We start from the raw sequence: 102,355 nt of genomic DNA, 5'->3' as shown, positions 1-102,355 counted from the left end.
TTTTTTTATTAGAAAATATAATAATATATGGAACTCCAAACAAGTTTTCCTAATTCAAAATCTGTCATCGTTATGAAACGATCCTTTATATCCCGCATCTGCAATAACCATAGATGGGATTTGTCTAAGAGCGCGAGGAGAAAGCAGAAGCGAGACATATGGTATTACTGAATTAAGCCGTTGTTAATATCAGCTGCCTGTTATACTTTTTTTTTAGGGAGGAGGGAAGGGGAGAGAAAATTAAATTAATGACGGCATTAGAGAAGAGAACCTTAAAAGAGCGATAGGGCAAATACCATAATTATATTTCAAGATATATATTTATTTTATTATGTATTTGAAAAACAATTTATACCTAAGATAGGTGAGAATTCTTCTTTTACAGGGATATCTTAACACACCCACGACTGATTAAATAATGATCAAAAAAGAAGAAAGAACATTATTTATTCTCTACACACATCCCATCTTTAATTATGACTTCAACTCAAAGGATATTCCGATAAATTATTATATTTAACGCTTTTGAATTGGCGAAAACTTCAATTGAGTTCTTTGTTGTACCTCTCAACCTTTTCCCCTAGAAAAAGGAAAGACATGAGCTCAAAATCGGCGTATAGTTAGTAGAGTTGTATAAAACATGTTCTAGAAAGAGGGAGCGATTTTTCTAGTTGATAATCTAAAAAGGATTTTTTACTTTCTAAAGATATTGCCATCATAATTTAATTCTTGAAGACAGAAAATCCAAGTATATAGTAATAACTAGTTCGTGCGCTCATAAAAAACAGAGAGTAACAACGAGGGGTTGCTCGGGTGTTATAAGTAGTGATAAAAATTGGATACATCTTTTAGCTTGCATGTTTTTTTAGAATTGGTAATCTTTTATTACACTGTTGTCATTATTATTTAACTACTGAGTAGTGAACTTCCTTTCTACTTCATTCAAAACCAGATTGAACATACGTGTGTGTCATAAAAGACGGAGACCTTGAGTATTTGTTGCAGAGTTTCCTCTAATCAGTATTCTTAAGATTGATTAGTTAGATACGAATTAGTTCTTATTAAGGTATGAAGAAACTTTGAATAATAATTCCATAGTTGAATGAATTACCTAACTACCAATTGATTTTGGGTCTTTTTCTGTTTCTTTTCGTAGGAGAGATTGTGAGATACAATATAGATAACGACGTGTCTAATGTTGTTATCATAACTATGTTTTAATAGTAATAACATAGGGTTATTCATTGTTTCGGCATCAATAATCCGTAAAAAGGTAATGTTAATCCGCATTAATTGGGTCCAAACTTTGGGTAGAATGCTCTTAAAAATTTGAGACATATATCTGTCTAAATTTGGTTTCGGATTTGAATCGAAAAGTTAGAGTACCAAAAATTTACTCGAATATTTAGGTCTAAAGATCTGAACCTATCTGGGTCAGAGAAAAAGTGAATGTGTCCTATATTTAGATGTAAGTTGTCGATTTTTCCGCTTCTTTCCCCGTCCGAACGTTGATTTATAGCTTTTGCTAAGCTGTTAACAATTCCAAGCAATTATTAAATAATAATTCAATAGTTTGATAAAGTTATAGAATAACTATTACCAACTGATTTTGTCTCATTTTTCTGTTTCTTGATGGAGAAAAGCTTATTAGGTACTTTATAAGTAACGATATGGGGGGGCGTCAAAATTTTGAGACTGATACATCCCTAGTTACAAACGCCTTAAGAATTGGCATTGGATGCCCTTAAACATAATTACGGAGCCTTTAAAAAAAAAAAATACAAATTGATAAGACACTCCATGAATTGACATTGAGTGATTCAAAATAGTGCCCAGGCTGAAAAATTGAATAACCTTATGCACATCTACATGCACATGTGGAATAAGTGGAGTCCTTTTGTCTTGAGACAGTAATTCATTTCTGGAAGTTGAGTACAAAGGGGGGAAGACATATTCTACACAAAACAGTGAACAGAGAAGAGTGACACAAGAGGATTTGTCACAAAAGGATGACTGAGGCGTAGGGTTGTCAATCCTTAGCATTTCTTAATGTGCTAGTTTTTTTTTTTTTTTTTTGGCAATTTGAAAAGTGTTTATACTTTCTACAGCAGGTATGATTATTCTTTCATTCGTAAGGAGAGAACATCTACGTATAAATTGTAATCATGACAGTTTTTGTACATAAATAAAGAAGAGTAACGGGGATGATTTGTTCAAGAGTTAATTGTATGTTCCTGTTGGACTCAGTATAATTGAGCATCGGTATCTGGGTAATTCCCGTCTATGTCCTTGGTAAATAGATATGGAGTGGGATTTCTGTGTATTTCCTTCGTTACACAGCTGCTCACTATTTATTTAATGTAACGTCATGACAGCTAAGCTACTCTCCTCTCGTGTTACAAACCGAAAATGCTTATGATTTACAATCCTACTAAAGAGGCTCTACTCTCAACAACAACAGTAACTCACATTTTATAATGTGTCAGTATAATCAATTTTTCCGTGATAATAAAACGTCCAAAAATGTTAATGACATTTTAGGGGCCATCACTTGCAATTAAAGCAAAAAATGTCCCTGTTTATTACATTTTGGGCGACTAAAACCTGAAGACTGCATGCACGAAGGGCTTCTAAAGATTTTGAAAAATTGGAGCCCTGATCATTGTGAAACAAATATACATAGTATAAACATTGATAATTTCTATCATAATTCCATATTTCACTTTTGAAAAAATAAGGGCTTGGTGGAATTTTAAGACTGGTTTTGCGGCACTATATACTATATTTATGCTTATAATAACAGACATAAAAGTACAAATATAGTTTTGTACTTATTTTGTAATTGCTTCTTTATTCGATATTGTTTTTTGTCTATATATTTAGGGTAACAAAAAAAAAAAAATACATATGAACTACGTTGAAAAATATGAATGTTCTCTTCAAAAGGTTTGTTATCTTTTAATTTCACAAATTCTTATGAAAAGAAAAGAAGTATATAATTAATTAAGTTTCTATGAAATTTTCCCATCTAGATTTTTTTTGCTGCTGGTAATTTGGCCTCGAGGAGATTTTGCCGCATGCCATATTCGTGGCAAAATTTATGTTTTTATATTATTGGTTCAAACTTTACTGTTGTATCCCAATCTGATTAATTATATAGAAAAGAGGAAAATAGTGATGAGATCTTATGTATATATGTACTAGCAAAGGTTTACCCGGCGTTTTTCGGAGCAAGGAGGGTGGGGGAAATAACGTTGACAATGATCAATGTTATTTTTCTTAATGTTTATACCCCTTCGGTGCAGGTGAGCATTAAGGTATTCTTACACGCATGACAATATAGCGCTTGTATATTATATAAAATGTATTATTATGAATTTCTTAAAAAATATTGGGTTATAAACTTCAAATAACATACAACATATATGCATTAAAAAATTTGTGTAGATGAGAAGCCCATCTGTGCAAAAAAATTGCCAAATCGAAATTTGCGAAGAAATTGCAAAAAAATGAAAAAAATACTATTATAAAGAAAAGAACGTTTTAAATTCAAAAAGATCCTTCTTGAAAAATACTATATCTATATTTATGTACTAATATTTTCATTTTATTACGTATTTTTAAATCAATTTACAACCAAAGTATGGTAGAGTTTTTTTTTTTCAGATGGAGATGTTAACATTACGACAATCTATTAAAGAATGAACACAAAAAAAACAAGGCACAAATTTTACCATTATTAATCTCGAAACGGAGTTTTTTCTTTACAAAAATCCCACCCATACTTATTGAGTGTGAATTGCACATCATCAGTGCTGTCTAGTGAGTTTTTTTTAACGGGTTAAAATAAATTTGTACAAAAGTGATTAATGTTTATAGCTTTAGTCCTTAAGGAAAAAATGTCTTTGGAAAACAATACAAAGAAATGAACCGCTAAATGTATGCAATTCAAAGTTTTATTACGTTCAGGCGTTCAAAAATGAACGGAATAAAAGAATTTTCTGTTAAATTTCTTGAGTAACATATGTATTTCAGTACGTTTTTACTCTTTAAAAGTGCTTGTACATCCGCTTTGGTGCACTTCATTTCTATCATTACATCCTACGCTCCTTTACTCTTAGCATTCAAATATTACTAATTGAATTCCACAAAAAAAAGTCGTAAATTAAGTAAAAAGTAATACACAAAACTCCTACTATTGATGTACTTACGTTAGCTTTGTCTACAATTGACTAAAAGTAAATACCCACCACACATATTTCATTCTTATTTAGTTGCCACAAAGAGTTATCTTTGGGGCAATTCATCTAATTGAATGCCCATTAAGACATAATTTTTAGCTATATTATTATTTGGTCAGTCATATTCACCCGGTACTGTTCGGAGTTATTAGGTGTCGATGAACAGACAAACTTTGTTTTATCAATAAAAAGGTAACTCCCCAAGAAACCATCAGTTTTATTCTACATTTTTCATGAGAAAACTCAGACGTAGTTACTCAATACATAGATGTTCTCTCCTCAATAATAAAATAACAACGGTAACAGGTTGAGAAAATAAATAAACTCCATCATTCTTGTTCCCTACAACAATAACAACTGATTTGGCTAGTGATTTTGTGTACTGTGCTTTATGTTATTTGTCATATCACATCACGGACAACGGAATATATTTGCAAGTGAAGATGCCAAATTATATAATGGTGACGTTATCAGGGACGTTTGGGAGAGAGGGGGCGTTGGGTCATTTTTTAAAATATTTAAATGGCGAATTGGAACTTCACTTTTTTGTGAAAAAAATTCTTTAAAATTTTGACATAATTTTTTTGGGCAAGACAAGACATGCTTAATGCTACAGCTAAAAAATCCCAGTTTGTAAGATTTTTTTTTAGTTTTAGTGTTATACAGTTTTCGTCTTCCCCTAAAAGTTTTACTGTCAAATTTTTTCAGAATTTTTAAAACAAAGAAATTGAAACTTCCTACCGACGAGCGAGTTTTTGTTGTTATTGGGAGCATGAACGACGTATTTTTTATTATTTTTTCAAGCTGTAACCATTGTTACTTTATAATTCAAGGAGAGAACATCTAAGTCAATGGTTCTTAACCTGTGTTCGATCGAACCCCAGGTGTTCAGTGAAACCTACTCAGGGGTTCGGCCCCAGCATCCACTGACGTGACTGTGGACAAGGTAGGGATGGGGGGATAACAACAAAAAAACGATGGGGATTCACCCGCTATGAGATAAAAAAAAGTTTCTTCTCCGTGTTAAATTACAAATATTTAGTTGCATAGTAAAAATGTCCGTCACGAAACAAATACAGCCCATTCGTGCTATTTTGTGACATTACGCTCCGCTTGTCCATAATTGGCTGCAGGTGATCAAGCCTTGATATCTGTGCTGTAGGGAACTTGGTGTGCTCATAACTCAACTTGTGGCTGTAGTGATTGTACGTCATTTGTTATTTTCTTTTAATCCCTTCTTAACTATATCGAGCAAAAATAAAAAGTGGTCTGAAAAATATGTGCAGTATGGATTCACTTTTATCAAGGAACTTGATGGGATTCGGCGTCTTCAATGCATGATTTGCCCTTCCAAGTTAAGCAATTCCAGTCTAGTACCAGCAAAGCTGAAGGAACATTTCCTAAAGCTGCCTGGAGATGGAAATACAAGAACACACCACTTGCTGATTACAAGTTGAAGAGAGGCAAATTTGATAAATTGGTTACTTCGCCAGCTCTCGGCTTTTTACCCATCGAAAAATAAAAACTTTCAAATGACACTATCAGCAGCAGAATAGAGGATATCAATGATCAGTGATATCTGGACTCAAGTAGTTGCAGATCTGATTTCAAGCCCTGCAAAATTCAGCCTTGAACTGAGACTACTGACTCAAGTCACTCCAATAAGGTTAAGAAACACTGATCTAGGTAATGAGTAGTCTCAAAAGTGGTGGTAATGGAGAGGGCAATGGATCCTTATTTTATGGTTCAGGTACCAATGTATCACATACGAGCTGTAGTAATCGGGATAGCTCGGCGTTATTAGTCGTCGATGAACAGACAAATCTTGTTTTAAGATTATATATTTGCTTTTTTTTAATATTGAAGATAGTTGCCCTACAAATCCTCAGCGTTAATCTTGGCAATTCATGAGCACTTTATACTTTAATCTTATCTCTCCTCAAGAATGAAATAATAATGACAATCAAATGAGGGAATCAAAAATATTGTTTTGGTTTGCCAGCAACAAGAAAACTTGGACACAAAAAAATGCAGGTATCGTGTATAAGTTGGCCCAACGTCATATTTTCTCTTTCTATCCCAAATTGGAGACAGCGACAGAGGATAGTTGAAATTTACCACTCGCAACCTTTTAGTAATAAGGAAATAAATTTGGTACGTCAAGCGCAGGAACGGGAAGTGAAGGGAAGAATGTAATTGGTTGAGGAAGAGAACTCGGGAAGTTAATGATAAATTATAGAGCTTTTTGGTTTCCCAGGAATCGATAATATCGATAATGCTTAAAAGATTATCGACACAAATAAGTTTTATATTTCAGTTTTTAGATCCTATAATTTTACTTTTGTGCGTAATAATAGCAGGTCACAAGAGTATACAGGGTGAGGACTCAAAAATTAGAATCCTCTTCGAGGTCAACTAGCCTCAGTTATTAAATTCTGACGATTTTGTACGTGGTGTCATTCGAGAGAACTGACAAAAAGCTACAATTTGATGTTGGTTTTGTTTTAGTGGAATCAAAATGTATGAGCAACAAGCAAAACGCTAGAGGGTGTTCGATCTCCTACGCGCCCAGACCGACAAGTGGACGCTGTTCTGAACAGGATAAATGATCGCTTTTTGGCTAAATAAAGAGCTCATGTCGATGGAATCTTCAGGACCAAACTCCAGCTTATGTCATGATCCTCGGTGTCGTGGTGTCTGACAGTAGTAAGATGCCTCCCTACTTCTTCAATTCTAATAAGAAAGTTAACACGGACGTCCACTACAAGCTTCCCAGGTACCGGTACCATGTCTTGCCATAATTGAAGAGCAAGTTCTCCAGGCACAACTATGTGTTTACCCACGTTCATGAAGGTATAGCATTTCTGCAGGGAGAACGTAGCTGCCTTCTGGCCTTCGTCCTCATCCGACTTCTCCTCTGGACTTCGCTATTTGATGCGCTTTGGAGGACCAGACAAACAAGACTTATCACTCGAATGTCGATGCCCAGAAGAGTGTGATCGCGGAGGAGTGGAACAACTTGTCTTCGGACTTCATCAAGGCCAGTTGTGATTATACTTGTCCCCGTATTGAATCCTCACTCAGAATGAATGGGGAGATAAGGAATAAAAAGTGTAGAAAATTGTTGAATGATCAACTTTTGCTTCAAAAGTTTGGCATAAAATAAAAATATGTAAACGGCTTTTAAAATTTTCTAAAGTATTACCAACTCGAATACAAGATTGACAACTTTTCTTTTATTCATAACAACATCGAAATCCCCATTTTTATCAAATATTCACAATCATGCAAATACAGAATGAAGTCCATTAGAGAAGACTGATGTCTCTCAAGAACTTTTTTAATTAAAGCCTCTCTCAAATTTTGGCTCATTAGCGTTTGTTGTTTGGGAATTTATTTTAGTGAAAATAATCACCTGCTCACTTGTGAAGAGATAAGAACCTCTTTCAGAAAAATTTGAAATAACGCAGCTTCTAAAAGTTCTGAATTTCTTCTGGAGCAAAATCAATCCTTTTTTATTTTAATAGTAGTAATTTCTAAGGAAATAACTTCAGGAAACACCTTATCATTGCCACTTATGGATTCTTACATGTATTTTTATCTATAAGGAAATTGAGCTCTTTTCTATGACTCAGAATTTTTGTCATTTTACAGGGCTCTTGCAGAAAGGTTAGCAAATTTTTTAAACATTATTCAACGCCACTGTAACATACGATCGAAATTTGGGACTTATGGTTTTGTTCTCAATATTCAATTGTTCTTTTTTTTAATTGTATGATTCCAAACTTTTCTATTAGTATTGTGTACATCCACAAATTGCGACATTTTCTTTAGAACTAAGGCCATTGGGATAAAATAATAAAATCAAGAGTAATCTGATTCAACTTGCATGTTATCCCCATGTGCATAATATTAAAATCAACTTTTATAAACTTATAAGTTATTACAGTTTCAGGATGACTACGATACTAGAGTTGATAAATTTACTGGAAAATGCGAAAAAATTATCAGGAATCTATAAAAAGAAGTTTCTCAAAATGGGAATCTACATTAAAGCTAACTAAAAAAAATATATAATGCGCAATATACACTGCTAGCTTTTTGAAATAAATAATGATACGGTATTTTCTTTATTTTTTATAAGTTGACTCTTCTATGATTCAAGTCAACTGAATCTACGTATTATGAACTCTAAAAAAATAATTATATAGGAGTAAGATTTTTATATAGATAAATACAGATTATACGTTTCATACACAGACATTGAAAAGATTGTCAATTTAATGTATAAAATAATTAATAAATATTCTGTAAATAATAACAATCAGTTGGCTACAAGAAAAATACAGTAATCTACAGGGTTTGGAAGCAAAACGTGGACTGAATGAGTGATTTTAGAAAAAAAAACCATAATTTTATTTTTTGAAAAATAATTTTGAAATTTTTTTAACAAAATCTTGAGACACGACCTTTTTGAACATGTTCCCTCAATATGGCTACCCTTAGCAGCAATCACAGCCTCCACAAGGTGGCAAAAACCCTTGCAGGAGTTGATGATGAACTTCTGGACAAGTTGTACCACTCTTTCACAATGGCAGCCTTCAGGGAGTCCACGTTCGGATGAGATGTCCAGTTAGTCTCCCTCTCCAAAGTGCCCCACACAGCAAAGTCGAACGGGTTCAAATCCGGCGAAGATGATGGACACATGTCCTTGGGCCAATAATCAGCTATGTTGTCGGCGCAGAACTTCTGATATTTGGCCGATGTGTGTGAGGATACACCATCTTGGTTCCACACATAGTTGTCCTCGGGGTATGTGGCCTTGAGACATGGCAGTATGGTGAATCTCAGCACCTTGTAGTAGGCCTCTTGGCCAATTTTATCTCCAGCCTTAATAAAGAAGGGAGGTATCTTCTTGCCGTTGGACGCCACAACCTCCAGGACAATTGTTTGGGCGGATTTTTTTTTACAGAACACCCCCTTTACCTCCTCTGGTGATCCACCAAGCCAACGGTCGTTCCAATGGTTGTAGAACTGGTCCACCGTGAAAATCCCCTAGTGAGATAAATTTTTACTGTGGATCCATTTGCCTTGATCCACGCACGAACTTTCGTCCACCTCTGCAGTCTCCTTTCTTTCAGAGTGTGCGTCAACAGGTAGTGTGGGGTGCTTGTGCAAGAGGACAACCCCAAGTCTTCCTTCACAGCCTCCTGATTGTCTCCTCGTCCACGACAAACTCGTTAGAGAGGCGGTTCATGGATTTTGTGGGGTCCTCCTTGATCTTCTTCTTCAGGTGACCTAGAAACTCAGAATCCCTTTCAAGTTGTGCCCCCCCCCCTTCCTTCTTTCTTTGAGAGGTCTTTTCCATCCTTTTTCATCAGGCCACCTTGAAAATGAGGCTCCTGGAGCACTTCACAATGTCCATAATCTCTGCAACCTCAATTTTTGCATCCAGAATGTCCGAGATCATCTGCCTTTTTGCTTCTTGCTCAAACATGATGAAAGATTTGAGAAATGTTTATTATTGTTTACTAATGCAGAAAGGAAAGGAGATTCGGAATATGCAGGAAAAAATCACAAAATATCTCTATTTTGATAACATAATTAACATTTATTAACAGTCCACGTCTTGCTTCCGAACCTTGTTGATACCATATGCTTTTTCAAATATTTTCTTTCCTTTTTGAAAGTTGACGTTGAGAGGATCTGCAGTACAGTTACATTTTTACTGATTATTATTGATGCCAAAACAATAAATAACCTAATGTTATTACTATTTAATAGCTATTATAAGGGTATGTGATACAATCAAAGTAACAACGTGTGAAGTAATGCAATACAACGACTTATATACATGTGGCTCCAAGCACTAATCAAGATAAATAGTGTGAATTTTTGGATATAGATAATAATAAATTTTTTTCATAACTAGAATTAAGTATTTAGCTATGCTATAAGCTTTTTCAAGATCCAAAAAATACCTCGGATCTTTTTTATAATCCGCAAAAGTTCGAGTGCTCAAAGCCAGTTCGGATCTCAGATATTGTTTTGGTGGATAGTACAAGTTTAATTATACCGTACCCGGGTCCAGGACCTATCCTATCTCTTGTCGTGATGTAGTTTTGGGGCTCAACATAAATTTATTAAAAAGTGAATTTCTTTATTATTTATTTTTCTTGCACTGCTAATACAATTTAGAATTTGAATTTACAAATAACAAATATAGTAAATAACCAGCGGCTCTACCCAGACTTGCCCTGAGTAATTAGGTGTCGGCCTAAAGGAAAATTTGTTTTAATAATATAGAAGATAAGTCCCATGAAATCCTCATTGTTCCTCTTTATTTTTCATAAAAACACTCACCCGTAACTACTCAATACTTATATATCCTATGTATATCAATTCAAATGTGTTCTTTCCTAAAGAATGAAGGAATAATAATAAAAGTTTCAGAAAAAAAAAAAATGTTGGGATGACTGATGAGCACTATAGTCTTGAGAGCGCTCACTAATAAAAACAAACAAAATTCATTTTAACTAGGGCTGTGGAGCCGGAGTCAGTGCCTTTTTTAGTGGAGTAGGATTTTTTTTTTTTTTTTTTTTTTTTTTTGGGGAGGGGGGGTTAGGAATGAGTTACTTCTATAAAGAGGGGAACCTCCAACATTTAGAATATCATTAATACAGGAAAAATATTATAATGATTAAATTCATTATATATTTATTTTATTATGCATTTTTTTAACACAATTTACACCAAAGATAGGCGAGAATTCTTCTTTCAGATTGAGATGCTAAAACCACAACGACCTATTGAATAATGAACAAGAAGAAAAAGGGCACACACACCAACTGTTTTACCTTTTTTAATTTTTAGAGTTAGTTTTTTTCATTACAAACATTTCAACTCTACTCATAAGACACCCATAAAAAATACAAATACAGTGTGATCTTTGTATACATACACACACACACCCGCAATAGTTCGTTCATACAACTACATTTTTATGTTTTGTATCAATATAACATATGGACTAAAAAATACTAGGCTTAACAAAGGAAACACGTTTGTTTTTTCGTCAAAATTGCTGTTTTTTAAATTATTATTACTGTTTATATATTTTATTATTTGATTTATGGAGCAGAGTCCATAGGGTATTTTTCCCCATCAAGAGGGAGTGTAAAATTAGAAAATATTTTTTTTTTTGAGTCAATGTTTTGGAAACAACAAAAGAAGTGTCACACGTAACAAAATAACTCACAAACTAAGGAACACATTGTCACGAAATTTTGAGAGCTGTATTTTGAAAGTTGGTCACTAACTGAAAATTAGGTAAATTAAAAAATAATAATACCACCCGATATCAGCCCATGTGCAATGTTTATGATATATATTATGGATCACTACTTGCAGAGCACCCGGTGACTCGTTTTTCTATTTTCAGACATACACATTCAGACAGGCAAACATTCATTCTTTATAAATAGAGGATGTACAAGCTATCGATGTCGCCATTTGGTGCACTCTCTTGAGTAAACGAGGGCACTTAGGCACCTCATTTTTTTGTAAGATAGCTTGTTAGAAAAGGCACAGAACGCTCCTTGAAATCTGCAATGGGGGAGACAACATAGCAATTGTTCGAGCTCTGAGCCTCAGTGAGACGTAGTTTCGTAAGGGTTGAAGGAAATTTGAGTGCTCGAAAGGTAATTTTGAGGCAACCTCAATAGGGGATGTGATTCATCTTGACTGATTTTTGGCCTCCATTGGATCTGAATCTGCTGGATTTTTGTTTTGTGTGCAATCGAATGACAACCCAATCGAACCCCCTCCAACACCAAAGCTTATTAGTTTATTTTCCAAGGTACAAAGTAGTGAAGGCCTGCTTGCACTTTTGGCCTCGTATAGAGACTCTAATTGACACTGGAGCTCAGAATCTGGTGATACTTTTTTAATCGGATAACTAGTTGAAGAGAAAAGTGTGTTTCAAAAAAATATTTTCGTGGCACAGATAGCTTGTGGACCTTGTAGATACTATTATTCTGAATTTACATTATTTTGTTGGAAGACAGCACCCTTCTCGTTCATTTTGCAAACAGTTTAAGATGATTAAGCAGCGCACATCCCCAATAGAATAAAAGCAAACATCATTTATGAAAAGGAACAATATTCTTAATCAGGGCTTGTATGTCATGAATAATGAGAAATAAATATGTACACTTGAACGTTGTCCATTGTAGGTAAGTAATGTTTTTCTTTGATATAAACTTTGATATCCCATACAACATATATGATAACTACGACTTAAGTGTCAATCATACATCCACATGAAATAATATTTTCATCATCACCACAAAGGAGTATTTCAATTGATGTATTTCTAATAAATCCTACATAGTATACTCGTACATAAAAAAATATTTTCATAATATCTAGGTTCAACATCTGTGTATTTGGAGAAGAGTAGATCGACATACGTACAAACAAATATAGTTCATCCATGGAGTGAAAAGGATTTCTTAACTGGGTTAGAATGAAATGGGATACATACATTACATACGTGGTGTGTCAACATAAAAAAAATATTGAGCAATAATAAAGAAAGGGAGAAAATATCAATTAATTGTTTTACTTCATATTAATATACATATATTTGAGTCTATTATAGGCTTATTATTCAAATTTATGGGATGAGTTATTTATATATTTAAAAAATTTATTGTTACATATCATATAAAAAAATAAAATCAGTACAGCCATATGAAAAATAGCTTTAACTTGGGGTACCCTCGCAATAGTTTGCCAGTTATGTCTCCTATTGCAGTCCATCCTGAACGTGTTCAAGGAATGGTGCATTGTAAGTCAGCGCCCGACATCAGAATTCATTAACAAACTGGAGAGACTGGAGACGGAATATCCTTGACAAGGTTAAATATTGTCCAAAAGCTGTGCCACTCAATTATAAATTTTGGAGATTCATAGACCAGATCAAGTGGTTCTTCAACTCTTAAACCCCACCACCCACTATATAGTAAGCTAACTTGACGCTGCATAATCGAGTGTCGAGTGTAGGAGACAATGACCAATGGTAAACTGAACCAAGGAGTTCAGTTTTCTTTTCGAAAAATCCACTAGATGCTTCTACCTCCCATGTCTAACTTTTAGGAGCATCCCACGGCTTTTACGGCAATAGTCAAGGTTCGACCAAAGTGTCTACGTTTTGTCTATGTATTCGGCAGAGAGTTATGATACCTAAGAATGTAAGCTATTGTCTATAATATTTATTTGATTTAAGAGACATTTATTAGCCCCAATTTTCAAATAATATCTATCAATTCCTTTGTAAGTGAAATTTGCAAGTCCTTCAAAGGGTAATTTGAGTAATTTGTTGATCGCTTTTTGTTGTTAGGCTTTTTTTAAATGTTCCTTTAATTGATAAGATTGAGTTCCACTGATTAAGTATAAGTAAACATTCTACTATTACAATTACTCCAACTAACCTAGGAATCCTGTGTGGAGTCAATATACATAAAGTATATTTATTTCTCAAGGAATCACCCGGGCATGAACCTACGTACATTGAGTTCAAGAGAATAATTTCTAGCGAGCACATTGTCCATGAACTATGGTGATTCCATAAAGGTCGACCTATTTCATTATTTATTATTCTATGTTGCCAATACAAAGCGACCTTTTTTTGAAGAACTACATTAGTTCGGTCTACAAAAATTATAGAGGGCACAGACTGTTTTAGGATTTCCAGTCCCACAACCAACACAAAACAGTGCAAGAATGTAATTGCAAATGGGGGCAAAATTATATAATGAATATATATTATAGTAACGCAACCTTCCAATATTATTATTAACTCCTTGACAATCAAAACAGTCCTTACATTACGGTTAGTCGAAGGTTTCCATTATTTTATCCATATTTAAGACAATTGGGCTTGCATCTTTGTCATCAAAATTACCAAAACAGAATAGACGAAACCAAAATTGCGCGTGATTGGATGTCACAGTATCAGGGTAATAAACACTATTCACATTTTCAGTGTTTTAGGCGTACAGTATGTTCAAAAATTGATGGTTGTTTTCATGAATCATAAAATAACCTAAACAAGTGATTTTTTTTGGCCAAAAACTTTATTTACTTCCCAATATGACGACCATTAAGCTTAATTCATTTTTTATGCGTTTTGGCATCCCTTCATACAGATTATTCAAAGTATCTGGAGAAATTTTTTCCCAAGCTTTTGTGAGTTTTTAAAAACTTCATCCTCTGAAGTTGCATGCGTATTTTCATTGAGTTCGCTCTGGATCAAGGCTCGAAAATTTTCAGGAGACTAATCTGGACTGTTGGCAAGAATCCAAGTTGTTTGAACACCACTTTTGTGCCTTTTTGGAGTGGTGAGCAGGGTTACTATCCTACTGGAAAATGGCTCTATATGTGTCAGACAACATTTTCTTCTTGAAAGGAGGTCCAGTTTCTTCAGTACGAGACAAAGCTGACATCATAGAGTTGCTGAGGATCTCCGTTACGTAGTACTTGGCCATCAGAGTTTGTTTTCGTGGAATAAGGTGAAGCTCTGACACTGCCTGGTGGTTGATAACGGCCCAAATCTGAATTTTCAGAGGTAATTTCACAGTTGGAGCGGGTTCCACATCTCCCTTATATCTTGCCCAAACCTGATTTGTTTGGGAATTTGGGGCATAAAATAGCTCATCACTGAAGAGGATACATTTTCAGTCACCTGCATTCCAGTGTTTTTTGCTCACGACAGAATTGAAGCCGGGCCTTTGGTTTTCTGAAAGTTTGTGGTGTAGACGAGGTTTGTATGGCAATGCATTCAAAGAGTCCCTCAGGTAGTTGTGGACAGATGACTTGGATATTGGATAGCCCTTTGAAGTCAATCTTGCTGTAAGTTTCCTTGTGGATTGCCTCTTTTTGGTCAAATATTTTGAAATCACGAGTTTGGAAAATTTGCTGATTTTTTTCTTCCTTCCTCGACCCTACTGATTTGCAAGGGTTTGTCCATCCTTCTTTTTCTTACCTTTGATCAACGTCTCTCTGGCTTGATCCACCCTCTGGCATGCCAACAGCCCTGCCCCTAGTCTCCAAACGTCTGGTCTCTCACCATTTCGGATCTTGAATTTCAACTGACATACTGTGTTGTTTTTTGGGCCTTTTTATAATGATGTATGAGGCAATCATAGAAAACTATTGCATCAGAAAAATTCAATATTGCCTAGTGATTGTATCAGCCAAATTTAATTTTATTCCGATCAATAATATATTTTTTTAAAACTATAAAATGGATTTTTTTAATACCACCTTCAAGTTTTGGACATACTGTATTTTCTTTTTGCTGAAGTCTATCTTTGATGTGCACTCAAACAATACGGAGTCAAACCATCTCAAAACTATCAGAAAAGTTTTTTTAGTACGAAATATTGTCTTTCTATAAAACGCGAGATACGGATTACTGAAGCCATCTTTTGGAAAAATAGTACATTTATATTTGCTTCACATATGAAACACAAGTGGGTAAAAATATCCCTTGGCCCCTATAGTTAGGTGCCCCTTCTACCAACCATGGGCATCCAAAATCTTTTTGAAACATTACACATAATTTGTAATAACGGAAGTATTAAAATACAATTTGTTTAATGCTTTGATTCATTTATTCACTAGGATCCATTTGATAGACAATAAAATATTTTGGTAGGCAGCAGGTATATTGCTTTAAATAAATAAATAGCGCTTATAATTGAAACATGGAACAAAAAGATCAATAAGATTCACATAATTAAAAATAAAATTTAGTGTATCGTTCAAAATAAAATGTTTTAATGTAAATATTTTAAACTAAGGTATAAGACCTGAATTAAACTTTTTGTTGAATTATAACCTTTAATCATAGCTTTTTTACGTAAAGTCCACAACAACATAACAAAGTATAAGTACACTTTATTTAAAGAAAGTGTTCAAGCCCATGTGAATTTCACTGACTAAATATTATTCACTTAACTCTCTGCTATTGAAGTGGGATATTATACACTACAAGATTTATAAAAAACCGTCTCATTCCATTGAACTACATTTGATCAATTATACTTTTCAGTATACTACTAAAAAATTAAATCAAAATTATATGCTGTTCCTTATTTATTTTGTTAATGCCTTGTTTAAAATTTATTCGTATCTTTAAAATTTTGAAACGAGATTTATTGATTTCAATTTTGTGATTCCTTTTTATTTCTTGGATTCATCTTGCATTCAATGTGAGGACTGAGGCGTACAACGTAAGCCACAAAAATTTAAAATTGTATTTATTATTTTATATGATACAAGCAACCTTATCAAAACGTATGGGCACTAATTTGATTCCCAAAATATCCATATAGTAATGAATATTTATAAAAAAAATATTTTTAATAAAAATTTAATCGTTTTAATGTAAGAATAACAAGTTGTATCCTGTTAAAACCCTAAAATAATATTGATAAGATTATTTTAAAATAAGGATGTTTTATTTTTATACGAATTTTTTTAGCCTTCTATTTTTTGGATTTATTTTATACACAGTTCACTATCTACGTTATAAAAATGAAATTTTACTAACGAAGGCTGAATTAAATGGATATAATTCAAAGATTTTTTAAGGAAATAATTCTTTTACGATACATTAACAAGTTATAGCCTTATTTTTTTAACTTAAAAAAAGTTCATTTCATAGTCATGTGACAATATTTTGGTATCCAATAATATTGCATACTATTTGGGGTTTTTTAGAGAAAAATATATTCTGTATTTACTTCTCATTTTACAAAATTAGTAATGAAGTGAGCTATATAGGTATACCGGGTGGTCCATTGAAATCTGAACACTTACTAATTCAATAATTAATTAAGGTTGAGTGATTGAAATAAATATATATTTCGATATATTAAAGCATTAACAATGCGTTACAAAACAAAAAAACCCTGAGCTCTTGGGGTAACGTAAAAGTCAAGAAAATGACCCATGAACGTGATTGGTCAATTTCCATTCACGCACTCGAAGCAATAAGGCTTCCCTAGGACCACTGTCCACGCTGCCAGCAAGTAGAAACGTTGTAGAGGAAGAAAGGCTCTATCAAAAAGGCCAAACTGGATCTGGAGGAGTTGAAGAAAACAACCCAGGCTAATACCCCTCAAGTCCATGAGGGCCCATGGAAGAGATCTTGGAGTTTCACACTAGACTCTCATGAGAAAAGTGGAAAAGTGGGTGGAAAGAGTCTTGTGATGTTGGAGATGCCACTTTTGACATCAGCAATGAAAGAAACCCATCACCTCCGTTGTAAGACTTTTAGAATGAATCTTTTGAGTTCTTTTGAAATCTTTTTTTATAATTTTGGCCCCCTATCGCCCTGATACCACACCTTTCTACTACACCTTTTGGGTGCATGTTGAGGGGAAGTCCCACCGTGTCTGTCATCAAAACATCAAGGCCCTCAATGCCACTATCAGCCTTCACTGAGACGTTATGACAGATGTTAAATTTGCAGCGAGTGCCAGGCTTTCCTCCGCCACCGCCTGGAACCCATCATTGCCGCTAAGGATGACTATATATATGATAAATGGAGCTCAGGCATACATCTATTTATTGTATTAACTTTGTTAAAGTTCAATTGTTAATTAAGAATTTAAATGAAAAACTGTGTTAGGTAAGAAATTTGTAAATTTTGAACTCCATATCTTGACAAAGTTTAAAATTCAAAGTGTTCAGATTTTAATGAACCAATTGGATTACGCAAGAGAAGGATAGGAACAAGAGAAAAGGTTTTTCTACTTACGATAAATTAGTCGTCTGAATATTCCCTTATTCTTTTCTTAATATACATACTTCCATGAGTATGCTATGAATGCCTAAGTTAATATCTTATTTTCAAGAGCTGTTTCATTCGTAAAATTCATTAAACTTTAAAATTAAATTTTTGCAAGAATTCCAGATTGTTGTATTGGTCTGGGATGCAAAATAGGTCATCTGGGTTATGAAAAATCAGACATATATCTTGTTCACATTATTTTCCATCGAATATCAAGGAGAGAGAATTAGATAAGACCATCAAAAAAGTTTGGGGAGATTATACTTATCTTTCAAATACTAACTCTTATGCTGAATTCTTTAAAATATTATGAAACAAAGGTAATTGGCCTCTCTGCATAACATAAAACTTAGTTTATTTCGAAGCAATTTCTATGAAATCATTTGGAAAAATCATATCCTCCGAAAATTAGTAATAAATTCAGAAAGCAATGAATCTTTATTTGCTGATGCCACTACTCAACCAATAGAGGTGGAAGCTTTAATAAATATAATATCAAAGTAGAATGCAAATTTGGTCACAACTTACGTAAAAAAGCAAACATCGTTGCTGGGAAAATGCTCTCTGTATTCAGGATTTTGTTATGGAAAGAGGGACCACATTTGGAAAATCATAAGCAAAGAATCTTTTTTAACAACGATTGTACTACTGATCAAAGAAACATATTAAAATTGAATGTTACATTTTAAATATTTTTTAGTATGTTAAAGATAAGGCTAATATTATTTAATAAAATTGTTTCTACTAATGATGTCTTCCTAATTTATTTCAGTCATTTATATTTTTTCATTTGTTACAAATCATTATCGATCTAATTTACCAAAAAGTTTTCAACAAATCCAAATTTGGAAAAAAATAATCTGTTATACAGCGTGCAGCTATTGCATGGCGTCAGTTAAAAAAAAACACCATCGATCAACGAAGTATTTATTGCACAATCGTGGAAAAGGCAAAGTGTCCTGGTTGCGACGAACCATCCCGGACGAGGCAATGTTGATTTGGCAATCTTCCTAAACATGGACAGGTTCTTTTTGTGGTCAGTGAGGAAGGAACTGGAAAACAAAAGTCTGGAGGCGATTATGAATCAACAGCAATGCGTGATGATCACATTAGTTGGCAATTTTTTTTTTTTTTGTGCTTGGCCTCCAAGCTCATCTGTCCTCAACCATATGGACTTCTTTGTGTGGGGAGCAGTTAAGTGACAACCCAAAATCATCCTGCAACACAAAATCCGAGCTGATGTTGAGGATCCGGGAGGATTTCCTTAATCTACTAAAAGATACCTGCTCCCGTTTCAGAGGTCGAGTCAAGGTAGTTATTGACACCAAGGGTCATTATACTGAATATTTATATTTTTTTGATTTAGCTTTGATTGGGCATTAGTTTAAGTGGAAATTTATTTAAAAATAAAATATTTAGTATTGGTTGTTAAACAGAGGTCGTACTCTCTATATTTAGTGCGTATTACTATGTTTGTTATGAGGACTAATGTATTCGTGTATTTTGGCTGTTCCATTCCTTATTATGTGTATATGATATTATGCCTACAATATGTAGATACTTATTCAAGAATGACTTACAAAATATGTTTGATGGAATCATAATAATTTACCGAGTCATAGAACACATCGTGCATAGGAGCAAAACACAAGCATAAATCGTTATTTAATACTGATGACACAAAACTCCATAAGGAGTACAGTAGACGTGTGAATAATAATATTATATGTTAATCAATCTCACGGAGTGAAACAAGATCATTAAAGTATCATTAGATCATCTCATGATTCATTGCCGGATTGAGGATATCAAAAAATAAATATAATTTATTTCATCATTCATTCGGTTACTCCATGATAATTAATTACGGTTATAACATCATATATATATTTCAGGAATTAAAACGAAGATCATTAATTGAATTTTTTCTATATTAAGCATGTACTATATTGAATTAGAAGATGAGAACATATGATGCCTTTTCAACATAATAAGACCGTAAGTACGTACGTACATCGAGGAAGGCTCACTTAACAATTGTTCCCAAAGGGAACGTAATATGTGTATGTAGGCTTAGTTACACACCTGCATTTATACTCACATACGCATATACATAGAAAAATAGGTAAAGGGATCAATAAACACTGGGGTTGTAAATTCTAAGCATTTTTTAGCGTGAGAGTTTTTTGTTGTCGTATATTTTCTAAAGCAGTTATCATAATTCTTTCCTTCTTAAGGAGAGAACATCAAAGTATAAAGTGTAACTAGGAGTGTGTTCGTTCATGAATGACGGAAAGTAATGCTAAATGTTTGTTGAGAAGTTAAAAATGTAAGTTCCTGATGAACTCCGATTAGAATTGGGGATAAAAAATAGAGTAATTCCTCCCTATGTTCTTGCTTTATACGGAGTATGATTTGTCTTTATTTACTTACCTTTCACGGTTGCTTGCAACTAATTTTATAAAAAAGGAGAAAAGCCAAACGCCTATTTAATTGAACGAATTAATGTCTACAATACTTTTTTCTAGTTGGCAATCTGAAGCAAAAAGATCTGAATAGTATTTTTATTTTAGAAAGATGGTGTCCTTATTTTTTTATTCTTGAAGAGATAACATCTACATTTAAAGTAATCTTTAGATAATAAGTGCTCAAGATGTGTTGGGGACTTATTAGTAGAATGGAGGATCGGCATCAGAGCAAGGCTATGTCTTTGCTTAATAAGGAGTGGCCCCAGTGTTTATTTACTTCATCTTAAGCTGTTTAATTAAACTTCATTTCAGCTAAGCTTCTTTCCATCAAAAATATTCTTAAAATCGTCAGGTTTCCCGTGTGCGGAAAATTACCCGTGGAAGAATACCCTGGAGAAAATTACCACGGAGGAAAATTGCCTGTATTTTTTTGAAACTTCATGATGAACAATAAAACATTTTAAATTACCTTCAAATGTGAGTAATAGTATTGCAATAGAGGAGAAGGATGGGGTCTCGGAATAAATAGCATAGGGCCTCTTAAAATATGGTTGAATACACTCAGATTGACCCGGGGTAGTGTGGGATTGTTAAAAACCATCATCAATTCATCCAATACGTCCAAGGAACTCCTTTAATACCAAGAAATAGTTCCAAGCCCATGGGTTAGGCGGGATACTTGAGGCGGACCCCTGGATCCTTAAAAACTACCACCAATTAATTAAATACATCCAAGGAACCCCTCTAATATCTAAAAATTGTTTAAGCCCTCAGTTTGGGCGTGGAAGTATTGGTAGTGTTAAAAACCAAGTATCATTGTCGGAATTTCTATATTTTAAGAGCCCCTAAGCTATTTAATCTTTAGATTTTTGAAGATGCATTATTTCATATTGCACACAAGAAAAGACTTAAAACTAGTGTTGTGTCGATCTTTATTTAGGACTGAGGATTCCTGTCCAGCCCTATTCAGTTCAGTTCGGTTTAGTCCAGTCACACTTTATAGTCTTCAAAGCAAATGGATAAAAGTACCCTAAAAAATTTCAAATAAATTTGGAAAAAATGCTTAATTCCATGTTGTTTCTTAAAGACTTGGTCTCTATCCCTCATTGCAGAGGCGTCTGTAGGGGTTCATATTTTGAAGACGTGTGATGTAGAAATTAAGTAAATTTTGCTTTTTACTATAATTTTTTGGTCAAGATGAAAATACTTTACGCGAAAATAGGGGTAGAAAAATTTATTTTTAAGATTTATGTTCTTAAAAAAATTTAACTTTTTGTGAATAGCTGTGGATTTTTGAATTTTTTTTGGAAGAAATTAATATTTGAAATATAATTTTAGAAATTTTTTTTTTAGTAGCGCATGATTTTTAAAAAAAAACCCCTGTATTTGGACAGCAAATAATTTATAAAAAATAGATTTATCTAAAATTTTCTGGTGAAGATGCATTTAAAGAAATTTGATTAAGCATTTTAACTTTTAAAAAATTTCTTCGCCAGATTAAAACTTATAAACATAAAATATTCATGTATCCAATTTAAAAGCATTATCATCTAAAATCAATAAAATCCAAATATGTAATATTAAGAGCAAGTTGTTTTTAAACTAACAACTAGGTTGTTTTTTTCTCTTTATAAAAAGTTTAAGTATTTTTAGCAAAGTCCAAAAATGTCTTTATGCTTTTAATGGGCAATATCATAGCCCCAGTCCCAAGCACCCTTGATCGTCCTTGCGATCTTCAATTTGAATGCTCCGTACCTTGCAACCGCCGAAATGAAAATAGCAAGAATAACCTAGGAATAGTCTTATAGTGTTGAATAATTTACCACAATCTTTACATGGAGTGCTGGAAAACAAAATTCCTATGCCTACTTCCCATAGCAATTCGGGAAGTCGATTCTATGCATCTAATTACTATATAGATTTAATTCCCTAAACCATCCATTACATCTCTTTTGAATTAGAAAAAATCTTTTCAAATGCCATAGAAGCGTGTACATTGTGTAGCTTTCCATATCAAATAAGAGAAAAGGTAAACTTCCCGGTAAAAAAAACTTAGTGAAGACCAATTAATGTATTGATAGCTGTTTTTTTGTGAGTGCCTAACATTTCAAAGACACAAGATAATGCAAATTCTTAAAAAAGGTTTATTTCCAAGATTCTTACGAATAATATCCACGGTAGTTCCATAGCCGTAAGTGGGAGTCACTTTCATAAGAACCCTGTGTTGCAGGAAGCGAAGGGGAAGGATCGTCGATATATCCATTTTTAAGATCAATTTCAAGTATAATACATTCATAGTATGGACTTGATGTTACCACAAATCTCCACTCCATGTTAAGATTCTTCGTTATATCAACCAAAACTTCTGAATTTTGACTTTTTTTCCAAAAATAAATTAATATTTGAAATATTTTTTCAAAAAATTAAATTTTGTGTGAGCAGCTATCGATTTTTGATAAAAAAATTCCCAAAATTAAATTTTGCAAATAGCTATTTTTCACAACATTTTTGGAGTAAAATCAAATAACCGAAATATATATACATTCCTGTGGACACCCTGTGACGTCAATGAGTTGTTTCTTCCTTGTGGATTAATATTATTCAATTGTATTTAAGGACCGGTTTTTGACCTGACTGGACAGTATGGACCCTCTATTATAATTATAGACTAGAAATGAGTTCAAAATGAATCTGAGGGCTCTAATTGGATTCGATAAAATTATTGAAGTACTCTAACTAGAATAGAATTCAAGGACTTTAACTTGTGATACAATCTTGAGACTCGTCTTATAATATAAGGACTTTACCCTACGACTGAATTCAGTGGCGTCCCCAGGGGGTGGCCTGGTAGGCCTGTAGCCTACCTAAAATTATGGAATTTTAGTTTTTTACTGGCTTTGTTTTTTGTCATTCCAGCAAATTATGTAGCAGAGAAAAAATTTAATGTTTGCAATTTTTTCTAAAAATTGTGATTTTTGAAAAAATAAATTCCGAAAAATTTGATTTTCTCTGAACAGCTATGGATTTTTGAAATTAAAAAAAAGTTTAATATTTGAATTTTTTTCCACAAAATTTAATTTTCTGTAAATGGCTATGGGTTTTTAATTTTTTGTGAATAACTATGGAATTTTGAAATTTTTTGCATTTTTTTTGGAAAAAAATCTAAAAACCTAGCAAACCACACCACCAAAAAAAAAAAAATATATATATATTTATATACAGTGTTCGGAAGCAAAACGTGGACTGTTGATAAATGCTAATTATAATTAATATAGAGAGGTTTTGTGCTTTTTCCCTCCATATTCCGAATCTCCTGTTCTTTTTGCGCAAGTAAACAATAATAAACATTTCTCAAATCTTTCATCATGAGTGAGCAAGAAGCAAAAAGGCTGAGGATTTCAGACCTTCTGGATGACAAAATTTAGGTGGCAGAGATTATGGACATTGTGAAGAGCTCCAGGAGCCTCATTTTCAAGGTGGCCAAGATGAAAAAGGATGGAAAAGACCTTTGAAGGAAAGAAGGAAGTGGGGGACACAACTTGAAAAGGGATTCTGAGTTTCTGGAGCACCAGAAGAAGAAGATCAAGGAGGACCCCACAAAATCCATGAATTGCCTCTCTAACGAGTCTGATTTGGACGAGGGTACAATCGGGAGGGCTGTTAAGGAGGACTTAGGGTTGTCCTCTTATACAAGGACCTCACAACACCTGTTGACGGACACTCTGAAGGAAAGGAGGCTGCAGAGGTGCAAGAAAGTTCGTGCGTGGATCAAGGCAAATGGATCCACAGTAAAAAATTTCTCTGACGAAAAGATTTTCACCGTGGACCAGGTTTATAACCGTCAGAACGACCTTTGGGTTGGAAGATCACCAGAGGAGGTCAAAGGGGTGTTCTGTATAAAATATACGGCCCAAACAATGGTTCTGGGGTCGTGGCGTCCTACGGCAAGAAGATGCCTTCCTTCTTTATTAAGGTTGGGGATAAAATTGGCCAGGAGGCCTACTACAAGGTGCTGAGGTTCACCACCCTGCCATAGCTCAAGGCTACCTACCCATAGGACAACTATGTGTGGACCCAAGATGGTGCACCCTCAGACACATCGGCCAAATGTCAGAAGTTCTGCGCCGACAATATGGCTGATTTTTGACTCAAGGACATGTGGCCATTATCTTCGCCGGATTTGAACCCGTTGGACTTTGCTATGCGGATCACTTCGGAGAAGAACAAACCGGACATCTCACCCGAACATGGACTCCCTGAAGGCTGCCATTGTGAAGGAGTGGAACAACTTGTCTGAGAAGCTCATCATCAACTCCTGAAAGGTTTTCCACCGCCGTGTGGAGGCTATGATTGCTGCTGAGGTCGGCCATTGGGAGTGAACATGTTCACAAAGGTCGTGTCTCAAAGTTTTGTAAAAAAAAGTTATAAATTATTTATCAAAAATTAATGTTATTGTCATTTTTCTAAAATCAGTCATTCAGGCCACGTTTTGCTTCCGAGCCCTGTATGTGTAATATATATAATCATGCAGACGCACCTGGAATTACAGCCTTAGTGTCAGCACTATCCTTTTATATTACAACACTGGTACCTAATAAAAAAACAAGCTAATGAATTGAGTTTGTATGCAAAAAAATAATGTAACTAACAGAGTTCATTGCTTGAGTGATCTCTTCTTACATCATATGAGTTGGCATTTTTCTTCTGCCCTAAAGAGGTATTTTTATAGAACCAATATTATGAACGATACTTTATCGTTATGTAAAATAATCTTTTGGGCGGATATTTTGCACAATTAATTATGCCTTATTCGGGCAAAACTTGAAATTACATACATGTGTACATAATATACGTTCCCATATTAATATTTGTTGAGCGGGTCAATTACGTAATCCCTTGTTTATATTCTAGTTTAACGTTGACGACATCATCTTGTTATTTGCACTATTTAATGTTAAAAATATCTTCATTCTTAATCTTTTGGCCTTGCAGGTATGACATTCATAATAATGTATATAATACACCCCTTTTATATTAATATTGGGAGGAGTAGCCTTGAACTGGCCTTCTATTCATAGGTATACCTAGGTATTTAGATAATTGATGAATGATGTACCTACATAGTGTTGCAATGATGGAGGGATCTCTTCAAGTGTCAAGGGAACTTTTTTTTAAATTCCTCCATTTCACTATCAATGATTGTATGTGGATAGACATTACATATTAGCCATATAATTGGCTTCACATTCTTTTTGGGCATATCTATTTTTGCATGAGCAATTTCCATAATGGAATAGCTAGCTTTTTAAAGGATTTTTTTTAATGATCCTATTATAATTGGTGAAATAGAGTTGCACAAATTAAGTATAAGTAAACATGATAGTGTTTTGCCAACTGTTAGTCCTTATTTATTCGATCCAGTCTAGTCTTAGGACCGGTCATTCGGACTGCCAGTACTAGAACTGATTAAGAACTTGCTATGTTTTAGGCTGAACTCAACGGGACTACAGTCTTCATTATTAAATAAGGACCGACACAACACTAATTATTATGTATTACTCCATCTGACCCAGGAATTGTATTTGAAGTCCATATCAATGTTATTAGAATAAGGTTAGGCAATAAGAAAATCACAGGACAAACACAGCAGATTTATTACGTAACTCTCTCTCTCTTTTTCTAGTGACGTCATTGGGATCCTTGTTTAGGTAATTGTAATACACAAAAACTAAAAAATGCAGTTTACAACTTTTTATAGAAGAAATTGCTGGACATTACACACATTTAATCATATCCAATCTGATAACGATCAATCTATTAAAATTAAATATATCAATTAGTAAATAACTCCTTATGAAATACTCTTATTAAATCCATAATTTATGATGGTACATTATTATTTTTTTGCTGTATTATTGATATGAGATATTATTTTACTTTACATTATTAGGTCAAAATAAAATTTTAATTTTTTTTTTGTATGAATAGACTGAAGCACTAAATTACACTTTCCCTAAGCAATATAATTTGGAATATTGTTTAAATTTCCATGAAGATGTTAATATTTTCTTTTCTGGATAATATACAGGGTTGATCTTATCTAGTGTCACACATTTTATTATCTTTAAGCCGGAATAACTTTGGTGTAAAATCACGCAGGAGGACAACAAGACATGTTATCACTGAGTTGAGCAAGCTGAGAGTCTGAATTTTCTCTCGGACAACAAAAATCGGGAAAGTTTTGCTCTTTTCTGATGACAAATGTTTGACACTTGATTAAGTATATACTTTAAAAAAGTTCATTTACGGTTTTGTGTTTGGTGAAGCTAGTTGTGTGTTAGAGCGTTCGAAAATGAAAGTAAAAAAAGAGAAAATTCGATAAATTCTTCAGTATCACTACCACCAAGGTGAAAAGGTGGAGCAGACAGCCAATTTTTTGTGTACTGTTTATAGACCCAGTACAGTATGATATTATTCCCAGCTAGACAAGTCAAAAATCAGCTAGATCTAGTTGGAAATCCGCTAACCTGGCAATACTGACTATAATAGTTACACATGGGGGAAAAATGTATTTTCTTTTAAAAAAATAAAAAAATTGCGAGTAACAATTTTCTTTTATAAAATTTCAATTATTGGAGGAGCAAATGCGATCCTCCCTGCCTCTCCCCTTTTGATGGGTTCACTGTTAAATGATTGTGGTTAAAAGTTTGTGGACAAAAACGTTGGGGTCATATCGTTGTGTACATTGTCATTGTAAGACAAAAACATTGTAGGTAATATCATTGTGAAACATTATGATTGAGAGTAATTTCATTGCAAGACATATTATCGTTTGCCATATCTGGGCTCTGAGGATATATCCAATGATCTTACTAAGGGTAGTATGGACTTTTTCACGGGACACAAAGTGCTTCCAAAAATAAACATTGGCATTGTTTTTAATGATTTCACATTGTCGGGAAGCCTATTTCTAAGTTATAAGTTTAATCAAAAAGTGAGAATATCGATCCCTAGGTTCTTATCTCGATCCTCCAACAAGTGATGGGTCATATTAGAGAGGAAATTTTCAGCTTCATATCTTAAGTACAATTTAGGAATAAGGTATTCTTCCAGATTACAGGTGAAAGGATCAACCCGACGCTGATTGGTAGGAAGTATCACTCTACTTACCAAATTTTCAACCAAAACATTAAAGTCTTCAAGTAATTTGGTAAGATCGCTATCATTGGAATCAAAAATGTTGTTGACTCTTTCGACATATTTTAGCACAATTAATAAAAATGCAAATAACCGTGATAATATTCATCACTGTATATAGAGTAGAGCATTTTCGAGGTGGCCTTTGTATCAGAACTTGCGTGGGAAACACCCAACTGCACTGAATAACATACACAGCGAATATGTACTAATGAATGAACGTCTTCTTTTAGTTTTCTGTAGACCCAAAATCAGGCAAAAATCGGCTAAACTATTGCAAAAATCAATAAGATTTCCAGCCATCACCTAAATGATATTTCTCCCAGCTAAACAAGTTAAAAATCAGCTAGATCTAGCTGGAAATCTGCTAACCTGGCAACACTGACTATAATAGTTACAAGGTGTTCAGATACCGCCCTAGTTCTAAACATTAACGATGCCAGCTAGCGATCCACAGGTATTTATTTTGATGACTCTGCGGGATGCTTTCAGGAAACACAAAGATTTTGGGTTCCGAGGGAAGTACGTAACTGATAGTTTTCCCTCTCTACTGAAGTTTCAACTGGATATATCCTAGTATATGGTCACATCATGCAATTGAATGTTGAATCCGTCAATTATACAAGGTCAACATGATTCTGATCTCAAGGATACACCAGAAGTTTGATTTTTAAACGCACTTTTTAGTTAACTATATTGGTGTGATAAGTGCAAATAAGGAAAATAGATGTCTTTAATGTAAATAAAATCTAAAAAAACTATAGTGTAGAAAATTATTGAGATTTATTCAATATAAATATGTTTACATTAGATGGGGAAAACGTGACGTCATCAGGTATTCAATTTTTTAATATTTTAATCTCCAAACATTTGGGACGGGCTACGCTTCTTGATCTTAAATACGAATTAAGGTAATGTTTATTTTGAAGTATTGACTAAATATAAAAAGTAACTTGTTTACTTAAAAGATTACCTCATAATAAGGGTTATTAAAAACCTTCTTTTGATAGTTTAATTATATATTTATATTCTATTACATATAATAAAATAATATATGGGTCCATATATATTTTGTATAAATTAAAAATATTTACGGTTGGGATTTTTGTAGATAAAAGACAGAGTTTAGTGATTGAAAAAGAAAAACCGTTTGTATTTTTATCTTTCTTATGTGGTTAAGTATATTTACTTATATTTCATGTGTGTATCTTACAAAATCATCTCTTTCTGCTGACGTTATTATATGTAGGTAAAATGTTATATTTCATTTCGACTCTGTTGATATACAATTGAGACAAAGCGATAAAGTCAAAGGATTACTTAATCTCTCAAAAGAAAATATAATACTTTAAAATGTACCATATCTTCAGTTTGAGGTTTGGCAATGATAGTGACTTATTGCATAAACAAAGGATGTTCTAATTACGCTTAGGTGTGTAATCCATAATTTGAATTTCTTGAGGTTAATGCTAAAAAGTCAAATAGAAATGATATATACATATTCAATATACATCGTGATAATAAATTTTGAAGGAATTAACCACAAGTATAAACATATTTTGCAAGTCCAATTAGAAACACAATTTGTTAACACTTTGACTAAACATAACTATGCATCTGCATTTTTGCCTTCTGGCTAAAACCCATATTTCTGATTGTTATTTAAACCATAAAACCCTAGAATGACCATTAAAATTCTCAATCGCAGTAGGTTTGGCCTTTTAATCTCTTATTTTAAAAATCCCGTTTCTTAGTATAAGTTCGATTCAGAGCCATATTTTAAAATAAAATAACTATACGGATGAAAATTTAAAGCAATAAATATTGATTACTAGAACTCGGTAGAGAGAAAAACCTCCACCTAGAATCAAATTGAGTGATGTATTTCAATTTGTTCTAAAGTTATGGTTGATTTTACATTTTTTACTTTTCCTGTTAAAAAGGATCTCTCAAAATTTACTGATTTCTGACTGTCACCATATATAATCTTTGTACTTAGTTTGATCAAAATGGATATATAAATTTTGCCGCAAATATAGTGACAAAAAAAGAAAAAAGAAAATAAAATAGAGGCAAAACCATTGTTCTGCTTCGTTTCTGGAGGTAAAAAAATTCCAGCATTAAGCAGATTTTTAGTTATCTTGAATACAGTTCCTACAAAATTTGACTAATTATACGAAAATCCAGGGAAATGAAAGATAAAAAATGGGAGCTAATATTTTTTTATATATTTGTTTCCATCACTTTATATTAAAACTAAAACTAAAACACAAACCATATATGTAGATACTCCTATTACAACTTCAAAATATTTGCAATAAACAAAAAATTTGATTTTGATTGATTTTTTCAAGTTAACTCATTATTTTCTGATAGAATATTTAATTAATAAGCAATGTAAGGTTGCATGAAACTGTTTCGAAATTAAATATAACTCAGTCGATTATTCGACTAATTGTAATAAGTAGTGATGTCCAAATAATGTATAAAAATGAAGATAAATATCCAAAAAAAAAAAAAAACTCAAAATGCAAAAAAAAATGCAGAAAAATGAAAATAAATTTGGTAAAATAGGATATATTCTGGTCAAAAACAAATATATAATTAAAATTTATCAATGAAGCAGGTCTTTGCTCCATTGGATTATATCTGGTAGGACTGAAGTCTCTGTTGTTAATTTTGACAAGTGGGATATTAGGAGAGACAAAGCTCAGCATTGTCCTCGTTGTAGGGGATGACGTTGAGCACCTTATGTTTAGTTTTGTCTTTTTTTGAATGGTGCACTGTCCATGCTGTTCAAGGGATACTTCATTTTCCCTTGAGCGCTAATTTTGCAAAGCTTAGATAGAAAATACTTTGTTTCAGGTACATAAGTCCAAATCTTGATGCCTTCGAGTTCCTTAATGAGCACTAAAGGGTTCACTATCTTAGGCATGCCCAATTTTAAAAGATAGTTTATCACTCCGAATGAATGTAAATGTATTGAAATTAAATTCTACTGGATGTCCATTTATATTTATAGAGAAAAAATAGATTGTAAAAAGTCAAAATAGCTTGGGTGGCAAAGAGGATTAAATATATTATTTAATAGATTAATCTCACATGGACTTAGTCTGAAGCACTATATACATGGAAAGTTCATGTCTTTTTCGGAAAATACAGAAGTTGACATAAACAACATTTGTTAAAAGTTTATAGGTAATAATCTAATTAATTATTTGACTAAACGACTTTTAATTTGCGAACCTATCTCATGTATTCATGAACAATATTCGTTTGCCAAGATGAATCTATATATTTACCTACTTGCCTCTTTATTCGTTAAGGACTCCTAAATGAAGTTCGACTGGCTCTCATCCTCATTTAATATTTAGATGATGACCGTAAAGTAGTTCAACCCTCGGAGTATGCTCTTTAGTGACCAAGGACTGACTCACGAAGAAATTGAAGAAATCCTATCGTTTTGTATCGTGATATTTCAAGTTTCAGATGAATGAATACAATATAGACTTTAATCAGTTCTTGAATTACTTCTTGACCTAAGATGATTAACTAAAGGAATGTTCGATAAAGTCTTAAATAAATAATAAGTGTTTTCTCCATTTAAGGATTTGTGTAAGGATTATGTGTTTACTATTATTCAAAAAACATTACATTTTATAATTTTACAGACCTATTCAATTAGAGAATAATAATCACGTTACATACAAAAATGGTAGTTATTATGTGTATATTAGAATACTGACCCATTTAAGAACATAATTAAATTATTATTATATTTTACCGTATTATTTAAAAAATAATTTATTACAAATATATGTAATTGTAAGGAACTAAATAAATATTCCCTTTTAATTTGATTAAAGCTATTAATTTTGTGGTATATATTTTTTAAAAGGTCTTTTTCTTTGACAAATGTACTTGGCTATTAATTTACAAGGGTTGATTTTTAACATTTAAACATTTGTAGGAATTATATCTAAGAAGTTACTGAAAAAGTGAGCGTTTTCACATTTTGATTTCATCATCCACTATACATTATCTTGCTCTTTGATAATTGTATCCATTGTTGCAGAAAACATCTACCTATTTAGGAATTGGAGGCAAGAGATATCAGTTTACTATAGCCTTATAAACTTTAGGTTTAGACTTGTACTTATGTTACACATAGGTAACACTTGTAACAAATGATTTTGAGCTACGAAAAGTCGTTATTACTCAAAATTTAAGGATCATTTATAAAATTAAAAGTGTTGAATTGCATAATTACCAAATGCAAAATGTAAACTTCATTATAGTCTTTGGATGTATTTTCTAGGTGAAATTAGTTACTTTAATATTTAGAAAAAATAAAATGCCATATCAAATAGACTTTTTGAAAAAAGTAACTTAAGTAGAAATATACATAATCTGCTCTTATATATTATTTATGTTATACCTAAAAAATGGGTAATTCAAATACTCTATTACAAGCATGCACCCAAATTTGTGGAAATTAATTAATTATTTAAGAAAAGAAGAAGTAATTGCTAAAAAGTGGCTATAGAAAGAGGTGATTATACTAATAGAAAGAAAATGAGCAAATACATAAGTGAAAGACTTTAACCCCAAGTATTAAATTGCAACATAATGGAAAAATTAAAATATATGAAAAGCATTGCCTGGAATCTCTACAAATTTTAGAATCAGATATGTCTACATATGAACGTTATATGTCTTCTTATTTTAATCATTAACTAATTGAATATTTTCTCGTTATTTAAGAAAATGAAGGCTATAAAATCATGTTATAAAAATATTTAATTTATAAGAGTTATAACTAATTACTTGAGAATAAAAAATAAAAAAACATTAGACAAACTATCAGCTCCTCCAGAGCTGTTATATAAACTATGTATAAATTAGCAGCACATAAATAACAAATGCAAGATTACGTCAAATAAAAAGTAATTCAGTAAGTATTAAGAGATTAAAAGTCGTACTTCACAACGTTAGAGTAAAGAAAACATGGTATCCTCCAGGGCAGATGTCTTTTCTAATAAACTATGATAAAAAAAAAGTTGACAATATAACCCTCTTGAGAGAGCATGATCGAAAGAGACAAAGTTCAAGATGTGGAAAAAGGGCTTCTGGAGAGTGATAGAGTAAATTCAGAAATATAAAAAAGGAGATCACTGATTAAGAGATAGTCCAGTATGATAATTTTCCCGACCATCTGGGATAGAGATAGTCTTAAGTACTTTGTCCTGATAAGATTCTTTGGTGATTTCCAGCTTGAGAGGGAAATCGAGCCAGAAACTACAAAGAATGAAATAATTAGTAATAATATCGTAATAACTAATATTAATAAAATATATTACACAATGGAATAAGAATAAGGCCAAGTGAGATGAGTCCAAGGAGAGAGATACATCTTCGTGAGCTATTTCATCTAATTGATAGTAAAAGTAGAGAAATATGAGGCTACTCACCATCTTTGGACAAGAAGATTCATCAATAAATATTCCTTTCTTTATATCGATTGAGTTTTTTCCATTTCTTCAAGCCTCAACTAAGACCACAACTATGATTTATTAACGTGCCACAAGTCAATGAGTCCTTTCGAAATAGACTCAGCATCCTAGAACCGTGATTCTTTACTCCTTCTTATAATATTAAATATATAAACAGTACAAGATTACAGATTATCTACTTCTTTATCATTATTCTTTTTTTCTCTTCTTCTCCTAGCTTTATAATTAATCTGATCGAGATGCAACGGCAAAGTTCGAACCGATAAAAGAAAAGCATAAAAAGGCGGCGAAGATGTCATGCGACAAAATCTCCTCGAGGAAAAATTAACAGCAGGAAATATGTAGGGGGCAAAAATGTTAGAGACAAAATTACCTAGAACCTTCATTTTGTTTTGGTGAAGTGAGTCTAATTCTGAAATTTTGGAGTTACGTCATGAGTGGTACAATATTTTTATGAGGTAATGATGTAGCAAGTACTCTCTTAAATAAAAACGAAGTAGAATATTCTTTTAAATGCATCAGAATTACAGTACAGGACCAGTTTTTGTGTCTGCACTGAATGTACTTCTCCGAGGCGCCGCTCTTGACTGGGCCCGCACCAAATATAAATTTGTAAAATTTTTAATTTATACTCAAAGGATTTTTTTCTATTATAATAATACCATAAAAATAGAAAAAATGTTCACCTTTTTTTAAATGCCATCTATCTAAAACACCCCTACCCCTGTACCATTATTACAATATACCGAATATTGTTATACTAGTTTTTATTTAGACACACAATTGTATTCTAAAATTGTTAAAATTGATTGCTACAGTCGTTAAATGAACGTGGATACAGACCAACATTTTAAAACGGTTGAATTTAGTGAGAACATTTTATGATTCGTTAAATGCAATTAATGCTTGAGTTAATCAACATACCTTTTTAAGCAAGTTCTGAATTTTAAAATGATTATTATTTTTTATAAAGACAACATCATTTCGTGTTATATACATAGTCTGTTAATCAGGTATTATGAAACAATTTAAATCCATGAAAAAAACCGATTTTCCAAGTTACACCTAAATATATTTATAAACAAGTGATTGTAAACACGTCCTTACCCACAGTTGTATAAAATATGACCTTTCGTTATGTAAAAATAAAAGAAACCGAAAAATAACAGTGTAAGCCTAACGATTTGAAGAATGTTTTGCAGGACTGCCCTGAAGTTTCTTTATATTAGCTGCAAGACGCCTTGAGAAGAAGAAATAAACACAAATCCCACTCCATAACAAGCAAAAGCATAGACAAAAAATTTCTTCGATGTCTATCCTCAATTCTACTCAGTGTCTAACAAGGACTTATATAAATAGTTCCCATCAGCACACACATTCGTGGCTCTACTTTATACTAATTAGTTGATAATAAAAACGCCATAAGGCAGGTTCATGCACAATACGTGTATAGAAAATTTGTTTTGAAGAACATTGCATATTAAAATCTTCAAACCTAAACAATTCACCCTCTTAAAATATTTAATTTTTGGGATATATAATTAATAACGGGGCAATTTTTTCTCTCCAAGAAGAATCATTTAAAACTACATAACTATTTATGTATAACTTTATTTTGATAGGGGCAGTTATTGAGGTTGGGAGATTATAATATGACAAGTCCTTGGAAATAAATTGCACATATTCACGCGCATGATTTATATAACTTTATTTTGAAATAAATAGGAACATTATTTAATGGATCGGGTTTAGCGTAGGCAGGGCCCGAAGTAAGGATAAAGGCATTTTCTTTCTTTCCTATTTAAAATTTGATTTAAAAAAAATATATATATTTTCAATTTTACATGTAGATGACTTTTTTTTAGATTAGTCGAACCCTTTTTTAAATAATTTACGTGCATATACAGAGTGCATGAACATAATTTCCTTTTTTTAAACAAATGGCAATCGGACTATACAAAAATTAGCAGGGTACGCGTGTTTTCTGTTCAGAGGTGAGATTCTAATTTTTTTTTCAACAATCCAATCAGTCGCTATAATGCATTGGAATAGTGAGGAGCGTGTGTTTACCGTTGAAAATAAATATTGCAAAAAAATAATTTGAGAGAGTATTTTATAAATTTAACTAATTACAATTTAGCTCTTGAGTTTTTATTGGTGCCATTTATGACAATCAGTTACTTCAATAAAAAAAAAAGGTATTTTGAATTTATTTTCATAATTTGAAATTTGTAAATTTTTTTTATCGAAAATAAATTCAGGGTCGTTCAGGTAAATCAGGATTATATATATTTATATATAATCCTGGGGACCCCAAGGAAAACTAGTTCTGATTTTTTGACTGCACTGAATCCTAGAGCATTCTATTACATAGAAAGCCTAACATAGAGCCAGATTTAGGAATAATTCATAGATGTTTATTTTTATATATTGATCTTTTTTACAAATTTATTTCTACTATTTTATCACAGCAAAATTTTTATCATAAAATGTATGTAATATAGAATTTTTATCAGTTAATAATAATAATAATATACTGATTGAAATACAAGGAATACTTCCAACAAGGCAAAAACTATTGAGAGGAAACTGCATAATTAATTACGTAATTATATATATGATAATTTACACGTAGTTATACATAATTTGTATACTTGATGATAAAGAGGAATGTTTGAATTAAAAAAAAAGAAATTAAAAAAATTAAGTACAGCAGGTAAGGAACAGAAAATTACAATTAAATGAAAATATGCCAAAAATTATAAAAGACTACAAAAATATATGTTGTATTTTTTTTCCTTTTTTCTACTTCGTATGATAAAAAGTTTTTTTTTTTTTTTTTAAAGAAAATTGAAATGCGTTGTCCTAAAAGCGTAATCATAATATAATAATGAAATGGTAAAAGTTTATTGAATCGAAAGCGTTCGAATGTCTTTCGATTTCAGGCTTCCATACTCTTCGTTGAAAGAGTATCTAGAACAAATTGCAAAATAAGTATTCATGTTTTGTCTGTTTCTTTCTTCTTCTTCGACGATTGTTACTGTTGATCCGCCTATTATTTTGTGGCTTTTTTTTTTAAAGCTCAAGTCTAATTATGCATATGTAGTGATGACCCTTCTACAAATTTGAAAGACGATACGGAGTCAAAGTAGTTTATTCCTTTTATGGTTTTCCTGTGCCAATGGATTGCACTCATTTGAAGAAGACGATGAAAGGGAAGAGCTTACTTCATCATGGGCCTGAATGTATTTGAACTCCCTGAAAAGGACAAATAAGATATTATATATATATTAATGAATGGAGTTTTGATAGTGAGTTACAGAGAAATACAAAAAGGTAGAGAGCAGAACTCTTTACAGTTTTTATAAATGGTATGTACATATTATTAGGGTTCCTTCTTCCTGGTCTAGGTAGTACCTACATATGTAGTCGACGGCATCATCATCATACCAGAAGGTCAAATTGCACACCTCTACATATTATCTATTGAAAAAATATCTACATAAAAATAATTATTGTCAGGAATTTAAACCCGTTTAAGTACATCTTTAATGCCAGTTCGAACCACATCAGAGTGATAAAATTTTATTTGATGTTGCTACTATTACATCATTTCATGTTAGCTGTTGCAGTGGGAATTTATGTTGTATTTTTTTTTTTTTTGCATTTTCCAATATTATTAATAATTATGAAAGTCCAGTGTAGAATGAGCATGTTAAAAAAAGAAACCCAAAAATCAACATGGTAACCCTGACAATTTGTAAAATGTTTTGGAGGAGAGAAAGAAATGTATTTTGACATTTTATTAGATCAGCTAAAATCAGCTGTGACAAGGGAAGATGGAAAAAGGATATAAATAATGACGTTTGATAGAATTAATCCGATGTCGATCCCAATTCTACTCTGAGTTCAAAAATCAAAAATCCTTAGGGCGTCTTTTACGAGCACATACGAGTGTTTAATCAGGCTTTGAATATAATTGAATCTATTTAGGAAAGGATTTTCACTACTCAGGAATTAAATAATAATAACAACTGCTAATGAAAAGACAATAATTCATTCTTCAGACTAACAATTAAAAAAAAACAAGAAAAAAAAACTGGGCCAGCTAAAAAATACACTGGGTTTTCATAACTGATACATAAAACAGTCCTTATTGAGACTATGGTGTAACGTTCGATAAACATTTGCTCCGTCTTTGGAGTATTGGAATTTACTAAAGAAAATATAAAAATAACTAAAGACCAACACGTCAGCTGTATGAAAGGAACGAGCAACAGAAAAGAGGACGACATTATATGTATATATAAGTAAATATTATTTTAAGGTCATTAATAATTTATAATAAGATGTTTCCTGAATTTCAGCTGTTTAACGCATTACAAAAGAAGGCTGATAATTCATTTGAATTGCCCACATTGCTCTTCTAGTTCTTTAAATGCTCTTTTGGTGGGAAAAAAATTCAAACATGCAAAATGCAAAATTTCTGAAAATTAGAATTAACAGCTTTTTGAAAAAAAAAAAATGGTCTTCAAACTCAATTAAAGATAGGTTTTGTGACACAAGATTTCTTATGGACATGATTCACTCTTTTTTTGTTGAAATTGTCATGGTTCAGGAGCATCCCCAGGATTATACTTCATTGGAGTGTATGCATTTAATTATGATTATAAATAAGGATCAAATTCCAAAATAAGTTTATTTTTCTTCCCAGATACAGGGATGTAGGAATATTCAACCATCTGTTTTTTTTTAGTTACAAGGCCGTCCAATGACCATCCAATGAGAGGGTTAATGCTTTTATGTAAATCTCTTCTGTCCATATTCATACATAATATGTAAATATACTTTTTTTTGATTAAGTGTACATGTCTAGTTTATGAATATTTATGTACATGCATGCTTGAATAATATGTCATTTTACGAGTCCAAATGCCTTTATTTCTTATTATTGACCAGATTGTTTTCTGGGATCAAATATAATGACTTCTTCCCAGAGAATAAGACAAAGGATTTTTGACAATAATATGAAAGATGGGGAACAATAGTCCAACGGGATTATTTTTTCTTCTCAAAACCTAATAGTCTCCTTCAAAAAAGTGTGCCAAGATGCATAACAACATTCACCAAGAATAATTCTTTATGTTTTCTCTTATAAGAAGCAAAAAAGTTCAAAATTAAATTTTAATTTCTGAATGTCCGGGCAACACTGGGGAAACATACGCTAGTCTATATATTGGATGCAACGGGCTGCTGTTTTGTGTGTCCGGGACTCATAGCTAAATCAATTAATGGGTTTTGCTGAAATTTTTTATAAATATTTTTAAGGGTTCAGAGACGGTTCTAGTAACAATTTTTTGGCCTTAAAGGTCATGGCGGCCTTAAAATAGCAGTTTTCTAAAAATATTCTTTCTGACAAACAAAAAACTACTTCATATAAAACATAAATAAAGATCGTAAAATTAAAAATGAATTATTCTCAGTAGATGTTAGTATGTATCTTTACACTCTTTTTTTTTATATTTCTGCGATTAAAAAATAAGAGAGTTAAGAATTGCATAAATTCAAATTTCTTAATGTCCGGACAATGCCGTGCCACCTACGCTAGTATAATATAATTAAATTAAAATCAATACTTTAAGTCAACCTTTGTTTGAGATATTATAATGGATAAAAACTGTTTTTGAGGCGTAAAGTAATTGGTAGAAGGAACAATATTCTCGTAAAAATGCAATAAAAGTTATACTTTGTTTTTTCTGTAACTGATAGCTTTTAAATTAATAATTTATTTTTTTTGCTATAAAGTGATATAATTTTACCAAAATTTAAAACTCATTAATTGAAGAACATCATTTTCGCTATTATTATGTTTAAATAAGTACAGAGTGGGACAATATCACTTCCTTTTTTTTCAAAAAGCGATAAAAACAAGTTTTGTAAATCCAAAAAGTTTTTTTAATAATAGTACACCTTGAAAGTTTTGTTTGACACAGTTTTGAAAATTATATGACATATGTTACATCTCCCATTGTCCATACAATGAACTTCCGTACTTTAATACATGTTCATTTTTTTGTTCCTCTTTAAATAATTTTTCGTTGAGGGGTTTCAAATGGATAATTATTTTGTACAAAAATATTCAAAATATAATTACTAACATATCTTGTGCTGTAATTGTGGATGATAAATACATTAATTAATGAGCAGTTGGCGATTCTAAAAAGGTATTGAAAATGTTTGGTTTTCCGGAATAAATCCAGTTTGAATTACTGGATTTTAACAAATCGACTCAATTTTATAATTCTTGCATGACAATGGATTTGCTAATTATTATTTGGCAATTCTGCAAAGGTCTTAGAAATGGCAGAGTTTCTGATATAAATCCGGTTTCAATGAGCAGATTTGAACATATCAGCCCAATTTTATAATTCTTGAAAAATATTCTAAATGTAATTGGCAACATGTCTTATTTTATGCTTGTGAATGATTAAGTAACTAAGTATGGGCTATTTCGTAAAAATCTTAGAAATATGGGTTTCCCAAAATAAATCCATTTTTAATTACTTGATTTGAACAAATCAAACCAATTTTATGATTCTTGCATGACACTGGATGAGGAAAGTAGTAATTAGCAATTCTGCAAAGGTCTTAAAAATGTTAGAGTTTCTGAAGTAAATCCGTTATGAATTATCCGATTTGAACAAATCACACCAAATTAAAAGTTCTTACATGTTCCATATGATGGTTCTTATTTTAAATCTTTAACTTTATTTTTTGCGTTCAAATAATTTCAAATTATGAAAATGAATGAAAAAACCTTGTTTTTTTGTGTATTATAAATTAAAGCAATGAAATAATTTTCATAAATTGCAGTAATAAAAGCTTAAGAGATTATTTAGATTGATTTTTATAAAATATTATGTCAAATCATTTTTAACAATATTTTATTTATTCAGCACACACACGTTCTTCATTAGTCAAACACGTAATAGGAACCGACAATATTTCCAAGAAAACATTAGTTTCACGCCTCTACAATGATTGCTTCATGCATCTGGAATATTTATTACGAGACATCCTTATTTTGGGACTTACATGTTTATAATTATATCTGCCCAGGAAAACGTATATAAATTGGGATCCCACCCACTTTTAATTGTAACTAAATAGCTATAGATTCAAAAATATTGGATAGTCCACCTCCAAATAAGAAAATAAAAATAATTGATGCAAAAAGTCTTCTTAAAATGCAAGTGTTAGGACTTGAAAATAACTCAAAAGCGCTTGAATTCAACGAATCTCACAGTCTCATATATAGATTTGTACCAAATATGACCTGTCAGTAAAAAAGAAGAAGAAAGAAACTTAAAATGAACGTAGTAACTGACAATTTGAAAATATTTTGGAGGTTAGCTGTCTCGAAGTTTCATTATATTAACTGCGATCAGCTGTTAGGAACAGGAAATAAACCCAAATCCCACGCTGTAAATTCCCATCTAATAAAAATTAGGCTATAATTACTCCTATCTCGATCTTACTCCGAGCCCAACAAGGATTTATAGTTATAACTCTCAAACAAGTCCTTAGTGTTACTCTCCGTCAATCATGAGTAGGTTTATCTAAAATATGACGATTATCCATGAGCTCACGCACTTAATACTTAAATATCCCCTTCTCAATAATATAATATTAATGATAAGACTTCTGTACAATAAAAAAATAAAAAACCCTGCCGCATTTTATATAATATTTTTAACAACTTTAGATCTCAATGTTCATTAGTGATCAAGGATCTACCTATACAAGAAACAAGACGTGAAATAAGTTTTTATTGAATGAATTCCTGTAGTCATCGTCTGGGATCTAATAGTCTTCGTAAAGGGTATCATTATTTGTCTTGAGACATACATGATAAATTTAAATGTGATGAAGGCGGGAAATAAATCCAAAAGTAATTAATCACACATGTATTGTTTAAAAAAAATAATAACATATAATTGTACTACAGCGGTGTTAAGATTCAAGGATATCTTTAAAAAAATACATAATACTATGTAATAAGACAACACAAAGACGAATCATCTTTGGTTACTATTAAAGAAAAAAGAGGATATACAGTCACCTTATAGGTATATAATAACATACATAGTAGGTATTTTGTTTAATATGTTGGAATAAATTAAAGTAAAAAGTATAAGTTGCAATATTTTCATAATAATACAATCATTGTTTTAGCTCTAACTAATATCATTTGAATAATAAGAAATAGGGGATATTGTTAAAGCTTATTTGCAAAGGGAAATATTGCTATAGACTCGTAAATAGATTTAAAAAAGAGCAGACATACATGCTATTTGGTATCACCTAGATATTCATTTGCTTATGATGGTAATTTTGAAACAAATAAGTATCGTGAAGTAATGATAGAATAATGGGACTAGTAAAATGAGATCCATTAATTTTCTAATAGAAGGCGTTATAAAGATAAGATTTCGTACCCTTTTTTTTAAAAACGTTTTTATGATTGTTAGACACAGTATTGTTTGATGGCTATATTTGAGGCTATAAATGTGAGGACATATTCCATACCCAAAATACAAAAACCCTTTTTTGTACCTCAAGGAGACTAGGTAGAAGGTTGAGTTATGAATCAAAAAGTAACGGGTGTCTTAAAAAAACAACTATACGAATAACTACGTTTTCTAAATTGATTCAAAATTAAAAAAGTTATGGGCAAAAAATAAAAATACAGGAGAATTGCAATTTCTTTTTTTTTCAGGTGGAAAAAAATGAGCTTCCAATGAAATATTGGATTCGTAAATGAAATAAAGGTTTATAGAAATTTATCTGGAAATTTATTTGCATATAAATTTGACATATAATAATTGATGATAAGTTAAAATATCTTATGTTTTCTGAATAATTTTTCTTTTGTCTTTTTTTCATCAAACGTAAATTTTCTATTTTTAAGAAGAAATACCCCAAAACGATGCAGTTTTGAACATAAAATTATTTTAAATTGTATATTCAATTTCCAAAACATTTTTTAGATAATTTATGCAATAATTGCCAGTTATCGAGGCTTATTTTTTCGACATTATTCTTCATATCTTTTTTGTTTTTGCATGTATGAAAAAAATATTTGTATGTTTATGTTTTTCTTTTCAATTCCAATGAATGCTTTTGGCAACTTTTTTTTGCAAAATAATTGCAAAACAGTTTTTTGCAATTTTCTTCGGGAATTTCTATTTGGTAATTTTGGATAAAAATAATTAATTGACTACTCATATATAAAAAAAAATTAATTTTGCACATTTTGTTATGTAAAATTTGATGTTTATAACACAATTGAATGTAATAGGAAAAGAAGTTAACGGCACAAGAGTTAAATAATAATGACAACTGCTTAGGAAAAGAAAATTAATATTTCAGATAAAAAAAACCAAAAAAAAAAAAAACCGGCCAGCTAAAAAATACACCAGATTTTCGTCATTAGCTCTTCAACGCCAAAGGGGTTGAAACATTAAGAAGAAATAATATTGACCATTTTCTATGTGATTTCCCGCACCCTCCTTAGCCCGAGCATCGCCGGGTAATCCTTTACAAGTATACTGCCTATTATATTGTAAAGAATGTGAAAAGAAGGATAATAATAGATATAAATATATATTTGTCAATAAATATATACTTTTTTTTGTGTTTCAAAAAGGTTTTTCTTCATTCTACATAAATATGTTTCTTTAGTCATTATTTTTTTGCTGTATTTGAAAATATGTATTTACCAGAGTATGTACCAATATATATGTAAATAGTATATTTACTTCCTGGGTCGTTGAGAATAAGTAAATAAAATTTTTGATGTTGTATGAATACAATATCCATAATTTTTTTCTTAACAACATTCTTCAATTGTAATAATTACCATTCTTACTTATGTCATATGAGACATCTTCAAAAGTTTGTCTCTGTTTTTAAAAGTAATGTATAATTATAATTGTAAAAAATATGATCTTAAACGAGTGTAATATTTTTATTTAGTTGCAACCTGAACAGGGTCTATTTTCATTTTATAAAGCTGTTATCATTATTGCAATATTCATGATCTTAGTATTAAGAGGTTCAGCTCATGGATATTTGCCACTAAGAACTCTTTGGGGAGCTATAAGCAATGATGCAAATCCAGTGTATTTTTTAGCTGGCTCGTTTATTTGTAATTTGTATAAAGAAGGAATTTTCTTTTCATTAGCAGTTGTCATTATTTTTTAATTCCTGAGTATGATTCTTAAATAGATTCAACTATATTCAAAACCTGATTGAACATTCGTGTGTGCTCATAAAAGACGGAGCTAATGATTTCTTGTGGAGTTATAATTGTAAGTACATGTTTATTAGAATTGGGATCGACATCGGAGTAATTCCAGCATATGTCCTTGATTATATCCTTTTCTCCATTCTGCTTTGTCATAGCTGATTGTAGCTGATGTAATACAACGTCATGAGCATGATTTCTTCATTTCCAAAACATTTTTCAATTGTCAAGGTTACCATGTAGATTTTCGGTTTTTTAACATGGATATTCTACTCTGGATTTTCATCACTGGTTATAAGTGTAAGTGTGTGGTGGACACTCAGAGTATAATTGAGGATGGATAAATATAAGAGTAAACTTTGCCGTTACCCTTGCTTGATACATAGTAGTATTTGTGTGTACTTCCTTACTCTCATAGCTACCTGTTTTTAATTTTATAAAACATAATATCATCTAAACAGCTCTCCTCCAATGTATTCTTTAAATTGTAAGAGTTACCACGTTAATTTTAGGTGTTTTTTTTTTTACATAAAGACAGGTCATATTTTATACAACTCTCTATATATTATGTATTTATATCGTAGGGGAGACCAGGGAGGTTCACAACAGGTAATTTTTCTCGAACATCATAGAAGCTAAAGCCAGAAAATATACGTTATTTTTGCGGAAAAATGAAGAATATTTGTCAATTGACTCTGAGGAGTAATTTTTGTCTATTAATGCAGGCAGTTTCTAATTGTTTTTGATTTTATTTATATCCCGTGATATTAATTTTTTTAAAGAAAAAACATAGTTGTGAGAAAAGAAAAACAGTTGGTACTATCCAAAGTTAATAGAAATACAAGGTTATACCAAAACGAATTTCCGGCTGATGTTTGACTTCCACCACGCTTTTTAATAGTGACGTCAAAGAGTAACTATTACTATACAAACTGTTACTATTAATAATATAATTTCAAGTATAATATACTGTTAATATACCGTTGTTATAATCTATGACGTCAAAATCTGTCTGTCTTGTCGAGCAGTCGGTACGGTTCATAAAATTGAAAATTGTAAGGAAGCCCGATTACATGATGGTTTAACCTTGTATTTCTATTAACCTTGGTGCTATCGTTATTTTTTGTTTATTCTTTAATAAATCCCCTTGGGGTTGTTCACATCTCCCTCTGAAAGAAGAATTCCGGCCTATCTTATCTATAAATTGTTTTAAAAATGTATAATAAATAAATATGTAATACGTAATTTAATAACATTTTGTATATTTGCCCTAGACTAATGCGATCAAACCTATGTAATTTCAATTAATTATTGATTATTTTGCTATTAGTTGATATCATTTGATTAAAATTCAAAACTAACTCTTTAAAAGAAAGTTTAATGTAATTCCGATGAACAATTAAAAGAGGTCAGCTGCAACAAGTCTTGCAATATTCATCAAATTGTTAATTCATATTTATTATTTTATATATTTACGCTTCACTGAAAGTAGGTTTATCATCCAAGGAAGGGGCTTGAAGATAGTAAAATCTCTGATCAGTAATCCATAACCAGGGTAGTCCTCAGGGGAGGGCTGGAGGGCTGTAGCTACCCAAAATTAAGGAATTCTTTATTCTTATTAGAAAATAATATATTTAAAAAAAAATATATATATATATATATTTGATATTTAATTAAATTATCCAATTTTTTTTAAATAGCTATGAATTTTAAATTTTCTAGGAAAAATTTAATATTTGAAATTTTTTTCCATAAAATTTAATATTTGAAACTTTAATTTTATATTTGAAATTTAATTTTAGAAATTATTTTCCAAAAATTTTAGTTTTTTTAACAGCTCTAGATTTTTGAAATTTTTTCCCTAAAAACTAATAATTTACAGCTTTAATTTTTTGAAATAGCTGTGGATTATTGAAATTTCTCGAAAAATTTAATATTTGAAATTTAATTTTAGAGCTATTTTTCCAAAAAAAATCAGTTTTTTCTGAATAGTTCTGCATTATTGAAGTTTATTTCTATAAAATTTTATTTTTTGAGAATAACTATGCATTTTTGAAATTTTAATTCAAAAAACGTAACATTTAAAATTTTTTGTGAACAGCTCTGGAATTTTAATTTTTTTATAAAGAGCTTGAGATTTTTGAATTTTTTTCCAAAAAATTAAATTTTTAAATTTTTTCCAAGAAAAAAAATAAATTTTGGGATATTTTTTTCCAAAAAAATCGAAAATCAAGCTTCCACCAAATTATAATCCTGCAAACGCAGCTGATAAATCATAATCATTCAAAAAATTGAAAGGTTCTGCGAGTAGTTATTTAATCTTAAAAAAACTATTTAGTATCATTTTTGACTAATATTTTTCCACATTAATATTTAATTTGTGGAAAAACTTCTGAGTAGTACATTTTCTAAATATATTTTAACAATAGGAGACATATGTTGATATATTTTGCCCTGCCTGAGTCATAATCAACTCCGGGCTATTGAGGCACATATGTTTGTCTGTATAATGTAACTTTTATATTCCTTATGAGTATTTGATGTACATAGCATGAAAGAAAAATATAAAGAATAAATAGTTATGAATGAAAATACAGGAGCTGACATTTAGGATATTTCTCACTGTAGGTCAAATTACGTCATCGGTCGGAATTATTTCTTCAAACTATATATGATGAATGAAGCTGTGTGTTTGTATTTAAAGAGACGAGGATCTGTAGGAGAAAAAATTATAAAAGTCCTTCAATCATCCATGGATATTCCGGTTTCCCTAATCCAAAAATAAATTGTGGGGAGGGAAGGGATTTACAGAATTTTATTTATATAGGAAACCCCGTGATCGACAATGAAAATACAAACAGAATTGAAGACAAATATATCAAATAAAGGTCAAATTATATACTACAACATGAAATCCCATGATCCTTGAAATAAAAATTCTTTCCATTCGAGTAACATCATGATTTGACATTTTCAGCCTATTTGGCCAGGTTTTTTGTTTCATTTTGAAAAATATAAAACACGAGAGTAGTAAAAACCTGGGCTTGCCTTGGTTTATCAAAATCTTCAAAAAATTAGGTTTAGATAGTCAAATAAGTTAAAAAGCTTGGGCTTAAAACATCGGGGGCAACTACAGATGTAAATTCCCCCTTCCAGTGTCATAGATATATTTATTCATCAGTTTACTAATGACGTCATGCATTAAACAATTCTTATTAATAGTGTATATTGATCGTAGATGCTCCCCTTTAAGTATCTTGATTCCGATGTGACCAAGGAGAGGGAAATAAAAGTATCTTAGGGATTCAAATAAGCGTTCCCATAACGAGGAAGGTTAGAAATAATTTGTGGTGCATCCAATCATCGTCTTTAATTCTTCCTACTCACCCTCATTAGAAGATAGAATAACCTTTATATGGGAAGTATTCAGGTTCAATGTGTAATCTTTAACAGTATTTGGGGTCTTTAAGCTTCGGAGTGACTATTCTGATTAAGCTGTCAATGGCCAAATTTACAAACAGAAGTCTCTAGACATGTCTAACTTTTCAAAGGTAGTCAAGGCTACTTGGAGAAAGTTAAAGAGGTTTGAGGAGAGGCCATACTTAATTCAAAAGGATCAACTCTTCCAATTTCAATTTTTTCCCCACTTCTGGTGACCCAGAGCCCAGACCTCAACATATCGAGGCAAGTTGAGTCCTAAGCCTACGAGTGCGCTACAGCAACATTGCTGACTTGAAGTCCTCTTTGAATTAGAAATGAAAGAAGATGAGTTTCATCTAACATGTGGCGGCAGCCTTCGCCTTAGAGGCTGTCAGTGCTGGCAATGGTGGGCAATGTTCCTGTATATATTGAATAAATCTATATTTGATGTATACTATGTTTGAGTTAATTTAACTTCATTCAAATTAAAATAGAGTAATATCATCTAATTCAATTCTTCACTCACCACTAAGACCGAACAGTACAAAAAAAAAAGTCGATCTAAAACCGATTCTCAACACTAATTAATAACAATATTTAGACATGAAATACAAATACTAAAGTATTTTCATTAAAAAGGTTATTTTATTGAAAATTTTACCTATAATTCACATATAACTGGGGGTAGGCAGTTGGGAAAGAGCGAGAAAAAGACGGGAGATAGACTTATGGTACTACTGAATTAAGATCCATGTAACATCTATTGTCAAACTACTTTTATAAGTATATATTAATATTTTATTAAGCATTTTAAAAATAATTACACCAAAAGTAGGCAGGAATTCAGCATTTTAAGAAAGAAATGTTAAAACCGCGACAATTCATTAAAGAATAAAAAAAAAACTATAGCACCAACCGTCTTTCCTTTTCGAATCTTAAAACGGTTATTTTTCTCTATATTTTGCCCATCCCAATATATAACCCATTTATCACTATCTAAAAGATTTTAAAGATACTTTAAACCGTACATCATATAACATGGATAAGAACTTATTTGGAGGCATTCTTGAAAAAGCTTCTTCTATCTTTTTTACTCCTTTTTAAACAAAAGCAATTATTTAATGAAAATGCTTCCACAAACCAGTTTGTTTCCAGGTTTGTAAACTAAAACAACATTCCTATAATTAGATACTTTGTTTTTAAATAAAACAAAGTATCCCTTGTACCTAGATACTACATACTTGCATGATCTTGGAATATCACTTGTAAATGATAGTAAATCATTACGATAGTACGACCCAAAAAAATGAGGAACTAATATTTATTGAGTTGCTTTAAAAATATCTGAAGCAATTATGTACATATCTTTTTCATTTATTCAGTGATTAAACTATCTACAAAAAGAAACATACTTTTTGATTGTTTCTATAAAAACTCTACATATGGAGCGTTTTCATGTGATGTCAGCATTGTTAAAGTCGGCCATTTTGGAAAAGTCTAAACAAACAAGTTTTATAACATTGAACCCCCTTTTTTCATTCATATTGATGTCAAAATGGGACCAATAAATACAAGGACTTAAATCTTACTTTTCATCAAAATTGTATCCCTCTATTCCCTAGTTTCTTGTATATTCAACACTAAAATGTATTTAAAATATGTCATTACATAATACTATAATCTTATTTCCATATTGTCGATGAAAACTAATATATGTAATTAAAATTCCCCGGGGTTAACAAAGAAAACACGTTTTTTTTAAAAGATTTTTTTTTTAATATTAATATTTATTCATTTTTTTTATTCGTTGTATAGAGCAGAGTCTTAAAAAAAAAACTTTACAAGTCATTGCTTAGTTGGAATGGTATTTTTTCCCACCAAGAAGCAGTGTAAAATTAAAACACGAAATTGTTTTGGAAATAACAAAAGTTACTTTGTCACACTTACCACAATAACTCACAAACTAAAGAACAAATCGTTATGAAATTTTGACAGTTTTTTTTTAAAGATTGTATTAACAGAAAATGAGGTGAATTAAAAAAAAAAGATAAAATAGCACCATCTATGTATGTGTGAGGTTTGGGAATTTTCAGTCCATGTGAACTAATACAATGTAAAGAATAATATATTTTTCTCTAATTAACCTATTTTTCTCTTCCCTAATATATTAAAAAAAGAAGTACAAATTTATTCATTTCATAGGGAGCTTCAGTACTTATTTAATGTATTCAATGAAAATACATTGTTTATCATTGACATTTAGTATTATTCAAAGAAAGTGTTCAATCTTTTTTATTGATAAAGCTTCACCAACATTTATTATAAATTAGTGGATTTTATACAAGTAAAAATATTAACTTTGAACCCCTAAGATGGTATCTCCTTCCTTATGATGCAATTTAGGACGTCATGTTCTATATGTTGGGATAAAATATTTTCAGTCTGATAATAGTTGTACGGTTGTGGCAACTAGTTTTATAGCCGATAAAAAATGACCAAAAAAATAAAATGATCCTTTTTTAAAATTCTTTTTTTATCTTTCTATAAAAAAAACTTAAGATGATTTTTTTAATGATTTATGGGTTTATCACCCTTTCAAATTGTCAGGTACCAAATGTAAAGGTTATAATACCATCGATGGTTTTTGAAATTATAGGAGAAAAGGGTAACAACTGTCAGTAACAGTTATTTTCGATATGTAGAAATTCGGACAAAGGCTTCAATATAGTGGCAATATGATATTTTTTGCACGAAAAATAGTCCAGAAACATCCGGAAGACAATGCTCGTTGGTCTAGCTGTCATTACGTTTTATTATAGTATCAGATATGAAGGGGGAAGGAAGGAAATAAACACAAATCAACTCCTGATCTTCTAACGGCATAGGAAAAAATTACTTTGGTGTGAATCCTCTATTCCACTCCAATTACTAATTAAAATCTAACCAATCAATATTTAGAACCCTCATTAGAGGAAAAGAAGAAGAAACAACGACAGCTGACAACCAAATATATTGTTATTTTTTGTGTTGATGAGGTAAATCGGTCTGAAATAACTTGGGGCACCGCATTTTGTTGTCAGCTCCCAATGTTTCTGCTTCTTTTCTCTTAATCAATGTTCTGAACGTTGATTGGTTGAATTGGAATCAACTCCTTTTAAGCTGTTAACAATTATCAAAACTATTGAATAGTAATCCTTTTTTTTTTAAAGAATTAGATAACTGAGTTCAAGCCTTTTTCTATTTCTTTTCAGAAAAAAGTTTGCATGATACATTAAAGGTAACGACGACCCCCCATGCAACTGTTTATATAGATGCCATTCCAAGCACGAAACAAGATAGGATTAAGCAATACTTTAAGGTTTTTATGATCCTTAAAAGTTGGAGTACTCGAAGGCAATTTGAATCTTGGATCTTTTTAGAGATTAAAAGCTTACTTATACCGTACTCGGATCAACGACCGGTCCTATCTCTACTGCCGAGTAACCGCATTTTGTTTTCTTTCTTCCTAAATTGGATTATAGCCCCCAGAATTCTCGAATAAGTTGTTATTTAGTAAAACCTTGCTAAATCCTTGTTGTTAAATTTGTCGAAAAGAAACGTTTTTTGGTAATTATATTTGTTTTTGTTGTCACAGTTTAGAAATTACGCATTTCATGTATTCAAAAATGTTTTCTTGTCAATTTGATCAGCAAAAAATACTTTACAAATTTAGAAAATTTAGAAAATCTTTCTAAAAAAATACTTCAAAAATATTTTTTAATGCTTTTCTCATTATTCTTTCATTCTTGAGGAGAGAACATATTATAATTATAAACTATCAAGGGTAATCATGAATGGGGTTCCTCGTGAATGAGAAAGAGTAACGTTAAGTAGTTATAAATATAAATCATTAATTAGACTTGGAGTAGAATTGAGGATTCCCATCGGAAATAATTACTGCCTATATCATGGGTAGATATGAAGTAGTGTATGATGCATTTATTTCCTTCATCTTAAAGCTGCTTGCAGATAGTCTAATGAAACGTCATGACTAATGATATAACTAGTGTGCATTTTGTAGTAGGCCCACTTTTTGGTATTGCTAATTTGAAGAGTGAATTTTCTATTATTCAGCTGTTGTCACATTTATTCTAATCCTGATTAGTGGAATTATTTTTCTACTACATTTACTTATATTTAAAATCTGATTGAACATTCCTGTGTACTCATAAAAGACGGAGAATAACTCTGTAGATTTATGGAGGAGTTATAATTGTAAGTACTTCTTGGACTCAGAGTAGAATTGAGGATCGACATATCAGCAAATTCTTCCCAGTGTCCCTTTTTTACTTCCTTCTCCCCCTCCTTCCTCATCACAGCTGATTGTAGCTGATCCAATGAAACGTCATGAGAGCTAAGCTGTTCTCCTCCAAAACATTCTTCAAACTGTCAGGGTGACCATGTTAATTATCCATTTCTTTTTTTTAGCATACCGCTTGACAGTATTATTTTCATCTATGCTAATAAATATGCACACATTTTAAATCAAAATGAGGACTTATTCATCATACGTCAAGTAATGATAATTGCCAGAAACTGACTAAAGTTAATTAGAAATACACACATAAATATGTATCTAAGATGATGTTAATTAAATGTATGTAAAGTGATGTTGGATTCTTGTTTTCATGTTATATACATGGTTTGAATCTATGTTTATCTATGTTTTAGCTAAGTAATTACATAATTGCTCATGATTTTAACATGTATTGAATGTATCTATCTTAGTATATACATACATACTTGGAGATATAATGTTTATTATGAAAGATCAAGGTCCTTTAATTCCTTAAATCTCAATTGTTTTATGAGTATTCTCGATTCTATTTACGCATTACATATTATTATTGTATCATTCAACCTATAATAAATACCAATGGCTATAGAATAAAAAGGTTTAAGGGTCCTGTAAGACTAATAGTCGATTTCTTTTTTATTCATATCTTTTTTTAAAGACATCGCAAATGACATCACTGCGTAAATTTCTCTCATTTTCCTTCATAAAGTATAGTTTTTCTTTCTTTCGCGAAATTTACATTGATAATTCAGGGTGAATTCATGTAGTTGTTATTAGTTAGTTTTCAGCATTGTTGATGTCAGCTATTTTGGGTGCTGAACAATTAAGTTTCCTAATTAAGTTTTCCTTTTCCTATATTTAATAAAAGTTTTCATTAATATTGAGGAAAATAGTAAACTTTTGGATGTCAAAATGGGACACACAAATTAAAGGACTTGAAACTTACTATATATAAAATTTATATCCCTCTATTTTCTAGTTTTATTATTATTTATCTGACATAAATATCTATTAAAAGTATGTTTTTCACATTGCCATACAATCGTATTTCCATCTTATTGATATAAATTGATTATTACAATGGAAATAATAAGATATGTTATCCTACTTTTCTCGTCTCTAAACGACCGAAAAATTACATTAATTGTACAAATTTAGTCATTTTAGTACACTTCAGTACTATGATTTAATTCAAATATCGTAGTTCATCAATTACCAGGAGCCTCTAAGATGGCGTGTCTCCTTCAATTAGGATGAATGTATGATTTCAATGAAAATGTTCCATTCAAGTATAGAAGGTTTTTACTGATATCATAAGTGAAGGAAACGTCATCTTAGGACTCATAGTAGATATTTTATTACAAAATATGGACTAATTTCCAAGAAATATTTATTAAACTTCATCAAATGGCTTTAGAAATAAAAATAATACTTTCAACTGCATTGAATACTACTTGATATCAATAATAAACAGTAATTTTGAATGCATAACAGAATATAATCCAATTAATATAAAAAATGGCTAAAAAAATAGAAAAGTAAATTAATTAGGAAAGAATATCCTATTCTTTTTAATTTAATTGTTAATTTATTGTTTGCAATAATGAAATAACATACTTTTAATACTTATTAGGCTCTGATATATAATAAAACTAGCTATAAGAGCAATGGTACTCAAGCTTTAAGTATTCTGAGTTCACTTACAATGCTACAGATACTACCTGGCGTGGTGTATCAAAAATTGGACTTATATCTTATATGTAGATATAGAATATGTATATATTTGAGGAATGCTACGGAGTGCACCTAAAAAAGCTGTGGGCGCACAGTTTGAGAACCTTTGCATTAAAGGGATACATTTTTGATAAAGTCCTTTGATTTGTTAGCCTCATTTTGACATCAAAATACAGATTAATATTAATTTAAAAAATTATTTTTTTGTTATAAAACTTGCTTTTTTAGACCCCATAATGCCTGACATCAACAATACTGACGTTACACGACAACATGACGCCCCTAGCGGACAAATAAAGTTTTAGTACTGTTAACTATATTTGGACAAATACTCATCAAGTGGTCTTCGGTTCGTCACTTTACTACGTCTAATAATATTTAAATAAATAAAAGTATGGATATGTGTGTACTTACAACTAACGTATAAAACCGCTGCAAGGATCCCTAGACTCATAAGTATAACGAAGGTACCCACAATTTTTTGAACAGGCTTTGAAGAGCACCATGGAGGCTTTGGCGTTCCGGTGAAGCCCGGAGTGACTGTAAAGGCTGCAGGATCCTCAGGATTTTCAGGAATGATAATACATTTGGAGAGCTTTTTCATGAGCTTCGCGTCATGTTGGGGCTTGTTAATGTTATGGCTGTTCTGAATGATGTTTTCTAAATAGTGGGGAACACGGGTTTTATGCGCTGATGAAGAATATGAGTGACCACCATGGGTCGATGGTGAGGGATGAAGGTGTGGGGGTATGTGGCTGCCAATCCCTGAGTAATGAGGATGAGGATTGCTCTTTGAAGGATCATGCTCATATTGCGAGCCTGGATGACTAAAATGAGTTCCATAATATTCTGAATGGTGTCGTCGATGTAAATGATGATTTACAAGCTAAAAAGAAACAAAAAAAAACACGATTAAAATAACGTTAGTTTTGAATTTAAAAAATATATACTATATAAATATAATTGTACATACAAGACCCGGATGTAGCAAATCAATCAACAGTTACTTTGTATTTTCTCTCTTCTATTTAATAATAAAAAATTGTAATAAATATTTCTATATTTTTATTATTCTACATTTTGACCTAATAATTTTTCTCTCATCTTTGGACAGAGGTTCTACGTTTATTTTAGGTTATTGATAGGTTTGTTTGGTGTATAATAGAAAGAAATTAAGTTTAAACACATGATTTAATTAACACATCACATCCAGACCCAAGAATCAAGTTTATCATTTTATGCCTCCCTACAATCTACACACATAATAATGTATTTGATAAAAAATAAAGATATCTCATCTTTGATGTACCTGAAATATGTTGCATATAAAATCAAGTTTCTACCCTATAAACTTATGTATCTTTTAGTTTTGTTCAGTATACCCGTCTCTAGTGGTACTGGAGTACTGACGCATTTCAAAAAATACTATACCAAATTTATATTGGAGCCCTTACTTGCAGCTCAACTAAGTCATATAAAAAGGATACCCGCACACGACGTAAGTTCTCAAATTTATGACTCTTCTCCACAACAAACAAATATAAAAAATGTTCTTTAAAAAAAAAAGCATAAATAAAAATTATTCTTTATAAAATAATTCACCAAATGTCTCATCCTAGACACCACCCCAATCAAAAATTCTGCATACGCCCTTGTAACTTTCTGACTAACGCCTCATTTGTTTAAGCTCTAATAGTAGTTAACTTTGAAAAAATAAAAAAACTGACATAAGGACCTTTTAATTTTAGCCAAGCCTTTTTAAACCGAATTTTTTTATTAAAATGTCCTTTTTTTAAAGGGACTAGCCTTTTGTGGTTTCTTTTTCTTAGACTTGGTCGATATTCATTTTGATAACTGGTTTTTTTTTCGAATGTAATATTAATATTTATTCTTAAAAAGCCCTTTTTATAGCTAAATGTATAGTAAACATTTTTTGAAAAGGCCTTCATTTAAAAATTTTTAAAAGCCCCTGCGTAAAAAAATCCAAAAAATTACAACTGTCATACCATTTTTTTCATTTTTAATACTTCATAGAGTGTGTAACTACCTGTAAATTTACGTTATGTGCCTTTCGTTACATTTTTTAAATATTTTCAGTCAAAAAATTAGTATCGAAAAGTACCGAAATATTGATACGAGAACTAGTACGAAACTAAACACTCGTGTGATGACAATACTAGTGCCTATGTACATAATTCAATCGTAACGTTTCATAAAGTCATAAAATGTATCTACCACGAGGAAGATCAAATGTCTTTCCATGTCACAATTACATTTATCACAAGCATTCTTGGATATTACCCTACATACGTTCGAGTGTATACACAGTTACTTGAGTGTTTTATGGTTTCCTTATTTACCTCCAATAACTGACAAGCTCATGGACTTTGGATTCAAAGCCCTTGCATTCAAAAAATCAAATCCATAAAGGATATAATATATACAAAAACAACGATCCACTACCTCAAAAATGCCACAAAACGATTAATAACTATTTAAAAGGGTGTTATTAATGAGGGTATAGATATCAAAAGGTGTTCAATTGTTTTTTGTATGATTAACTTAGTTCTAATGAGGATCTATCAGAGTATTAACATACCTATATACATATTTTTATACACTTGAATCAACCATCCATACTAATTTGATAAGGGTAAGTACTCTTTTGTACAATTACTTTGATAATTAATTAATAATTATAGCTACTTAACATGGGTACATGAAAACAATTATGAATGATGAAAATCGTGTGTATTTTTGGGTATGTTAAAAAAAAGAAACGAAAAATCTATATGGTAACCCTGACAATTTGAATATTCTATCAGAGGAGAACAGCTTAAAAGTCATGACTTTTCATTAGATTAGCTACAATACTCCTCAATTCCACCCAGACTCCACAACATATCCTCAGGTTTACTCTACGTCTTTTATGAGCACACACGAATGTTCAATAAGGTTTTGAATATAATTGGAAGGGAAGTTCACTACTCAGGAGCTGAATAATAATGACAACAGATGATGAATAGAAAATTCATTCTTCGGATTACCAATTCCAAAAAAGGCGAGCTATACGATACATACAATTTACATTATTATTAATAAGTAATATGTAAGCCATAAATTATATAGGTACATACGAGGGTTGATAACCTAATTATCGTAATTCAAAAATTACAAATATGCGTGTTATTGCCTGTATATTCTTTTAGAAGTCTAATATTTAATTTTAATACTTCAAAACAGAAAAAATTAAACATTTGAAATAAATTTCTTAGATATATTTTATTTTAAAAATTGGAAAGAAAAATTATTAATAATGAAATATGGAGCTTTGAAGCTTCATTCCGTAAAATAAATATTTGAGTTACGATAATTTGGCTCTCACTACACGATATTTATATACTATGTATTATGTGACAATACCTATTCTGTCCTTGTATGACAATGAATCTCCAATAAATCTAATTTTACAGGAGGCCCAACAACGTAGTTATCAGAGTTTGAATTTATTATTTATTTTTAATGGGTTTAAGGTACAATTAATTGTATTTATTCTTTTATCGGAGAGATCTGAAGTTAACTTTAGTAATCTAAAAGTTTGTTTAAAAAAATACTAATGGGATTATTCTATTTAATATGTTCTTTGACCAATTATTTTAAAGCTTATATTAAGGAGTATAATATATAATAAATTTTAATCCCTGTTTATTGAAATTTCAGTTTTTCGTTATTTTTACTTTAAATAGATCTTCAACTTTTTGTTCTTCGTAAAACTAGACATTTAATGAACTTATATATATATATATAAAATTACAAAATATAAAATATTACGGTGAGTCATCCTTATATTTATGTTATTGTTAGAAACAAATCAAAGAATGTATTTTTGCTTCAGAGCGTTTTTACGTGACGTCATCTTTCTAGATGTCGGCGTCATGGAGAAGGCATAAAAAAACAAACTTCATTCGAATAAAAAACTTGATTTATTATTTAATAGGGAAAATGGTGAATAACTGCATGTATTTGGATGTCATAAAAGAAACGGAAAACCCAAGGACTCCAATTTTTAACATCAGTCAAAAACCTCCATCATTTCATTATATTTGAGAGCCTAAATATGTTATTACTTATTTTATTGGATTAACCTACTTTTTTGGTAGCTTTAATACATCTGGAATCGAGTCTTATTACAGGGATTTAGATTGGATTTTATTCAAATATCAATTAAATGTCTCCAATATGCAATCTCTGACGTCTGTAAAAACGCTCTATTGGTTTTAGTATTATTTCAATTGTAGCATTACATAATTAAATATTAGTATGACGTCACTGTACTAGTTGTATCCATACTATCTCTCACGTCGTTACAATAATGGTATCTCGAAATCTTTACATAAAAAAGAAACAAAGTATTCAAGACGGTCACCAATAACATCTTATTCTTTTGGCAACTACAAAAATGGTGAATTCTATTACTAAGAAGGCTATGCATTGAAAAAATATACTACTATGAAGCTCAGACCGTTCGAGCTACCTATAATGTATATTTTGCTGTAGTATGTACATATAGGTTCTCAAATTAAAATGGGTAAAAATTATGCAAATAAATATGACGTCATCAATTAAACATACCCTGTTCGTCAGGTAACGTCAAATTAGTTTAAACACACCTTCTGATCTCATCTATGCTTTTCTTCTTTATAATACTAAATTCATATAGGAATTCCATTTGAAAAGGTAATATTACATTTATTCTTCTCGTTCTGGAGTAATTTAAAATATGAAATTTTTGTATAAAGTGAGTCTTACCTACTTCAATGTCAATTAAAGAACTATGTGAGGACAATAAATCAATGAGGGTTGTTTGATAATAATTTATGGCTAGAGGATTTCTACGTCACTAAAACAATATGTAATAACAAAACAATAAATTGCCGCTGTATATTTTGCAAAAACAAACCAAGCCCCTACTACATACCTTTTTTTTATTGGGACGTAGCTTAATATCATACACATATGGTGGTATTTACATCTATTTATATAATTTTTCGATTAGTAACTATTTCATTAAATACAGACGCAAAGTCAATTTTGGGGTGAATACCAGAGGTTGGAAAAAGTTAATAAATTGCAAGTCCAAGTCTTAGCTCACAAGTCCTGAATATTTTTATCAAGTTCTTTGAAAAATAAAAGATACTTTAGAGGGTCCCTTATCTCTAATAATAAAAAAATGACATTCTAGATAAAGTCAAGTCTAGAGTGTTGTGTTGTTTGATCAAGTGTAGGTCCACGTTATCGGAGCTTTCAATAGTAAACTTCTAACTTTAGCAGAAAATATGGTTTGCTTATCGTAAATTATCAGGGATTTTTGAAGAAAATTGTATAAAGACAAACGTGGAGAATGCTCTTATTGCTGTATAATGGAAGCTACTGACCATTTCTTGTGGAACTGTTCTCTTTTAAATATAATAATAATAGGTGAAGTCAAAAGTTTTGAGTCTTTGTTCGCTTTTTTTTTTCTGAAAATAAAATTAACATAGTTAGAATTATTCGATTTAGATGGTTCCAAATGGGTTTCCTGGGGAATTTAATAGGTGCTCACATGCTGGTACAACTTAACGATTTTCATTATTTTATTGGGATTTTTGACCCCCAAATTTCCAAAACGGAATTGTTTGAACCAGCACTTTGATGTTGCATTCAATATGGTATTGGGATTTTAAAAACCAACTGCCGCACACTCAGTAATAATATTAATAGAAGAAAATGAGAATTGATAATATTTGGGTAAGACCATTTTAAAATTTATTATTCTTGTTAAAGTATAAAAAGAAAAAAAAATCACAGTACCTATTATTTACTAACAGTATCCCTTAACTTAAAAAAATTGTTCCAGGGATCTCACTCACCAAAAGCTTAACAGAAAATGAATAACCTTACAAAGTATAAACAGGTCATTTCAAGTTTTTTTTTTTTAGGAATGTTCAGCTATCATAAGCTTAAAATATATATTTGAGTAAAAAATGAGGACTGAAATTTTTTGAAACATTTTACAATACTTCTAGTGTTCGCTCAACGCCCTTAAAGATTTAAAAATTGACGTTGTTCTCGAAAATGTTGGCTTCTTTTTCATTATCTTCCAACCAGAAATAAATATGAGTAAATCATTTTTATAACTTTTTTATCATAAGTTTCAAATAAGTTCTTAAATGAGTTTGTTTGATTTTAAACGGAATATGGGTGAGTGATATTTTCACTAATTTTTTTACTCACAGTGCGCATTACCGTCTTATCTATCTTTAGATTTTTAATTAAACAGTAATATTGACAAATAATCATAGTAAAAAATTCACACTATTATCAGAGGAACTCATGTCCTTCATTAAGCTCAATTAGCTCTGTTTATTACGGTAAGTTATCAATTTTTTTTAAAAGGATGCAAACAATTTTTTTTAGAGAATCTTTTAAAAATCGACAAAACTAATTATTTAAGAACAAGGAATTTTTCTTAATTACTATTGAATGGGAAAGAATAACTTAACTTTATATCTATCTAAATAGGGCAATGAGTTATGGTTGACAAAAGAGGCGTGTACAGTATATAGTCTACACATATTGTACATGCATGCAAAGGCTTACATATATACAATTTTTTTACTTTGCTCTATGATCTTATAGGAAATTAAGAGTAATTAAACCACTCCTCATGTATAAATACATACGTGCCATATTCAATACACAAAAAATCTATGTATCATTACTCTACTAACATAAAAGTAATTATTAGACACATATCATTGTTATGAACAAGTATTGTATTCGTGTATTACCCAAACTCTAAAAAAGAACATGACTTTCCTTAAGGTGATAACTTTCTGAAAACTACTGGAACTTATCCCCAAGTTTTTTAATTGAAAATTTGGCTTTACTTGAACTTGAATAATAATCAAAACTCGAAGCATTCGAGTATAAAAAAGAAACCTGAAAATAACCATAGTAATCCTGACGATTTGAAAAATATTTGAGAGGAGAGCTGTCATGACGTGTTATTAAATCAGCTGATAGAAGCTCTGAGATAACAGAACTAAACACAAGTCCTTCTCAGTATCAAGCAAGGACATAGACATTATTATTTTTTTAATTTCAACACTTAACCTCGATTAATTTCTTATTGAACCTTTTAGAACCAAATACTCCGTTGTATGCAAATGAAACCCTATTTGTTTATGCTTCTAACTCACATGGTGATATTAATATATCTTATGTAATTACTGCACCCTGATTTCAATATATGTATGAATGCATATAGTGTTAGTGTATGCAATACTAAAAAAATCAACAAAAAATGTACTTTTTATTACTTTTTTAGTATTGTTTACACTCTATTGTTGTTCGGTATACCGGTCTACATATAGTGATGCCGGAGTACTGGCGCATTTAATACGGGTCTACACTAAATTGTTATTACAACGAGGGGCGTCAACATGGAATGGCGGTTGTTTCTCAGTCTTAAAAATGACAGATTAGTTAAAAATTTAATATTATTTGGTAGTAAAATTTGATGGAAAAGCCCTTAGCTGAAGTGACAAATTTAGAATGCAAATGTAAAAAAAAAATGGTTATTCAAAAATGCGTATTTCCTAAGAAATGTAAGGTAAAATTTGACCTAGTCATGACCATAGATTCAAATAGTATAAACACAGGCAGTCGAAAATTAACGTGGTCACCCTAACCCCTAACAGAATGATTTGAATTACAGCAGCTTAGTTGTCATGGCAAGTAGATATGCGATGAAGGAAAAAAAATCCCACTCCCTATCTAGCAATTACATGAACAGGAATTACAACAATGTCGATCATCAATCCTACTCTGAGTCCAACAGGGATTTATACTTATTACTCCGCAACAAATCCTCAGTGTTACTCTTCATCTTCCAAGTACTAGATATCACTTAATATTTATGATATCTCTTCGAAAGTAGAATAATAATGATACCTGCTTTGAAAAATGAAAACTCTTGTTCAAAATGTCGTAGCAAAAGAGCACAATTTTCATATTTATTAAGTCTATATCCATTCTGAAACCGGCATATGCAGTCTCATAATATATTTAAAAAATATTGACCATGACAGAACACTTCTCACCAAAAAAAAAAAAAAAAAACGTAACGAAAAGTATGGATTCCAATTTCGGTACCGGTACGAAAATGTTGGTATCGTGGCAACACTAATACCCTTTTATTCACATATGATTTTTATCACCATTTGATTCATGACTAAGTAAGTTTTTCATCTATTATACGGTCCCTAGCTACGATTATAAAACCGCAAAGGAACTTCGCCAAAAAAACAAAACATATTTATTGTTATTGAATTTATCAGTGAAATGATTTTGTAGTCAATAATTACTACTTACGCAGGCTTTAGTTATGTAATGTAAATGGTTTATCCATACAATAAAGAGGGTAAAGATTTTTACTGAACAAAACATAGATTTTACAACATACGAGTACATAAGAGACGTCAATCCTCTTTATGTATTTGTTATAGAATGATGCAATATTTTAGCAATCAATACAATAAATTAAAATTTTATTTGAGGTATGATGATGTTGATATAAAGGAGTTTCGGGCAAAAAAAAAAAAAATCATTCTCCTGACAATATACTTATAAATAACATATATTTTTTAAATATGGCCATGGGATCAAATTTCTGTTATCTCCTTATATTCAAATATGCGTAAATGACATTAGGAATACTAAGTTCAAAAAATGCAATTGTGCTCAAGGAAATCAAAGGAATACTACCGAGTAGTCCATTAAAATCTGAACACTTTGAATCTTGAACTTCAACAATATATAATTTATTATTTAATAATAGAATTGCAACAAAATTAATACTATAAATAGCTGTGTATCTGAGCTCTCTTAATCATTACTGTAGCCGTCTTTAGCGGCAATGATGGGGTCCAGGCGGCAGCAGAAGGCTTGGCCATGCGCCGCGAATGTAGTCCTCTGTCATGGTGTCCCAGTACTGGATGAGAGTGGATTTGAGAGCTTCGGTGTTTGGATAGGCCTTCTCCTCAACATGCATCTAAAAGATGTAGTTCAGGGTGTTGGCATAGAGGTTGTAGGGGACCAAAAGGGTAGAAAACTGTTCAAAATAACTCAAAAGAGTCTTGGAACGACTGTAGACCGTATTTTAATCGTTTTCAAATTGTGATCCGATTTTTTTTTGCTTCAATCTATGGACAGATTTTCTCACCGATCCTGATTTATGACTTGGACAATAAAGATTTATGCAACACATTTAACTTCCAATGACGTCAATGTAGAACTATGCACACAATTTTGAAATACACTCAACGTCATCTACAATTATCTTTGTGAATCAGTCTAGATCGATTTTTTGTAAGACCGATCCAAACATAATTTTCTTCAGCACCGAATTAGTTTGTTCAACTAAAAAACATAACGGTCTCATACTGTTCAAGGATTCTCAGACCAAAATCCAAACATTAGTTTGGATTTTCATTTAGATCGGTGGATTTCAAACTTAAGGATGTTAGTTCTCTCTATTGGTACGTGGAGAAACGTCAAATACAAGGTAAGCATTCTTTTGGAGCTCATTTCAAGTTCATAGTTATTATATCATTAGGTTCCATTATGTTACAGATTTTTTAAATTAAGTATAAAAAGCTTGTCCACGTCGAGTAAAGTAGGAGTCTTAGCTATCGAGTTCAAGTAATGTCTCGAATCTTTGATTGTGATATCATTTGTTGGCTCAAGTTGTCAAAATTTGGACTCATGTTAAAGTCGAGTAGAAGTCTCGTTTGCATTGTAAAAGATGTGAGGACCACTGGTTTATATGGATTTACGTTATAGATACACATATGGATAGGATTATCCATATCAATGCACTGTAATAGTTATTAAATTGGGGATTGTGTTTTCACGGTGGTTGTATTGATGAATTTAAAAGATGACGTAAGAATCAACAAGGAAAATGTTTTGATAACTGGAGACAAAGCCATCATGGTACATTTTATATATATATTAATTTGCCTTTATTCATATTGTTAGTGAAGAAGAAATATGCATAGATATACATAAATCTTCATCCGGTTGTCTTTAATGGTTTTATGGTTATATACATGATATTTAACTTGATATAAACCTGTCATATTTTGCATTAACACAGTCCAACTCTTTCTAAGTTGTTTAAATGTCAAAACGCTAATGTACTTAAGATATAAATATATGTTGCTTTTTGAAAAGTAATTTTTCAACTGTTAACACTTTAAAAAAATCAATTATTCAAATAGTATTTTAGTCAGTGCTATGAAAAATCAGTAGACACAGCCCTTTTGGATGACCAATGTCCATACAAAAAGTTCAAGTCGACTTCTATTAAATACGTAGTTATAAGTAGGGCTATAGGTTATGGTTATATTAAACGTAATTTTTGTATCATAATTAAGGGAACAGAGCATATAGAATTAGGATCGTCCTTAAAACTATCCGTCCTTGATTTTTTCTTAAAATGTTGTTTGTTTATGAAATCAAATAAGATGTATCAGATGGTAAATTCATTCCCTGTCTTTTCATTCCTAGTCATTTCAATCTCAGTAAATTTATCCCCTGACATTTCATACCCATTTAGAAGAGGAATATTTAGTGACGTCATACGGTTTATGTTTTTAAACTAGTAAGTAGTTTTTTCATAACGCTGTACTAGGAGATCTAGGTAGTCGGCAATAAAGATATCTTGTGATGGATATGAAACGGATATGATTTACAGGTGATTCGGTCCTATGGTGTTTATGGATTAAAAATGACATCATGATAAGTCTTTCATAGGGACTAAGAATGGTATCTGTGGATATTAATATTCATAGGTATTTTGGAAGGTAGAAGTAAATCCCGTAAATCCCTTAAGAGTAAATATTTGTATGCTTTATAAAACGGATAGCTTCTAGTTTTTTTTTGACTAAGTGTAAGTTATGTTAATTATTTTAAAATAGCTTATATAATTAATTTTCCTTTAAGATAGGTATTCATATGTTTATATTTAAATTGAGTTACTTTATCTAGTTAAAATAAAGAATGTTTGAAAAAAAAAGAAAAAAAAAAATTGAGCAGAAGATCAGCTTAGCTGTCATTATGTTTTATTAAATTAGCTGCTAGCAGCTGTGATATAAAGGATATAAATACAAATCCCACTCCATATTTAGTAAGAACATAGGCTGTAATTACTCTGATGGCAATCCTCAATTCTACTCCATATCCAACAAGCAATTACACTTAAAACTCGGCAAGAAATCATCTGTGTTACTCTTCATCATTCATGAGCACAGGCACTATTGAAATCCAATAGATGCTCTATCTATGTTACAAAAAAAAAAAAAAGAGCTTCCATAAAAAATGCTTAGGATTTACAATCCTATTATATTATATCTTTCTTATATATTATTGATCTATATTATATAAAGCAAAGTTCATCAACACTTAATGACTCTGACCAATGCCGGGTACTCTCGGCTATTATATTTTATTTATACACAGTGTATGAATAGGTACGTAAATATATAGTCAGGATTTCATGTCGGATCTTCAAGTAGTCTCACAGCAGGGTGGCTAAGAATTGAGCAAATATATGATGTACGTACATAGTCAAGTGTACATGTATAAGGAAAATAGAGCAATGTTTTCTAGATAATGCATGAACATGGATCATGATTTGTGGATCAAGCCAAGTGATTACCATAAGTACGTTTTAGAAATAGATATGTTATAAATACATAATATAATATGTTAAAGTAAAAAGTTTTAATACCTAATGGTAGTGTTGTATCCGTGTTTATTAAGGACTTAAGACCGCAGTCCCTCCCAGTTTAGTCTCGGTCCGGCCCAGTTCTGTCCTGGATATTAGTCCTAAAACTTATAAAGTTCGGTCATTGATGACGTCAAACAAACATTATTTCTTCTTTGTTAAATTATTTCTGACAGTCTTAAAGACCGTTCCCAAAGACCAATACGACGGTTCTAAGACTGGACCGAATAAATAAGGACCGACACAACACTACCAAGTAGTATACTCTAATAGGTTTTATGCATGATTTTTGATTTTGAGTTTAGTTTAATTTTTTTTCTTTTAGTAAAAGAAAATTTCTATTTTTTAGTTACCTCAGATATTTATTGAGTTTTTTAAAACTTTGAAGGGTGGCATCATATATTTTAATGATGCAATACATATCAGTCCTAATAAAGCGTTTTCACTAACGCCACAAATTACATCATAATTGAAGGGAACACATAATTGATATTTGTACTTCATCATCAAATGGCTTTGGAAATAATGAAAAAGACTTAACACATGAATACTATTTGATGCCAAAGAAAAACAGTGCATCTGCAGGGGGTGGGCAAGATATTCATACCTAAAAATTAAAAAAAAGTAATACATTTTTCCGAAAAATTTAATTGTCTGTGAATTTTTTTCAAATTTTTTCTAAATAGCTGTGGATTTTTGAATTTTTTTGTTCAAAAATTTAATACATAAAATTTTGAGACAATGGCAATGGATTTTTGAATTTTTTTTCAAAAAAAAAAATTTTCCAACCCAAAAAAAAAATTAACACATGTATATACTTCTGCAAACGCCCCTGGTGATGTTTGAATTGAGAACACTTATGAAATGGCCAGATTGTGTATATTGATTGATCGATTAGAGAGAGGAAAAGTAGGATAATTTGAGGTAGTTATCTTATTATTTCCATTGTAATAATAAATATGTTATCTACACTATGTACATAAGAATGTAGAAATAGTATTGTGTCCGTTATTTTTTTTTAAATTGAAAAAAAATAAATAGCTATTTCCATAACTATTACTTTGCTACGAATTATCTCCTATGAAAGTGACTGACAATTGGAACTAGTAACTAATGTTTTAGGTTGGGGGTGGGGGGAAGTAATTTCGTATTTTTCGCTTTATAAGAAGTGTTAAAATCATCTGATTTGAGCCAAACGTGCCCCATTCTGCTTTATAAATTGTTGGCAAAAAGAATCCAACATCATAAGGCCCTTTTTATAAGCTTTTGTCCCTAATGGCAAAAAAACAAACAACGGACAAACAATTTTCTTTATAGAGGCCAAATTTATATCCCCAAGTGCGTTGGCCATAGGCAGGAACAGGTGGTAGTCACTTGGTGCCAGGTCCAGACTGTAGGGGGGATATCTAGGAATTTCCTATCCCAGCTCTACGAGCTTCTGCCCCATCATCTAAGATGTGTGCAGCCTTGTGTTGTCTTGATGAAGCACGACTCCTCTTCTATTCGAGTTTCTGTAAATGGTTCTAAAGGGTTTTATGATCGATGCTGAGCTCCAAGGCGCTGTTACAACTGCTAATATCACGTTCTATATCGATATTTTCCTTGATTTTGTTGACATTTTTGAGAGCAAACCTGCCGTGCGTGGGGAATCATTCACCTCCACTACACCAGAACCAAATTGCTCAAAACACTGATGTCGAATCGAATCGAAAGAGTATCAGCCCCCTATACATCGTACATTTTCTTGATAGCTTACGACGTGTTTTCCCCTTTCAGGTAGTCAAAATGTAAAATTTATTAGATCCACAGCGGGTATCAGGCTTTCCGCCACCTGGAAGCCATAACTGCCACTAAAAGCAGATACATTAATGATTATGAGAGCTCAGATACACAGCTATTTATGATATTTGTTTTGTTTTTTATTAAATTTAATTTTTAATTAATAAATTATATCTTTTCGAAGATTAGAATTCTAAGTGTTCAGATTTTAATAGACCACTCATTATTTTTTTCAGTCTTTTTTCTTTGTCAGTCCCAATTTTGATATCCAAGCATAGGACAACTGTTTAAAATTTTCTTTAATCCTATTGGACATATAAAATTGAATTTTTTAGTCACCCAATATGGCCAACATCAGCAACTCTGACGTTTCATGAAAATGCTTTATACTCATTAAATATCATGTCTTTTTAAATGTGTCAATACTAAACGACTATCGATATACTGATCATTCTAATACCTAGTTAAGGTCTATATACCAAAGTGTTTTTCTAATTACTTCATTCGAAAAAATAAGAAAGGAATCTCATTCAAACGAATAGATAATATATATATTATTTTAAAACGAAAACACATGTAATGAACAAAACTCCCTTTTTGACCTGATTCCTTCACTGTACTCAGGTAAAATGAACTATCAGATCTTTCATAAAAAAAACCAACTAGTAATAACATCCCTTTACAATGATTCTTTATGAAGATTTATTAGCCGTATCAATAATGACTTTGTAGGATGGCTCAATTAAGCATGACCGATAATGCCAACGTATAATTTTTTTTGTTTCACCATTTGGTTTTTACAAAAAGAAGAAAAAGAGCAAAATTGAACAAAAAATATACAATGACTGCCAAAAGTAAAAGAATAAAAGTTCAAAATCTATGAGTCAATGGTTGCCTTCCTTTGAGAGGAAAAGTTAGCTTTTATTTCTCTTTTCTCACTGACCCACTTTGGAGTTTTTTGAGCAGCTAATTATGCACCAAACAAATACAAGAATGAAAGAAGAAAATGGGGAATTTTCATTTCCACATACAAATATGTAAAGACGATGACACAAGTCAACAAAGATTTACTTTTTCAAAAAACATCTTTTACGTTCCATATCTAATAATTAGGATTGTTAATCTTAAGCATTCTCTAGGGTGCAAGAATTTGTTGTTGTTGTTGCCAAGCTGAAGACTGATTTTTATTTTCTACAGGAGTTATTTTTTTATTCTTTCAGAGAAAAAGTCAAAGTAGTGCTCATGAATGGCATAGAGTAACGCTGAAGAGTGGTTAGGGAGGTATACAGAGTGCGACAGGGAAATTTTCAGCGATCAAGAAGTACAACCATAACCTTAATAACTTTTTATTAGAAAAGAGCCCCCTAACACTTTGTTCCCTTAGATTCTATTGAAAAGGTATGGGAATGTAAAACCGTACTTTACTTAAACCTGAGCTAGGCTAAGGCTACAAAACATATATTTGCCCCCCCTTATCAGTAATTTGAACAAAACAAAAATGAAAGGGTTTTTTTTAATTACACATTTTAATAAATAAATATTATTTTATTGCATAGAACCTATGTATAATAATTATATTTAGATATGGAACACAATTTTTTTTTGTCGACTTGCGTAATCTATTTTTGAAAGTTGACCATTAAGAGATAAGATATGTAAGTAATATGGTAGATAATGACCAGGTCATTTTACCCTATAAAACAAAAAAATCCTGGAGTTGGATCATCCATAATAATAACTTTTCCAACGAATTTGAGCTACATAGCATGTTCAGGGATGAACAAAGTAACAAAACAAAAGGTTTTTGAAGGGAACTATTTTTTCAAATATAATTTCCTTTTTGAAACATAATAATATAACATATATATTTTAAAACAAAACGAAAGTGCAAAACTATTTCTCAAAAGATGGAAATCTTGGGGTCACAAAAAAATGGTATATTTTTCAACATGGTTTTTAAGAGAAACCTTGAATGAATATTGGATATACTTCAATATTTAAAACAGACCTAATATTTGGTTCAGTGAATGATGGAGATATATCAGTTCCAAAACTTTACGTTCTGCCTTAAGAACAACCCTTAATCGGATGCAAAATATATGAACAATATACGTATACAAATATCGTATCGTCAAGTTCAGTCCCACTTTTCGGTCCTTCAAGAAGGTAAAATCGATCCCTTGTGACAACATTAAGGTTATTTATACCTTAAAATAAATTATATAACTATATAAAAATATAATAAGTTCGTTTTATATTGCATTATAATAAAAAATGAAATATTTGCAAGATATGCGTTCTTATGTTCTTAATATATTATATATCTCATATATCTTATTCAGGTTAATAAATCATTAATATTTTTATGAAAAATTCCAATGACCAACAGTTAAGGATTGGTCCCAAGTACTGACTGTCCACAGGACCAATAGAACCAGTACTAAGACTGCACTAGACCAAATAAATAAGGGTCGACACCAGAAGATGTACTTGGGCTCTGATATATTTAGGACGGTACTATAATAAATTGATATTGGATCAGGTACTTGACCTCCCTTTACGTTATAAAAAAATGGTCCACCCAAATTTCTGAGCTATATAAAAAATATTCTTTATAAAACAAGCCATGAATGAAAATGGTCTTTTACCTATAACGTTATTAAACTTCTGACCTAATCCCCTTCTAAAATTGCAAACTAAAATCCTTGAAAAAATGCCTCTAACTACACGTGAAAATTATCCTTTACAACATTTGTATTATATATTTTTATCCAAAAAAAGTATCCAATTACTTTTATTAATATTGATATCGTGACAACACTATGTAGTTATAGTAATCAAATACAAGTTCACATCCTCCATCATTCATTTAAATGAAACATATAAGATATAAACACATCTTAATAAATTAATATTTATTTATTTTATAGCATGGAACCATAAGTACACACTATATAATTTGACATCATCATCAATCAAACAACAAAAATAAAAAAACAAACAATCTATGAATAATAAAGGTATAATTATATTTACACCTTTACAAGGAATTTGTCGCAACAACTTTAATCATTTATCTATTTATTTAGTATTATACTAGGAGGATCAAAAATTTTGAGATGCAAAAAAGTATAACTGAAAGTTAATTTGTGCAAAATCTCGAGAAATAACTGGATCCCACTAGTGAATAATAAATATTGTGAAAATTGAGTAGTTTTTATATTCTAAGAAGAAAGAAAATAATTAAAGATAATGAACAATTTACAAAATCATTTACCTGACATATAAATAATGTGTGTGTTTTAAGGGTGGATTCCTAATAAATGAGGGTTTTCCCCTGGAATTTCCCGTATTTGTAAAATCCCAAAAAATCTGGAGAGATAAACTCTACAAATAACATTATTCCATGTTTTCATACTTTTAAGGCACTGAAAGGCCTTTATATTAAAGTATCTACGTATACAATACCTATATTGATTTATAAGAAGGAAATATGAATGGGAAAAAATGCAGACGGAGTGAGTCCTTGAATATCTACATAATGTAGAAGCAACAACAATATAATCAAAAAAGAAGACTGATTACAACAAAACTAAACATTAACAAATAATATGTAAGTACTTGATTTAGTTCCTAAATAAACATTTTTTTATTTTTACTAGCATGAAAATTCCTTCCTCCATTCAATTTATCAGAATCCAATTTCACATAGGTTGTGTGGATGTTATTTACTGAAGAAATATAATTTAAATATTGGTTTTTCTCTTTTAGTTAGTTAATTCGTTATTATTAGTGAATTGAAAATGAGATGATTCAAACTTCCTCATTCTAAATTTCCTTAATTCACTTTTACATTAATTGTTCAAAACTACTTTACAGGACTTATAAATAACACACATTTATTGGTTTACGTACACAATCCTACTCTAAGTCCAAAAAGGACTTACAATTATAACTCTGCAACAAATCTTCTGGGGTACACTCTGTATTTTATGAGCACAAAGGATTGTTCAATCAGTTTTTGAATATAATTGAATCTATTTAGGAAATGATGTTTACTTCTCAGGAATGAAATAATAATGGAAGCTGCGTAATAAAAGCAAATTCATCCTTCAGATTACAAATTTCCAAAAATACGAGCCAAGTAGAAAATTCCCTGGTTATAATTTTTGTTGGACCAAACTAATTAGGTCTTTTAACACTAGAACGATGAACAATACCCAAGACCAATTTTTTTTCAGTTTGGTCTTAAGCGATTTTTTCTATTACGATTAGGACTGTCATCTCAGACTATAGACCACCATTTAAGCGTTTTCAAATAGTGGACTGATTTTTTTCGTCTCAATGTATAGACCGATGTTTATCGGTCCTAATCTATGGACTCATTTTATCCCATTCACTCTGATTTATAAGTTGTACAAATAGGATTTATTTAACACATTTGACTTCATACGACGTTATGTTGTCGATCCTCAAAAAATTGAACCACAATTGACGTATCAACAAATCATCTACATATAAAATTGTCATAGATCGAATTTTAAACGAGAACAATCCAGACATAATTTTTCTTTCAAACAGGTCTAGCCCGAACTTCTTTGAAAAACCGAATGAGTTCGATCCATTAAAACTCATAATTGTCTCATTCAAGTTCTAAGATTCTCAGACCAAAACCTCCTTCAAAAACGTTCTATATCGATGTCAATTTGAGAAAAAACCATTAATATTTTAAGGATAATTTTCTATAACTAAGAAAAATCCAATTATTTGCGGGTTATAAGACGAAAATAGAAGAAGTTTAGTAGATAAATTGATTAAACTAAATCCTAATACGTTACAAAAAAATTCCTTATGCATCACACATTATATCTATAAATAGAGGTGTGGGAGGTAGATGGGGGTATTGACACAATGTACCTGCAACATGTAATTGAGTATTGGGTAAAACCTCTTTTAAATAACTGATTCATCAATAAAAATAGATAATCATTACACAATGAAGAAAAATTAATATACCTATGAATGTCTGAGCATGACAGTAGACTTTAAATCTTCCTTTCATCATTTACAAATTCCTTTTAGACGACTCATGTTACAAAGGAAGGATCAGCTAAGACATATTGTATCTATGTATTAGGGATTGTCATCTTAGACTGTTTTTAAAGTGTTATTTCGGTATCACGAGAGAATCCCAGGAAAAATATTATCATTGTCATAACAAAAGTTTGTCTTTATATAAATAAATTTAATAAGCCACGATGCTGATAGCATTATACTTAAATTATAAGTAATAGGTGTTCATTTTTATACAAAATATAAATATATTATATAATTATGAATCAAAATCAATTTAAAAAAAAAAAAAAATTAACATAACTTTGCTACGTAGTATTACAAAAATAATATAAATATAACATTTGGTATATTACTTCCCATTTAGACTTAAAGTAGGCCTTTAAAAACATTAAGAAGTCAACACTTTTATCCATGAAAAGGAATTATCATTCTCGAGAAAAATATACCAACCTTCTGAAGAAGCTCTTTTTGATTTCAAAGATGTGGGATGGAATGGACTTCAATTTGGTTTTAATTCTTCTAATTCTACTTTTTTTTTCTCCAAATATTTCAGAAATATCGAATTCCTTTGCACTACTAAATTAAATATTTTTATTTTAAGAATCGTTAATTAAATTCCAGTTTTTAAATTATTCATTTTTAATGTATTGATATTTCCCGTGAAAAAATAATATAATATAATAATTTTCCAGATAGTTAACACCAAAAGGATCCCTTTGGACAATTCCCACTATGTAGGGTTGTAGTATTGTAGTTCAATATTCCTGTAGTATAGTTGTACCGGGCGCTATCACATTTGATACGGTACTATACCATATTGATATTCGAACCAATAGTAGCAACTTCACTACGTACGTAATTAAAAAATGGGTAGCTGATGACGTAGCCCTCAAGTTGTTGTCGATAGAACAGGAAGAAATAAAATTTTATTTTATGCCAAAAAGACATCAAACTTCTCAGCTAGCCTCCACTCTAAACAAAAGTCATGTGAAATCCTCTCTGAGTGGAAGTCAGTTATCCTTAATGACATTTTTGTTTTGAATTTTTAGTGGGATGTGCACGTAAATACCGATACTAATTTTGGTACTGGAACCTATACTAAAATATTGGTATTGTGATAGCATTGAGTATAAATCGTCGTGAGTTTAAATCAAAAAGAAAAACCTTGGCAACTTTAATATCAGCTGATCACTATAAAATATATAATGTTCCTTGCTGTCGAATACCTTTCAAATTTCTATGTTAATAAAGCAATGTTTATTTGTAAGTATGTTTGAATGAAAAAAAAGTCATTTTCAACCTGAAAAACGACAATGTAGAAATATTAATAAAATATCACAGGCTTTTTGTATGAAGAATTGAGTGTGTATACAGGGTGCACTCTATACAGTGCTCCTTGATGTATATCATATTCATATTTTTGATCTAAGAAATAACAATATAGTTGTATTCATGAAATATCGCAGGCGTTTTGCATGTAACATCGACTGTGTATATAGAGTGTATTGTAGATAGTGCACACCATTGACATATTTTTGGTCTATAAAATCAAAATGTAGTCGTATTAGTGAAATATTGCAGGTGTTTTGCATATAGCATCGAGCGTACGTGTGTACAGGGAGCACTAATTATTGTTTTTTTCTGTTATATTAAATAACAGATACTGAATGTAAAATTAAAAGAGATTAGGCGACGTATCATTCTTTTATTCAGGTGGAGAGAACTCATATAAGAACTGAGTAGTTACTGTCGCTAGTCTTTATTACGAACAAAAAAAGTCTTTCAATTTTTTAAACAAGTACTTTAAAAAAAATGTATTGTCACGAGGATTTCGACAATTTTCACATCCCTAGTAGTTATATATATTTTTGCATGGTAAAAAAGAATTCAACAGTAGCAGATATATATATAAAAGAGTAATTTAGACTTCTTTTTTGTATGTATGTGCATTGGTTTGTTTACTACCTCTGCCCACATTATACTTTTAAATTATATTATTCGTTCAAATTGAAGATGGCATGTAGTGGGGTGTCGTTGAAGGTTGTTGAATTGGTCTTTGTGTGTGTTTGTGTGAAGGGAGAGTGAGATATATCTATGTACTTTTTGATTGATATAGTATAAAAGAAGAAGGTAAAACGAGTTTTTTGAAGTAAGTTCACTCACAAATACAAATAAAATGTATGTATTATATATATATATATGCATGAAAATAATTTCTGTGAACCCAAAGCTTAAGAAGCCTCTCTAAAAAAAGGTTTCTATTGCTTTTTTAACCTTAAAATAATTTAAATGTGGGGGGGGAGTAAAAGACATTGTTTGTTGGACAATCTTTTCATTATTTTACATATATTTGAAAGTTTTTCTGAAAATGAATAACATATCCAAAATGACGTCACAACATCAAAACTGGTTTTTAACATTGGGTTTATGTAATATACGAACCAATTTTTAATTAAAACGATTAACAATTTGTTAAACAAAGTTGCTATTTTATTAGTAGTCCATGTCTAAGGATTTATATTGCACAATGATTCATGTGCCTACCATGCCTTTTATATAATCTATATTGTACTATCTTTAAGGCTTTCCACCAAAAAGAGAAAGAAAAAAGTTCCAAAATTAGTGTGTGGTTAGTAGAGTTTGGATTGTAGGTCTTAGATAGTAGACTTAAATTTAACCGTTTTCAAATTGTGGATTGATTTTTTTCAGTCAAAATCTAAATATTATTTATGCAACATATTTAACAGTAGGTCGATGGTCACAACACTTGACGTCAAAAACAATTCATCTATAGAATCCGTCTTGACCGAATCTGAAATAAGACCATTCTTTTCAAAATATTTCAAACTATGATACAATTTTTTATTTTATAATAAGGAAATTGTTCAGAAGTAAAATAAGCCTAACTTGAATCCGACCAATCATAAAAATAGCAATTACTCTAAAAGTAATAAGTGTTTAAGAATTAAAACAATAAAATTAAAATATTAAAATTAAAATAATAAGTTACGGGTCATGGCCATGGTTTTGATATTTGGATTAATCTCCTATTTCTGAGTGTAGAATGTAGGTGCTAGACATCAAATTATAGCTCATAATCTCTATTGTCATTCTCCTCTTCTTATACAAATTTGACATTTAAAAAAATTATTAAGGAAAAAACAAGTTATAATGTTTTCATTGTCTTTCTTTGCTTGAATTCAAGGCCATTTGTAATTTAGTCCCAGAGGCTCTTTATTTTTTCTTGATGTCATTCCAGCATCACACTATCCCATGATTTATATAATTCATGCCAAAATTAATTTTTTTTTTAAATTATCAAACAATAAAAATATAACGATAATAGTAAGTATTTAATGCATCATTATTTGCAACAAAGACAAATATCAGCTTTAAAAATATTTGTGGAAAAAAAACAACGTAGATCCAAAGGACTATGAATTCAATTTAAGAATATTAAAATGAAATGAATTTTAGTAAAAAAGATGTTAAATACTTCCAGTCCTGCAACTTCTATGAAGTACCGGATTAGTTTGGTCCACTATAAGTTATGACGGTCTCAGACCGGTCTAGGATTTCATATAGAACCCCAACACTAATAACTTTTGAAATTAAAACGCAAAACACCCACATTATCTTAGCCTTTTAAGTAATTCCATCGGAATAGTGAATTTTACTTTTATAATCAGGTCCAGTCCATCCTTTTAAACAGGTAAATCGACCCCCCTTGTGATGTTATTGAGAGTGTTGCTATTTTTCTATAATACATTATACTTTTAATTTTAATATACATACTTTGTGCTTATATTTAATAAAATATATTTACTGTGTCAGCATAAAAACAAACTTGAACAAAAATCAGAAAAAGGAGAATCTTTCATATTAAATAGACCGTCAGTTGCCGATTGCTCTTCTAAAATAGAGATGGTTTGTTCAATAAAAATACTTTGTTACTGGAAATGCTGATATTTTCAGTTATTACCAACTAAACTTTATAAAATTTATTTTTAAAACATTATGAAATAAGTTTTACTTCATACGGAAACTCAGTGCCTTAAAAGAAGGTACAAAGTGTAACTTTCAGGGTACTTAAACTCGTAGTACTTTCATTTAGGGTGAATTTTAGGTGGCACAGGGTGCACAGGGTGCATTTTCTCCAGGCACTGCTCTCTACTGGGGTCTCCAGTTGGATATATTGATGTAGAAATTTAAATATATTGGACACCACCATTTTTTTCTAAAAATGGCATAAAAAAAAAGGAAATAGGTAAACTTAAAAATAGAAAGAAACATATTTTCTTCATTAAAATATTTTGGACACCATTTTTTTACAAATCTCATAAGTAATTTTTACTAAAAAAAAAAAAGCGTAAAACACATTTATCTTTGTCCTAGGGCCCAACTTCCATACTCAGCTTGTAAATGAAGAGAAACATATCTTATTTTCTATTAAAAATTGAAAGTTGTTGTACATTGAAGTAAATAAAAAGTACTCTCTCAACAAAATTGACTCACTTTATGAGATAGGTCGTCTCTGCGATGTGTGTTCATTGAAAATCATTATCGAATCATTTTAAAGAAAAAACGTTAAGTTTTTTCTTTCCTCCTCTGCCTCAAAATAAACGGCTTGCCTCAACAAAAGTGTATTACGTAATCTTATCAGATCAGGTGTCAAAATTCATATTGTAAAAAAACATCATTGAATATATATAAATTGTAGGTTTATTCCGAAAAAAAGAAAGGTTTTTCATATTCACAGGGGGCAAAAAATAGACATTTACCTCATATGTGACTTCTAAAGGTCAATTATCTCTCTGTTGTGTGAGTCTCTAAAAATATTTGCATAAAGAAAAGCCCCTAAACCAACTGTATTTATTCATTTTTACACATTCTAAAAAGTTCCTTTTACTACTGTTGAGGAGACTGGCAACAGTTGCAATATTTGACAAGGGATATTAAAATTAGAGTTGAGTTTAGGACAGGAATTACTAAACATGTCTGAGACCCTTTTAATCCTTGTAAAACCAAATTCATTCTCTGCAAGATTAGTTCCCACGGTATTGTTGGAAAAATCCTTTCCACATAACTTAAAAACTTAAAAAAATAAAGCTTTCAGAAAATAAGTTGTGTTATTATTAGTGATGCGACAATTAAAAAAATACCGATGCGGAATCCAATGTAATTGTAGTAAAATTTCTCTAAACCGATTCAGATTATTTAATATTTTAAATAATAGTTAAAAAATTCCATTTTCCTATCAGGTGCCTACATAATTATATATTTTTTGGTGTGGCTTGCTTTTAATATTTTTTTCAAAATTAAATTTCAAATATTAAAGTTTTTGAAAAAATATTCATATATACTTTTTCATATTTCAAAAAATTAAAAAAAACCCATGCCTATACTCAAAAATTATTTTTTTTTTTTGGAAAAAAACTTTAAAAATCCACAGCTGTTAACAAAAAAATTCAAATATAAAATTTCAAAAAAAAAAAACAATTAAATATTTTTCGAAATTTTTTTGAAAAATACTTAGTTATTTGGAGAAAATTACATTTTAGGGAATTTTTTTTTTGAAAAATTAACTTAATTTTTTTTGAAAAAAAAATTATAATTTAAAGGTTTCTAGTAAAAACAAAAATTTCTTAATTTTGTGAAGGGAGGCTATTTTTTTAATAACTTAAAAAAGTAATAAATATATAAATACTAGTGAATCGGAATTGTAAATTCAACATTATCCCCGAGGCCGATCCTGATTTCAGAAAAAATATTCAATTCTGATTCCAATTAATCATCACATCGCTAGTTATTATGCACAATATATTTTTTTAAATTAAAAATCAGGATTATGTTCTTCTATATGACTTGAATAAAGAAACTTTAGTTAAAGTTTTGAAATTCAGCATCATAACTTTAAGATTAAAACCTCTCAATCCCTTTAAAAATAGAAAATTTCCTTTAAAAAATGTTATTTGGTATGACTGTTTTTTTAGAAAAGAGATTTCATATTTTTTCCCAGCTGGGTTTACACTTTTTATTTAGCTCTGCGCTTTTAATTTTCAGACTGTGGTTCAGAAAAAGAATCTTAAGAACGAACCAAAAAAAATAAAATGAAAAATTCGCTCTCAGAATAAGTCCCAACACTTAATTCAAATACAACTTGTGGAAAACTAATGACGGACATTAAAGCTTTAAAAAAAAAAGTAGTGTAACGTAGACCACATGATCATTATTTGTACAAGGTAGTGGCGGTGTGTATTGTTGTGTCAATCCTTATTTTGGACTGAAACCTGCAGTCTAGCTTAGCCTTGGTATAGACCAGTTCAGTCCTGAATACCAGTTCTAAAAACCTATAAAATTCGGTCCTTGACGACGTAAATCATTTTTATTTCTTCTTCTTTTAATCAGTTATATTACTGATAGTCCTTAGGACTGTCGGTCCTAAGATTGGACTGGATCAAATAAATAAGGATTGCCACAAGACTAGTGGTGGGAATACTTTTCTTTGTTGACGAGAAGTGTTGAAAATTACTTCATAACTAACTACGAACCTTCACTAATTTACCCTTTTAACTAAACTAACAAGGTAAATTCTGGGAATGGAAGAAAAAGTGGCATACGTCATGAGAGGAAATGACAGTAAATTATATAGTGACGTCATTTATGCTATAAAAAAGTGACATTTTGCGTAGAAAAAAGATAACTTTACATCTCCTCAAACAAACAGGTGCGTTTCGCTACTTCGTTTTAAAACTTTAATTGGTATAAACTCTTAAAAGATTAAACACTATCAGGTCGATTATATTGGTGCCTTGTTTTATATTTTGACGTGTCTGAGTCAAAAAACAAAAAGGTTTTTAACTCGCCTTGTCTACCTTATATACTCGTATGAGTATAACCGAGCATAAACTCAGTCATTCATTTCATTATTTCAAGTAAATGTTGCTACCCGGATTTCTATTCATTTTACGCAGTTAAGAAGGTTGCTTGTACAAGAGAAGTTTCTCTGGCTCACCTTCGATCTTCGCAGAGTTCATTTGGCGTTTACTTACAAAAGTAGATACCTATATAGGATGAATTCGTGCATTTGCATATATTACTTTCGACAAATAACAACTTAGATGGGTATCTATAGCATAAGAGGTAGATAGAGGAGATGTCTTATCAAGTAAGCAATAAAGTCATAGAGGTTAAATACGAGGCACACACCTTAAGTAAGTATCTACTACAAACATACATAATATGTAATTAGGAACCTACGTCTTTGTTTCCTTTAATGTCTATATTCCCCCCCATCCTTTAAAATTCATTATCTAAGAGTTTTCCTTCAATTAAGAAATGCGGATTCAAATTATTACCCATGCATATTAATTAGAATAAATGTATCTAACTATGAACAATTTAATTGTTTTCCACTGAATTAATATGTAATCATAACACCAACTTACAAATTATCTTCTCAATCGAAACAAACAATAGAAACCCCATTTCAAGAACTTGCCTTTTATGTAAATAAGATGATAGTGCGTTTTCACGTGACGTTAACATTGCTAATGTAGGCCATCTTTGGAGCCTAAGCAACAAAGTACCATAATAATAATAAACATTTTTTTCATTAAACTATTGCAGTGTGTTCTAATGTCTAACAACTCAAAATTAGAAGAACTTAAACCTAGCTTTGATATGTATATATTCGAACCTAAAATATATCAAAAGTATGTTGTTACTTATTTATACACCTTTACACGGTGTAGCCAATAAACTAACTATTATATTTGAAAGATCATATAAAATAAAATAAATATATCATCTGTATGCCCAAAGATGGTGTTACTTCGATTTATAATGCAATCTGTGACGTCAGTGTTGATGTTCATTTAAGCATGTTCAATGTCGTCATAAATTGCATCAAAAAGGAAGGCAACATTTTTTTGAGGGCTCTATGTTGATGTTTTTACTACCTATATAAAACGGACTAACAGACATTTAATCTTTCACAAACTTCAAATAATGGTTTAAAGAAATAAAAAAAAAAACTTAAAAACTCAATTGGAATCTAATTGATGCCTATAAAAAACGGTGATATATAAATTAAATCAAAGTAATATCAACTAAAAATCCATAAAAGGGGTTAGATTTGTAATTTTTCTTCATTGGATTAGTGACGAGAAAAGTAGAATAATTTCCGAAACGAATCTTATTATTTCCATTGTAATAGTTAATTTTTATCTACACTATGGAAGTAGGATTGTATAAGTATAAATTTAGGGTCCTATATATAAAAAAAACTAGGCAATAGAGGGATAGGTTTTTGATGGAAAATCCCTTTATTTCTTGCGCACATTTTGACATTCAATAGTCTACTATTTTCATTGTTATAAAACATGGTTGTTTAGATCCCCAAAGTGGCCGATATCAACAATGCTGACATCACATGAAAAGACTCAGTTGATTCCACTCTCTATCAGAGAGGTCAAAAAATTCCCCTAATTCAATAATTTTTATTTCTTATGTAGTAGCTTCTTTAGTAACAAGAAACAAATGCAGCGTCTTCAATGATGTCACAAATTGCATCATAATTGATGATGACACCATATCGGGGCCTCATAGTTGATATTATTACAAAATAAATATTAATGTAACTTCATCAAATAACTTTGGAAATAATCAAAAATACTGAGCACATCCGTAGAATACTATTTGATGCCTATGATAAACAGTGATGTTTGAAATGTGGTAGTGTTGAAAGTTCTAATAAAATGGCTGGATTGTCCATATATATTTTTTGCTTTTGTTCAAATAAGGATAAGAAATGTAGGATAATTTGAGAAAAATATATCGTGTTAGAACTTCACTTTTGAAAGACATATTCAGATCTGATATACTCGTATATGTAATTATAAATAATATAACTAAACATTAAAGGTCTGGATCTTTGATGGCCTGGGATGTTTAATCATTCTATTTGTAGTTCCCAATTTGACATCCAAATACACGACAATAGTCAACCATTTTCCGTAGTCTTAATGAAGAAGGGTTTTTATTCTTATAAAATTTAGTTGTTCACTCATAAGAAAACGCTATAATATAATATCAGAGGCGTCCGCAGTATTATATATATACTTTATTTTTGGGGTGTGGGGTAGGGGGCTTTATTTTGGAATTAAAAAAAAATCCAAAAATAATTTTTTGATAAAAAATTTGACAAATTAAATTTTTTGGGGAAAAAAATTCAGAAATTAAATTTCAAATATAAATTTTTTGAAAAAAAAATTCAAAAACGAACAGCTTTTCTAAGAAAATAAAATGTTTTTCAAAAAAATTAGAAAAATTATATTAAAATTGAAATATTGAATTAAAAAAAAAATCTTGTAAAAAACAAAAACTGCTTAATTTGGTGGTGGGAATTAATTTTTTTGATAAAAAATTTGACAAATTAAATTTCTTGTGAAAAAAAAATCAAAAATTAAATTTCAAATATAACTTTTTTGAAAAAAAAATTCAAAAACCAATAGCTTTTCTAAGAAAACCAAATGTTTTGGGGGAAAAATTCGAAAAATCAAATTAAAATTAAAATATTGAATTTATAAAAAAAAAAAATCAAATATTAAAATATCTAGTAAAAAGCAAAAATTTCTCAATTTGGTGGTGGGGTGCACCAGCAACTCCAACCCACCCCCTCCAGACAACCCTGAGTATATATTTTTTTTTCAACAGAAGAATACATTAATATTTGCTGGATTCCACTTTGCTAGTTCTTTGAAATAATATTAGCCCTTTTTTGCCTGTTCCAAATGTGATTAAATATATAATTACACAACTAAGTATCTAACTATAGCTAGAAATTCATAAGAGATTTTCTTCCTTAATATTCAATAACCTCTCATGAACAATAATTTTAATACTGTAAAAAAGGTTTGCAAAATCACGTGATTTATGAGGAAATATTTTATAGGTTTGCGTCTGACATGTCACAAAGAATTAATCCCAGGGGTTCCCATAAATTTCTTCCCTTTATATAATGTACGGATAATCTCTCTCTTATTCCTTATCAGGATTTAAATTAAATTTGACAATAAACAGATGATCATTATCTTTGACATTCCAGGGTTTATGGCCCATATTTCATTCTTTTTCTCCTTCTTGGTAGAACAAATCGCGAAACAAATTATACGCGTAAAACCATCCATGACTTTTCACTTTGCCTCTATGTATTATAAAGAGGTCACAAACAACCATAAATACAATAGATATTACGTAATCCACTTTAGAAATTTCAAATTATCTCTCATAACATATGTGACCCACCAACACAATTGCAAGCTACAACGATTTTCCTCTCTTTAAATTATTATTATCGTCAACTTCTATCAACCAATTATTCTTATTAATCCATTGGGTCTTTTGCAAATTAGAATTATAGTAGATTAAGATGATTGTCACAATAAGAATGAGAAATTGATATTTTTATTTGAAAGAGGTCATATTGGGGTCAATATAAGTCTCTTAATTCAAAATTCATTGTAAACTCTAGCTAAAATGCTTAGGTATCTTAACTCATCCCACAAATTTAAATGATAAGCCTATAATTAACTCAAATATGTCTGTATGTAACATATACATGAAGTATAATTTTTTGAATTTTCTCCTCTTCTTGATTGATGTTCCCAACTGTTTTTATGTTGACGTACCACATATCTTATAATATGTAATTAATGAAAAAACAAAGCTCTTATGAATGAATAATTCGAGAGGAATAAAAAATAAGTGCAGATGTCATTACGTAATTTAGATCAACCAAAATAAATTCAAATCCTTGTTAGCTCTAAGAGTGTGGTTGTAAAATATCAGAAAAATACATTTTATATTATAATAGCTCTACAATTGTTAGGAATTCAACCTTTACAATCCTTCTCATGGAATCTACACTAAGTGATAATCTAACACGCCCGGAATGGTTTATATTATATTATTCACTTCTGAATGATTCCAAACGTTTTCTCTCTACATAATTACATCATCAATGACGTCATATTGTAAAGAAACATGGAGACAGCACAGAGCCAATGGTCGAAGGAGTTTTTGCCAAGTTTATAAATGATTTATTATAATAATTGTTAATTAAAGCTTGTTAGAACCTATGTAGTTAACTTTATCAACGTATAATTGAACCTTTATGGATCCCTATCACCCATGTAAGCGCATCGATTTGATGTAACTAAAAATATACTCGTGACACTACAAGGTCACTATTTCAATTATACTGAATTAAACATAATACCTAGGTGTTGTATTATATATATTTACATATTATAGTATAACAAAAATGGATTCCTACCTATAAAAAAAGCCACACCAATATATGGTATAGGCCTGGATAAGGGGATTTCTATGACTTCTGAAGAATAGGAATACATTTGTACATTATACTGTCCTGTTTTTGGAGTTCATATTTTTTTTTACCTTCTGTACAAAGATATTTTCCGCTGGGACGATAAAAACTCACATTGGTAAAGTTTGAGGGTTTTCAGGTAATTTTTGGCGTTGCATTTTAATTTGAAAGAATATGATTTTGGGTCGAAATTGGCACTTTTAGGGCAAGTCTTGTACCTTCCTAATTGTGATGATGCTATGAGTCAAAAGTTTCTCTTTTTGTGCATCAATGATCCCTTAAACAAGGGTTAAATTTTGCCATGAAATGTTTGATAAAACAGGGAAACCCCAGATAAATGAGTACATTATAGACCCATTAAATCAGTATTGAAAACAAGGTGTACAATATGTATAACTCATAAACAACTGATTTAACTAAAAAAAATTAAAAAGTACAGTTTTTGACCTCCGGCATCATATTTCGAAAGCCTCAGTATTAAACTATGATCGATTTCGACACAAAAATCCCATCCCCCAAATTAATATGGCTTCTACCACGGCAAAAATGACCCAAGATACCTGTAGCTTTGGCAAATTGGGGTTTTTGATTGCTCCTTGCGGAAAATGTCTTTGGGTAAAAGGGAAATAATATTAGCCCAAAAAGGAGACAGTCTAATAATATACTCGTACTCAGAGGCTCCTCCGATTTCCTTCCTTCCTACCCAAATTTTTTAATATTACTACTACTAATAGTATGTTAATAACTTGTTTACTTCCTGATGTTGCAAAATGTTGTGTAGCAAGCTGTTTTTATTACATATATTATTATGAAGTGGAGAGATCCATTGGTTTAATATTTCTTTGTATTATATCCTTTTTTTGGTTTTATTTCAAAATAATAAATATGTATCTCTTATAATAATATTACAAACTATTTAAAAATAGAAGAACAAAATGATCTCAAGGTCAATGCAGTTTGTAGTTGGTTATATGTTTATTTTGTTGTTACAATGTTCAAACGATCATAATAGACAATTATAAATACAATAACTATAATTGTATTGAAACGATGAGTGAATTATGTATGTACAAGTTTGATTGTGAGCTCTACGGAATTCTTAATATATTTATTATTGCTATTAACCCCCTGGGGGTGAAAAAGACTCTTTCTTTCAACAACATTCCTGGGAGTTAATTGTATTTAACACCTTTTTCATTATGTATGTTTATTCATGAGACCACGGAAGGAAAACACACACAAACTGTCTGAATGTGTATCACTTCACAAGGGATCCTGCATAAGAAGGGTTGTAAATTGTAAGCATTTTCGTACATGTATATATTAGTGATGGTACGATCTAATAAAAAAAGAAGAAATACCAATGACGATTCCAATGTAATTCTAGTAAAAATTACTGATGCCAATTCTTTAATATTTTAAATAATAGTTAAAAAATAAAATTTTACTAATAGGAGTGTCCAGAGGATTATATTTTAGGGTGGGGGTATATTGGTTTTGGAATAAATAAAAAAATCCGAAAAAAATTCTAATTTACAGTTGCAGATTTATAATTTTATCAAAAATCTGCAACTATTATGAAAAAATTAAAATTTTTGCAAAAAGAATTTCAAAATCCCCAGCTACTTACAAAAATTAAAAATTTTTTGGAAATGTTTTTTAAATATTACATTTTTTCGAAAACAATTTCAAATACTAAATTTTATAAAAAAAATTTCTAATATTAATTTTTTATGGAAAAACATTTCAAAAATCCTCAGCTGGTCTAAAAAAATTATTGAATTAAATACAATTTTAAATATTAAATTTTGTAGTTAAAAAGGCAAAAATTCCTTTAATTATCTAAATCCTCTTGAGTGTAAATAAAAAAAATTAACGTTTATGTTTCAACTTTGATAGTGACGTAAAAAAAAAGTGAAAAAGATCACAAAATAAAGTATAGTGTTCCTTACTCGCAAATACGTTTGAATTTTTAAAATAGGAAGAAATAATTCCTAAGAGCACTAATATATTGCAAGTTACTAAGATATACTGTTTTCTAATTGTATGCTCACGAGGATTTGTACAAATTTCACATCCCTACTTATAACTCTCCAACAAATCCTAATTATTTTCAAATTCTTATTACTTATATGTTTTCTCTTCAATATTTGGAAAATAAAATTAAATGTTCATGTTGCCAGGAACAAAAAAAAAAAAAAAAAACTCCCACTCTAAAAATGCATAAGATTTACAATCCTATTCATAAGGAAAAAGTGTAATAAATAATTCATCTGCGTAGAGGTTCCATAACTGATTATATTGAGAGCAAAATCTTCTTAAGAGTGGTTACCACGTCTATCATGCATGTATTGTACACGTATACGTGTGTAGACAACTTATTTCTAAGGATTTAGCATATTATATTCATCAAACCTCAACAACTCTCCCTATCAAAATAAGGAGGTTTTGTTATTTCAAATGTGTCTTGCTTGTCGGACTGAAAATACTATGAAAAGTTAAATTTGGAAAGCACGATATGACATTTCCCCACAAGAAACATTTTATTACAGAATCTTTTTATTTTGACAGGAAGAGTTGATGATATTTCAAAATGCATATGCACAGTTCTTAGAACTACATTTATGTGTACACGCATGATAGATGTGATAACCCCTCTTGATAATAACTGAATTATAATTTCGCAAAATTCAAATAAAAGAAGAAGAAGTGAAAAGCTTCTTATAAAGAGATTGGCTATTTGATATATTTTGCACAAACTGGTTCTGCAAACAAGAAGCTCTCTGTATTATCTAATAGAAGTAATAGAAAATAAAACCGAAGTACATAAAATGTGATTAATGTGAGGGAAGTAAAAATAGTATGGTTTCGGAGTTTCAATTCATGCTAAGAGGAGGGGTATTATACCCCTCCCTTCCTCCCATGGGCTAAATTGATCTAGTACAATTTAGGAAAAAATAGTTCATTTCAAAAATGATGGCTTTAAAAAATCTTCCTGTCAACATTCCTGCCTCAACCCTTGACATATGAAGCGTAATGGAGACCTATTCATGTACTACAACTCACAGTAGTTTGATGACTCTGTAGGACAACATTATTGAAGCGTGATACAATTTGTCCAAGGGGCTAATCGTCAATACTTACAGCGTATTAAGTGAACGAAACTGTAGGTGAACATCTTGCAAAATAAGATGAGGAAGAAATAAATATGTAAATGTTATTTTGATATACATATGTAGGTCATTGGGAAAAATGAATAGAAATGTATAAAAAATAGTCCATTTTCCGTGTAGGATTCTGCATCTAGTAGGTAACTATAGGTTAAAATGATCCTTATAAAATATTTAGTAAGATTTTTTTTTTTATGAAGCATTAAAGACATGGATAGAGAAGGTATGTTGCTTGACAGTTTAGACCATAAAACAATGACTTTTTTGTCAATGAAGAAACGCGAAAACATCATTATATATTTTTTTTTATTCTTTGCAAATTTACCGTTTCAAAAGAGGCATACTTCATTAAAAAAGAGAAAATATCGCTTAGGCGTATAAAAAATGACAACGCCCAACAACAGTAGTGATTGTAATGAAATGAAATTTAGCAAAGTTTACTTATAACGTCTCAAGCCATGAGCACAGATATGATTTTTAAACTGAATATACATATATAGTATTGTTGGATTTGAGTATTACTCAAATTCGAAAAAAAACTCGTCTTATCTTTTAAAGTGAACAATTTTCTGAAAATTATTCAAACCGAAATACTTTTAGGAAAATTCGTTTGTACTTGAAGTCAAATTATAATCAAAACTCGAAACATACGAGTAATGATAAGCCGAATGTGTTTCTAGTATAACTCAAAAGGACAGTACGAGAAGAGTGGATGTATAAAAAAGCATACACTATATTACATAACATGTGAAAATTCTAAAAAAACATGATCGAACTCAAAAATCGGGTGTTTCTCTTAAACAGAACACAATTTGACGTAGAACTCAAGAATTTAAACTACACTGAGCTCAAAATTGAAAAATTGACAAAACTAAAAAAACTCGATAATGTTCAGTCGAGTCCAACGCTTGTATATTCCATATATATAGTTTGTTGATAAATGTAGTAAATCTGGGGAATGGAAAATTAGGGCTAACGAAAATGCCCAAGTTCTCTACTACCAACTGCACCCATGGCTCAGGTTTGAGATAAATAGTCAAATGATGTGGTAATATTTAGTAGTTTTAAGTTTTCTGACCTTATTAAGTTGACATTTTTTCTTTGGAAAGCTTCGACCTGGAGGATGATGATATTGTAGGTTGCTGCTATTGAGGTGATGAGATGATGATGGGGATGACAAAGAAGGAGATGAAGATGGTGTGGAGGAGAAGGAGATATCCACCCGATGGGACCGATCTCCTCCTGACTCGTCCAGAACAACTTCGTTCACATCTTCCTCTTCCTCCGAGACACTTGTGCAAGAACAGTCCTCTCGTGCGGGATAGAGTGCTTCTACTAAGTCTCTCCGTGAGTAATACTTTGTGCGAGGCGGAGTAGAGAGATTCTCTCTCTCCTCATAGTATCCTGGAGGATAAATGGAGCGTACATCCCCTCCTCTTCGATTTGAGATGGGCCCTAGTACGACACCTCTGCTTCGATCCATACACCCAAACTCTTTGAATAGTATGAGTATGAATGTAGTTAAAAATGACGGGTTTAATAAGGGCTCAAACACATGGATGAAGTACAAAAACTCATATAAAATAGGTCTATCCTCACTCTTGCAACTCACTCGGCGAACTGATTTTTAAAAAAAGTTAGTGCAAAGAAACAAGATTGAAGTAAGAAAAATAAAAAAAGAAAGAAGAAGAAAAAACGTAACTTTTTAACCAACTCCTAGTCCTAGTACTACTATCCACTACTACCACTGCTTGCTACACCATGGAATTATTTTACGACGACATCTCTCCTTCTTCTTTTAATACCATTATCAGGGCCCTCGTTTGAAATGATGTGCTCTGTTCCTAGACACACTCATCAAAGTAACTCTTATGTATGTATGGTTTATTCGCGCTCTTGCGAGATGATTATAATATTATTATAATAAAAACACAACTTAATATTAAAGTGAAATATTATTTTGAACTTAATGCCATAGAGGCAGAGATGTTAATTCAGAAAATAGAATAATTAGTTAATTAAATGTGAATGTATGTATTAGTGTTGGGACGTTTTTTTTCTCGGTTTGGTCTTTTTCTAGACGGATTTTGACCAATATTTCCGTAAGCTAAATCGTTTTCAAATTGGAGACATATTTGTTTCGATTTCAATCTATGGACCATTTTTATTCTTTATTCCCTATTAGTTGAACAAATATGATTTGACTTCATGTGACGTCATTGTTTGTCTATGCTCACGATTTTTAAATACAAATTTCGTCAGCAACAATTCATCTATAAAATCGGTCTAAAGGGAATTTTGAGTGAGACAGATCCAAAGGGATTTTTTCTTCGATACTGTTTAATTTTATTTTCCGTTCGGTGTTACGTCATTTTTTCTAGGCGGATTTTCACGATATATCCGTTCAGACTGCGATCTCAGACCGTAAAACGAAATTTAATTGTTTTCAATTTGGAGGAGCATTTGTTTCGGTCTCAATCTTGGTACATTTTTTCTTCACTATTTCCTATTAATTCTAGTAATATGATTTATGAAACACATTTTAGTTCATTGTATGTCGATGTTCACAATTTTGAAATACAACTGACATCATCAACAGTTCATGTATAAAATCGGTCTAATTGTAACTTTAAAAGAGACATATCCAATCGAACTTCTTTATAGGCCCAACTTACTTCCGTTTACTAAAAATCATAACGGTCTCGGACCCGTCTGGGGATTTTCGACTAAAATTCTAAGACTTTATATACAACATATATTGTTCATATTTTTGGTTGTAAAAATACTCTTACTATAATGAAAAGTATTCATTAACACCAGTGGTTCTCAAACTTGAAACAACATTAGTTAATTTTTTACAATTTTTGAATGAACGTTATTCAATAGATACTTTTGTTTTTAGTACATTTTTGGTATTAACTCTTTTTTTAATGAGATACAAAACAGATATTTCTTTAATGACTTTTTTTTAAAAAAGTAAAAGACCATTTTTTAGGATAACATTTTATGGATGACCTTTTTTTTTTAAAAAAGACTCGGTATATATTTATGTGACAAACATTCATTTAATTAATGTCGTCATTTAAAAAATGCCTTTCTAATTTACCATAAGATTTTTCGAAGTATTTTTATTCAGGGTGGAGTACAATGCCACATGGGATGTGGGTGACCTCTCCTCCCTATGGAGAATCCGAGTTAGTAAAAATATGATATTCTAGGTAGGATTTGGATATTGATAGAGTTTTAGGAAAAGGTTGCTAAAATCATCGAAATAGTAAAGTGAACCTTTCTATTTTTTTTTTTTTTTTTTTAAATTTTGAACATTGGCTTTTACTTACTTGATCACTCAATCTGGCCACCTTCAGTATCAATCACAGGCTTTACATGTCACCGGAAGGCTTTGTAGGAGTTGATAACTATGACGACCTTCAGTGAGTACACATTTGGTTGTGGAGTTTAGTTGGTTTCTTTCTTCAAAGTTCCCCACATAGCTAAGTATACTGAATTCAAATCTGTCGATGAACGGGGCCACATCTCCTTAGACCATAATCCATCTATATTATCAAGTTAGCTATGGGTTCATGACCTCTGTCAAAAGGTTATCGTGTATGAAGACAATACCAAGTCTCCCTTCACGACCCTCCTGTGATCCTAGTAGCCACAGAGACGTTGGTGAAGTTATTCCCCGATTTGTGAGGTCCTCTTTAATCATATTCTCCAAGCTGGGCAGGAACTCTGGATCTCTATTTAAATGTACCGTCGACTTGCTGCTTTCATAGAGAAAGGTCTTCTCAATCATTCTTTATCTTGGCCACCGTGAAAACCCGGCTCCTGGAACAGTTTGACAATGTCCATAAAATCTCCCTCAAATTTATCACCTTAGAATTCTGTGATGCGCTGCATTAAGGGTTCTTGCGCACTTATCATGACGAAATGAAAGAATGTTTGTTTATGTACAAAGAATGGCTGTACCAGAATGTCAAAAAATAATCTCTAAACCTTCCTATATTAATGATAAAATTACCATTAATTAACAGTCCACATTTTGCTGCCCAATCCTGTAAATATGGTTCTTTAGTCGTATAACATACATTTTGTTCAATCCCTTTTTGATCCACGATAATTTTGAATTTGGTCAACTTTAAAAAATAGCAAACACTCTACTAAACATATTATTTAAACATATCAAAAATTGGTTTTGAGTTTCTTTTCTATTCCATAAAAATTATTTTCTTCGTAATTCAGTCCTATTTCTATAATTTTTGGATCCCCACTTTCTCAATGCCAAATTTGACAAACAAAATTTTAGAAAGGGGACTAAATTTACAAATAGTTAATTTATTGTAAGCCAAATTTGACAGATATATATGTATATATATACAAAATATTTAAAAGACGATAATTCAGTACCAAATAACCTTTTTCAAAATTGTGACAACATTTTTTTCTACAAAAAAACAAAACGAAAACGTTTTCATTTCTTTAGTTCCGGCCTGTTGAGAACCAGTAGTTTAAAGCAAATCAATTATTACGGACATATACTACTATGTCACTCTCTCTTTCTTCTAGAAAAAGATGATAAACACATGACCATTGTCCATCCTACAGAATGTACCTTAAATAATGAGTATATGTTTTATTTTTATGCGTGTAAACGCATGGTACAACATATTTAGACAAAATACCCAGGACAGAATGCAATAATTGCCTCATTGAATTAATCTTTGAGTAACATCGTCCTGTTACTCAGAGAGAGTCTTTAAAGATCAGTCGCAAACTGTACTATTGAAAAACTGTATATTGATGATGTGTCATGCATTGAACACTAATATAGAAATCTCCAAACCCCTGCAAATTGGTTGAAAGTGTTGTGAGTTCAACTTTATCCAGGGGCGTCCGCATGATTATATTGAATTTTTCTTTTAAATTATCCAAAAATTGGAAAAAATTGATTATTTACAGAAAATTAAAAAAATTTAAATTATAAAAAAAATTTTTTTGAAAAAAAAAAATCTAAAGCTACTAATAAAGAAATTTTTTACTAGTTTTGGGCAAATTATGCAGCAGAGCAAAAAATCTAATATTTGAAATTTTTAAATATAATTTGGAAGTTTATAAAATTTTTTGTAAAAAAAATTCAAAAATTTATAGTTACTCACAGAAAATTAAATTTTTTCGAATTTTATTTTGAAAAATTAAACTTTTTTGGAAAAAAAATCAAAAATCTACAGTTATTTAATAAATATTAAATTTTTTGGGGAAAAAATTAACTTTCAAATGTTACATTTTTTGGAAAAAATACCTATAGCTGTTAAGAGAAAATTAATTTTTTTGAAAAAAAAATTCAAATATTAAATTTTTTGCTTTGCTGCATAATCTGCCCGAATGACGAAAAAAAATTCTAGTAAAAAGTAAAAATTCATTTAATTGTTGCTGAGCTACAACCCTCCATCGGACAGGCTGTTATCAGTCAGATTTGATCAGATGAATACTATATATATGAAATATGTATGTACTACAGTGAGTAACTGTTCTCTTTTACCCAGACCTCCTTTTACATCTTCTCCAGGGACTATATAGTTCTATTTAAATAAATTTATGAATCTTCCATTCTTATATTGGAAAAACAGCACATGTTAAAAATAGACATCCAAAAATATAAAATAAAATAAGTCAGGAAATATAATATTTATTATAAAACAAGAATAAACATGTGGTTCTGCAGGTGTCGAGGTGGAGGAACTGCTTTTGGCTCATTATTAGAAAATTAAATATTTGATTTTCTAGTTTCAAAAAATGTTATATGTGAAATTTAGTTTAATAATTATTTTTTTTCTTAAGTTAATTCTCTGTTATAAAGCCATGGATATTTGAAATTTTTCTACAAAAAATTTAATATGGGAAATTTTTTTTCTAAAAAAATTAACTTTTCACATTTTTTTGGAAAATGTTTTAATTTTTGGATATTAAAAAAAAAAAAAATCAAGAACCAAGCTTACACGTTTAGACTCCTTGCCATAGCTACTGTTCATTGTAGCAGACTGAAGATTTAAATTTGTTACAGGCTTACTATGGCCAACTGTCAATACAAGTCCCTTTGTCGTCTCTATCGGGAGTGGGAGAGATAATCCCAAAAGTATGTCTCTTATATAAAAAGATCATCCAAAATAGTGTATACCATTCTGTCAGGGCCAACCTTCGGTTACTGCAGCCGTCTCTTTGAGTGAAATCTAAAGAAAGAACAAATAATGAATATTGTTAAGTCAGTATAGAGCATATTATGCAAATTAGTCGTGGAATGATGAAAATGTACATAGGTGGATACAGATGTTGTATGCATGAATTTAGAAGTCCCATCATGTGGAAAGAAAAAAACTTTTATGTGTATGTACAATGTAGGGTAATAAGTTATAATGACACAAATTGGTAATTATCCTACTGACAGACAAAAATGTCTAATAAGGCCAAACACATCCCTGTTGAAATTACTGCAAGTTATGGCTCATAGCTACCTTTTTTCAGTTTTTGGAATGATTTTAGGTAGGATACACTTGTAATTAATTTTGTGGATCACCAATTAATCAGCTTGAGGGAGGGAGTAAGTACATCCCTGACAAATCTTGTTGTCAAATCCGTCGAAAAGAAATCATTTTTATCTATTATTATTTTTAATTTGTTATAATATTAAAATGAATAATTTTCATTATTCAAAATTTGGGCTTTCTTCAAAAATGGTTACTTGTCAAGTTTTTCAAAAGAAATTGATCAAATCCATGCTTATCTTTAAAAAAATTACTGTTCACAATTTTTGAAAAAATACAGTTCAAAATACAGAAAAAATACAGCTTTTCCTTCAAAAAAAGTTTTAACCGTCACATTTTAGTCAAATATGTTTTATCTAAAATTTTATTTTTCAAATTTGTTTTATTTATAAAATAGTTGGGATATTCACAACTTAGTAACTTTTATTTGAGTTTACTAGGGGGTACCTCACTAACACAAAAATATACACTGTATTTTGTTGAAAACTGTCGATGGTTAAACCCCTTTTCTTCTCATCAGTATTCTGAACGTTGATTCATGGAACTTGCATTAGCTATTGCTAAGCGTTGAGCACTTACTAAGGATGATTAAATAATAATTGAATTAACAATGATAGTCATTGATAACTTAAGAGATAACAAGCAGTTGGTGTGACTGATTTATTTAGCCAACAACCAGATTATTTTAGGTTTTTTCCTTTTTTTGAATGAAAGGTTGCGTGGCGCAAATTAAATAACAGCGTGATGAATATGCTTAATAATTAAACAACTTATCAAAACTTGTTCATTACTAAACATATTTTTATTGGTATATATTCATTTGATCAGTTCCTAGATAATATAATGAGAAGTTGATCACTAAAAATTAGAAGCTGTGACCTTTGGAACTGTATTTATTGATCAATCAACACCATTGCAATTAAGATTTGTTTTTATACAAAATCCCACCGTATACCATCATATATGCATTTTCTTTCACTCTTACCTACCTGGAGACAGAAGAAAGAGTCATCAAAATATAATTCACATTTTTTTACTCACGTCATGAGAGCCCCTCTGGCAAATAGGAATCACCATCGATCCACTCCACATCACTCAAATGAAATACAAAATCATTTTTTCCAATTACCACACGAAGGATATCTCTTAAGAAATATTTACTCAATATATCTAAGAACCCTTAACCGTAGGGGTCATTCATAAGCCACATAGTTATTTTTGTTAGCCCCTCAAAAAAAGTTTAGAATGAAGCTAGATATGACATAACAGGGTGTGTTACTCAATACTCATGCATCCATGTTGTCATTTATTTTGATAATTGTTGCTGTTATTCCGAATCATGGATTCGTCAAAGTGATCCATCAATTCAAACGATTCAACAATCTGTATTTAAAAATAACTCGCCAATGAAGCATTTTATAAAATACATTTTATCTCATTAAAAGTGTTTATTTGATTTAAATGGATGAGAGTTACATCAATTGGTTCCAATGGAAGGGTTCTAGGGTATTATTTCATGGACCAAGAAGGTTCAAAAGAAAGAAAGGGGATGAGGGATCATGTTATGGACATGCATCATCAACAATGGGGTGGCAATCACTTTCATAATCGAAACAGTCGCAAAAAATACATCAGAAATTTCATGGAAAGCATCTTGATATATCATTAAGCTCTACGTGTTTTTAAGGTGAATACCATCCTGACAATAGACGGAGTTTTGGGCCCTACTCCCTCCTCTCTAAATAGCTAATGACCATGTGGTTTTGTGTATGCCCCCTATTGAGAGTTATATCAGTTGGTCCCAATGGTCAAGGCTAGATATCTCATGAACATATTGCATCAATAATTGATAAAACCCTAACAGTATGGGGGTTCTACATGTGTTATCAACAGTAGCTGATGTGTCATTTCAAAATGGAAAAGGTTGAAAAAATTTAGATCATATATCTTTTCTACGTTTTTAGAAGACAGTAAAATTAAATATTGTTTAAAAAAAAGCCTGCTACGATCTAGAACAATATTATTGTCATGCAGGACAATACTCTTTCACAAACCTCCTTCTACAAAGAGGCTTGGCTAGCATTATAAGGCATAACCTAATGTGTTGGGCACCCAATTTTTATTGGATTAGAAAAATCAATTTATGCCATTCTCCTCGACAATCAAAACACAGGTAACATGACAACCTGACTTCCATTCCATTTACATTATGTTATCCACATTTTCGACAATCCACCTTCCAGAGGGTAGTGCCCTTTTGACGTCAAAATAACCAGAACAAAATCGGTGAAACCTAAATTGTTCTTGATGGGCTATTATTATGTACACTTTTTATATTTTTAGCCGCCTGGGTAGCGTTTTTGCATTGTTTGAAAAAAATAACTCTGTAAAATATGGCGTATTTTCTCTTTGCTAATTCCCTCTTTGACACGTGCTCCAACAATACTCATTCAAACAATGAAAAAACTGTCTATAATGTTTTTAACACGAACTCTTATATTTCTAATATCGCTTAGAGTAAAACGATTGCACTCATACCATAAGAGAAGCACATTGTTAAAGTCATTTATAGGAAAAATACAGTGTTGATGCGAGAGTTGTATCTTAGCCCAACGGGTCTATGTATTTACAACCTGCAATTTCAGCAAAGATCAGCTTGTTTCTATCTTAGTAGTTCACACTTTTCATGTAATATTTCTTACGACTAAACAAAAATGTCCTCATTCCAGGGCTATCAAGTGTCACACAATAAGTTGAAAAGTGAAGCAAGTCCATTCTTTCTTACGCTTCCATACCCCGTATTTAATTTATCACAGAGTCTTCCAGATATAGAAAAGATAACCTTGAATTCGATGTGGGGACCTATTTTTTTTTAAAACTAACATTGAACATAAGGATGGCATGTTCTGTCATTTCTTTGACAAGTTTTTATTTAAATTATGGGTGGATAAAGATTTATATTTAAAAATGTTACGTCACACTACATAAAGGATATATAATGAATTTTAATTATGGAGCATGTTAAAATTAAAAAAAAAAAAATTCGAATATTACTTTTTTTCGAAAAAAATTTCAAAAATCAACATCTATTCACAAAAAATTTCAAATATTTAACTTACTTGCAAAAAAAAAAAAAAAAAAAAAGTTCACCCCCTGTTTGTTGGCAGCCTCACTGATTTTCCAATAATATCGTGCAATAATAATTTTATTATAATAGTCTCAATTGTACCGATGCAAGTGTGAAACATGATATATTAATGATCCATAAAAAGATTAAACCCCTTAAACCATCAATATTTAGGCTATTATTTAGCTATTTGTTGTTGAAACTAGCTGATTTTTGAAGTAAATATAGGCGTGTTTTCTCAAACTCACCTGTCAACGCTGAAAGAAGTACTTTAGTAATGATTATCTCATTTTTCGAAAAGTAACAACTTATTTATTCTTTAAAATTTTTATCAAGTTAATATTCGTTGGTTTTTTTTTTTTTTAATAGCAAAAATGCCTACGATTTACAATCTAATATATACTATTCAACCAACATAACAACGATTTAAAGGGATTCATTCGAGCTCAATTTGATGTCATTGAACATTCAAGAAGCAATTACATTATTGTTCATCGTAAACGAATCTATTTATTGATGTTTGTCACAAAAATAACTACTACCTAGTATATATACCGTTAATCTTCATCTCGTGATAATCCCTTTTTTTGTTTTTTGTTTTCAATATAGGAAGTGCAATTTAATAAGAACTTGTGTATATGAACATATTAAGTGGTCCCTCAGCACAAAATCAAGCTGGAATGATAAGGGAAGTGTGCAAAGGGGTCTACAGGGGCTAGCCTAGAGAGGCGGTAGCCTATCCCCCCTCTCTAAAAAAAGATTAAGAAATTTTCGTTTTTCCGAAAAAATGGGTAATATTTGAAATTTTGTTCCAAAAGTTTATTTTTTATGAATAGCTGTGGATTCTAGAAATTTTTTTCGAAAAAATTTAATATTTAAAATTTTATTCTGAAAAATTTAATATTTCTTTCAAAAAAAATTAACTTCCTGTTTACAACTGTAAATGTTTGAATTTTGTTCCAGAAAATGTAATTTTTTTGCAAATGAGTGGGGATTTTAGATTTTTTTTTCCGAAAAGATTTAATTTTAGAAACTTTTTCCGAAAAATTTAATTTTTGTGAAAAGCTATGTAATTTGAATTTTTTCCCCAAAAATGTAGTTTTTTGAATTGGTGTTGATTTTATAAATGTTTTCGATAAAATGTAATATTTAAAACTTCCTTTTTGAAATTTTCCTACAAAATTTATTTTTTTGTGAATAGCTATAGTCTTTTGGGAAAAAATTTCCAAAAAATATTATATCTAAAATATTTTTTCAAAAAATATTATATCTAAAATTTATTTTTTTTAAAAATAGGTATGGGGTTTGAAATTTTTTTCAAATCAATAAATTATTCTTATTAACCTTTGTGTGCACTCTTAAAGTATCCAAAATTGATTGTCTAAAAAAAAATGGGAAAAATTGACATATTATATATGAAAGGGGTCATAGTGGGGAAAATATCAGTTTGTTAAATCAAATAAAGATCCTATGCCATAAAGAGTATCTTAAGTTATCCACAAATTTTAATAATTATGTTGGGCTATATGTAAAAGTTATATCAGGATATTTTCTGTACATGAATTTTGTTCAAGATTGTTTATATGTTCATGCACCATATATGATATTGTACTACTATTTAAAAAAAAAAAAATCTTTTTAATTTTATATATATAAAGGAAATAAGTTACCTCAGCTACTCTTTGACTACAAACACTATTATCTAGAGTTGTAGAATATTTGATCTGGCCTTATGCTTTAAACAACCCGTAAATTAACGTGATAACCTTGAAAATTGGAAGAACGTTTGGAAGGAGAGAAGCTCAGCTGTCATGACGTTAAAGTAGCTGTGATCAGCCGTGAGAGAAAGGAAAATAAAAACAAATCCTATTCTGTATGTTCCAAGGACATAGATAGGCAGGAATGACGTAGATGTCAATCTACGTCATTCTACACCGAGTCCAACAAGGACTATCACTTAAAAATCGCCAAAAAATCCTGATTGTTACTTTCCATAATCTATGATTACACGCACTAGTGATTAATTTTTACTTAGATGTTGACTCTACAAGAGTTAATTTATATAGTTGTTAAGCATTGGAAAATTTAAAAAAAACACGTCTTAGTTGCAACTACAAAATTTCAACCTCGTTTAAAGTGATATCTTTAACAACTATACCAATATCTATAGAAGTTTGGTTAGTATATAATGAAAAATGAGCGCATTTGCATTTTGTTTAACAAGTTACAACTATTCTAGTCTGCTCCTACTTACAAGGTGGGCACTGAATACTGTAAAATTTGATTCACGTCGTTACAAGCTAAAACATTCCTTACACTTGTAATAAAAGAAATAACATTGTGTGCATCATCCTTGAGAAAGGCCTCGTATCATGGGCCAATTATTATTTCAAAAAAGAGGTCTAGACCTTCCGACAAGATTGTTTTCCCTCTCACAAGTCCAATATATTTCAATTTTTAGTCTCTATTCAGTCCATCCAAACTTGGATGTACTGAAAGCCTCCCTAATTAAAGTATGAGTTAGCATTTCCATGGAGGTGGTTCGTGCCTACGGCGATGCCTTGTCTAATAGATTCAACGGTATAATTTCTTCAAAAGGTTTCATTCGGAATAACTTTTGTGTGAATATAATTTATATAAAAATTTAGGTATCTTAACAAACAAAAAACAAAAAGTTACAAACGATTGTTCATTTTACAATATTTAGAATCCAGTGTTCACCCTGTATATGCAAACCATGGACTCGTGGGAATTCTTTGTCATTTACGTACGCGCAAGATGCTCGCCTATGAACAGAGATGTTCCGCAAATACATCTATTTAACACTTAATTTTATTTATGGATATTTAACCTCTTATCTTTTCTTCGATAAGTCTATTGTGTATTTCTTTTAATGTTGTGTTACTACTTCCTTGTTCATTGAGCTTGATTTAATTCAGAGAAGCACTAATGAAGGTATAAGCTAATGATATTTTGAGGGATCAATAGATCCTATTAATTATATACCGGATGAAAACCATCATTTACATAGTTTGTATTTTATTCTTGAATGCACGCTTTATATATTTCCCGTAGTTTGGGGGAAAACTAATTTCGTACTTCTTTTTATAACTAAGTATTTCTTGTTCATTATTGGCCATATTGGATCATGCGATAAAGTGTTGTAAAAAGATGTGATTGTATACCACCAACGCTTTTCAGACAGTATTGCAGTTGTCCAGTTCTGTTGTGAATTATTGTGAGCCGGATATAAATGTCTCAAAGAAAGAAATTCAAAGTATTCTACAATTTTACTACTTGAAAAGTAGACACGTATCATTTCTGCAGCGGATTGTGACTCACGAAAATGAATAGATCAGACGGATTAAATATCTGACAATACACCATTTTAATTTTCTTCCAAAAAATGTATACATCCCATGTGTTTGGTGGGATTGGAAGGAAATAATCTACTATGAGCTGCTCCCTTATAGCTAAACGCTCAATTCTGCCATCTACTCTGAACAACTCCGCCGTTTGAAGCAGGCGATCAAAGCAAAGCGTCCAGTATTGGTTGAATAGGAGATAACAAGATCATCAAGACACCGCACACATCTTTGATGACGAGCCAGATGCTCCAGGAGCTCAGATGGGAAGTTCTTATGCATCTTACCTAGTGACTACAACCTATCTATGGCCTACGGACTTTGGGGTACAAATTTGGCCTGTAAAAATTGGTTGTACAGGTTTTTTTTGGCAATAGAGACAAGGGCTTCTACGAAAAGATCATTATTAAGTTGGGGTCTTGTTGGCAACCAGTTATGTTACCCAAGAACGGGCATACTCGGGTTAAATCGGATTGTTGAAACACTTCTTATAAAGTATTGAAATAAAACAAAAATACGAAATTACAATTTCCCCAACCTATTATATAATATCAAAATATTATTAAATACAAAATGGTGACGAATACGCTCAGCTATTTTATTATTCAATGTCGCATGATTATTTTTTAATTATATTCATTGTAAGCAAAGCAATAGAGAACAGCGACGTCTTATGGCAAAATAATACAAATCCCTGAATGATAATATTATTTAATAGAAAATAACATACGTAAACATTCTCACATAAATCTAAATTCTTCCGAGTATGGATCATTTTTTAAATCATAATCATGCCTTATTATGTTACCATCGGATAATAATATGACAATAATATTCTACTTGGAAAGAAATACAGAACTTAGGGATATAGTCTAGATCTATTTCAATCCAGTCCTAGTTGAGGGCTGTCTTCATTTTACCGTTTCCATGATGCTTTCTGTATGCCTCTATCTGCGGCCAAAACAAGTAATTAAGAGGATTTGTATCTGGGGTATAGGAGTAGTCACTCTGACTTCTTCCAATGATGTTATTGAGGCCATCTGTATTGATAATATTTTTTTTTTGCCACAACCTTTCCTTCATTTCAATGTTTCCATCCTTCTTCCACCTTCTTCTTACTGGGTCACTCTAATTAGCTTTGAAATCTCAATTAGAGCATGGCCCCCAGGACTTAAAGCTGTGACCTTGTGCTTTTGTGCCTAACTCTGATGGCATTCTTAACCCAATTAAAAAATAAGAAATGTTTCCTAGCAGTAAATATTCTATTCGTGCTATGTAGCACCGGAATTGTTGTTGAATGTTCTAGCACAGATTAAAAAATGGCCACCCAATGACGTAATAACTGGATTTCCTTACCCTCCCTCCCCAAACAAATTTTCCTTTATAAAAAAACAATAATCAAAATGTTATTTTACAAAAACAGTCATTCAATCTATGCGCTAGTAAACCAACAGTCCTAAGGAATTTATACTTATGTGAGGGATCGTCTACATAAAAACCATCTTGAGCAAAAATCAAGAAAAGGAGAAAATCCCAGTGTATTACTTTACTTCAAATAAAACATAAATATATATAGCCCAATATTTCATAATCATATTTTAGTAAATTATAAGCCTATTACTCAAACTTGTGGGATGAGTTAATATACCCTATAATTTTGGCTACAGCTTAGAACCTTTATTTGATTAAAAATATTTATATTGGCTCCGATGTAGCTCATTTCATATAAAATCTGCTAATTTCTAATTCTATATTAGTGATGATAAATTTTGGCTACTTTAAGTGCAATGCGTAGGTCCTCCATGAATAAGTTTACTGTCCCAGATAATTCTCACATTCACATGAAGAAGTTTTCAACCCATTTTTAAATAGGATCATATTACCATATAATGGTGTGATTTTTAATTGTAATAAACACTTGATATCGATTTTTTTTTTTAAAGATGAAGGCACAATCGGATAATATTTTGAAAGTATATGTATTTAAAATGTTGTTAAGGAGCAAGTCTGTAGAGCGGGAAGTTGATTTAGCTTTCAGAAGACTATTGTAATTTATGATCTACAGGTTTATAGTCTATTGTCTCCTAAATTATTAATCATAGCAAAAAAAGAGCGCAAGTTTTTTTTTTTTTTTGTGTGTGTTTTTTTAAGCACCTTTGATTTATTGACACACTTAAGCCGAAATAAAAAAAATCAATGGTTAGGCATATAATTTATATGGAAAATGAAGACAAATGTACCCATATCCTTGTGTGCACAAGTCAAAGAAGTGTTGTTCATTAAGATCCAATATCCTTATTTAATCAAAAAGTTGAACCAAAAATACCAGTCAGAACACAATGTACTTTTTATTCAAGTAAGCTAAAATTGCTGAAATTTGAAAACAAAGCCTATAATTTACTGATATATATCAATAAAAATATTGGACTTTATGTACACATACAGAAGGGATCTGGGTTAAAAAAACCAAACCATGTTTATCGTTTCGTAAAGTAAAAACGGTGATTGCGTGTGCTCTTTTTTTTTTAGTTCTTTATTTAATAGGTGGTCGTGGTGTAAACCTATCCCTCTAAAGGAAGAATTATCAACTATCTTTGGTGTAAATTCATTTAAAAGGAATAATAAAAGAAATATATATTATTTGAAATGTAATTAGAATAATTTCTCTGTACCAATGCTATTTTAAATGTAGTACGTTGCTTCTCTTTATAGGAGTAATTCATGTTCTCCCCAAAAATCATGTAACAGGCAGCTTATACTAACAATTATCTTTATTAATTAATATCCTATGTCTCACTCCCCCCTCGTCTTTATGCTCTTACAAAAATCCCATCTCTATGTATACATAAAGGGTTTTTCATTAGGGATGTTTCTATTTTTTTTTCCGTCAGGGAAAAAAGGACACCATATATTTTCTTCCTTTGACATTTAGAAACTTCATTAGTATACATTTCATAATGGAGAGATATAAAGTTGATCAGTGATTGCA

General features: G+C 30.8%; 1 protein-coding gene and 1 long non-coding RNA gene across 2 annotated transcripts; both read right to left on the bottom strand.

The window, feature by feature from the left end:
* Window positions 1–31,388: 31,388 nt before the first annotated feature.
* LOC139905506 (uncharacterized) lies at window positions 31,389–33,434 on the bottom strand. Its single transcript, XR_011780319.1, has 2 exons — window positions 33,131–33,434; window positions 31,389–33,068 (listed from the first exon to the last, which is right to left on the bottom strand). It is a non-coding gene; the product is annotated as an uncharacterized lncRNA (long non-coding RNA).
* A 2,265-nt stretch (window positions 33,435–35,699) lies between these two features.
* LOC121118142 (uncharacterized) lies at window positions 35,700–88,088 on the bottom strand. Its single transcript, XM_040712686.2, has 3 exons — window positions 87,411–88,088; window positions 53,497–53,968; window positions 35,700–36,541 (listed from the first exon to the last, which is right to left on the bottom strand). The coding sequence occupies exons 1-3, from the start codon at window positions 87,813–87,815 to the stop codon at window positions 36,507–36,509; spliced, it is 912 nt and encodes a 303-aa protein (XP_040568620.1). The 5' UTR covers window positions 87,816–88,088; the 3' UTR covers window positions 35,700–36,506.
* Between the last annotated feature and the right edge of the window lie 14,267 nt (window positions 88,089–102,355).

The sequence above is a fragment of the Lepeophtheirus salmonis genome, chromosome 5 (genome assembly GCF_016086655.4).
Source record: "Lepeophtheirus salmonis chromosome 5, UVic_Lsal_1.4, whole genome shotgun sequence".
Taxonomy (NCBI): domain Eukaryota; kingdom Metazoa; phylum Arthropoda; class Copepoda; order Siphonostomatoida; family Caligidae; genus Lepeophtheirus; species Lepeophtheirus salmonis.
The sequence above is the reverse complement of the archived record's forward strand: the minus strand, read 5'-3'. Positions and strand labels throughout refer to the sequence as shown.

Excerpts from the sequence above, each read along its gene's own strand:
- LOC121118142 (XM_040712686.2), bottom strand. The coding sequence starts at position 87,815 with ATGGATCGAAGCAGAGGTGTCGTACTAGGGCCCATCTCAAATCGAAGA. Across the intron at positions 53,969-87,410 it reads AAAAATGTCAACTTAATAAG|CTTGTAAATCATCATTTACA; the intron begins GTCAGAAAACTT and ends GTTTCTTTTTAG. Across the intron at positions 36,542-53,496 it reads AGCGGTTTTATACGTTAGTT|GGAGTTCAAATACATTCAGG; the intron begins GTAAGTACACAC and ends TGTCCTTTTCAG.